Source organism: Cupressus sempervirens, chromosome 9, assembly GCF_028749045.1.
Source record: "Cupressus sempervirens isolate cs-2001-9-10 chromosome 9, ASM2874904v1, whole genome shotgun sequence".
Classification (NCBI taxonomy): Eukaryota; Viridiplantae; Streptophyta; class Pinopsida; order Cupressales; family Cupressaceae; genus Cupressus; species Cupressus sempervirens.
The window spans coordinates 1672464-1816642 of NC_143126.1; the positions used below are offsets into that span (position 1 = coordinate 1672464).

At 33.6% G+C, this 144179-nt stretch overlaps 1 protein-coding gene and 2 pseudogenes across 2 annotated transcripts; all 3 read left to right on the forward strand.

Annotated features, from left to right (window-relative positions):
- The first annotated feature begins 50561 nt into the window (after positions 1-50561).
- LOC149537318 (beta-phenylalanine coenzyme A ligase pseudogene) lies at positions 50562-51896 on the forward strand (annotated as a pseudogene).
- A 3021-nt stretch (positions 51897-54917) lies between these two features.
- Positions 54918-56401, forward strand: LOC149537319 (beta-phenylalanine coenzyme A ligase pseudogene; annotated as a pseudogene).
- Positions 56402-59288: 2887 nt separating this feature from the next.
- LOC149537320 (putative CoA ligase CCL5) lies at positions 59289-108217 on the forward strand. Of its 2 annotated transcripts, none has more exons than XM_089802831.1 (6): positions 59289-60351; positions 83914-84103; positions 107002-107147; positions 107232-107299; positions 107458-107560; positions 107689-108217. In XM_089802831.1, the coding sequence occupies exons 1-6, from the start codon at positions 59353-59355 to the stop codon at positions 107806-107808; spliced, it is 1626 nt and encodes a 541-aa protein (XP_089658957.1). In that variant the 5' UTR covers positions 59289-59352; the 3' UTR covers positions 107809-108217. The 2 variants fall into 2 exon arrangements, with proteins under 2 accessions (XP_089658957.1, XP_089658956.1); XM_089802830.1 differs by lacking the exon at positions 59289-60351 and adding an exon at positions 79053-80060.
- Positions 108218-144179: the final 35962 nt, after the last annotated feature.

Here is a 144179-nt window from a genome sequence, read left to right on the forward strand (position 1 = left end):
TTGATCATTCTTGGATGATTGTTTTAAAGAAGCAAAATTTTGGTCCCTGTTGCCCTGAAGTCATTAATGATTTGCCTCATCATAAATTGTTTTGAAGTTCTTTAAAATGTGGAGAAACAATGAGCTTTCTCCAATGTCCATGTTTGACTAGTTTAATATCTATTATTTTTAGATCAAAGCTTTCATCCAACTAACTATTGGAATTTTACACCTTGCTTTATGATCTATGAGTTGGTTGTGTGATGTAGGGTTCATCTCCTTTTTAGCAATTGATTCTATTTTCATTCTTATGTTCAAATCTTCTGGCTTCTTATCTTGTGAAAGATAGCTCAATTGATTTATTACTACTTCAAGAGTCACTTACTTCCATACAAACACTTGGACCACATGTAGCCAGAGTAGATTTGTCTCAGCCAATTTGAATAATCGACTGCCTGGTCTAACTTTCAATTACTTTAGTTATGCTCATTATGCCTTGGGTTGTTGACTTCACCTTTACACTGTGGTTGGTATTTAATTACAAGCATTTGAAACATATGTTTGGCCTAAAAAATGAAACATTGTGATGTTAGTTACTACTAAAAAATGGTTTGAGACTATCCACATTTTGGAGAAACTGCCAAAGAACCATCTTGAAGTTGATTGCACTGATTAAGGAAACTATAAACAAGACTATGCATTCAATGATGACAGGATTTTCATAACTCTCACTTGAGGACAAATATATCAGTAAAAAGAGTGTTCATCGAGGTTAAAAATTTGTAGGAAGCAACAAAAACATATACTTGACATTGAAGTTTAGTCAATATAGGAAAATCAAAGTTGCAGCAGTTGAACCTTTATTTCTTTGATTGTAATCTTGTATTACATAAACATGTTGCTCTTAGCTTAATTCAGATGCAACCTCTTACATTATTACTTTTGTGATTCTTTTATATTTCCATCTTGTGTCTCTTCAGTTCCACCATCTACTTGTTTTTCATCCTTGTCAAAATTGGAGTTGTGTAAAGTTGTGCAAGACCCAACACTACCATTTCCCACCTCCAATATAAATATAGGTGTTAAAGCTAAGGATTGTGGCACTGGTAATAGGCCAAGCTCTTTACATGTCCACCTTGAAGCCAAAACTTATAATGAATTTTAATAATAAAAATTATGTTCAACATATTGGAGGAGATCCAAGGTTGAAAATTTATGACAAGTTAATGTCAATGCCATAGCAAGGAAGCAATCAAGATATGGAGAAAATAAAGATGTTTCTATCTTTATGGTGAGTGGAATGATAGGGCAGAAACAATGGCAAGAATTTGATATGGAAAGCAAACACAAAGGAAAATGGAGCTGAGCCATGTATTCCTATGACCAATTCCAACTATCAAAGAGCAAGACTTGAAAATAATAATCATCCTACTCCAAATAATGAACTTATGGAAATGATAGACACCATAATTACTAAGTCATGAAAAAGGATCAAGGTAATCCTTTCTCATCCTTCAATGATAAATTTCACAAAAGGATAGCTCATGCATTTGATTAATCTAGTTGTTCAGTGTAGTTCTTCCATCTATTGAACTATAGCAATGCTCTAATTTTATAAATTGTAGTTGCTTCAATTATATTGGATCCCAAAATTCAATGTGTTGTCTATCCATCCATGCCCACCCTTTGTCCCCTCTATCTACCACACCCTCCATTCATTTTCTATGAGGATGAAAAAGGAACTAGAAAGACTTATCTTCATATGGCTTGCAATTATCTTCATAATAGCAAAGGAAGAGAGGATAAAAGGAGATTAAATTCATTTCTTATTTTCACTAATGATTTCTCTCCTTATCTAATTCCTGAGTAAACATGTTGTTGGTTATGATACGCAATCTACAGGTGAATTCATGTCAAATAAATATATCTATTGAAGTAGACTTAAAACATTTCATTAATGCTATATCAAGAAGAAAATACTATGACTACTTGAATTTAATCAATGGTGCTTACTACATAAAAATAGACTATTTTCATTACTTGAAAGAAGGTTTTGGTTTCCCACCAAGTTGTGAAATCAATTCAAAAACTTGTTGTATTTATAGTAGTTCCTTATAAGTATCATAACTGATGTAATATATGGCCTAGCTATATCTCTATTCCAAAACTGTAATGGTATGAACTTGGTTGATAATGTTTTAACATTGTATTATAACACAGATACCCATTGACAAAATCTACAGTAAAGGACTCAAAAGTTAAATCTTTCCAATGGCCTATAATTTTGATTTGTAAGGTCCACTAAATATTCTCAGTAATGTGAACTAGCATTCAGTGTGATGAAGTTTTAAATTTTGGTTCATTTTTCTTTCTATTTTCCCAAATAACAAGAAACGTTGGACTAAAAATGGTGCAAGATGATGATGAAAACCTTTTGGGTGATTAGACCTTAAGGACATTTACTTATTTTCTTCCTCCTCTGGAAGAAAAGGGGTGTGACTACGTTTGCATGTGTATTTCAGATATACTATTAGTGGTAATCCTCTAGAGTTTTCACAGCAAGAAGATCCTCAGATCTTGCCTGTGTTGTGTTTTAGTGGTTTATTGTTCATGTATAAGCATTGGAAAAATGGTGAGTTCTTAACAAAAAAATGATAGCTAGGACAAGTTGAGGGTAATAGAAATGATGAAAATGTACCATCCTATTAGTTCTTAAATCAGTAGGATTAAATATCTCCTTATGGACTACTAGAAGGAGGACACATATATGTGGGATTGGAGTTATTCAAAAAGTGAAACGATAAAATCTTAATAATGTTGAGTATAAATAAATCCAAGTTGAGCCAATCTTTCCCCATGTACCAAAAAGTGAAGATTAATAATGAGTTAGTAATAAGATCTACTACATACTCTTTTAAATCCATACTATTTTGAATCAACAAGGAGGAATTCGCTAATAAATTTCAACCTGAAAAAGTGTTTTAATTTGATTGTTATATCTCTAATGAAGAATATACTAATGGAAAATTTATATCTAAATATCAATAGCTGGAATGGTACCATTAAATGAGAAATTTTGTTGCATATCAAATACACCATATCTTTGATTAGTACAAGGAAGTAGGTTTTTAAATATTGCTTCTTGATAGAATTAATTCTTTTCCCACATATTATGTGTCTATTGTAGCTTGTTATTGTTGTGGGGGAAAAGCTGCAACATGTTATTGCAACACTTGCACTAAGAGAATGTGACTGGAAGTGGATGTTTATCTGGTTCAAAGATCAAGCCACGGGATGAATTGTTTTGATTTAACAAGCCAGAGTTGCTTCTTTCTCTAATCCATTTCATACTTTTCCAGGTATAAAATACTATAGATTGTTTTTGTGTTTACTCTTAGTTACTATGGCATTGAATTGGGTTGGGATAATAATGTGTTCTCTTTGGTGTGTGATTTTGTAGAATGCATTTGAGTTGGCTTCATTCTTTTGGTTTTGGGTATGGATTAGAATACACATATCTATAGGAGCTCCTAGTTTTTTATTATATATTACTAGAAAGTTTTCTAGATTATCTCTTGTATAATTATTTTAAGATATCTTTGTAATCACTTTTTATTTTTAATGTCTTTAATCAATGCAGTGGCAATTTGGATATAATTCTTGTTATCTTAAGAATCACATGCTTGTCTATGTATGTCTGATTTTGGGGTATGAAATTGATTAACGTCTATTTTTTTTATGAACAACTTTGCAGGGTAGTTTCTTTGTTGCTTCAATACTCTACCACTTCATGCACTTGCTACTCAGGTAATACACACACTACTTACCCTTTCAGGTATTTCAGAAGGCCTTCAGATTGCTTTTGCAAACATATAAATGAGAAGACACACATACATCACACTTTGCATAAGGACTACATGGATTCATCTTTGGTCTGTCGAATTCTTAATCTCCCACCTCATTTTTTGCATGTACCTCTCTCTCTCTCTCTCTCTCTCTCTCTCTCTCTCTCTCTCTCTAGTTTCCTACAAACATTAAAATAGAATGTTCCAACTTTAGTGGTTCTAGACTCTAGTGTTTTTGTTATTGGTTCCTCTATTCTGCTATAGGTAAAATATATCATATCTATACTAATGTTTTTGAGGGTGACTGACTAACAGTATTGACTATTCTTTGCTTCAAGCATATTATATGTGGGTAAGCCTTATTTTGGTTTCTTCAAAATTTTAATATGCTTCATGAAAAGTAGGGTTTTTAGTTTATTTTTAATTTTTGCCACCTTGATAAGATTTACTGTTTATGGAAGGTTGGTCATTATTGGATGGTTTTTTGTGATGGGAACATTTGTTCTCAGCGGTGTGTTTATTGCACTTAACGAGTAAGTTCTCATTTGTTGAATGTGAGTTTATTATAAATGTTGCGATTATTAATCTATATCTACTTTGCCTCTGAGTTTGTTTGATTGAAACTAGGATTCTAAAAATTTTGGTGAAAAGAGATTTAGATTTAAAAGGGGTTAGTGTTATTTCTATAAAGATTAGGATCTTAAAACCTTTTTACTAGAGATAAAATCTGAGGCTTGACTACAGGGTTATTCAATTATCTACGGAAGTAACAAATAGCCTAATTAGCTAGAGTTACTTTTGTATCCATGAGCCTTTAAAATGACTAGAGCATGGATATTTGGACCTTTCCCGAGGGGATCTATAGCCATTGGATTATACTTGTTTATATTGATTTTCTTCCTTCGCAACTATCTTCGTATGAAGATTATTACAGATAGAATAGTATAGTATTCTTTCTCTTGGTCTTCACTTCAAGTGTTATACTTTATTGGATAGTCTTATACCTCAACCTTGGTCTTATACCTCAATCCTAGTCTTTGTTGTAAATCTAAAAGGATGAAACTTGAAAACTTGATTTTAGGTCCTAGGGTATAACAGACATTTCCAAATTTGCAGTAGATTTTTTCTGTGATATCTCAATATTTGAAAGTTGAAACATCTCCTTCTGTATTCCCCAAATAATTTTTCTTGTTTAATTCTCCTAATCTAACATTCTCTTCATTTTAGGATTCATATTGATCTTGATTTGATTCAGCCATACAAGAAACAATAAAATAATGATGGAACTAAGCCTTTTTAGAGATTGGATTTTTGCATTCATTCGTACCTTTTTCTTTTGTAATAAACCTTGCTCCACTCACTTTTATCAGGTAATGAAATGGTTATCAGATGTTTGCAGATACTTTTTCTCTTATGCTTTAGTAGCTAAATTGTTTTTGGATACAGAGGAAGTGTTATGCTTCACTAGGTGATCACCAGTAAGGGGGTCAGAATTGACTGAGAGGTGAGACTCAAATAGGAATTGTATAAACAAATAACTAAAAATTTTCTATAAAGGGACCCCTTCTTTGGGTTTAGCTTTAACCAAAGATAGAGATAAAGAAGGAAAAATCCAATAGAAAGAAGGAAAAATCCAATAGGGAGAAAGAACATAACATAGTATTGATGATGATGATGATGAGATTTTTGAAGACATGTGATGTTGAGGCTTTTGGGTGCTTATTGACATTATTATTTTTAATTTTAATAATGAAGTTAGAACATTTCCCTCTAACTATTAGAGAGTCTTTAAATTGACCTTGTAGAGCTCATTGGGACATTTTTCATGACATTTAACTCATTTACATTACAGTATTTTAATATTTATGGTAGTTTAGTTAATTTTAAGATGTTGTGTGGTATTTTGAATTTAATTAGTACTTATGTGATATTCTGAACGTAATATCTGCTACAAATTTGAATAAATTTGTGATTTTAAATGTTTGTGTGTGGTTGCCTTTCGTGGTCAAATGTGCTCGTGGGTCTAGGCCTCGAATTTGTTAAATTGGGATGAGGTTCCCCATTTGTAAAAAATGTCAAATGTTCTAACAAGATAATAGAAATAAATAATTATAAATAATTATTTATTTAAATATTAGAGGGTAAAAGCACAAACCTGTGTCACCTTTTATAAAGGAGAAGTGATATCAGAATTTAAAGTCTTCAACTTTAACGAAATAAAAGTGGCATTTGTGCTTAGAATTTGAAGATGATGTAAACTAATGAAATGTGTAAAATTGGATGAAGTTTATGTCTATAAATTTTTTAAAAAAAATTGAGTGAAAATTTTATTTATTTTTGAATTTTTAAAGTGTATTTTTTAATTTTTTAAAAATACTAAAAATATAGAGTTTTTTTTCCTGTCAAACAAATATATGCAAATGTTCATATTTTGGTTTGATTTTGGAATATGTTAGAGTTAACATGTATACCTAGTGCACCGAAAAATAAAAATTGAAATTCGGCTAATATTTTTGAAGTTATAACTGGTCAAAGTCAAAGTTATCAAAAATAGACAGTTTTTTTTTCCCGTCAAACTTTTTCCATCAAATCTACATATTTTTTTTTTTAAATTACATATTCTTGAAGAAGACTCTCTCCTCTAGTGCACCATTAAAATTTTAAAAAAAAAATTAACATGATTTACTATTTTTTTCTTATTTTTGAATAGACATCTTCCTAAATCTTAAGATACCTACTTGTAATATTTTTAAATTATAACATATTATTCATAATTAAAACTTTAAAAAAATTATACAATCATATTCGTGACTTCGAGAACTACAAAAGTTTATTTTTAGTTTTAAAAAATACTTCAATTTAGTAGGTCAAATTGGCCTTCAAAATGAGATGTTTACAGAAGTTCTGATTTTTGCTTGTTTGGCTGCCACATAGACTGTTACGGCCGAAATAGTTTCGGCCGAAACACCTGTCGGTAGAATCAACCACTAGCATTTAATGTGACTATTTGATATTAAAAAATATTTTTTTTCCTTTTTTAAAAAATTAAATATACAGGGATAGCGAAAATTGGAAGAAGATTTTGAAAAAATAATTAATTTTGAAGCAATTTTCAACAACTATTTTGCGGATTTAATCAATATTGCAAAGGATCGAATATTTTGAAGGTGTTTTTTTTCTCTTCTAATTATTTTTATTTTTATGTATTATATATTGAACCATTAGCTAATATTTAGTGAAATCTAAATTTATTTATTTATTTTTCTATAGATTGAAATATTCAATGGGTAGTAAAAGGAAAAGATCAAGGAAATATGATAGAAAAAGAGATGACAAAATGAAAGTTCATACAAAACATGCTCAAAACCAACCTACTAAAATTCCTGAACATGATGAGATTCATGAAGAAAATGAAAGTAATGAAGAGGAAGAAATTGGTAGTTCCATTGATAGAGACAAATTAGAAAGCATAAAAAATTTGATGGATTTGGATGAAGAACTACTTTTTAGCCAAATTCCATCTAAAGATATGATAAATGATAACACTATCAGAAAGCATTGTCAGAACATGTGGGATGAATATTTCAAGGATAAAAGTATATTTGGACAGGCACAATTATTTGTCAAGTTATTTAGGCGAAAAGATATGAGACCTGTCTTAGAGTTGTTGGGTGTTGATAACAGGAAAAGCCATGCCCATAATATTAATAAAATAATAGTTGAAAATTTGCAAAATGCTTAAACAAAATTGACAACACAATTCGAGGAGGTGATTTGAGTAATGTACACAGAGCATTGATGACTACTATATCTAGTAGAAAATTGACACATAGAAAATAGGTACGTGCAATTTCTGATGTACTACATATATCTAGAAGAACTGTCCAGAGATACATCAAGAGGAGAAATATGCTAGATGATAACATTGAGAATAACTGGGTGAATATTTGTAGAGTTCCTCGAAAAGATAGGATTTCTGAAGAAGTAAAAAGACAAGTTATTGAATTTTGGACCACACATTATCGTGTTTCTTCCAACAGGCATGATACTATACAAATTAAAGATCAAGAAACAGGGGCCAAAATTGAACATTCAAAAAATTTCATAGATATAACTCAAAGTGAACTTTTTGAAGCATTCAAACAAGAATTTTTAAATGTCAAAATATGTCAGAGAATGTTTGAGAGTTTGCGTCCTTCCTTTGTACGCATAAATAAGATGCGAGAAACTTGTTGTTGTAGAAATCATGTTGAATTTGGTCTACACTTGCAATCATTTAAAAAAGTTATGGCAATACTTGATCCTAATTTGGTCGTCCCTAGCAGTACAACACAATTTGTGAGGTCCATATTATGTGATAAATTAGAAGATTCAGATGAATTCAAAGTGCAATGCATTAAAAATTAGTGTGAAGATTGTGCAGATTTACACAAATTTTTTGAAATTATGCAAATTGAGAATATTAATGAATCCACACCAGTTTCATGGATGAGATATGAATATGAGACATACCAAAATAATAGAGGGGATGAATCCAGAAAAAATGTATTGAAGGAGAGTGAATTGCATTATGATGAGTTCATGGCCAAGTTCTGACCATTGATATATCCACATATCCAACATTGTCATGGTGCAGATGGCAAGCTAAACAGTTTTGTGATTCCAAAAATTGTTTTCCACCTGGTTGTATACTTTCAGTTGTATATTTTTCTGAGAATTATACATTTGCACCTCATACAGAGCTCCAAAGCCAATATTACCATTTTGAACAAGTTGCAATACTTGTGCAAGTGACCTATAGACATGCACAATTTGAGGTGGATTAGATAGAAAGATTGGATGAAAATGAATGCATCATCATCAAAGAGGTTCATTTCTATATTAGTGATGATAGAGTTCATGACAGGAGTTATGTGGCTCATTGTTTTGCAATGTTCTCTGAAGATCTTAGAAATCGTGGAATAAATATTTCAGAGCACTGGATTTGGTCTGATGGATGTGCAGGTTAGTATACATGAAATAATTACACATTTATTTAACTTTATTTTAACTTATATTTATTTGGACATGTCTATTTCTATTTGATATATGTACATGGATAATTTTAGATACTTATCATGTTTCACGTTCACAGGACAATTCAAATCTGCAAAAACATTTAATTGGTTAGCAATGCAACATGCTAGAACCAATGTTAGGTTTTTATGGAATTTATTTGAAAGTGGACACGGAAAAGGGGAGCATGATGGAGCAGGAGCATGTATAAAACGTGTGCTTCGACAACATGAACTTGTAGGTAAATATATGCATTTTTTAAATGTACATGTTTAATACTCTAATAGCATATATTTTAAATTTTATATATACATGCATATTGTATGTACATATAGGGAATAGGATAGAGAGGGAAAATAAAATTGTTGAATGGTGCAAAGTTTATTTTGCTACTCGAGATACTGAATACAATAAGCGTTACTTTTGGGAGATGAAAGGTGAACCAAGTTATATTTATTTTTAATGTATTTTTCAAATCAAGTTGAGTTTTTAATTAAATATTTATTTTGAAATATGACAATTATTTTTTGTATTTGTAACAAATATAGATCGATCTAATCCTTACAATTGTCAAACGACTCTTGGAATTAGAAGTTTACATCAAGTGATGACTACAGGAAATGATAAACCTCCAGTAATTAAAGTAAGAGAGAAACCATGTTTTTGTGATGACTGCATTAAGGACAATGTAGTGAGTGCATGTGAAAATATTGGGAATGGATATGTTTCACATTGGGATTTGAGGGAGATAGTTAGAAAGCCTCCTTTTGAAGATGTTGACATTGACATTAACATTCATGATCGTGTATATTCAGCTGATTATGAGCGCATTTCTGATTTAGTTATGGTAGGTTTGTGTGCATATATACATATATATAAATTAATATACATGTATATTTGTTTTAAAATTAATTTATATTTATCTTTTTATATACATGCAGGAGATATTTTTGCAGTTCAAGCCTTACCAAATAATGTGGAAAATGTGGACTATTATCTTTTAAGATGCACAAAAGCAAAACACAAGTTGCTAGAAAGAACTATAGATGCTGATGAACAGTCATATCCAATTGGATCAGTTGTTATTGAAGGAACATATTATCAAAAAACAAGGGTAATTGGTAGTGGTATTGAATTTATTGAATACAAGCCTAGAGAAAAGGTTTTACACTACAGTAACCATGTTATAGCAACCAAATTACAATTTGAAGCAGTACAAAGAAAAGGACGTTGTGGAAATCAAAAGTGGAAATTGCCTATTGAAGAACATGAAAAACTTCTAGAGATAATAAAAAGTAGAGAGGATCCTAACAATACATTGTTTGTGGAGCTCTAGTTTACCTATGTACTTATTGTGGAGCTCTAGTTGAGTTATGCATGTATAGCTCTTATACTTTCATATTTAATATTGACAGGATATTTATTTTATAAATTTTTGTACATTGGATCATTTATCTTGCATATGCAAAATTAGACATGTATTGTTATTTTTATTTAAATTTGACATGGATATCTCATTTAAGACCAGGTCTCTTAGGACCTCCCCTTAAGACAACCCTTTTAGTATTTGTATGTATTTATATGTACATTGTTTATGTTTTCTTACATATGATTGTTAATGTTGTTATGTATTTATGTACATATAATCTTTATATGTTCTTATATGATACATTCTTTATGTTTTTATATAATCGTTATGTTCTTACATGTATATGTTATATGAACTATGTTACATATTACATACATTATATTTTATTAATTAAATGTTCTTAATTATAGTTAATTAAGAATGTATGTCATTAAATAGAGTTAATTAAGTCATTAAATAGAGTTAATTATTAAGACATTAAATATAATTAGATTACATATAGTTAATTAGATTAAATATAGTTAGTTATAGTTAATTAGGTTAAATATAGTTAATTATAGTTAATTAAGGCATGTCATTAAATATAGTTAATACATAATCTACATTAAATATAATTAGACTAAATATAGTTAATTATACAATTAATTAAGACATGTCATTAAATATATGTTATATTATTATGTACATCGACCATTAAAATTATATAGTTAATTACACTTAGATTAAGGCATTAAGATGAATAACTATACATATACATGTAAACTTGAATATTGAAAATATGAATAACATATAGAAACATGTGCATAACACATACATAAGTTACATAAAAGATGAAGACATCAAAAGATCAATAAAATAGACGTCTACATTAAAAGATCAATAACATACATGTGCATATATCTGGAGAATATAATGTACCCATATCAAATGTATAAAAATAGATCATGTATCAAATGTTTGGAAATAACATATATAAAACATCAAAATCTCCATATAAAAATGTATCTGGAAATAACATATAAAATATCATTTAGTGTCCATGATATAAACATGTATCTAGAAATAACATATAAAACATCAAAGTGTCCATATAAACCATGTATCTGAAAATAACATACAAGACATCAAAGTGTCTAGATATAAAATGTATGCATATGGAAATAACATATAAAACATCAAACTGTCCATATAAATATGTATCTAGACATAACATGTGTGTAATAAAATAAAAGGCCACATATGATCTAATCAACTACATCCCCCCTCCTGATCCTGGGCCTTGTCCCCAAAAGGGTCTATCAGCTACATCTGAACCCTGTGTCAAATGATAACTTGAACCATTTAATTTTGTGTACAGACAAATTATATCAAGATCTACATGTATATAAATCATATATATATATATATATATATATATATATATATATATATATATTGTAACATACCTGGGACTCACGACATGTAGGATCTGTCGGTGTCTGCAGATCAGCAAAACATAACATACTATCACTCAAACCCTATAACACATACACAAACACACACATATACATTAATTTAAACATATAGACATATTATTTACTATAATAAAAATAAATCTAAACATATAGAGATATTTATCGTAGCATTATGTAATGCTCTGCCGATCTGACTGATATCTGAATCATGTAATGAAAAAATAGTATCAGCATCCAAGTCAATAGTGTGGCCCTGATCTGAAAGCATGGAACTAAATAGACCAGGCTGTATGGTGCCACTGAGATCTTGAGTGGGGGGGGGGTGTTGTAGGGTCCTGAGTAGCTGGGGCTGGTGTTGTAGCCTGGCCCTGTGTAGCAGTAGGAGTAGTAGAAGGTGTAGGAATGTCCTCCTGCCTCTGTGAATCCTCTGGGACTGTTGTACATGACAAAATATGTCTAATCTGAGAGCTCATGTCACAAAGTGTAATCCCTAAGAGTGTAGATAATGCTCGATATGCATCTAAAAGATCAGATGCTAAATATGATGCCAAACGATGCAATGCATCCACCTCTAAGACTGCAGAAATGTCTATAGGAGAAGGTATGTCTGCAACTCCATAATCATCATCAACAGGTGTGCTAGATGATGCAGCTATGGGAGCGGTACCTCGAGACCGTAGCATATATCGACTACATCGATTAGAAAAAATCTCGAGTAACTATGTGGCGATGGTGGCGATGCTCAAAAAAATGTGTGTCCTAATTGTGTCATCAGGAACACTCTCACCTGTAGTAGCCATCTGTGGACCTCTCGGCATAACCAAAAGGTTTGGACCCACCATTTCCCATTTGTTAATGGGGGTAGGAGTGTCCACGGGTCTAAATATATCAGAAAGTCTCTCCTGACCCTACCCAACATGCCCTAGATAATCTATATAGTCAACATCATAGTGTAAATGAAATTCTGCAAACAATTGTTTGCAGAAATATAGGGGGAACTCATCCTTCTGTGGCCATCTATGATGAGTATCCAACCAATGAGGATACATCAATGGTGCGATGAGTGGATCAGTACACTTCGTCGCAAAGTAGCCTCTGACTCTGCGATGATTTGCATAAGATGGAAACATGGATTTCACCATGTCAGTGGAAACCTCAGTGTCAATCTGTGTGTACTTCACAGTGCCTGTGACACTGTGAGATAAAGAAGAATAAAATGTCTCAATGCTCATATCATCAAAAGGGTTGTATGATTCAACTATCTGAATCATACGAAATAACTCCTCTCGCATCGCTGTGACCTTCTCCCTATTAGGGAGGGTGGTAGAAGAGGAAAGTGAGGTATCCAAAACTTGCATAGCATGAGATAATCTTGCAACTGTATCTCTAAATAACTGTTGTCTATCATGAGTGGAGGAGGTTGATCTATGTGATGTACCAGACTCAACACTCTGACCCCCACCATGAACACTGGCATCCCCTAAGGATGCAGGAGCACGATCCCCAGAACCAGATGCCATAATGTATATATGAAAATAAATATGAGGATATGAATGTGAAGCTACAAGAGTGATAAATATCTAGAGATCTGCACATGCATATATATACGAATATAAACATACAAGTGTATTTAAATTAAAATAATTAAAAGTTAAATTTAATTTGAAACACATGTACATATAAATACACAACATTAAATGTATGGTGCTAAATTCAATCATGTAACATACATATGTATTTTAAAACAAATTATCTTAGAGACCATATCTAATGTACATTGTAATGTGCTCATGCAAATGTGAAAAATAAATATTTGTACATGTACATGTATATGCAATAAAAATAAAATAACATTTCTTGATTAAATGATAACTAAGTGTACACATGTACATACATGCAATAAAAATATATAATTCTTGACTAAAATCTAGATTTTGATGTAAATGCTTTGATGATTATGGGGAGTGTAGATGAGAGTTAGGACATAGGGATAGAAAAATTTGTTACTAGATAAGTAAATGAGTTTAGTTAGCAAATGTTAGTTTACAATTTAGAACTCATGACTTAATTTAGTAGTTTGAATTAGAGTTAAGAATGTTAATAAAGTAAATGGGATATAGTTTTATTAAGGTTTATAGTAAGGTCAGTCTATTATGTGCTAGTAAACATATGAATACCTATTACAACCTATAACAAACGTAATGACCTAGTAGGAGTCCTTAGGTCCCCTTAACATATATATGGATAAAAATACCTAGAAATGTATCATAAAAGGTTGTTATGTGTCATTTGGTAATGTAAGAATCATCATTACCTAATAAGACCTATTATATCCTAATAATACATATTAAGACTTATTAGAACCTATAAAAAATAGTATGACCTATTATGACTCCTATGTCCCCTTAAGACACACATGTATGGATAATGTATTGAAAAACGCAGTTGGCATAAGTGATCTTAATGTGTTGTTTGGTAATGTAAGACTCATTATTACCTGACAATACCTATTATGTGCTAGTAAACATATGAATACCTATTACAACCTATAACAGACGTAATGACCTAGTAGGAGTCCCTAGGTCCCCTTAACATATATATGGATAAAAATACCTAGAAATGTATCATGAGGTCGTTATGTGTCATTTGGTAATGTAAGAATCATCATTACCTAATAAGACCTATTATATCCTAATAATACATATTAAGACTTATTAGAACCTATAAAAAATAGTATGACCTATTACGACTCCTCTATCCCCTTAAGACATAGATGCATGGATAACGTACCTAAAAACATATCATTTAACTAATCTTAATGTGTTGTTTGGTAATGTAAGACTCATTATTACCTAACAATAACTAGTTGTTAAAATGAACATCATCAATATCTAAGTGTGGTTCATTTGGTTAGTAGAGGGCCTATGTTATGGTTAGAATGTGGTATGGGTTATGATTGTAGTTAATATAGGGTTATGTTAGAAGGTGTATTTAATGTCAAAATTAATTTCACCATAAGATATTATTGTTTCACCTCTAGATCCATCAGGTTATGTTAGAAACTGAATAATGTCCCCTAAAGGTTTGCTACATTTTTTACTAATATTTTTCTACATGTTTACCTCATATTTTTCTATATTTTTTAACTAATTTTTTTGACATTTTAACCTAATGTTTTTCTATATTTTAACCTAATGTTTTTCTATATTTTAACCTAATTTTTTTCCTAATTTTTTTCTATATTTTAACCTAATATTTTTCCTAATATTTTTCTATATTTTAACCTAATTTTTTTCTACGCTTTTAACTAATATTTTTCTATATTTTAACCTAATGTTTTTCCTAATATTTTTCTATATTTTAACTTAATGTTTTTCTACACTTTTAATTAATATTTTTTTACGTTTTTATCTCATGTTTAACTACATTTTTGCTAACAAATTAATTTAAATACCATTCTAAAACAATCTAAAATAATTTAAATAATTTAAACATATTAAAAAATAAACAATTTTAAGCATTTCACTCACAAAATAGGTCAAAAACAACTATTTTAAGTACAATTAACATCTATTAATCAAAAAAAACATTTAAAAACTATTTAAAAATGGGGAGGAAAAAACCACTAACCAGTTACGGCTGAAACCCTTGACCCACTCTCCAAAAATCCAGGAACCGCAACAGTAACAATGATAGCCGCTAGAGGTTTGCGGCAGTTTTTATACCGGCTCGGGGTTTCAATTGTAACTTTTTCGGCCGAACGAGTTTTGGTCAGAATAGTACGAGCCACGTAGGCGCATGAAATTGCCACGTATGTTCGGTCGGAGCTGTTACGGCTGAAACCATTATGGCCGAAAGGCTTCCGGCCGAAACAGTGAAGGATATCACAAAGGGTGACACAGGTTTCTGCTTTTACCCTAGATAATTAAATTGCTAAAAAATAGTAGAATCACATTGGAAGAAAACCCCAAAAATGGGCCGCCTTAATAGAAAAAGTACAATTGAATTGCATTAATGAATTTTAAAAAACAATTAAATTTAGCAGAATTCACATCAGGCTATTTAAAAATCAAGTCATACAATATCTAATAGAGCTGCAGAATGTGTTTGTTGGGCATGTGTGGGTTCCAATTTGTATTCAAGCCATATCTAATAAAGTGATATGACTATATATGCACCTAGGTAAGGTCTAGTCATATTCTATTTGGTTGGGGAAACTTGATGAAAGATGTATTTCTTTGAGCACAAAATTGTCTTACATGTGGACATATTTATAGTAATCTTAGAATATAGCTCAATGTGAAGCTGGGTGATTCCATTCTTAATATAGCTAATTGGCTACCTGTTTCTATTAGTTAGTTTCCATGCAAAATAATTGGCTACCTGTTTCTATTTATAGTTTCCATTCTTAATGTTTCTATTTATAGTTTCCATTCTTAATATAGCTAATTGGCTACCTGTTTCTGACTATTGGAGAGTCTTTAAATTGACATTGTAGAGCTCATTGGGACATTTTTCATGACTTTTAACTGATTTGCATTATAGTATTTTAAATGTTTATGGTAGTTTACTTAATTTTAAGATGTTGTGTGGTATTTTGAGTTTAATTAGTACTTATGTGATATGTTGAACTTAATATCTATAGAAAATTTGAATAAATTTATGATTTTAAATGTTTGTGTGTGGATGAACCCAACCTCAAAAGCTTTTGGCAGAGTTATTGAACCTAAATCAGAACCATTACTTTTGATGTCATTCATGAGCATAGAGGAGAGGCCTATTTATTAATTTTGCTATAGGATTGCTACTTGGATTGAAATTTTGATGCTAGCCTTTGTTCCTCTCTAGAGTATGCTAAGAAAATTTGTTTGATTTGGCTTGTGTATTTTCAATGAGGATCCTTGTATGGGACTGGTTTTAGAATTTGTATTTGAATACATGCCCTTTATTGGTTGTACAACTTTTTGAATCCTCCACTATAAGCTTCCCTTCAACAGCCATGGTAAATTCATCATATTGCCACTTCTAAGGTCTTGAAGTGTTTCCTTGTTTGATTTTTAGAATAATCTTTCCTCGAGGAAAACATTGCTATACATTAATATGTTTCAATCTTTTAGTCATCTTCATTAGTTGATGCATTAATCACATTAGTTTTTGCTATCAGGATTAGTCAAGGCATGCTATTGATAGCACCTAAGTAACTTTCACCTCGTGACATCTCTTTGAGGCATTTTGCAAATAATTAAGATACATTCTCTAGAACTCCACATTTTTCAAACATCTAGGCCTTCTAGAAATTATAGGATCATTTTAGTTACATTTGAAAACATTAATCAACAATTTCCATATGTGTAGATATAAACATTAACTACAACATGTCCAATTTATTTGCAGATATATTTTCCTATGAAGAAAGACCACACCTAACATTATGAATCCAGAACAAAATAGTGAGACAATGGCTGCATTGTGGGCTCAGTTCTGAAGAAAATTTGATAAATGTTATTGTCCTTGCAAAAGTGTAAGGGCTTAAATAATTGAATAATTCTAATCACAATAGCCCAGAGTCATTGTAGGCAACATGGTCACATTGAAGGGGGCCATGATTTTCATCCATTGCTAAGGATTTCCTACTGGAGGAACATGGAGGTGTGAATATCCAAGCTGAGGATAACACTCCCATGGAAGAAGATGATAATGTGCCAGAGGACATGATTGAAGAAGATGGTATTGGGACAGGTGATGAAGAGGCTCACAATGATGGTACTAGTGAATCTAATAATGATGATGAAGATGGTCTTGATATACCTTTACTTGAGAAGGCACACGAGCTCTTATATGAAGGCTCCCAAAGAACTCTACTCTTGACTATAGTGTTGTTGGTGAACTTAAAGGTTATGAATGGTATATCTAATGTAGCAATGTCACGTATGCTAAGGTATGTCATTTTTGTCATCTGCAATGTTAGCATACAATTACTATTCATTATATTAACAATGCATATTTGTTGTTGTAGGTTGATTAGTGAGTTTTTCTTACCACCATCAAACATTTTTCCTCGTTTGTATTAGGAATTATCTAACATTATGAATCATATTGGAATGAAATATTAGACAATATATGCATGTCCCAATGATCACATTTTATATCATAAACAACATGAATTTGCAACAAAATACCCTGATTGTCATATTAGTAGATATTGATCAAATCAAATAACAAAAAAAGTGTCTCATAAGATTCTTTGGTACATTCTCATTATTCCATGTCTTCAACGGTTATTCAAGTACGCTAGCTTGGCACAATTTATGCATTACCATGCACGCAATAGAAGTCAGGATGACATTATGTGAATGCCTACCAATGGTTTTGCATTTAAAGAGATAGAAGAAACATGGTCACACTTTAAAGAAGAACCTCATAATCTAAAGCTTTCATTGGTAGCAAACGGTGTCAATCCATATGGAGATATGAGATCTGTTTACTCAGTGTGGCATATTTTTGTTATTAACAATAACATTCCTCCTTGGATGTCCATAAAGAGGGAGCACATAATGTTGTAAATGATTGTGCCAAGTATTTTTTTATTTAATAGTTATCTAAATTAATTTATAAATAGTGCATAAAAATGGTCATAATAATTATGTAATGTTTATAGTCATTCAATTACTAGGTAAATACCAAGTTAAAGATATGAACGTGTATATTGAGCCCATAATTGACGAGTTGTTGAAGTTATGGAATGGCATCACTATGTATGACATCTCTAGACTGATAGGACATCGACAATTTCAATTCCATGCAATGCTTGTATGGACAATACATGATGCCCCTAGGCTAACTCATTTTTGCGGTATGTTATATTGTTAAGGTCACATATTTTGGTCTATTATAGTGCTTACACATTACTATTGAATGCTTAAGTTGTGCATGATAATTGTACATGATCCAATTATACATGATCTTTTAGGTCTTCAAACAAAGAGAAAATTTGCATGTCCAGTTTGTGGTCTAAAGATGAAATTTCGTCATTTGAGAATTTAGGAAAGTAGGTGTTTGATGAGTTTAGACACTTTCTCCACAATAATCATAGGTATCAAATTGTCAAAAAACATCTTTTCAATAGGAAAGAAGATACATCATCAAGGCCACAAAGAATGACACCTCATCTATGGAAGTTGGAATACGATTGACTAAATCGTCGAGGTAATGTTCAATTTGTCGTCCAAAATTTAAAATTTGTATTTTGATATTGTCTTAGATTTATTAATACTGTAATTGATATTTATAAAGGTTGTCAAGGCATCAATGACCAACTTCCTAGAGGAATGAAAAGTTATCCTACTCAATTTAGTAAGTTACCGTACTACAAGGATCTCCCAATCGTGCATTAGTTTGATGCTATGCATATTGGAAAGAATGCAATAGAGACACTATGAAAACTGTTAGATGAAAGGCGTGATAGAGAACAAATTATCAAAAATTGTACTGACATTCATGAATCCAATCATGCACTGAAAGCTTTCATTGAATCAAATAGCAATGGAGACTGCATAAATACAAGTGTCCTTCCTTGGTTATTAATGGAGCAACAAAGTGATGCATTAAAAGAATTCATAAAAAAAAAAAAAAAAAAAAATTCAATAGGATTTGCTGCAAATATAAGCACTCTTCTATCAAAGAAAGGTGATTTTGGGCCAGGGTTGAAAACACATGATTGGCATACCTTTGTCAAGGTAAGTCATCAAGGTAAGTCATGTTCTCTATTTACAGTATATTTGTAAGATTGAATGTACTACCTATTGCAGTATTTAATAATATATTGAAATGATCATTTTTTAATGATTGTAGTTCGTCCTACCTCTGTCCCTTCCACAATAGTTTGACAACAATATTAAACAAGTTATATATGATTTTGAAAAATACACGAGGATAGAAGTGTTTTTTCTTAGATTTGTAATTTTTTATCTCAAATTTATTGTATAATTTTATTTGAAATCTTGTTTATGTGCTTTTGCGTGTTGAATGTCTTTTAGGTGGTTATCATCTAAAGAAATTGATAAAAAAGATATAAAATATTGGAAGAGAAAAATTTCACAACTTATGCGTGAAATGCAAAAGTGTTTACCTCCAACCTTTTTCAATGCTCAAGAACACTACCTCATACATCAAGTTGAGGATATTGAATTGTGTGGACCTGTACAAGCTAGATCAATGTGGATGGTTGAGAGACACTTGAAATTTATGAAGGGCTTGGTTTGACAAAGAGCACGTCCTGAAGGTTCTATGATATAGGGATATATGATATACCAGACAATGGTGTACATTAGTGAATATCTTCCAAAGTCTATAGCAGATATCCATATAGATCGCATTTTGCATCCCAACTCTAATGACAAATTCGAAGGGGAGTAATTGACAAGGAAAGGTAGATTGAGGAGGGTGAGAGGTAATTATAAGTTTTTTTTTTGTAGTTTAATAATTCTTATCCATCATCAATATATATATATATATATATATATATATATATATATATAAGTTGTTTCTAACTGGTGTAATTGTCTTCTTTATAGTTGGTCATGAGTGGGATGCACTACATGTGTATATTGCAAACAATCTTGATTGGATGATGGTATGGATTGATTAACATGGGATGGTGTTGCATCATTGGTTAAAGAAGCTCATCGTAATATAGATCCCAATGTTATGCCAATAGTACTTGATCTAATATATGGCTTAAGAGATACAAAGGTACGCATAAGATTACTAATCATGAGACATAAGTTTAATATCAACTCATAGATCGATGCAAATAATCTTGACATGTTTGAATAATTATAGGTCAAACATCACAAAGCTATGTACTGCCATGGCTATAAATTATGCACAAAAAAGGTAGACAAAACGAAGAAAACATGTGATTTTGGGATAAGTGTTGTCTTTGTGGTCACCAATATTTCGTCTAAAACTGACATACATTCTCAACAATCTGAAAATTGATACTATGGAATTTTGGATGATATACTTGAGTGCAATTTTAATTTATTTAAAATAGTTCTATTTGTCATCAAATGGTTTAGGCTACGACTGAATCAAAATGATCCTGATAAGACTGTTATTGAACATGATAGTGAAATTACTATGATTAATACAAGGTCATTTGAGCCAGTCGGAGATGAGCCCTATGTTCTTCCAAGCTAATGTGAGCAAGTGTTTTACTTTGGTGTTCCACACAAACTAGATTGGTCATTTGTTGTTAGACATGACCCAAGAGGAAGGCCGATAAAGTATAATGTGATTGAAGAAGAAGATATTGAAGAAGCACAAGAGGAAGTAAATGATTATTAGGAATGATAGTTACCCAGTGATGAAGAAGAAGAAGATGGTGATGATTTTGGTCATGCTAACGATAATGGTGATAATGATGGTGGTGATGTTGATGATGATCATGATCATGGCGATGAAGATGGTGATGATCATGGCGATGATAGTCATGATGATGATGGTGATGAAGATGATGATGATAGCGATGAAGATGGTGGTGGTGATGACGATGATCAAAGTGACAAGTACGATGATGGTGATGGTGATGATGATGATGATGATGACATGGATGAAGATCATGATGATCAATGAAATGTCCAAGTAGGATCAATGTCAACTATGATGGGGTCTTGTATGACCAAATTTTTCTTTCCAAACCATATGTGCACATATAAACATTAAGTAGAACATGTCAAATATTTTTTTAGATATACACATTAGTTACACTAAATTTTTAACTTAAGACAAATGATTTACATATACAATCTACTTTAACATTAAATTTTTTTTTTGTAAGTCTATTACTTTAATTTCGCTGCTGATTTCTAAGACTTACTAATTTTTTTCACAGGGCGATATGGATGCACCTTCAGCAGAGGTAAATATTAATTATTGTAAATTTTAATGTTAATATAGAAATAAATGTCATATTATTATGTTCTTTTCTTTATGGCTTTGGAGTTATTTTGATAAAATTTTACTGATATTTGATGTCACAAATGATAGGAAAAAGATAGAATGACCGTTGATCAAATGCAATTTGAAATATGGGCATCATATCTATATGACATCACCCTTAGTGCTGACCCTATGTTCATCACCCAGAAAATTAAGCAAAGATACACTAATGAACTTGTTAACATTATCATCGAGGGTGACAGAAGCAAGGAGAAAGACGCACTGAGAACAGAATTGGACCATAGAATCTAATCTTTGAAGGTAAGCAGTAATTCGACTAAAGCAATAATAGAAGTTCAATAGATATTAATATTTTATAGTATCTTATGGATCATGATCTCTAATTTTATGTGTTCTTGTATAGACATATGTGCCAGTTGTGACATCACATGGTGAACATGGTGAGGGTTTTCACACACAACCTTCGTGTAAGTAACACTTTGTTTGTTTCCATCAACATTATAACACTTATCTTTTTTTTTTGTGGATGTTTGTAGCTAGTATCCCATTTTATCAGTATCCATTGCAAATGTCTTTGTTAACAATATTGTATTCTTCAGCTCATGATGAAGTGTGGACTCCTCCTTCGGTTGGCAGTCCAATATTGCCTGGTGCATTGTCGGCAATAAGGACCATGCAAACATCCTCATCTATGCCCACTAGAACTGGTAGAACCTTGTTTTTCTATATTTTGTAATGTGTTGTATTTTGTAATGTATTTCTACAAGTTGATGAACAAAAAAGTAGCATATCAATGCTTAAATGATGTCTACAGAAGCCTGCATACACACAAACACATGCATACACACACCATGCATACATACATATATATATATATATACCCACACATAGAGAGACATGGAGATAGGCAAGGAGGTAGCCTTTCAGTTTTGTCCTGTATACCTTTTCCTCATGACTTCTCATTTGTACTTTCAACATTTTTGGGCTCATGACCCTTGACTATTTCTCCCTGTAATATGTTGGTACAAGAGCACACTTATAGATAGGCTAGAATGCATATTATTATTCAAGTGATGTAACCTTCTGTTTCTATCTCTAGCTATTGGTTTCACATGCAACATTTAATCTCTACATGACTTCTCATTTTATAATTTTTTTGCTAACTTTATGTTGAAATTACTAGTAAGAATAAAGCCTTGTGGTGTGTCATCCACACCACATTTAGTGTAGTTACAGACATTTATGAAAATTGTTTTTTATCACCTTTTTCTAGCTGCTTGAAGAGTGTTGAATAAGTAAAATTAACAGCTTGAGGTCTATAAAAGTACCAAATTATTGGTTGCAAGTTGCATTTGGTCTCCGCTTATTTAAACTTGAAGTCATTGCACAACATTTGTTAACATCGGTAATGGCATATACAATTGATAAAATAATGGTAGTTGTTGATGAAATTCTGTATAAGTTAATGTCGGTCATATGCCTTGAATTCTTTGGCCTGTCAAATACTCTTGCTTCAAATATACTCCAAACTTATGGGTCATCTGGATGCTTTTGTGATGCATTTACTTGTTATGTGATGCATTTGCTTGTTAGAATTGCCTTGAATAGCACAATCACTCATCTATATTTTATTGAAAGCAAGAAGCTCAAGCACCTAAGGCATTCTGCTTCATACAACATCCTTACACACATGAGCTTTAAGCTTCGAAGTATGTTTTCTATTGTGATGTAGATGATTATGTGGTTAAAGCTTACAAGTAAAATACACACTCAATTCTATAAGATTACAGTTGCCAATTTGAACTACTTTACTAATGTTCTAGATTTTTTAGCCCATTGGTTATGCTTCTCTTTCATGCTAGGCTAGAAGTTATCTCCATTCATGATAATGAATATTCATTTTAGCAACTTTTAGTTCCTTTGTATTGTGAAGCTCTTAAAACTCTGGAGACATTTTTTCTCATTTTAGCTATTATTACTGTGAATTCAATTTGAGTTATAATGAGGTTACTAAAGCTCTTGAACTTTGAATGCCATCAATGGTGAGTAAGCTTCCTCATTAATCTCTTTCTGTAGTTTCTACATGCTATACAATGTGGTAGTCTTGACATTGATTTTTTTGCCAGCTATTGTATCTTTTAGCGATTTTGGTTTGGTATGCCTGTTTGTAAGTGTTGATCAAAGAGATGTTAATAGCAATTGATGAGTATGAAATATGGGTATTTTATCTTTCTGATAGCATCAATACAATTTGTTTAAGTTAGAACCATAATTCCTATAGTGATAGGGAAATTATTGTTTGTTGGGATTTTAGATGTGATTCAGTATAATAGTATAGTATGGCATTTATCTGATGGTGTAGAAATTAAATAAAGGGGCAATAGATGCAGACTTTAAATTCCATGGAAGTGGCATATAGAACAGTGAGGTGTGAAATTGGTGGCAAGTTGTTGAATATAAGTAGCTTCGGATGTTGCATTATCTTGATTGTGTTGCTTGTAGATTGGTATTTATGGTTACTAAAGGGCCTCTTCTATACAAGGTGGCTCTGAATAGAGGCCTATGGTCAATGGAGCACAACAAAATAGAAAAGACTTATGATCATCAGAGCACAAGAAAGCAAAGATTCCTCTTGTTTTGCAGATAACATTTGGATTATATAGATGTCTAAATTTAGTACTACTAGTGATTTGCAACTAATAGAATAGGAGTACACAAGTGCCAACATTGTCAATTTTGGAGGATTGAATTTATGGAGCTTTAATTGGCTCATCATTTGCTATAGATTCTAGTACTATAAGTTATTTATAGCTAGTGTGATAGTTCAAGTTGTAAAGCATAGTGATATAGGTTATTTGTACCTTAAGGTTACATTTTACTACATTTTTCTTGAGGTTAATGGTATGCACTAACCCTTTGATTTGATTATTTTGGAAGCCATAGTTCTCTAAGATGCAAGTTTGGTATTGCATACTTGAACTAGTTGGTCTTGTTTATCTATATTTGTGTACCTTGATCGTCATTGAAGGTCAGGTTGATTTGTTTGAGTTGCAACTAAATTTTCCTATTTCTGATAGTAGACACAGTTTTTATGTTAAGTGCATTTGTGGAGTGAATTGTAGTGTTATCTAATTGTCAGTATCAATTTTTTATGAATGGTCTGTGAATGTTAGAGGTGGGTTCACTTTCCCTAGGTGTCCAATCAAGTGCATTTATATGCACATGTGATTGGTTAGATTCAAACTATTTCCTCAACTTAAACCCAAGGCATCATTATTGTAGCAATCTATTATTACCATAGTGCCATGTATGTTGGATGCCAGTAAATCATTATTGATCTTAACTTTGAAGCTTTATAATCTTTTTTGGTGAAGCGTAGCTCTTTGTTTTTGCATGTACTATTTTATTTCTCTTTTTGGTCAAGTGTAACTTTATATTCTTATGTGTGTAAAATTACTATATTACAATATGGTATATTGTACTACGGTTTGAAATGCATGTATTATTATGCTACATAGTTTATTGTGTATTTGTGTACACGTGCATACAAGTTACCATATGTTACATGGTCCTAGAGTTTGATATACATGTACATACTGTATATTTACCACATTTTTGTTTTATATGGTAATGCTATATGTTATCTATATATAGAAATGATATAAATACTATTTTATCATATCTACATGACTTCTCATTTTATAAGTTTGCTGCTAACTTTGTGTTGAAATTACCAGTAAGAATAAAGCCTTGTGGTGTGTCATCCATAGAGATGGCCAAGATATATTTGCTTCAACACATATGATTGTACGCATAATTCACAAAATTTTCACTTGTCCTTTTTCTTAACTTTTGTTTATTGCATGCAGGACACTAATCTTACATCAAGTTGTTGAACAATCATATCCAACTTAGAAGCTACTGCTAATAATGTTCTAAATGATGCAAGGAAAAAACATTTTTGCTAGTCAATTTCTTCAATTTGATTGTATCTGTAAGTATGCATATGTATTTGCATCCGAAATCTGTTCTAAGCAAATATACAAGAGTTTCTAAACTTGATTATTCAAAAATGAGTTGTATCTTTAATCCAATAGTTGTTTGGCTATTATTAATTGCACCTTTCATAGTCTTTTGTATTGTCTTCTTCTTTGGTATTATAATTTACATTTGTTTCTAGGTAGAAAATTAATTGGTCATATTAAAAAAGTTTGATTGGTGGCATCTCTCTGTCATTCAATTCATTTGGTGTTTGCTTTAATTGTCATGATGTTTCAATTGATAGATCAACAGAGAAGAGTACTACTGAAGCTGATCCATTTCCTAGAGCAGTCTGTGTGATTAGTACTGGTGCATATGAATGGACATTGTTGCTAAATAAGAAAACTATGTTTCCGTTAAAAAAATGAAAGCTTCCAAGTGCTTTAAAATTGTTATTATTTAAAGTGTAAATTTAGTTTACTGTTACATTACTCGTTTTGGACTAATAAATCCTTCACCATACATAAAAGGTATGTAGTTTCATATCATTGCTACATAATTTTTCTTTTCTTCCATTCATTGTAATATATTAAAGTTGTTGATCTAACAATCTATTTATTTTTAAAAAGGTGGAATTTATAAGCTGTGGAATTAAAAAATCAATTGATTGCATCTTTTGAGGAGAAATTTGGAAAAAAACATTTTTGACACTATCCTACTTCTCAAAAGAGCAGCAAAGCATATAAAGACTGTGAGGGATCAATATAGAAGGGCTCTTAAGGATAACCCAAAGTACGACCGTCCTCCTATGATTCCACGGATGGAGTGGAATGAAATAACAGAAGATGCAAAGGAGAAAAGGCTATGTGAAGATAGAGATAATGAAGCAGCATAGGGAAAAAAGAGGTATGTCATGATAGTATTAAGTACATTGTAATCATGCATTAATTATTGATATTTGTAAATATATAATCTAAGATGTTTGAAATTGTTCATAGATTTTAGGACACATTCGTGGCTACAAAAGCGAGACTAGAAAAGTTTGGCCAACACAAACTTGGCTCTAGTGGCTATATGAATCTCCAGTCTCGACTTATAAGTAGAAGCAATGAAATTTCATATTTTTTTTAATATAATGTTGCAAATAGTTTTCTTTAATGAAACCATACATGGAAAACTGATGATATTAAGCAAAAAATACAAGACACGGAATTCAATGTGGAGGTCATAGATGAAGATAGAAAAATTGCCTTGAAGGAAGGCTATAAAGTCACGACTGCACACCTAGCGAAGAATCTGTAAGCCTTGCCCAAGAATCCAGTGCACAAAATGATATCTCATAGGTAAATTGGTCAAATGAAAAGTAAATGAAATTGAATAGTTGAGAAGATTCTTTGTTTGTATTAGTTTTGAATGTAAATTGACTGCATAACAATGTGCATAATATTTTACTCTAGCCTTCATATCCTACCACAGAACCTGCTCGTGAAGAAGGCCATGATGTGCATTATAGTGGTGGAGGTATTAATTTCCTATTGGAAATTAATTATGCAATTATGAATACAATTTAACATGTTCAATTACAATTTGATGTGTATCCTTTTTTTGAATGTTTTAGAGCATGTTGAGAATCATGCTAAAGGAATGGAGCATGTTCCAAGTGTTCAACATGTTGACGTGGTGGTGGATCAAAATGTTAATGTACATGATGTGGCATTGTCAGGTAAGAAAAATGCATGTTATGTTGTACTAGTACTTAATTACAAACTTGTAACAATTAAAAAAAGAAAAAGAGTATGCCAATTTATCCCATTTACTTGTTCTTGCAAGAGAGCCCCCTTTAGTGCAGCAGCCTCATGCTTCTCCAAAGAGAAGGAGCCATTGTAATTTGACATTACACATGCCAAAAGAGGAGGAGAATGATGCAGACATGGATGCTCCTATGAGCGCTTTTCTTAAGAAAGCTTAGAAAAACAAAAAGAAGAAATGATGTTTTAAAAATCTTCTTTGTTAAACCTTTTTGGATAATGAAAGAACTTTGTTTTAAGTAATTATGTATGAATGATGCGTATTAATACTGATTTTTATTTTATGTTAATGAATATTGTTAAGTGTTAATGAAGTCTTGATTAGTATTGTGTATTAATGAATTTTATATCATATTAATGAATGTTATGTGATTGTATTGATTGAATGTTATAGTTCATAAACGGATGAATGAATGAATGAAGTATGTAATTAGATGATAATGGGTACTTTAGATTAATGTTAGGGGGAGGGGGGTGAGGCCAGATGAGCTTCCACCTTCACGTGGTCGGCCTTGTTAAGTAGAGAATATTATAGTATTCTTGAAACCAAGTGAAGCTCAAACTAACATAAAATGGACACTTTGCATGTGGTAGGTCTAAAATGATCCACGACTACTGCTGCCCATAACATGAATTTGTGAAATTCATTCTGATATCACCAATTTCAACACTCTATTTGAAGCATAGGAGTGGCCTATAGTCTTAGCATGAATTTTGAGTAATGCCTCAATCCCAATCCTTATTGAAAATCTTGTCTTCTAGCATATCTTTGACAAAACCTAGTGCAACTTTTGACTCACAAGAAAAGTTGACCTTTAGTCTCATGTTGGAGACATGACCACATGATTTTAGCTCCTTTCCCTTTCTTGAACTATACACTTGCTCACCATCCCTCAAAAATGGGTTTAGCATCAATGTTCCTACCAATCCTCCTTAATTGATGTTTCAGAAATGCCTCATGCGAAGTGTAAAATTTTTAGACATGCCTCATGAAAAAAATTTCAAGTTCTTAAAAAATAGAATGAATTAACACACGCCTATCAACATGATCATATCTAAAAAACAAATGGTGCCTGAAAACGTAAGTGTCTTTAAAGATCCATACAAGAGCTTTAAACTAACTGGTGCCCTTAAAGATAAATACAAGAACTTTTAACTGACTATAGATGGTGTGCCTTTAAAGATCCATGCAAGTAGAAAGACCTTTGAACTGACTATAGAGGGCCATTATAGGTTCTTAAACGATTCCTTCATTAGCAAGATAATGTGCTACATGATCGTAGGTCACTTGCAATGTGAAAAGCTGATAGAATCAAATTTCTCCCTAACCCAGATGCTTATTCTACATATTTACTGAGCATTCAATTCATACTATTCCTTTTTATTAATTGCATTATCAACACCTTAGTCACCTTCAACTATTGGAATTCTCTAGTTTTGAGATTATGCCAAATCCTACTAGCAATGCTTCCTATTTTACTTCATTGTTTGTACTTATACCAAAGAATAGCAACTTTCCATAAATCTCCTTTAGTTAGAGTTGTTTTTTGAAGTCAACAAAACGTTCAATTTTTGGTGTTTTCATTGTGGGGAGGGGTGAAGTGAGTTTAACATAGAATGCAAATGTGATATGGGATTTATGTGTGGCTACCTACAATGTTTGATATTTGATCATTTTGTTCCCTTTATATATTTGCATTCTCAAGGTAGATTTGGCAAAGTCATTGTGGTCTAGTAATTTTGACTTTTGAGTCCTACTAAACTTGTTATTGTTGAATATGACTAATAGGTAATAGCCACCCTAAGAGAATTTGGGCTCGAGTCATCAAACTTGATTCTTGGAATTGACTTCACTAAGAGTAATGAGTGGACTAGTATCAAAATCTTTATACTAATATCTCACTTTTATGTTGTGCAGTTTTTATAAAGCAATGGTACTCTCTAGACCTTGCCTAAAATCATCACTCTTTGAGATTTCAACTTCCTCCAAAAGAAATTTATGTTTTTTTTTTATGTATTTAATTTAGAATGCTCTAACAATGTTAAGTTATCTGTGTTATTTTTTATTTTACCTAAAACAATGCAAAATATGGAGAAGTTCATAGTCATAGTGATAATGAAGATTTTGTTTGTTCGGCAAACAATAGATTCATTGATCAAAACGTACTCTATATAAATTTTTCATGCTGAAGTTTCTATGTAGTCACTAAATTGTGTTTTAATAGTTCGGTGTTTGTGATATTAATAAATTTTAGATCAGATTTATTTTATATGATTTCAAAAATGGTATGGTCTCTCTGATGGTGTTCTTTATTTCTTCTTAATGTGAAATAAAGAAGATAGAGAAGTTTGTGATGATAATAAAGATATATTAATATTGTATAAAAATTTTTAGTTAATCATGGAAGAAATTTAGTGTTCAAGTTGGAGTAATATTGATAAGGGTGAGCTTTGGAAAAATCTATTCATGAAACATAGGTCAGTAAGTTTGACTTGATGTTGAAAATATCTCCTATCTAATTTGTCTGTTAATATAAATCAGAGCTTTGCCAAATATAGATTAGTGTTTACTTTAGCATTCCTAAATTATTTGGAAAATTGAATATTCAAATAAAAATAGACATAAGAATGATTTAGTTTTGCCGCCTTGTTACCTTATTATTTGTCCTTATAATCGTATATAAATATTTTGCTTTTCCTATTAAATTTAAAATATTAAACATATTGTCAAAGGGCTGGTGAAGTTGATTGGTTCACAAAGAGCTTGCTCGAAATCAAATCTTGTTGAGTACAAAGCCCATGACATCAAAAAGAATGAGACCCAAATATTTGGCTTGGGAAAGAGGCCAGCCATAAGAATAAACCTTTTATATATATATATATATATATATATATATAACTTCAATACTAACTTAAAATACTCTTGAAACATTTTTAGTAAAAAAGCTTAATCTTCGTAATAAAAAGAGAATTGCTATATAATTTTAACTTTTTCTATTATTCATACTAAAGAATTGATAGATTAAACTAGTATAAACTTTTTCCATATCTCGCTTTGGTATTTTTTGCTTGTATCCAAAGAAAATCTGCTTCTAGCTGCATCATTCCTTATACCTATTCCCAATCATTTGTCACCTTGAAGAAAGTTCCCTACACAAGGAAAGCAAGCATGCCCACTTTTGGAAGAGTAAACTACTGCCTTGTTACCTGCAATGTATTCCAAATCTAAGACATTGACCCAATCACCACCACTATGCCTGAAAACATAGGTGTCTTTAAAGGTCAATACGAGAGCTTTGAACTAACTGATGCCCTTAAAGATCAATACAAGAACTTTTGACTAACTATAGATGGTGTGCCTTTAAATATCCATGCAAGCAACAAGACCTTTGAACTTACTATAGAGGGCCATTATAGGTTCTTGAATGATTCCTTCATTAGCAAGATAATGTGCTACATGATCACAGGTCACTTGCAATGTGAAACGCTAATAGAATCAAATTTCTCCCTAACCCAAATGCTTATTCTACATATTTATTGAGCATTCAATTCAAACTGTTCCTTTTATTAATTGCATTATCAACACCTTAGTCACCTTCAACTATTGGAATTCTTTGGTTTTGAGATTATGCCAAATCCCACTTGCAATGCTTCCTATTTTACTTCATTATTTGTACTTATACCAAAGAATAGCAACCTTCCATAAATCTCCTTTAGTTAGAGTTATTTTCTGAAGTCAGCAAAACATTTTATTTTTGGTGTTTTCATTATGGGGAGCGGTGAAGTGAGTTTAACATAGAATGCAAATGTGATATGGGATTTATGTGTGGCTACCTACAATGTTTGATATTTGATCATTTTGTTCCCTTTATATATTTACATTCTCAAGGTAGATTTGGCAAAGTCATTGTGGTCTAGCAATTTTGACTTTTGAGTCCTACTAAACTTGTTATTGTTGAATATGACTAAAAGGTGATAGCTGCCCTGAGAGAATTTGGTCTCAATTCATCAAACTTTATTCTTGGAATTGACTTGACCAAGAGTAATGAGTGGACTGGTATCAAAATCCTCTCACATAGAAAGTTTCAGATTTGTTTAGTTTAACTAAACTGGACATTGAAAATCAATAGGTTTATTTTTTTGATAAATGTAGGGAAGCACTCTTTTAATAGATGAAGTTTGCATGAGATTGGGAACATACCAAACCCATATGAGCAAGTGATTTTAATAATTGGTTAAACTCTGTCTCCATTTGACAAAGATAATATGATCCCCTGTTTTGGCTTTGGCTATGGTTTGTACTTATAAAAAAAATTTACATTAAATAAAACAACTTTGTGAAAATGCATTGCACATAGATATAGGCTATCATGTGTTGCACATGGTTGCCATAATCTTCTTTGGAATTATAGATGCTATCATATTTTGGTCTTTCTGTAACAATTCGAGGAGTTGTGGATAGAAACTTTTTTTAAGTTTTGGGAACCTTGGGATATGTAGCTCCAAAATACCTTGTAGATGGTATGCCTCAAATACTAGGTTGAGCTTTCAAAATATGTTTATGGCATATCCACTTCCCAAAATAATCACATCCTAGGAAAATTGATATAATTAATATTAATTTTCTATGCTACGAATGCCCCCATGACATTGATTCGCCTCTACTTAGATAATTTTCTTTGTACAACCAATGACAGAATTATCTTTGTGTAACCAATGATAGGGAAATTGATGGAAAAAAGTGATGTCTATGCATTTGGAGTAGTTCTATTTGAACTGATTACTGGATGAAAGCCTATAGACAAATCTATGCCAGAAGGAGGCCAATCACTCGTTACCTGGGTATGCTTTATCTTATTGCTTACTAATTATATATATTTTATCAATAAAAGGTTGAATTCAAGATCATTATTATTATGTGTTGTGATCAATTCTCATATGAGATACTCACAATTTATCGTTGTGAATTGTAGGCTCTCGCCTTATATATAATGTATTGTTATTTATTAGGCATATATAACAATATAAATATCCATAACTTTTTTAATTAAATTTGAGATTAAATACAACATTCTTTCCCATGGTTTCTCATTATTTCTTTAATTTTTCATTCTTGTAGTTATATACTAGCAACAATTCATTCACTTGTGGATGAACCTATTTAAGATTCATACACATTTTACGTTGTTTGAAACCTGATTTCAAGCTTCATGAAGAAATCATCTATAATAGACAATTTAGTTTTTTCTTGATATTACTTGATACCCAAGTAGACTAAAATGTGATATTACTTGATACTGCAATTCTTGTTGGACAAGCTTTAAAATCTGAAATTTAAATAGAAACTTAGTTCAAGAGCATAGAATGCTTTGTTCACATCTATTGTGAAAACTCCTGCTTGCAATCCATAGTGCGTGTTATTTGCCTCTTGCATTGCATCCATAAAATCTCTGCAAAGGAAAAAATTTGAGCCAAATCAAAATGGTTTCTAAAAAAGTTTCAAATAGAAGCCTAGCTCAGATTTGACTGTATAGCATGATATTAATCAACCCTTATTCTTGACTCTAGAATAGAGTTCATCTACTGCACATGACTCTAATTTTTATTTAGTATTTCCATTATGAGAATGTGAAGCCTCAAGCTTATTGAAGAGTAGAATTATCCCAAGTACAAACATTAGTTTTTATTACTCCCGCTGAAAGAATACCAAATTGCAAATTCATTTTAGGGCAGTGTTTCATGTAATTCTAGTGGGAAGTGGCTATCCAGCCATCAAGATGTACCACGACATCTATGACTGGTGCTACAAACTAAAGTTTTTGTGTCCCATTGATGATGAATTTTGTTGTTCATGTGAGGCAATAGTATAGTGAACAAGCAGCATAAAATCTTCATTGATGAGAAGTCAAAACTTCAGTTATGAAACATCTAGCCATTGATGCAAATTTGCATCGTGATGGCTTACTAGTAGCACTTGCTATCATGGCGGTGATATTATCTAGAGGAGAGGGGGTGAGAGTAATTTTGAAGAGTACATTATCACCAAACATAATCAAACATCATTAGGGAGAAGGGATAACTTTGAAGCGAACTTGTAGGAGTACATTAAGACCACTGGCCCAAAAATCTCTTCTTGTCTCACTTCAGCTTCCAAGGAAACATTCCATTTCAAAAGAAGGATTTCTCTCTTCTTGATACTAAAAAATAAATGTTGGAAATTTTAGAATTTAGGCTTAGTATCCTACAAAATCATCGATTTTAGTTGGTGAGTCCCAACTTTAATTCTTAGGCATCTGAGGGTACCTTCTACCATTGATCCCTGACTTCAAGATATGTGGAAGTGGATTAGAAGAATCAACATAATTATTTATAGGATTTGTAAATGAAACAAGCATCATCTCTCTATCACAAGTAGATTTTGTTTCTCAAAAAAAATTTGCCTATGACATATATGACTCTTCTGTCTAGCTTGCTAGTGCATACGAAATTAATGAGATATAGATAAGTCTTATGAAGACCTTTTGAACCATATTTTGATTGGTCCCCTTTTCTTTTTTCCTTACTATTATGAACATATTGAGTATTGTGTATGAGAAAAATTTAATGTTTTTATAGAGAATTATACCTTATCTAATATATTTCAAACAAATGTTATAAAATCATCCATCTGAATTGCAAACATAGTTTATTATTTAATGAAACATACAGTGCCAAAGCATCAAACACTATGAAGAATAGCAACATCAAAATGCCAGTTTGAAGAGACTATATTGCACATTCTATTGGATACAATTGTTCAATTGTGCGATGTCTTTGATGTCACACAAATGTCATATCAGTCATCAAATGTCATATCAGTCATCAGACAAAGTCTGCTGAGCTCAGTTGGTCAGCAAGGTAAAGGACAGAGTCTACCTAGCTCAGTTGGTTAGTAAGGCAAAGGATAGAGTCTACCGAGCTCAGTTGGTCAACAAGGCAAAGGATAGAGTCTACCGAGCTCAGTTGGTCAACAAGGAAAAGGACAAAGTCTACCAAGCTTAGTTGGTTAGCAAAGCAAAGGACAGAGTCTACCGAGCTTAGTTGGTCAGCAAGGTAAGAGTCTATCGAGCTTAGAAGGTTAGTAAAGAAAATTTGCAGTGTCTACCAAGTAGATAGTTGTTACTGAGCATTCAAGAAATTTAGTTTTTATCGAGCTCACTCGGTCATCAAATGGAAATATGGAAGAAACGGTTCTTACTGAGCTCTCACGAACAGTGAAGGAATTTAGTTCTTACTGAGTAAACTTGGTAGCCAAAGGATTTTGCAGATGTTGCAATGTTAACTGAGTCAAGACAGTTAACTCGGGAAATTTCTGGAAGCAATATTTACCGAGCAGGGTTGGCCAATGAAGGATTTCATTGATTTAAGAAATAACATTTATTTGTCTAAAGTAACATTTGTAGCCAATTGATGTATGGTTTATTGGTAAATGTAACATGTGAATGAGCCAACTTGATAATCTAAATGGTATAAATAAGAGGTCAAGTTACAAATTCTAAGTGTGGTAGAGTAATTGATGTGATATGAGGACTAATTATTGTGGATGCAAATTTGAAGGATGATCAAAGATCATTGAGGAGAAGCAAAGCCATATTTGATCAAGAAGGATCTAATGATGTCGAACAGAGACCTGTAATCAGCAAATCCAGTTGCATCTTGTTCAGGTCAATTCATTGTTTCTTTCTAACAATTGTAGCAGTGATTTCAAATCTCTTAACAGAGTTGGTTTAACAGTCATTTTGTAAATCCTTTAACAAGGTGATAGTTTAGTTGAATTGTTCTAAAGACCTCTAGCAAGGCCACTCCTAACAGGGTGATTAAATCCTCTAACAGGGTCACACCTAACAGTGTGTATTGTAACCCTTAACAGGGTTGGCTCCTAACAAGGCTCACTTCAGAAGAGTGAAAAATTGGTAGCTAGTTACTTGGTGGTTTTTCCCATATTGGGCTTCCACGTTAAATTGGGTGTCTCTTGTGTTCATTTTATTTAACCTTTGCATGCATATTAATAATTATGAATTCTAGATGATCAGCAACTAGTTAATCTATCGAGTTACAGCAATCTTATATTGTTTACCGAGTATCAACAGTAAATAGGTATTCAAGACATCTAAGGGATCTATGGATTTGTTTTTGTGGTAACTGATTCACCCCCCCCCCCCCCCCCCCACCCTCAATTACTCCATCTATAATTCCAACACATTCTTGTAGAAGTGTACCACTACCCTGTTGTTTTGAGAATTGTAGGGCTTCTATAATTGATTTGTTTTTCTTTTCCATTGCCATTAGGTATCATAAGATACATAGCTCATTAAGGTTGGCTTGGTTAGATGTTTGTGTACATACTACATACTAATATTTGGGTACATTTGGATATAAATTTGGGCAACATACCAACCTATTTGGTGTATTTGATCTCAAATGGCTCCATAAATGAAAATGACACAAACTAATGAAAAAGAAAGATCAAGAAAACCTTAATAGTTCTCAAGGTTATATGTACTCAAGGTCAAGTAGAGGAATTTGGCTAGGAGTCACAAAAATCTGGAAAAAAAGGAACCTTAAGAAAATGCTATTTTTCTTTAAAGATAATCTGTAATTGACCTTATTTGATACCATTTGCTTCACGATGATATGAAGTTCTACAATTTGAAAAAAAAAATTACAGAAAAGTGGGAGATTTTATAAGTAATGAATTAGAGAGAGAAATATGAGTGACTATCTTTAACAAAGTTGAGAGAATTGAGTGATGAAATTTTCAATTTCAATAATATTATTGTAGTCAACAAGGGGAAACTATTGGTGCAAAGATACAATCACCTTTTATTCATTTTCAAAATATATCTTCAAAAATGAGAGAATTATCTCTCTTCTATTTTTAGAAAGCAGATGATTTTGTAGGCTACTAAACCTAAATTCTAAAATTTCTAATCACAGAAGCTTATCTTTCTGAAATGTCTCTCTTGGTTTTTAAGATGCGAGAAGAGAAATATGTTTTTCCAATTGTAGAATGAGGTAGTACTAAGAAAATTGAACCCAATCAGTCAAAAAAGTTATCCACTATTTCAGGGTGGTGTGAAGACCTAATTTACTCTATGAGACAATGAAAATGTAAATATTTTTCAACTAAAGATGTATTAACCTCCATTTAGAATCTTACTCAACTGTAAAGTTCTTCCCTTATGTACAGTCGTTGCATGTGGATACATGATTGACCACTCTAATTAAACCCTCCTTGCACAAGCCTATCAATCATTCCCTTTAGATCAGAAACAAGGTTCTCCACTATGCAAGGAGAATTGCCTCCAAGTTCCATCACTACCTAACATCCCACATCAAGTTAAGGACAACTGGATCATACAAAGCAACAGACTAAAATTTCTTCTATTTCATCAACCTCACCTTCTTTTTCCCAGCTCTAGCTTTCATGTTCCATCCATAATTTCTTGTTGCTATGAAATTGAGCAGCTTGAGTCTATCATCTGTTATTAAGGAATCAGAGGCCTCTCTGGAGATTGTGAAGATAATGGGGTTGGTGGTCATGATTTGTGAGTCCTTTCAATGAGAATACTTTCATTGTAGTGTTGATTTGTTTTCAGGGTTTGGGTTATAGTAGAAATGCTTTCATGTCATTGATGGTTTAGGTATTCTATTTTATTGGTTTTCTAAAGGATGATGATGCAATGTGGGCACAGTGTTCTACTTTTTATTTAAATGTGTTTGACAATCAAAACAATCTTTGCAATGTGGGCACAGTATTCTACTTGTTATTTAAATGTGTTTGACAGTCAACACAATCTTTTTTTCCCCAACTTTGTATTTTAAAGCATGTTTGGCATTGTTTCTTGACAAGAAATCATGGTGGGAATTTATGGAAGTGACTAACTAACAACTTCAATCATGAAAATGGGTAAAATGTGCTTTCCTCAAGTTGTATTAATTTCTTTTAAAGCACATCAAAAGCAGTATGTATTAAATGACAAGAAATTGTGGTTTCTGTGAAAATTTGTAGAGGTGACAAGCTAACACCTTAAATCATGGAAATGGGTATCAAGATTTTTATGTGCTCTCGGTCAGCACATTTCTAATTGGTTATTTTGTCTTAAAATATATGTGGGTTCTGTATTTTGATTATGTTTGGGGTTTCATATAATAGTAGATATAGCTCTAATGCCACACTTGAATCAAATTCACTAAAATTTTCCTTTGGTGTGTTTTTGGATTTCACTCTAATGTGTTTTACTTTATATTCATCATTGTAGTCTACTCATCCAAATTTAGGCACAATATACCAACCATTGTGTTACATGCAGTTATACTGATAAAGAAATGTTATGTTGCAATGTGAAATACAAATCTTAATTGATCACCCAAATAAAAACATGAACTTTATTAAATCCTAAATAGCTTTTGTGTCACACTTGAATCAGATTCATTGTTATATTTCGAGTGTGTTTTTGGATTTCACCGGATAGTGTATTAGATATCCATCAATCAGAACCATTGGCTTTTAGCCACTCTACCAAATCTAGATACAATATATAAACTATCAATGTTGGAGCTCTATTTCTCATGATAGATTTTGATTTTTTTATCACTTCATGTATAAATCTTTCAAGCTCTGAAGAAATTTTTGGATGGAGATGCCATATTAACGTTAGATTCAAAAATAAACAGAAACCCTGCTGCAAACTTGGTGATAAAGAAAGTGCTATGAAGGAGTGGTTAAAAGGCTTGGCAATGATTTAGTTTTGATCAATCAGGTATGCTTCATGTGTCTAGACTTTGTCTACTTAGAATTTAGCTCTTGTTTATGGGCTATTATTATTATGAGCTTTATAAGTTTATATAGTTCATTTCTCTGTTAAAAATTTCTATTACATTTTGGTTTTCTTTGTGTTGTACATAATCCAAATTAAACCCATTTATTTCTTATTACAAGGCCGCATCAGCCTTATGCTCGAAAAAAGAAGAGGAATCCTCATGTTATAAGATTAGAACCACAAGAGCCATAGGAGAATGTCGAAGATAGTCACGATGTGCCTATTAGCATCGTGACTATCTTTGTCATTCTCATGTGGCTCTTGTGGAATATTCAAGGATTGCAGGTTATTCTTCAATCAGGAATTCTCTTTCAATTGAGCTCACAAGGGAGATCAGCTAGCAAAGATGCTCTGTTAACTTTTAATACGCTTCATAGATGAGATTGCATTATATGAGATTCATTACTACACTTGGGAATGGGCTCATCTTCAATCTTTAGTAGATTGAAGATGAGCCCATTCCCGATTGTAGCAATGAATCTCAAAACTCCTTCAGCCCGAGCATATCATGTCCTTCGGATGATCTTTTTGAAGTTGCATCAACATTGTATCCTTCAGGTGTTTGATTCTTCATCTTTCTTCTTTATTATTCTACAAAACAATTCTTATGGTTTAAGTTTTTCAGCATCAATTTTTAATTTTAGTCAGAAATCTCTATATATATTTTCTTGCCAGACAGGGTTGCTTAGTTTTTATGTAAATGTCTTTTCTTTTGCAGCTTGGACTTGAATTCACCACCAATGCTCTTTATACTATAGTGGGGGTGGCCATATTGGCCTTTTTTGTTCATCTTTTGGGCTCTTCTATTCAAAAGGGGATCTTTGCTAGAGGTTTTGGAACAATATTGTTGACTCTAGTTGGTCATGAGGTAATTAATATTACTTTATTCTGCCATTAGAAGGGGCTCCAACTAAGCTATGGTGTATTGTTAATAGTTTCTTCAAGTGTTTGATGTTGTAATGTGTGCTTTGAGTTTTAGACTTTAGCTTATACCAGCTGCCAACAACAAGACTACTTTGCATCATTAAAATCGTGAATAAGGAATGCAAAGGTAACATTTTCTAGGTTTTTGCTAAGAAAATGTTGATATTAAAGCAGTGGGTCTGCTTGGCATTCTATGCAAATTTGTTTGGTGTAATTTAAGATTTGAAGAAAAGTATTGAAATTTTTCCTGTCCTTCCTATTTTATGCAAATTAAATATGAGATTCATTTTTACTTGATTCCTCTACAGTTTTCAATAACCGATGGGATACTAAGAGCATATCTTCTTGGAATGTTGGTATCATGACGCGAACTTTCTATTATAGGTAATGTGCTTTACATGTTTTCATCAAATAAAATATCACAATAAACAGTAAATGGTCTCCATCCAGGTTGACGTCTAGTAAAAATCAGAGCATTGAGATTGTTATTTTTCATTTGAGGAAACTCAACATTGGTCCACTTATATGTGTCATGAACGATATTTTTAGGAAGGTCTTTTCTTTATTCTAGAGTCCCCCATGTGGTTAATGAATAGCCTTTTTTCCTAATAATTTCCTCATGGTCAGTAATTTAAGTGAATTGTTAGTACTTTTAGAATCAGATTTTTTTTATAGCTTATGCCTGGTGCAAGAAACTAGATTTTGGATATGTTACATGCTTATTAGCTAGCAACACCATACTAGATTTATGTAGGTACTTAATAGAGTGAGTGAAGCTATGAGAAACTCAATCCATGATTCCAAAGCACAATTCTACTTAGTGGTTTTAGTTTAGAGAATCCATTTTACAATCCCAATTGATTATATAATTCACTTGCAAGCAAAGGTTGGACAAGAGAAAGAGTTTAGAGTAGCTTTGCAAACCCTTTGAGGAAAAGATTTCAATGTTTCTATTGAGGCGGCTGAAATCAAGGTCTTTGCTAATTTTTTTCTAATATATATGTAATTCTGAGTTAGTTATGCTACACAAATAGTTTAAATTTTAAGTTTTGTGTTAATTATCTCATCTATTAGAAAATAGATATAGGCTTTGTCAATAAAAAGCCTATCCACTATTTTAAATTGAATGGTTTGTAAAAAGAAGTTGTTTGAATTGGCTACCTGCTGAAGGTCCTTGATCTGAGACCACTTCATCTATAGATTTTGAATTAGAGCATATTGTCGAAGATGCTCTTGATAAAGTTTCTCAAGATCTCATATCTATTTTTGTTGCATATCATCTTTGTATTATGAAAGTTGTAGACGATTGGCTAAGCTCCACCTCCTAGTAGCTGCACAAGTATTAAGATTCATATTTCATTATAGTTGCGGGGATTTTTATTCTTAGAAATAAATAAAAAAATTTATGTCAATATAGATTTTTTAGGGAGTATTTTAGATCACTGTGAATGTATCTGTTATAGAAAAGAAGAAAAAATAAGGCAATTAATTTTATATGACAGAAGACAGACATATGCATTATGATCATAAAGTGAAATAACAATCTATATCTTTTTATAGAGGGCCAAAATAAGAGTTCTAACCAAACACAAGTTTTCTTTTATGGAGTGTATAATATGTGCCATAGCTTATGTTCATTGCCCAGTTTGCACATATCTAGCAACCATGGCTTTTGATGACCACATTACGTTCAAGCATCATGTCAAATAGTTCACGTGACTTATCCATGCTTCCATTTTGCAAGCATGTCTAATTTAAGCAATCGATAAACTACAAATAATAAATTATGCAATAGAATGGGAAAGAACAATATGTTCTATTAACATACCTAGGAACTGACATTATGTCATGGGACTCGGCCAACAATATATTTGTACCAAGTATAGTGCATTGTAATGGTATTGTTCATTCAATGTTGATATTTACTCGAGAAGACTATTTTTATTTAGTTTTATTTGCCAAGTTTCCTTTTCAATTTGATTTTGAGCTGGTGATGCTTGAGACTCAAATGCCTACAAATGCTTTATGTAGTGTCCAATCTCAAGCCCTGATCACTAGGCAAGCTCCTAGCTCTTATTACAGTTTGCTTACTGCAATGTCACATCCAGTTTGCATGTGATTCTAGTGGCCTAAAGGATCCTTAACCACAAACAACAGTAGTCTCCTCTGCCCAAGATAATACAACTTTGTTTGGATTTAAACAAGAAAATTGCAACAACATTATTAGTGTGGATTTGTGTCTGCTCAGAAACTTCTTATCTAAGAAAGCCTTCCTGAGGTTTGTAAGCTTGTCTATTTCTCCTTTATGTCAAAGGTTCAATATGAGCATGTTGCTAAGAGCCTGCCCAAGGTTATACAAATGCAAAGTGAACTAGTTTTGGATTGCCTCTTTTATTAGAGTAGATTTACCTATGGGGTGTAGAGCACATGGAGAGCTTGCCCACTTATTTAGAGTTTTGTTTCTCATCCTTTTCCTGAATATCATATCACAGAAAATACAAAGAGCTCACACAAATTTGTATGATTAGTTACTGTCAATGTTTTTCAGGCATTCTATAAAACAGTTCATATGTCTTGCGTATGATATGACATTTTGCATGCATCCTGCACTCTCTCTAATGATGGATTACGGAGAGTGATCTGAAATGATGATGCTAAAAAACACACACAATCAAATCCAAAACGAACTTGCATTACAAATGGATTGTGGAAATCTTATATTGTTAATTTTGCATGGATGTCCACCAGGACAATCACAACTTATTATGGAGAGTGATTTGAAATGATGATGCTAAAAAACACACACAATCAAATCCAAAATGAACTTGCATTACAAATGGATTGTGAAAATCTGATATTGTTAATTTTGCATGGATGTCCACTAGGACAATCACAACTTATTGTTAATTTTGCATGGATGTCCACCAAGACAATCAAAAATTGGTGGACATCCATGCAAAATTAACAATATCGGATTTCCACAATCCATTTGTAATGCAAGTTCATTTTGGATTTGATTGTGTGTGTTTTTTAGCATCATCGTTTCAGATCACTCTTTGTAATCCATCATCAGCCAGATGAGAGAGTGCAGGATGCATGCAAAATGTCATATCATACGCAAGGCATGTGAACTGTTTTATAGAATGCCTGAGAAAAAAATTACACCCAAGCGTTGGTAGAAATTTCTACCTTCATTGGTCAAAATTTTCTAGTATCACTAGTCGAAATTTCTACCTTCATTGGTCGAATTTTCCACCTTTATTGGTCAAAATTTTCTTGCAACATTGGTTGAAATTTCTACCTTCGTTGGTCAAAATTTTCCACCTCAATTGGTTGAAATTTCCACCTTCATTGGTCAAAATTTTCTACCTTCATTGGTTGAAATTTTGACCACTTCCTAGTAGAACTTGCCCCATGGCTCTGGAAGGTTTTCAACTAGAAAATTTTTGACCAATGGGTTGGTCAAATTTGGTCAAAATTTTGACCAATAAAGGTCAAAAAGTGGGCCCAAATGTACTAGTGGAATGAGATCAAACAAGAAGAAGAGGGATAGGGATGACTCTCCTGATGACATGCAGTTGATTAGTGAAGCAGCTAAGACAATGGAAATGGTGGAGCTCAAGGTTGCTGAGCTGATCAAAAATATGGTATCCTGATTGGTTCCCCTAGCTTTTATGTTTTTCCTTTGGTTTTTCATTTGCTAGGCTTGTCTTCTCTTTCAAAGGTTGTGTTTTATTTGGTCAAGTTCCCTTGGCCTTCTTTGGCTTGTTGTTTCTTTATTGATTAGCTTCATGCTTCAGACTTAATGTTAGTTTATTCTATTTACTGTTGGGTTTTAGGCACCCGTTAAAACCTATTTTACTTAATCAAAAAAAACATTGAGGTTGAAAAAATAGTTAAATTTTTTTTTTAAATATCTTATTATTGCACCATAAATTTTTATGTAGACTCAACATAAATCACCAAGCATAAAAGAAATCTATATCTAAACAATTCCAACAAGCCATATTATTTTGTTGAAAGATTCCATATTAACCTAAGATGCATTCAATGTTGTTGATTTTTGGATTGAACTATTATCTTCTTTCATTTGATAACTTAATCAACCACAAAGAAAACCATACCAAATTGGTAATTATGAATTTCTCGCTTGTACGAGGGCTATAATTAACTTTATCAATATAACATGTCATACCTTTTGTTCCATCGACACTAGAGAATTTGGATTACATATTATTTGACTTAAAGAGTAAGTTGGTTTTGAATCCTTATTTCTAGTAATGTTTGGGAATGAAATTCCTCACATGAACTTTATAATGATCAAATAGAAATCATTCAAAGTTATAATGTATATAGTATTTGCAATTTAGAAAATTATATAACAAAGATATAAAATATGAAAATGCAGAAAAATAATATTTAACTATATTTTCTTTTCTCTAAATTTTTTTTATTTTTTTATTTTACGAAAATACTTAAGACATAATTATATCATATTCAAATTCTTGTACCTTCATTTGTAATAGAAACATATTGTTTTATGTCAAAAATGTAATAATAAATGAAGTATCATTTCAAGCTATAAAATCGCCTAAAAAGAAGATCTCACATTAAAAAATTTAAATCACCTAAATTCTATATTTACTACTAATAAACTTACATTTTTTATTAATACATAAAATATATTATAATTATAGTGTGTATTTAATTTTACTTTTTCATCGATTTTATCAAATTAGGAAAATTTAAAGTGTAACTAAATTCTAAAACTACTTACCAACTCATTTAATAATTCTATTTAAAAAGTTGGGAAAATGGTCTTAACTATTGGTGATAGAAAAGAAAAATAGTTTGACATAAGTATATCTTTTTTTTCAAAAGAAAATTTGTATTTTTGCACTTACATTTTATCAACATGTTATAAATAATTTAGACATTTATTCTTAGTTTAATTCTAAATTAACACATGAAAAATCTTATCGTGTCTCACTTGATATGAACTTTGAAAATAACATACCAACTTTAACAAGTAGAATGTACCTTCTTTACAATTAATTGAAAAATAATTTCTATACCATAATTTTTCTATTAAAAAAAACATCAATAATTTTAAAACTAAATTACATTTTGATAATTTTCAATATTCACTATTGTACCAACTAGATTGGGCAATGCACATAAATGTGCATATTATAATTTGTTGAATACAAAAGATATATAAAAAAAAAAAACCTTTTAACTTGATTTATTACAAATAATTTTGACGTACCTAATATATAGTAAGGTGTCATTGCTATTATATACATTTTCTGCCATTGCTATTATATATATTTTCTGCCATTGCTAGTATATACATTTTCTTCATTAAGTATGATATTAAAAAAAAAATTAAAATCATACCACCATCAGCGTCCATAAATTTAAGTAGCAATCGCACCTTAGTGTGCAATGGATACGCCGCAAGTTATGTAAAGTCAATTAAGTTTTTGTCTTATTCTCTGTCTCTCACTCTCATCCTCTTTTATCTATCCATCTCTCTATTGGTCTATCTTGCCATTTGTATTGAGCTTTCTATATCTTCTTCTTCTCTATCTCCCTATATTTGTTTCTGTCTTTACCTCTCGATCTATCTCTATCTATATATCTAATTTTCTCTCATCCTCTCACTCTAAATTCATCTCTCCTTCACCCCCTTCACACACCTTTAAATATTTACATACCCATACACACCCCCCCCCCCACTTTCTCTCTATCTCTATCTATATGTATATCTTGTTATCTCTCCATGCCTATATATATCCCCATCTCTACTTCTTTATATATTTATATCGTCCATCCCCCATCTCTCCCTCTATATCTCCTTCTCGTCTCTATATCTCTTTGCTTCTCAATCCTCCTTACTCATTTTACCTTCTTTATAAATGTATATCTTCCATTCTCACTCTCTCCCTCTGTACACTCTCCATCTACATATACCCATGTCTCTTCTTCTTCCCTATAAACATCTCCCTCTTTCTATCTCTCTCTTCACATCTATCCCTTTCTCTCCCCTTCTCTCTCTTCTTTGCAATATCTCTTTGTTTGCCCATCTCTCTCTCTCCCTATCCGTCCCTCCCTCCCTCTCTCCCATTTCACTTTATCTCTCTCTCTCCCTTGTTTTCTTTACTGTTTCCCTACATATATCTATCACTTTCCATCTCTCACCAGGAAGGAATTTAGAAACCAAGATTGTAAAAAACAAAACAATTATTTTCTAGTATATATAGATGTAAGATCCCTATCACTTTTCTAGTGTGCCCTTACCATCTCTCTTTTTAAAAGTATTGAATAAGACTATGGTAATAAAGATATGGAGAGAGAGAGAGAGAGAGAGAGAGAGAAGGATATAGAGATAAAGGTAGACAAAGATAAGGATAATGAGAGTAGGGGAATGAAGGGGGACAAAAAGGAAGGTTGAAGTATAGAATAATTAACAAGAGAGAGGCACAACTTATTCATGTTTTTAATAAATTATTTAGATTTTTTAAACTTATGAAAAAGAATTAATTATATTTATGTTCAATTTAAATATTTTTTATTTTGTTGATATTAAATAAAATTTTCAATTAACATAATTTTTTTAAATATATTATAATTAAATATATCCAATATTTTAAATTTATTTAATAACTATTCTAACATATTATTAATACATTAGATGTGTGAGAATTTGTCTTCAACTAAACATTTTATTATGATAAAATAACTAATTTTAATATATAATTTATGAAAATTTAAAATAATAGTATTATTTAACTTATATATATATATATATATATATATATATATATATATATATATATATATATATATATATATATATATATATATATATATATATATATAATACATTGGATAAAATATAATAGATAATAAATAGAAGTGTAAAATGCATTTAATATAAATTAAAGTTTATATATATATATATATATATATATATAATTAACTTTAATTTATATATATAATTAACTTTAATTTATATATATAATTAACTTTAATTTATATTAAATGTATATTACACTTCTATTTATTATCTATTGTATTTTATCCAATATAAATTATATATAGAACTGTTTAAATCTTAATATTTATATTACAAAGATTTTAACCATTATTATTAAAATAAATTGTGTGATAAATATTATATAAATAATTGGAAGGAAGGAAGCACATATTTGAAGCCCAGGAATTATGAGCTCATCAATTCTCCAAATTGAACGACTCTCGCTCACATTTGCACATAGGACACAATCTTTTCCTATCAGCAATATCATGTGCATACAACCAACTTGGAGAAGGAAAAAATGATAAAAAGTGACGGTCTGTTTGACAATGCAAACCAATCATCGATACCAGTTTGTGAATGACAACATATCACTTCAATCATCACACGCATTGAATCCCTCCAACTTTTAGCAGACAGCTGTCTTACAATTACTTTCGAATGCCCAAGTGACAACTAAAGACGTCTCATACATATGCTACAACCTGTTGTAGAGGAATGATGATGTACGGTTAGGATGTTTCCGTTGTTCCAATGGCCTCTTTTCTATATTCTTGTTGGTAAACAAATTTGTCACAATAGAATTATGCCCAACGGAGTGTGTGGCAAACTGTTCACAATAGTTGGAGAGGCCCTTGGTATGCGGCCTTCCTCTGCGTTTAGAGGGGCAACTCCCTCATATGATGTAATTATTAAAGGATTTTCAAATAAAGAATTTAAAACTTCAAAGTTCAAGAGAAAGTCATCCAAGACGAATGCACCGCACGCCCTCACGACCTTCTTCGGTAAACGAGATTGATAACAACAGTGATCAAGAACTACGCTTGAAGGTGACCAGTATTACCAAGTAAATTTATTATCATTCATAAACATTCGCATAGCACCATGAGACTGTTTACTACTGCATATAACAATTTGGATTTTAAAATAAGAAACCCAAAGCACATCTCATTTCATTTCCTTGCACCAAGAAAGCAATAGAGATTTTTCAATTCAAAGATAAAAAGTGTACATACTTTTCAAAATTTATCCCTAGATCAAAATTTCAGCATAGTGTTACCTTATTTTTCCAACCAAAAAGTCCCTTTATAAAGCCAAAAGGTGTCCTTATATAGACATAAAGGTTAATAACTACCTCTTCGTGGTTAATAACCACCTCCAAAATACGCAATTTTGAGAGGTTAATTAACCTCAAGAAAATTAACCTATACAAGGAAACTTGAAAAAACAAAACTTTAGCTAGAGTTTCTAAAGATGTTTACATATACAATCACTGATTCTTCTAGCTACTAACTCTATCTATCTAGACACAATTGATCTATCCCGGAAAGCCTTGTAAGCATCTAGGATGATCGTCATTGATTCATAGTTCGGAACAAACACATTTTCCATCTTGTGTTTGGCTGTGAAGTATCTATCCTGAATTTCTCTTCACGTGCATGTTCACTTCCACATAAATGTTCTACACTTGGATCTTCCACACCATGAAAATGATCTTTTAGTCCACATGTCCTGCTACATCCATTTATAATGCATGGCTAGGGGCAATATCTTTCATGGCACTGATGCTGCTCGTAATCAAGCTCAACTGCCACCGCACATGGATTGTTGCAGCTTTCAAAAGAACATGACATCTTGCATTTATGTTGTGGAGAGTTGTATTTGTGCTGACTATTAAGGTGCTCAGGTTCAAGAGAACAAAACTTGTTACAATTTGACGATTTTTCAAACAAGTGACATGTCTGTCCACATGTATGATTTTTCTCTCTACAGTTGTGACCACCTTTATGTTCAGCTAGATCCATGCACAGGCTTAAGGTCTTAGCTTCTTCTTGCTCTCTCTCTCTCGTTTCATTTTTCCAAGAGTTACATTTGCCCCATTTTGTGTATACCTGACAATCAAAGCATTCTGGAAGATGACAGCTTTCTCAAACATTCTCTCAAACACTTGACGTGCAAGCTGTAGATTCCCACATTTTGCATACGTGTCAACAACAATGGTTCCCAAAGTCATATCCATCTCAAATCCTTTTCTAATTATATAATCATGCATACTCTTACTCATTTGCAGAGCAACAAGATGAGCACAAGCTGGTAGCACACTCACCATAGTGCTTGAATTGGGCTCTACATCATAGATTCGCATTTCGTTGAACAATAACAAAGACTGATTTGTGTGCCCATTCTAGGCATACCCAGAAATTATTGCATTTCACGCAACCGCATCCTTTTTAGACATTCTATTAAACAATACTTGTGAAATCTCTATACTCCATATTTTCCATATCTATGAGAGCAATCCCCACATAAGCATTAGATTGCGGTCTGAACCTATCAATGTCACGGTGAATGTCTCTGCCCATTTCCAAATCTGACAAAGCAGCACATGCCTTGAGAATGAACAAAAAGGTAAAGTGGTATGGGTGTACGCTGGTATCTTACATTTGGTAATGAAGTCATAATGTTTTCTTAGACTATCCATTGCATGCATACCCACTGATCATTATAGTTCAGACAAAGACATTGCGTTCAATTATTTCGTCAAACACTTTCGATGCATCTACCATAGTCTTACATTTGGCATACATATCAACAAGGGCAATAACTCCAGTGATGTCCGACTCGAGCCCAATTACAATAATACGTCCATGAATCTGCTTCATGTTCCAATGCAGCTAGACTTGCACAAGCCCTTAATACACTCGAGAAGGTAAATTTGTCTGGTTTCATACCTACCTCTTACATCTAAACATAAAACTTCAATGCTCATCTTTGAACCCATTATGTGCCAAGCCCGCAATCATTGAATTCAAAGAGTATAGATTTGGTTTTGGCATCCATGAAGAACAGTTCTACTGCCTCCGTAAATCTAAATAACTGATACGTCATCTTTGTCACCCTCATATTTGTTATCTCCCTTTTCATTTTTGCCAGCATCATTTCCCTTCCATGCACTGCTTAATCACCCACTTCTTTTCTATTTCTCTCTCTTTGTCAATCAGTCCCTTGGCCATGACCTGAATTATTATTTGAATCCATACCACTTCAAAGTCGAGAATACTTTGAACAGCTTTGTCCTCATTCTTCTTCCGCTTGTCATGCACCTCACTAAAAGTTATGGGTTCTTCTTTAAGGAGGATTCTGTTTTCAATAACTTTGTCCTCCACCTTTTTCTTGAGCTTCTCATACGCCTCATTGAATGTCTTGGATTCTGCTTCAATATTATCAAGCCATGAGAATAAGAGGAAGATGAATTTACCCTCTAGGTCTTTGATTTTCACCTAAGCCGTGTTATTGATGAGAAAGTTTATTTCCTTTGTGAGCAACAAAACTCGAAGCAATTCAGTATGGGATTTTTGATCAGCCTCAGAAAGCTCCTTCAAACAGAGGTACTGTGTTTCAGGGACATCCCTGATCATTTCCATTATTACTGCCCATTGCTCTCGTGTACATATCTAACTTCTTATGGGAGAGTTTTAAACAAGTTAATAACTGTCGTATACAGGTCAAGAAAAATGTGTTTTCGGAGAGGTTAATTAACCTACTCCAAAATGCGTGTTTTGAAAATTACCATTAACCTATTTGAGAGGTTAAGAAGTACGCATTTTTGGAGATGTTAATTAACCTACTCCAAAATGCACGATTTGAAAGTTATCATTAACCTTTTTGAGAGGGTAATGGTTAATGATAAACTTGAAAACGCATATTTTGGGTTTCTTCATTAACCTACAATAACTTGAGACTCAGAAGTCAGTTTTCAAAAATTTTAAGTGCTGCACGGAGTTGGGAACAAGTCGGAGACATGAAGATTCAGAAACTCACAAAGATTCAAAGATAAAATGATCAATTTAAAGCTTAAAATCGAGCGAGTTTTTAAAAAAATTAACCAAGGCTTATAAAATTGAAAGAATTTTATAACCGGACAACAATTCTTCATTCTTTACGCTCTGTGTCAAGAACTATCGGCATTGACAACTGATATGATCTGAATAGTGAATGACAAAGGGAAATAGAGGCTCTAGATGATTCCAATCATCTTGTAGGGTCTGCAGATCTTTTTCAACCATCGATATCAAATAGTTAGTTGTCTTTTTCAGATAACAAACCCCTTTGATGTAAATACGTATAAAGTGTCTCAAAAGAAACGAAGGGATGGGATCATTTCTATGGTCGTCCTGCTTCTCTAATACAATATTTGTCGTTAGACGAAAGATTCAGCTCCTCTTCTTCATATAGGAAACGCCTACGGCATAATTATGTCGATTTGTATGGATCTAAAACGACGAGGCCGGCCTCAACTTTTTTTGTCAAAACGCTGGCGCAGACGTAAACTTCACCACTCCTCTCCGGCCGTCAAAAATACATCCGACTGTTGGATGGTTTTCTATACGCCTCTGGTGCGATGGCATCCGATCTGAACTCCTCCAGCGGCTTCTCCAGAGCCACCGGAATCTATTCCAGTAAAAGAGATCCCGCCCCTCTTCCTCCCCCACATCAACACTTGGATCTCACCACTTACGTCTTCGCCCACCAACACACCACACAAACAGCCTTCATCGACGCCCGATCCCGTGAGCAGCTCTCCTACACAACACTACGCCACAACGTAAGAGCTCTGTCCACGGCTCTGCAACGTCTTGGGATTCGAAAGCGCAACGTGGTGCTCGTCATATTGCCCAACACAATAGACATCCCCAGCATATACTTAGCCGTAGTCTCCATAGGAGCCATTTTAACAACCGCCAATCCTCTCAACACCGAAGCAGAGATACGAAGGCAGGTCGCGGATTCGAATCCCGTCCTCGCCATCACAGCCCCAGAATTCGCTCATAAGGCTCGCGCGGTCCAACTGCCTGTCATTCTAACAGAGAAAACAAGCCGAATTGGAAATGACTCTGGCTGCCATGTCGCTACGCTAGACGACCTGTTCCAGTCCGATGTGGATGAATTCCAGGCAGTCGACATACAACAGGAGGACATTGCCACGATTCTCTACTCGTCGGGAACAACGGGGAAGAACAAAGGGGTGGTTTCGACTCACAGAAATCACATTGCTATGGTGGCGGGGTTTATGGAGAGGATTGATCCAGAAAACGATATTACTTTGTGCATTGTGCCGCTGTTTCATGTCTATGGATTTTTCTACACGGCTAGTGCGATTGCAAAGGGCACGACTCTGGTTTTGATGAATAAATTTGAGTTTGCCGAGATGCTTGCCGATGTGGACAAGTACGGAATAACTACTCTCGCAATTGCTCCGCCCATTTTTGTGGCCTTGACCAAATCGCCTCTTGTTGCCGAGTATGATTTGTCGTCGCTTAAACGCATTAACTGTGGCGGAGCCTCGCTTGGAAAGGACCCCATTGACGAGCTCATCAAATTGTTCCCCGATATTGAGATTTCACAGGTACCCCTTTTTCCGTCCCTTTATATTTATTTATTTTAAGAGCGTAAGAAAAAGAGCCACTGGACATTGCAAATACGTCTTTCTATTTAGATGCATGTTTAGGACTAATGAACTTTTGCACATGATGTTTTTTTTTTTATAACTGCATAAAATACTTAGGGTATTAACATTGGTAAAAAGATAAATATAGATGTAGCTGGAGAATGACAAAGCTTTTCCCTTTGCCCCCACTTGGTGCTTGGAGACTGGCCTTTCTTGATGCGATTCCTTGGATTTTTTTGTGTTTTGGAGAACGGCAAATCATCCTATTTTGTCTTGGTGCACTTTGTTTTTTTCCCTCACTTCCCGGGCGGCGAGACTTGTTTGTCGTGAGGGGTTGTTCTACTTACTTTTTAGTTTGTTTGCAGCCTAGCCTTGTGCCTACACTTATTATGGAGGTTGTGGAGATGAAGGTGTAGAGCTCTGATCCTTTGTGTGCTTTGTGGAGGGCTTGTGGGTTCCTTATTTTGGTGGATCTTCCTTCTTGCAGTCTGTTTGTTGTTGGCATCATTGGTTGTGTGCTTATTTTTGCGAGCATCACCCACATTTATTCTTCATAGCTTATTAGCTTGGGGGCTTTACAGAACCCTTTTGGTTTTGAGAATAGTGTGAGAATAGTGTTGCTACTCAGGAGGTTGGTTTCAATCTTAGTATCTGCTTCTCCTTTTACAACTTGTATCGAGGTAGAGTGGTCTCTTATTGAGGTGGAGATGTTTGTGATTTTGGAAGTCGAAAAGACTCCTATTATGGTGGAGAATATTTGGACTAACTCCCGTGGTTGTGTTGATAGAAGGAAGTATAACAGCTTCAACTTTGTTATTTTGACCTTTCTCCTCCCTCCTCCTATTTAGGTGGACCCTTTTTCTATTGAGGTGGAAAGGGAGTTTGCAATTGGTTGGAAGATCTTTGATAGTGTTGGTCAGGGTTGGTGACTTAGTCATTTATGGACCTTTGCTTTTGACACATAAAGATGGACAGACTACATGTTGCTTGAGTATGTTTCTTCAATGTTATTGTGATGAAAGTGTCTCTCTCTTTTGGTTTCTTTTCTTCCTATACTCAAGTGATTCTTGGTAGTTTTAAAGAGCTCACTCTAGTCCCTTGTTATTGTTTTTGCTTAAAGCTTGTAGCTTTTGTGGAGACTTGTCCCAAAATTATCCTTGAGAGTGTTGACCATGGTTGATGGTTTAGTCACATCCAAACCTTTATTTTCTACAAAGGTAGATCCACGGTGTTGTATTATCTCATCTTTTGTCACTAGTTGTTGTTAATGTGATATTAATGGTGTCTAGTGTCAGTCATTTGGACTTGTTTTCTAATCGTTCCACATGCCAACACCCTCTTGATACTTCTTTTCAAAAATAAATTAGAGATACCAAACATATATCATTTTTACAATATATAATCATACAAGCATATGAGTGGCTTGTATCATTATGAGGCATTATCTAAATAGAAAAAAATATACATTTGGTTTGACCTTTTTTAATATTTATTAATCAATCTAGAAGTCACAGAACACTTGTTACGTGATTTTAATTTTAATTTATTTTCTTTAAATGGTCAAATCATAATAAACTTAGAACTAAGAAGCAATGCATACAAAATTTAAGATGGGGCAATCAATATTAAATATATTTCAATTTATAAATTAAATGAACATTGAGAAAGCGTCATATTTGAAAAAGAAAGAAAGAAAATTCAAGTAATTTAGGTGGTGTAAGATAGATTGGAGTTAATCGAAATGTAAGTAAACTAAATAAATTATTACAAAAAGCTTATTATTGATTGGGATCTAGTTGACAATCAAAGAGAACATTAAAATATATTAAAAATTAACAGAGTTGATAATTAACAACTTAATCAAAAGAAGATAAAGTTGTTTTGTTCTTTGTTTACCTTGGTTTTTTTTTATAGGTAATTGGTCAAAGTCTAGATTATTTATTATTCATTTTTATTATTATTAAGATTATTTATTATTATGTATTAATCTCAAATACATTTGAATCCAAGACCTCTCCAATAAGAAGCTAACAATTTATCGTTGCATTGTAGGCTCTTGCTTTTCTTTGTCTACCTTGTTATATAAATAAAAATGATTCCATTATTTCATTGTCACTAACAATTGAAATTAGACATCTAATTATAAATTTTATATTAGAAATTTAATCAAGTTGCATCGATAAATAAAAATTAAATTGTATCACCCAATCTAATCGTTATGTACATATTTATCTATTGCTCAACATTAGATCTTTATTTCTTTTACTAACTTCTAAATTAAAAAGATATAATAAAATTTTATTATATTAAAAAAAATCTTCATATACGTCAAGGGCCTTTTCTAATATCAAGAATTGAATGCAAAGGCTATGATGTAATGGTTTATGTTCGATATGTAATGGTTTAGGTTGGTGGTGAAGCGACTTCCTAATTAACTTTGACTAATAAATAACATAATTATCTATTGATGTATTTGGAGTGGGATAATTTTTAAATTGGAAGGAAGTGGACTATTATCTATTAAGGTCAGGCTCTAGAAAAGAGGACTTCTTAAAAAAATTCAATGGTATTGTCAAGACTATTTTCTAACATATGTTGTCATTTTTTAGTACGATCTACATTTAAAAACTTTCCAAGTCCAAATAAAGTTGGTAGTCTCATGTATTTTATTATTTGACATATTCTATTCATATTACTAAATAAAAATTTAATATAAAAACAATGATAGAAATTTAGAAAAATTGTGATGAATTACACGGTGAAAGAAAAAAAAACCTAAAACTAGAAGGATCTTTTCCACTCACTCAATTGTGTAGCCTCAAATACTAGGTGTTGCTATTTGTTTTTAATAAAGGTTCAAACCACGCATGGTAGTCCAACAAAGGCACTAAGTCCACGAGCACACTAGTTCAATAAAGTTATTAATTCACAAAGTAATTTAGCTACCTGATATAGAGTCTACAAGCTAAAACGTCTTCGAATTACAAACAAGGATCAAAAGATATGCGTTCTATTATTCACCCGAAGCACAGTCATGATCTTTAACAGATCCATTTAGATCTTTAATATAACTAATATTCTAAAAAATGATTCCAATTAATAATACCACTACTTTTGTGGCTTTTTGTTGACTTCGTAAGACCTCCTTCCTTAAATATAGAAAAGCTCCCCTCATCGACGCACCGAACTTCCAAATAAGGGCCCATTCGATATCCAAACAAATCAAGTTGAGCTGTCAACAATAACATCAGCAGTGTAAAACGAAAGAAGCCGTCCTCACCGGTTTTCGCGCTTACGTACATAGACGTAAATTTCATCACCCATCTCTGCCCTTGAACAATATTATTATTATTCCACACGCTCTGCTACAAAAATGGCTTCCCCTTCCCTCTCTTCAAGCGGATACTCCACAGCTACCCAAATCTATTACAGCAAAAGAGACCCCGTCCCCCTTCCTCCACCAAATCAACACTTGGATCTCGCCACCTACGTCTTCTCCCACCAACACAACACAGACACGGCCTTCATCGACGCCCAATCCGGCGAGCAGCTCTCCTACACAACACTGCGCCACAACGTCCGAGCCCTGGCAACTGGTCTGCAACGTCTCGGGATTCGAAAGCGCGACGTGGTGCTCGTCATATTGCCCAACATCATACACGTCCCCTGCATATATTTGGCCATTGTCTCCATCGGAGCCATTGTAACAACCGCCAATCCGCTCAACACAGAGACCGAGATACGAAAGCAGGTCGCGGATTCGAATCCCGTTCTAGTCTTCGCAGCCCCAGAATTCGCTCACAAGGCCCGCGCGGCCCAACTGCCCTTCGTTCTAACAGGGAAAACAAACACAAGGGCAAATCAGTCGGGATATGTCGTTACCCTTCACGAGCTCTTTCAGACGGATGTCGGTGAATTCCAGTCAGTTGACATACAACAGGAGGACACCGCCACGCTTCTATACTCATCGGGAACGACAGGGAAGAGTAAAGGGGTAGTTGCGAGTCACAGAAATCACATCGCCATGGTGGCGTCGTTTGCAGTAAGGACGGATACACAAAACATAGTTACTTTGTGTACTATGCCACTGTTTCACGTATATGGGTTTTTCTACTCGGTTAGCGCCGTCGCAACGGGTATGCAGCTGATATTGATGGCCAAATTTGACTTCGCCCAGATGCTGGCCAATGTGGAGCGCTATAAAGTAACCAATTTGCCTGTCGCTCCGCCGATATTTGTGGCCTTCACAAAATCACCGATTGTTGCCAAGTATGATTTGTCGTCGCTTAAAGTCATTGCCTCCGGCGGAGCCGCGCTGGGAAAGGAGACTATTGACGAGTTCACTGCATTGTTCCCTAATGTTCAAGTTTCACAGGTAACACAATTGTCAGCCTCTTTTTATTTAATTTAAGAGATAACAAGGAAAAGAGCAGATGGGCAGGCAAACACCATGTTTGATTTTGATGAGCTCATGCTCTTGAAATTTTTTTTATAATTTCAGGGAATTAACTGCATTTACTATTTAGATCCTTACATACTTATTCATTCCTTTAATAATTGACTCTTTACAGTCTTCCAACAATGGATATAGAAAACCTGTCAAGTTTGATATTCAGTTCACTAACGAGAAAATTAAGCTTGGAAAAAATAAATCAACTTTGACTATTTAAGCCAATGGGTAAAGAAGAAAACAATTTTAAAACATCATAACAACTGATGAAAACTTTGCATAGGATAACAGTTCTTGGATCAAAATTACATGGAGTTAAATCTATTCTATGTTTAAGACTTGGTAGCGTCACCATAGGAACGTGTATTATATTCTCTAAGGGCCCGTTTGGCTGCGGGAATAGGAATACGTATTCTAGAATATGTATTTTGGAATAGAAAATGGGGCTACGTATTCCTGTTCTCCATTTGGTTCAGCCAATTTTGATGGGAATTCGCGGACCCCAAAATTTATGTTTTCTAAAATTTAAAAAAATGGAATAGGAATATGTATTCCAATAACACCTATTTTGGTGGAATTGCAAAACCTCATTTTTGGGCCAAAAATGGAATACGTATTCCATTTTTACTTCATATTCCAATTCCATTTGGTGCATCCAAACAAGGAATTCAAAATTTTTGGAATTTACATATGCCTATTCCACTTGTATTCCGCTCACCAAACGGGCCCTAACGGTCTGCTCAACTTTTTTGAATGGGAAATACATTTGGGGAAGTGAGTCAAAGACATTGGTCGAAATGTACATATTAGTTTGAGAGGTAGTCGACTATATTTGTTCAATGGACTTTAAAATAATTGAATTTCTTTTTTCATATTTTGTCTGAAGCAGTGTAAGTCTTAATTCAGATTAAAGTAAAGCTCTAGATAGAGTTTTAAAAACTTTGCAAAAGTAAGGAAGAAGGGGTTATATCGAAATCTTTCACAATTATGACAATCATATGACATAATATTTGATGATTTTTTGTTCAAATGGGTTTACAAGTTAAGTGGGTTTAATTATAGAGAAACTTCGTAGTTAAACATATTTGTGTTCGAGTAGTATTAGGATGGGTGACCTCTTGAGAAGTCTTGATGCTTCACCTTTGTGAGCATCACCTAGATCCAATAAGTGCTAAGTGCTCTACTCATTCTCATGAGAGATGGGTTCACATGAACCACTACTCATAAAACATGGGTCAATGAGTTTGCTTCAAAAAACTACACATTTGAATCATTATAGCAATATCATACTCTATTCTTATTAGAATGAAAATTTGAAAGTTGATATCTACAAAAATACAAAAAAGGCTTGTGATAAGAAAGTCTTTAGAATATAATTATTAAATTTTAAACATAAGAAATTATTTTGCCACATATCCTTTTGATACCTAGATAGACAATTCCACTTTGAAAGGATAGTAGAGATAAAATCATATGCCTAACTTAGTTGATCATGTATTGATCATTAAAACTATTAAAGATTGAAAGAATCTTCCAAAAAAAAGAGTAATATATTGTAACAAACTTGTCTGTTTGTTTTAATGTACCTCTTTACAATACTATAAATGATTGATCTTTTCTTTTTCATTTTGAAGTATTTTATCCTTAAATTATTGTTCCATTGTCTTCTCCTTGATGCATGGACCACATATTTTGTAGGTTATAATTTGTATTTATTATACTTGTACATATTTTGACAAAAGTGGTCCATACCCATACCAAGCCAAATGATTCTTACCATTTATTTACATCTTACTCATTTCTAATAGATGTTACACATACTATATCAAGCCAAATGATTCTTACCATTTCTTTACATCTTACCCATTTCTAATAGATGTTAATAACATAGTAGTTTAGCAACAATTACTACATCTTCAAAGTTGACACATTGACATCATCAAAAGATTGGTCAAATCATTTGACTACACCTAATCCAATGATTGGCTTAAAATTATTATTTGAAGATCAGAAAACCAATATTAAATATTTGATAATCTCATCTAACTTATTCTTTTGAGTTCCAAAGTATAATGCATCATGATCAAATATCTCCTCATCCTAATCACACACAAAAGAAATCATGTTTTGATTGGAAGCATGAATGATCCATCACTATAGAAGGATGAAGTCTAAGGTCATGCCTAATAGAAATAGACATTGTTATGACTTCTTTGGCATTCAACTTTAGAGCAATGATGAATATTTAAAAAATTTGTATTTTTTTAAATAAAGGGTTCAAATCTTGAGGCAATCTAGCGAAGGCATGAGGCTTGTGAGCTATCAATTAGCGAAGGCATGAGGCTTGTGATCAATTAGCAAAGGCCACTACTTAAATGATTTAGAAACCTGATATGGGCCAACTCCTCCCTAAAACCTCTCCACCTTCGAGCCAAGGACTAAGGGGTGTCTGTGTTGTCAAAATTGCCTGGGCACAATCTCGACCTCATCCTTTATGATGTCGGACCCTTGCACTAACAATACTTAATCCCTAATGATCTCCTGATGAGTCATTCAACTTCACCAATAGACCAAAGACCTATTGACAAAATATTGTATTTTAGTCAAAAGGTCCTTGGTCTATTGGTGAAGTTGAATAGTTCACAAAGAGCCCACCAGGAATCAAGTATTGTTGAGTGCAAGCCCTGACACCATAAGAGATGAGGTTGCAATCATGCCCCGGGTGATTTTGTCAATGTGGATATCCATCGGTCCTTAACCCTAAGTTGAAGAGGTGGGGCCCATATCGAATCTCTAACCCCTCAACCCAAAAACAATCTTATTTAAAAACAAGGATGCTGAAGAGGTGTAACCCTCAACCAGAACAAACATCTAATTTTTTAAAAACAAATTACCATCTAATCCGAAACATGAAAAATTAAACAAGAAACAATGGCGATAATTCCTCTTTACCGAAAGATATTGTTGAGCTAAAATCAAGGGAAGTTGACTAGGTTTCCAATGGCCGATTTCATAGCCGAGCAAATCAGGTCGAGCTGTCTACATTGATAGTTTAAGACGAACGAGGCCATCCTCATGTTAACACATTGACAAAGACGCAAACTTTATCACTCGTCTCCATCATCTCACAATATCATTCACCGTGGTTATTCTATCCGCTCTGGTATATCCATGGCTTCCCATTTCCTCCCTTCAAGCGGCTACTCCACAGCTACCCAAATCTATTACAGCAAAAGAGACCCCGTCCCCATTCCTCCACCAAATCAACACTTGGATCTCACCACTTATGTCTTCTCCCACCAACACAACACAGACACAGCCTTCATCGACGCCCAATCCGGTGAACAGCTCTCCTACACAACACTACGCCACAACGTTCGAGCCCTGGCAACGGGTCTGCAACGTCTCGGGATTCGAAAGCGCGACGTGGTGCTCGTCATTTTGCCCAACACAATAGACATCCCCTGCATATACTTAGCCATAGTCTCCATAGGAGCCATTTTAACAACCGCCAATCCGCTCAACACGGAAGCAGAGATGCGAAGGCAGGTCGCGGATTCGAATCCCGTCCTCGCCATCACAGCCCCAGAATTCGCTCACAAGGCCCGCGCGGCCCAACTGCCCGTCGTTCTCACACAGAAAAGAAGCCCAAGGTCTAATTCTGGATATGTTGCTATGCTTGAGGACCTGTTTCAGACCGACGTGGATGAATTCCAGTCAGTCGACATACAACAGGAGGACACCGCCACGCTTCTCTACTCGTCGGGGACAACGGGGAAGAGTAAAGGGGTGGTTTCGACTCACAGAAACCACATTGCTATGGTGGCTGGGTTTATACAGAGGAGTGATCCAGAAAAGATTATCACTTTATGCATAGTGCCATTGTTTCATGTCTATGGATTCTTCTTCGCGGTCAGTGCCGTTGCCAAGGGAACGACTCTGGTTTTGATGAACAAATTTGAGTTTGCCCAAATGCTTGCAAACGTCGAGCGCTACAGAATAACTACTCTGGCTGTCGCTCCACCGATTTTTGTGGCCTTAACGAAATCACCAATTGTTTCCAAATACGACTTGTCGTCGCTGAGACGCATTGGCTCGGGCGGAGCCGCGCTGGGAAAGGAGACAATTGACGAGTTCACTGCATTGTTCCCTAATGTTGAAGTTTCACAGGTAACCCGTTTTCCCTCTCTATGAATTTCAGCTAAGAACATAAGAAACAGAGCAGAGGGGCTGCTAAATATAGTCAATACAACATATGCCCACATAAAAATTTCAGTTTCAGAGATCAATTGCTTAAATTATTTGAGTTTATTTGGTTAAATTCATTCCTTTAATAAATGTTGCAGGCAACCTCTGTAACTGTATAAAATATGTGAGTTTTGATGGTTAAGTTCATTCCTTCAATAAATGTTGCATAAAATAGTATTATAGATTTGTTCCCGGATCAAAATTAGGGAAAGCGCATTTTTTCAAAAGGTTCTGCAAATTAAAATTTAGGGCAGTCTGTTGTGAAATGATGTCGTTCAGTATGAAATTTTTATCTCCGTGCCTTTCGTGCACCAGAGCGAGGCGAATTCCATGCCTCCAAATGTCCCCATTGGGTGTCTTATTGGCCGTCGCTATAAGTAGTAGCATCTAGGAAAAGGAAGGTGGGGTCAGGGAAATTTGGAGTTATACCAATATTAAATGCCGGCAAGCCAAAGGGCACAGGAATGTACACATTATTTTAATATTTTTTGTTTTTTAATTATTAATATTTTTTGTTTTTTAATTATTAAAACTGTAAATGAGCTTTTGGCCTATTGTTAAAGTTGAGAGGTTCTTAATGATATTACGAAGGACCAAGTCTTGTTGAGTGTAAGTCTTCATATGAAAATAAAAGATCACATGAAGTTGAGTACAATTTTATAATCGAGGCTATGCACCCACCAATTTAGGACATGATATGGAGGGAGCACTTAGTTTAATTTTGTGGTTGGATAGCCACTATCCAATGGATGCCTCTTAGTCCTCGTTTATTAGAGATGATGGATGACATTTCAAGTACCATTAGTTTGACAAAATCTTAACCTTTCATGCACAAATAGTCACATGACATTTCAAGAACCATGAGAGTTGAGCTAAAGAGTCACATGACATTTGGAGTACCATTAGCTTGACGAGAAAAACTTAACCTTTTTATACACAAATAAAGGACATCAATGTCTAGTGCCCTTTTGTTTAAGACATGGTCGAGGATAGAAGAATGACGTTGAAGAAAGTTGATACTTTGTAGAAGGTTCTATATGCTTTGGCAATGCTAGTGAGCACAAAATATTCCATATGATGTTAATAGTTTATGTGCCTCTCAACCCCTAACAATTAAATAAATAGTTTTGATATTCCATGTGATATCATATGGTGTTCAAATAGTAAAATAACAATATGGAAATGTGTCAGGATCCTGCTCTTATTAATATTTCTAAGGGCTTAGTTTTCAAGTATAAAATGGCAAAAATCATTTTCTAAACTATTAGTAATAGGCTTGGTTTTTAACCAAAAAATATTCTTAGCTACTCAAAATCGCATATCTGAAAGTAGCTTGTTGTCAAATCAATCATTGATCATTTAGAATGTTAATAACTCACTCATAGTCGAGTTCCATCTCTGACATGTTGGGATCTTCTTAGTGCAAGTAATCTAAATAAAAGTGACCAAGGCATGACATAGTAATCAAATTTTATTCCATTTGGATTTTACCATGATACCCTCAACTGTGCCTTTTTAAAAATAACACTAATCACATTGTGTGGGGGATACAAAGTGGCTACAAGAATCATGACACTTGAAACTTATGCCAAAAAAATACAATATATATTAGAAATGATGCTTCTATGTAGCTTCAATGGCTAAGACATTCTACACACCACATTAAGGAGTTATATTCGATAAACGTATATATTTGCAATTGCTCGTGGAAGGTAACTATAATTAAAACAAGTTAATTAAAGTGAACAATATAAACATCATACCATGGTTATAAAACTACATTCCTTTCCTTGGACCGTAAAATGTCATTATGGGAACCAATCTTGCACCACATCCTAACACCTCAAAAATGATAAGGGCTAGAAACTCCTGCACCATGTGACTAAGAACATTTCTTTAGATTTGATAAAGGGTGTGATTGTCACCTTATGGTCCTTCATCCACATAACTATTGTCTCCAAGATTTTCATGTCCAATGCCTTGAACTTCTAGACCTCATATAGTTCGTTTGTTTATTGGAATTGAACTGGAATTGGTAGTGACAAATTCTATAAAAATTTAATCCTCAATTTGGATGTGTCAAATCAAAATTAGAATATGAGTTTTGAATTCCCATTTTGGTCTGAAATGAGGATTTGTTAATTCTGTCGAGATCAAGAGGTGGAATTGGAATTAGACTTAAATCAAATTTTCATTTTTATTTTTCTCTCCCAACAAAAACAATTTTCGAATTAAGAAATCTAGCATCTAACAAATTTTGGATATAAGACGACAAATGCGGCATTTGCTAATGCCAATAGTCAAACATGCCCTTATTTCTTGATTTACATGACACTAGGAATTTGCAGTGTCTCATTCTTCAAGGATTGTCCAACTTTCTTATAGCTTGTTATCCAACACATTATAACTTGAGTTAGAAAATATTAAACACCAAAATTAATTTACCATATTTTCCTTACGTTAGCTAGCATCAAACACCATGAGGTGACATCTTTGTTTGGCCATTAGCTCTACAATCTTATCTTTAAATGTCGTAATTAAATCTCATGAGCAATCTATACATGTAAATATTGATCCTTCACAAAGTATTTAGAATGCACAACAAGCCTTATGTGGATACTCGTAAAATTCATTTCATTCCAAAAGTAAGAGATGAAGAACATAGTAACAACAATGTATTTATCTTCTTGACTCTCAAAATATTACCTGGGTCCAATGTGCGAATTTTTTGTTTTCGAAACTTGAAACAAAGACTCCAAATGCACTATGCTACAAGTTGTATTGACATAGGAATCAACATGTATGAAATATTTTTACACCTTGGGTTATGAACAAAATGCTCAACCTCTTTTGGATAAAGAGAATTAGTTGAGATGTCTTCAACATCACTATTTTCCCAACTCAAAATTCCCAACTTGGGGCTAAAGAAAACATTCTCCTCAAATGCATACTAATCAATCAATAATTGACTATTTGGAGGCTCAAAAATAATCCATAATTTGATACATTTGAGCCTTCAACATGGATTCCTCACATTAAAGAAGTGAAACCTTTCTCATCCTCGCTTCATTGATAATTTTTTATATTATACAATCATTATAAAATAAAATAGAGCATCTTCTTTTATCAAAGAATCTTTATCTTTAATCTAATTTTGGATCCATGTTGTATAACTCTACATTTCACTATTCCCAAATTGCTTCCTAGTTACTTTCTTAGTCGTGCTTCCTTTAATTCATTTTTTTTTTTCTTTAGTTCGTATTCTTCTTCTTCATTGTCATGAATTTGTGACTCATGTATCCATCACTCTTTCTAGTATTTTTATCTCTATTTTTTTCCCTATCTTCCCTATATCTTTTAAGATTTCTTACTAGGAACAAATTTTGTATGTTATCTCATAAGCACTTCATGTTAAGAATGTTAGCTTGTGTGAAATTGTATCTATATTTTTTTGTACCTATAGATCTTTACTCAAGTTCCATATTACATAATTGATTCATTAATTTTATATATATAGATATCTTATTGTAATTATCCTACCTATATATATATATATATATATATATATATATATATATATATATATATATATATATATGACATTATTTTGAGAATCAATAGAATGTAATATTAATATTAATCGCACTTCTAAACACACTTGGTATTTATCGTGAAGTGGTTGTCTTGAGAAAATGATTATAATCACGTAAACACTAACTAATCATCGTACTTGTCAAATATGAACGGGTTCTTCCATTGAGACTATCCCAGATCATCGTGACTATTTGGCAACAGTCCTCCACCCGTGCCCTTATATATGTCATAATCTGTGATGAAGTTTGAACAATCAATATGGCACTCAAACTCTCATATCACAGATTAATATTTGAACATCAGTTTTATTATCATCTTAGTTTTCTATTTTTTGAACTCATTAATTATTCAACAAACAACATCAAAAGATTATAGTGTAAGCAGTTCTTCACTGTGATTCAAATCCTGCATATTCTAAATCTATTGAAATTGAGATTTACACCAATAAGAAGACCTCAACATTTAAAACTTTACATCGTATCAAAGCCAAATTGGTAGAGAAATCTCAATTTTGAATTGAAGGAAGAAAATAATGGCAAATAACATCAAAGTGGAAGATAGACTTAAAGGTGCATCAAATTTCTTCTCTTGGAAAACCCGTATCATTACAATTCTGGAAGAACTGGAACTTGAAGACTACATTGAAAAAGATATCCCAATACCTCAAGATGAAACCGAAAAACTCACTTGGAAAAGACGTAATAATAAAGCAAGGAAAATCATTGTTGATTCAATTAAAGATCACATCTTTCCTTCTATATTAGAGATCAAAAGTGCATATGAAGTATTCAAGACCATAAAAAATACATTTGAGATAAATAACTCAAGTAGACTAATAACCTTAAAATCTCAATTATTGAATACTAAAATGGAAAAATGAGATTCTATTCACTCTTACTTTGAGAAATTTTTTGAAATGAAGAAACAATTATCTTCCATTGGAAACAAAATAGAAGATCAAGAACTTTCATTAATAGCTCTAAGAGGGCTTCCAATGTCTTGGGATACCTTCATACAAGTAGTAAGTAGACATTCAATTCCTACATTTGATCAGTTGAAAAATGAATGCATAGCAAAAGAATCAAGGTTAATCTCCAGAGGGATCACTTAAAATCAAGAGGGAGAGAATCAAGCTCTTCACACTATCTCAAATAAATGAAAGAGAAAATTCAATAAAAGAAAATTCAATAATAATAAAAAGAATTTTAATAAAGATCATTCTCATGTTAAGTGTTATAACTGTGAGAAGATACGACACACCTTCAGAAACTATCTAGAAAGAGAGAAAATTCTAGCCTCCCTTGCTGAAACAAAGGAAGATGAAAATCAACTATACTATTCCACACTTTCAAGTGAAGTAAATTCAAATAAAGAAGCTTGGATCATAGACAGTGGTGCATCCCGTCACATCTCTGGATTCAAAGATATGTTTGATACATTTGGAACTTATATCACTGAAGGAGTTACAATTGGAGACAATTCTACCTATCCTGTAAAAGGTATTGGGACATGTTCTATAAAATTAAAAGATGGAACTACACTTAAACTTAAAGATGTTTTATTTGTACCAAGCATAAAAAGAAACCTAATTTCTATCTCAAGTCTAACCGATGATGGATATCATGTCACCTTCAACAAAGACAAAGTACTATATTGGCCTAATAACTCAAATGCGAAAAGTGTTATTATCATAGGGTCCAGATTTGGAAAATTATATAGACTAAGCAATATTCAAACTCAAGCCCTTAGTCTTGAACATCCAATGTTAATGAATCATGGCATAGACGACTTGGGCACATTGGGTTTAGTTCACTTCCTAATTTAGATAAGATAACTTCTAGTACTCCTAAACTAGACTCATCTCATATAGGAACTTGCAAAGGGTGTTCTCTAGGGAAAATCATAAAAAACCCTTTTCCCTCTAGTGAACATAAGTCAAAATCAGTCTTGGAACTAGTCCACTTAGACCTTTGTGGACCCATGCCCACACCTTCTCTAGGAGGTTTCCTTTATTACATACCCTTCATTGATGATTTTTCTGGGAAGACCTGGATCTATTTCTTGAAAGGCAAAGAATCAAATGAAGCTCTATCAAAATTCAAAACCTTTAGAGCATTAGTAGAAAATCAGACAAGTAAAAGGATTAAAACATTAAGATCAGACAATGGAGGAGAATATACATCTAATATATTTTAAAAAAATTGTAATTTTGTTGTGATTAAGAGCCTGGAGTATACAGTACCTTATAATTCTCAATAAAATGGAGTCACAAAAAGGAAAAATAGAACCATCATTGAAGCTGCAAAAGCTATGTTACATGATCAAAATATGCATGCCTCATTTTGGGCAGAAGCTTCTAAGACTGCAGTATACATTCAAAACAGATGTCCACATTCATTCCTAAAGAATACCACATCTGAAGAAGTCTTCTCAGGGACCAAACCAGATCTAAGTCATCTTAGAATATTTGGATGTCCAATATATATTCACATACCCAAAGAAAAGAGGACTAAACTTGAACCTTCTAGGAAGAGAGGTATATTTAAAGGATATAGTGAAAATCCCAAGGGTTATAGAATTTATATTCCTGGACAAAGATCAGTTGAAATAAGTAGAGATGTGATTTTTGAAGAGGATTCTGCCTTAAAACTTTCAACCGACATAAAAGATGAACCAATCTCAGATGATGAGGAAATCAGACAAACTGAAAATCAGAGGGAGCACACACTTGAAGAGAGAGAATCAAATATAACTAATGGGAAGAAAAGACCATTATGGGTAAGGAAGATGCTTGAAGAAAACAATGTGGAACCAAATGAGATCTCAAAAGAAAACAAGAGAACTCGAAATCAATCATGTTACACTGCTCTTATAACTAAGCTAAACAAAATTGAACCATCAACAATTGAAGAAGCCCTAAAGTCACAAGAGTGGAAAGATGTCATGGTAGAAGAATACAATTCGATAATTCAGAACGATGTTTGGGATATTGTAACTAGGCCTAAAGACAAAACAGTTGTATCTTCAAAATGGTTATACAAAATCAAATACGTCGCTGATGGCAGTATTGAAAAACACAAAGCTAGATTTGTTGCTCGAGGATTTTCTCAGAAAGCTAGCATTGACTATGAAGAAACTTTTGCTCTAGTAGCTCATTACACTTCTATAAGAACAATTATTGCAATTGCAGCATCAAAAGGATGGAAGATTCATCAAATGGATGTAAAAACTGCATTCCTAAATGGGGTCATTAATGAAGAAGTGTACATAGAACAACCTGAAGGGTTCACCATAAAAGATAAAAAATTATATGTATGTAAACTCAAGAAAGCACTCTATGGTCTCAAACAAGCTCCTCAAGCTTGGTATGAAAGGATAGATAACTACCTATCCAAACTTGGATACTCAAAAAATGAAGCCGACTCTAACATATACTTCAAAACCACAAATGATGGAATGGTAATACTTGTTATATATGTTGACAACTTGCTAATAATAGGTGATGATAAATTAATTGAAAAAAGTAAACAAGATCTGATAGCTGAATTTGAAATGAAAGATTTAGGGTTACTACACTACTTCTTGGGATTAGCAATTAATCAAAAGAAAGACTACATTTTCTTACATCAAGGAAAGTACACTCAAGATATTTTGACTACATTTGGAATGATGGATAGTAAGCCCTTATCTACTCTGATGGAAACAAACTTACACAAGCTAAAAGAAGAAGCATCAAAATCTGAGGACATTGATCCTACTCTCTTCAAACAAATAATTGGATCTCTTATGTATCTTGTGAATTCCATACCCAACATATGCTATGCTACAAATGTGCTTAGTCATTTTACGTGTAAACCTAATAAGATTCATCTTATGGCTTCAAAACATGTATTAAGATATTTACGAGGATCTATTGGTTTTGGATTAAAGTATGAAAATGTTGAGATAAATTTGGAAGGATATATTGACTCAAATTGGGCAGGTTGTTCCTCTAACCGCAAAAGCACTACAGGTTGTTGCTTCAATCTTGGATCAGCAATGATATCTTGGTTTAGTAGAAAACAACCAGTTGTTGCCTTGAGTTCTACCGAAGCTGAGTATGTAGCCACTTCCATGGGAGCATGTGAAGTAGTTTGGTTAAGGAAACTACTATTTGGGCTATTTGAAAAACCTCTAAAACCAACAGTAATTCATTGTGATAATCAAAGTTGTATCAAGCTGTCAGAAAATCCAGTTTTTCACAATCGATCAAAGCATATTGAGACTCTCTATCACTACATAAGAGACATGGTTGACAGAGATATCATTAAATTAAGTTATATCAATACAAATGAATAGAATGCTGATATTTTCACCAAACCTCTTGCGAAGTTGAAAATTGTGTACTTCTGAGGAAAACTTGGTATGACATTATTGTAAATGCATTTATTATCTAATATTCATGAATTCAAATTATTTTTTGCTTGTAAGCTTGTATTGTGAAAAGTGATGACTTTTCTTGTGAAAGGTGACGACCTTTCGTGTGCTCTAATCCTATTATATAATGACGACTTTATTTCAATTGATATGTCTTCAAACAATGGTTGAATTTGGTGTTATCTTTGTTCTTTGGATCGAATTTTGCCAGACACATTGATAACCTTGATGGATCTTTTGGGCAATAGCCAGACACCATGAAAACCCATTATTTTGAAAGTTTGGGTTATCTTTGTTCTTTGGGCTGGATTCTACCAGACACATTGATAACCTTTATGGGTCTTTTGGGCGATGGCCGGACACCATGAAAATCCATTATGTTTTCTTTGTTCTTTCTCTCTTTTAGTTTAAAACATAATGATGATTACACCTTATTGTGTAAGTTAAAATTAATTCAATTTCCCTTGCTAAAGAGGGAGTGTTAAGAATGTTAGCTTGTGTGAAATTGTATCCATATTTTTTTGTACCTATAGATCTTTACTCAAGTTCCATATTACATAATTGATTCATTAATTATATATAGATAGATAGATAGATAGATATCTTATTGTTATAATATTATACATATATATATCTACATGAGATTATGTCGAGAATCAATAGAATGTAATATTATTATTAATCGCACTTCTAAACACACTTGGTATTTACCATGAAGTGGTTGTCTTGAGCAAATGATTATAATCACATAAACACTAACTAATCATCGGGTGATCCCACAATAATGGGTTCCACTTTTTGACCAATTTTGACACTAAAATCAATATTTTTGCAACAAACGTCACGTTCAAGTGACTATATCTCCAAAACTATAAATAATTTCAAGATGACATAAACTAGTGATTTTGAGTACTTTGTTCCTACTTTGTAACCATATTTTTTAATCTAAAAAAAAAAAATTATTTATGTCAATTTTTTTTATCTCTTCCAAAAAGTGGTACATAATAAAATTCAATATTTTAAAAAGTGACAGTCTGTTTGACACACATAACTTTTTTCTAGAAATGATAATGAAGTAATTCTTTCGGTGTTGAATTTGTAACATCAATATCCAGTGTCTGCATTCGGTTTGATTTATTTTTGTTGAATATTGTATAGCTTATGAAGTTTTGAAGTGACATGAACTGTAATTCAGACATACGTTCCGTTTGACACAGATAATTTGAAGTCAATTTATCATAAACCATTTTTTTTTTTTCAATAGAAAGGTATCTCAATAAGCCAGTGCCTCCATATTTTTCAAAAAAAATTTGACCTAATTTACTAATTTTCTCGAGGTGTCAAAGTCAGTTGATGTTCAATCGATAATGAACCTATAATGAGTTAAACTCATATTTGAAAGTCTTAATGATTAAATTATGTAATAAAATTAGTCATTGGAAAGCTTGCTCCGAGCAGCACATTTTGATATTTTTATTTTACAGTAGGAGATCATTCTTCTGCAATTATGGCAGTCAAAAAAGCAAAAGAAAAAAGAAAAAGAAAAAAAGGTTAAATTTTTTGTGATTTTGCATGTTCGTGCGAACATGGCGTTCGTGCAAACACGTTTACCATGTTCGCGTGAACGTATGTTCACGCGAACATGCAAATCATGTTTGCGTGAACATATATATCACATATGTTCACGCGAACATACGAAATATGTTCGCGCGAACATAATTAAAAAAAAAGTTCGCGCGAACATATGGTAAACTCAATTTCTCATTTTGCATTTTTTTTCATTTTTGTTCGTCCCACTAAAGTGGAACCCATTATTGTGGGTTCACCCCATCGTGCTTGTCAAATTTGAACGTGTTCTTCCATCGAGACTATCCTAGATCATCGTGATTAGTTGGCAATAGTCCTCCACCTGTGCCCTTATATATATGTCATAATCTACGATGAAGTTTGAACAATCAATACGACAATCAAACTCTCATATCACAGATTAATATTTGAACAGCAGTTTTATTATCATCTCAGTTTTCTATTTTCCAAACTCATTAACTATTCAACAATTAGCATCAAAAGATTATAGTGTAAGTAGTTCTTCACCGTGATTTAAATCCTGCATATTCTAAATCTATTGAAATTGAGATTTACACCAATAAGAAGAACTCAACATATTAAAACTTTACACTTCATCTATGATCCTATTTATTTGTCTCAAATTACTTCATATATAATCTCTAAATGAAATACTCTTTAAATGATTTATAAGAAATAAACTACACAAAGTTTGAAGCAAAATATGATGCTCAAAACATCATGAAATAATATTTCAATGTAAGTTGAATGTTCACTCATAAAAATGTTTTAAAAACATAAATATATATACCTTAACTCACATCTTGTGCATATAAACCTCTAAAACAAATTCTATTAATGAAATGCAACTTTAATAAATTTAATATGATTTTATATTAGACAAGAAACTAAACATGAATTTTCAAAATCCTTCTTAACAACTCTAGAGAACGCACACATTACAAATGTGATTCTATAAAAACAATAATAACAAGAAACTAGAGATATATGTTCAAAAACCTAAGATATATCTCCAAAATCATTTTTAACAATTGTACAAAACATATACATTGCAAACATTGGAAGAATGTAAACTCAAATTTAATAACTAGAACTTCAATATCTAATTTAACAAATATTAATAGCTAAGATGATATGTTAAAATAACATACACTCAAACAAATTGACAATCCAAACTACATACCTTTTCACTTGTAACCTACAATAATATAAGAAAAATTTTTTAAAAAAATTTGTCTTGCTCTGGTGCTATATTTGAATAAATTTCTCTTGAACTAATGGATTTTGATCCTTCAATTCCAATATCTAATGGCTTTTTGTTTGTATAAGATTTTTGTATGAACACAAATGTTTAAACAAAAATTTATGTATAATTTTGATAAGATGAAACGAGATGTGTAAAGTGTGAAATTGCCTACAAATAAATAGACCTATAACAAAGTACCTCTCTTAAAAAATAAATAGTATATCATAACTTTCATTCATTTACCTCCAAAATAAGCCACGATAAAGAATTATCATTACCTCCACTTGATTTTGATTATTCTTAGGCAAAAAAGATTATTCTCTTTCAACCACTTACAATTGTTATGAGTAACTATGAGATATTATTCACTAGTTTGCAAACCTTTAATTGAAAAAAAAAATTAATAATAATAATAATAAATAAAAGATCCCACCAAAATTTTTCAATTAAATTTATGTTATCATTAAAAAAAATTAGTGACTCCCTTCTATAATTGTCACAAAATCTATCATGAAATTGATTATAATAAGATGTCATATGATTCTAGAAGTTGTTAATTGTATCATGAAGAATCCACATAATATTAGTACACTTGATGTTGAATTGGCAAGATTTATCATGGTCCAACATTAAACAAATACATCACTTTCTAATCTCTTCGTTGACCCATGAAAAATGTTAGATCAAACATTATTTTTTAAAAATCAAAATAATAATAATAAATGAGATATAATGTACATATGTTTTTTTCCCTTATCTCTAAAGCTTAAATTGTTTGCATGACATAATGTTTTCCTAATACACCAATTCACTTTTACTTTTTCTAATTCTGAGAAAGCCTTCTTTACATTTGAAAAGATCTAAATTTTGGTATTTTGTTAATTCCTATGTTATCATCTAATAATTGTAGTTAACCTTTCAAAGTGGTTGTTATAATTCTATTTTATTTCTAAAAACTATCATAACATGTTCTCAATCTTAGTCGGATCATTAAGGAAAATGCATCTTATATACTAGCACTTGCACCTTTTAAGGGTGCAAGGATTAAGTTGATAGTCTTATATACTTTTAATAATGTTTTTCAATAGTTATTCATAAACTCTTCTTATCTACTTTCCTAACCCCATCTTTATGTCTCTCTTATTTACAAACATAGACAATCATTTCTCCCTCCCTATTACTATTTCATCTTACCCCTCTTTATTGTTCTCTCTTGTATATCTATATCTGATTTCCTCTATTTCCCTTTGATTTATTCTATGTATGTTCTTTATCTATCTATCCATCTATCTATTTATCTATTTATCTATCTATCCACTATGTCCTTATCATTCCCTCTCTTTATCTCCCTCCTCCGCAATTCATATTTCTCTCCCTCCACTATGCTCCTCTTTGTCTCTCCCTTCATAACTATCGTCTACTTCAATATTTGATTATGATACATCTATCTATACACTATCTCTCCTTATTCTTCTCTATCCAATTTTATCACCATTAATATTTTTACCTCTCTACCCCTCTTTTTTCTTTATATTATTTGAATCTTACTCACCATCTCTCCACTCCATCATACTCCTTTGACAACACAGGCATACTTCCTTCAATTTCTTCCAGATTCCGTCCAACCACTCTATGTCTATATAGTCCTGTATTAAAGTATATATATAGTATTTGCTGAAGAAATTCTTTATTTTTAAAAAAAATTAATAAGTTAAATTAAAGTTTATCAAATTAATATTTAGATATAGTATTTGCTAAAGAAGTTTTTATATTTTTTTAAATTAATAAGTTAAAATAACAAAATGTTCTTTAGTTTATCAAATTATTCTAAATTCATATGTAGAATAATTTCTAACAATAAAGTAAATTTCTAACAATAAAGTAAATTAAAGAAATTAAAGAAAATCAAGAAAATAAATAAATTTTATTTATATTTATGATACTCATTAAGTTATAATGTTTCTAATTCTTTTTTTCTTATGAAAAAAATGAAATGAGTTGAATTTTTAGATATATCTTGTTAATTTTAGGAAAAATGTATTGATATATTATAAATAGTAAAAATAATTTTAATAATAAGTAAAAATATTATATATATTATAACTTATAAAATAAAATATTCAAGAAAGAATGTTAGTGAGTAGAAACCAAGAAAATCAAACAGTTTGTAACTCCTTCAAATTAAATATATTTAAACAAGTTTCATTTGTATTTATGTTACTACTAAGTAATAAAATTTTGGAACTTTATATTAAAAAATATAAGTTAGATAAAATTAAGTTAAAATAGTTTATATTTTTAACTTTTAAGATAAAAACAATTTTTTTAATTTTATTTATATTTATGATATTAACTACTTATTAATTATAAATTTCAAAATTTACTAAATTCTTAATTTTTATTCCTAATATAAATATATTTTATAAAATATATGAAGATGAATGTTACCTTCTAAGTATTAGGATCACTAATTTTTTTGGTCAGTTAGCAAATGAAATATTGTGTAATAATTTGTGAGAGAAAAATATAAATATAACAATAAGAAGAAAAAAAACTATTCACTTCTTTAGAAAAGTTAATAAGGTAAAAAAAATATTAAATTAATTGAGTAAAAGTATTTTTATTTTTATTTACCTATTTTAAAAAGTTAATAGAATATAAAAATAAGTAAAGTTAACAAGTGAATAAAAATATTTTTCTATTTATTATACTTATATAATCTTCTCTTTATAAAGCTAATAAGATATATTTACTTCAATGTTAATAATATATTTATTTTATTACTATTATTTAATATAAATCAATAAAAAATATGAAATCCTTTTTATAAAATATATTTAAAATTTACAATAGATTTATGATAATTAAAAGTTAAACTGACTTTAATTTATTATTTTCAAATTGTTTGTAAAATTATTGAAACGACTTTATTTTAAAAATATCTCATTACAATATTTAAATAAATAAGATATTTAAAATATTCATTTTATAAACAAAACCTACAATATTTTTAACTTAAATAACCTTCAATATAAATATACAATAATTTACAACAAACTTTTTCTTATTTAACTTATTAATTTATATATAACTTCTATATATATATATATATATATATATATATATATATATATATATATATATATATATATATATATATATTACTACATTACGGCAACGGCTACCCAGGCAGGAGGACCGACTGCCTCGGGTATGCCCCCGCCATGACCCCATCCTTATAGCCATATGCCTCCTCCGCATGCCATCTTGCGTCCCTGTCGTCCTCATGTCTGACGGTGACGCAGCGAAGTACCTGCCCCTGCCTGGAACAGACGCGTTCAGGAATACTAACAAGGATAACGATAAACAATGGTTGGACATAGTTTTTGCTTTTTTTAAATAATATTTTCTAAATTGCTTTTCCTTTGCCCGTATGAACTACCACTTTTTTTATTTTTTTATATGGTTTCTACCTTAAGCTTTTTAAATGAGAAGGAGACTTACACTTTGGTTGATTTTTTAAAGATTTGTAATGTTTCGATTTTTATATTTTATTCAAAGGTTGGACCGTTGGAGAATAGTTGTTCTATAGATTTAAGGTTCGATTGCCTTCCAGATTTTTTAAGTTCACTTTAGAATTATGATTATTATTCTGAGATTTTTAAATTTTCAAATTCAATTTCTAATGTAAATGATTTATAATGGACCAACCAAAAAAATATTATCATTATAATTAATTTTATTTTCCACATGAAATCAATAATCAAACTATGTGTTTTTTTTTTTTGAAAATATATATTAAATATTTAAATATATTTTAATAATTTTATTAATATTCTATAATATTTATATTTATATTTGTTAGTAATTTTTATTTCTTGGTAAGTTTTGATTATTAAATTAGATCATGTTTATGCATATAATTTACTTTTAACAATTTATAATGAAATCATCTGATTTACCTTTTTAAAATATTTTTTAAAATGTAGAATCACTTTTTACACAAGTTTTTTTTTTATATATTCAATTTTAATATTTTTAAAATATGATTATTTTTATTATCAATAAATGATATATTAATAAAATCTAAAATTTGATGAATTGAATATACAAATTCAAACTTAAATTTATTTAAAAATAATAATCTAAATTTATTTATTTATTTAAACAATATATTATAATAGTTTTTTATATTAATTTTAAATAATTTATTAGTAATTTTTTTCATAATTTTTCTATGTAATCTTTTCCTTAATTTAGACTTTCTAATACTCTCTAGCAAGTGTATTAGATATGGAAATCCTATGGACTTAGGTTGGCCTAATAGCCATTTGTACATCCTTTAATAGGGTGGCATCCCAAGTGAATGTACAAAAGTCCTTTAACTAGGCCTACTTTTAGCAGGGTAATGAAATCCTTTAACCAGGTCACTTTTAATAGGGTGTAAAATCTTTAACAGGATAGACCTTTCACACGGTAGACCATTGTAACCTTGAACAGTTACACATTGCTACAATGATATTTTGTGGGTGTCATCCCCACCCCAGTTTTACCTTCTCATTTTAGAAGGTTTCTGGGTTACCAAATTTGTGTGTTATCTATTTTTATGCATGTCTTTACTTTCATGTTTATTAGATAAATTAGATGCATGTAAATGGTTTCAATTAAAAGGATTTGTAAAGGTTAATGTTAGTTACTTCTAATTCAGCCCCCCCTCCCCCCAAAGAAGTAAATCTTCCCACTTGTTAATTCCAATAGAAAATTTCAAACTTAAGTAATAAATAAAAAAGGATCATCTTCAATAAATTAACATAATTGAAAACATCAAATTGAACTAGTTTTTATTGAATAGAGTCTTGCATATAGTGTAAGGAACACCCCTTACAGTGTTGGTAAAGTACTACTGAATTACCCCTGTCCTTTTTGAAAAAAGGACATGTGGGGATAAGGAGTTTGTGAGCTTTGGGTAGAAATTGGTTGGCCTAGCAAATCTTGTTCTAATGGCTACCATATCTACTAGCCTCTAAGTCCCTAGAACACAACTTGTCTTAGTGCATGGAAGTGGATGGCCTCTATCTTTTCTTGTGAGGAGAGAGGTTCTCTTGGTTGGCTTGACTTAGGCAAGCCTTTTTTTTCAAGAGTATTCTTTTATTTATTTATTGACTTAGTAAAAACTATTATAATATATTGTTTAAATAAATAAATAAATTTAGATTATTATTTTTAAATAAATTTAAGTTTGAATTTGTATATTTAATTCATCAAATTTTAGATTTTATTAATAAATCATTTATTGCTAATAAAAATAATTATATTTAAAAAAATATTAAAATTGAATATATAAAAAAAAAAACTTGTGTAAAAAGTGATTCTACATTTTTAAAAATATTTTAAAAAGGTAAATATATGATTTCATTATCAATTGTTAAAAGTAAATTATATGCATAAACATGATCTAATTTAATAATCAAAACTTATCAAGAAATAAAAATTACTACCAAATATAAATATAAATATTATAGAATATAAATAAAATTATTAAAATATATTTAAATATTTAATATATATTTTCAAAAAAAAATACACATAGTTTGATTATTGATTTTATGTGGAAAATAAAATTAATTATAATGATAATATTTTTTTGGTTGGTCCATTATAATGACAATATTTTGATATATTTTAAAATTTGAATTAATAAAAATATTATCTATAATTCAATCTACAACTAAAACTCTCACTTATAACCATAATATACTTCTTAAAAATAATTTATAGTTAATAAATTTAAATTTATAACTTTATATTTATTTTAAAAAATTATTTATTTATATATTTATTATATTCTTTAATTTCTTAAAATATTAAAATCTTAGCTTTTAATTTCTTAAAAAATATTATTTTTAAACAAAAACATTTAAAATAAATCATTTACACTAGAAATTAAATTTGAAAATTAAAAAATCTCACAATAATAATCATAATTCTAAAGTGAACTTAAAAAATCTGGAAGACAATCCAACCTTAAATCTATAGAACAACTATTCTCCAACGGTCCAACCTTTGAACAAGGACGCATAGCGTCAAGTTCCTGCCGAAAGCTTATAAGATCAAAGTATTAAAATATTAAAAATGTATGCAATATAGCTAGGTCCCGTAGTTGTTCCAGTTCTTGCTAAAGTAGCTTATCCAGATCTTGCTTCCGTTGTTGCCTTTACAGAAAAAGATCCAAATTCTTATGTTCGTGCACTTTCAATAGTAGGGGATAGACAAATTCTGACCCAGGCTTATGGAGAGGAAGGTGTCCATCTTATATATTATATACGTCCATCTTATATATTATATACGTTATACAACTAGTCATCTTAGTAGAATGTCAATTGATTTCTTAATATTTATGTATGTTTAGCTTAAGTCTTATATAATTCAAGTGTTTAGATTCTTCTTTAAGCAAAATTAAATTGTAATTTACAATGTTCAATTTGCAAGTTTTACAAAATAATTTTATTCTAAAACTTATATGTTTATATTACTATTTTATGACTTTTATTAAACACTATTATTAATTTTTGTAATTAACAAATATAAAGATAGAAAAAAATGATATAAAGCTTTATTCCTTTATTTGTTAAACTAATTTACATTATAAAACTAGATTTTCCAAATATTTACATTGTAGAAAAGTCTAAAGTTAAGGAGAAATATATTTTAATTTAATTTTTCAAGAAAATATATGTCAAAACATGAAGAAGATATTCTTACATATTGTCAAACTTATTTATTTCATTTCAGCAAGTTGTCTTATCATATTAATGGTAGCAAAGATATTCTTACATATTGTCAAACTTATTTATTTCATTTGAGTGAGTTGTCTATCATAGTAATGGTAGCTATAAAGTTTCAACCAAAAAAGATAAAGTGAAAAAATAAAAGCTAACTCATGACTGTAGCAAGGATGCAACCAATAAGATTAGAAATAAATACTTTTTTGCAAATTAGTAAAATATCAATATATTTTAGAATTATATAGAGTTAAAAATTTTTGAAAAATAAAAGAATATGATTGGATACTTTAATTAGAAAGTAGCATTTCACTGAATGCTATAGTATCCTGCCTTCGGCATGAACTAATAAAATATAAAAATCGAAACATTACAAATCTTTAAAAAAACAACCAAAGTGTAAGTCTCCTTCTCATTTAAAAAGCTTAAGGTAGAAACCATATAATAAAAAAAGTGGTAGTTCATACGGGCAAAAGGAAAAGCAATTTAGAAAATATTATTTTAAAAAGGCAAAAATTATGTCCAACCATTGTTTATTGTTATCCTCGTTAGTATTCCTGAACGCGTCTGTTCGAGGCAGGGGCAGGTACTTCGCTGCGTCAGCGTCAGACATGAGGACGACAGGGCGGCAGGATGGCATGCGGAGGAGGCATATGGCTATGAGGATGGGATCATGGCGGGGGCATACCCGAGGCAGTCGATCCTCCTGCCTGGGTAGCGAAGGAAAGCGAAGGCAGTACGTCTGTGTTGTCAGAGAGGACGGACGGTCAGCACAGGTCAAATGTGGGGCACTGGCCGAGGTACAAATCCTCGGCTGTTTAGGCAGTGCCTTCCGTACACAGTTCAAATTCAAAGTCGATTTGCACTGTGGACAACTCAAATGAAAACTGCCGTCCTTGAATTTGCAAGTAATACGATGGGCCGCATGTAAAGCTCCTCCCTCGTCTACGCCCGGGTAGAATTCTACCGGTATCGTCTGGTATATTCCTCACGGTCTGCGTACAATGGCTTCCGATTTGAATCATTCAAGCGGCTTTTCAATGGCCACCGGAATCTATTACAGCAAAAGAGATCCAGTCCCCCTTCCTCCGCCACATCTGCACTTGGATCTCACTACCTATGTCTTCTCCCACCCACACAACACTGAAATTGCAATCATTGATGCCCAATCCGGTGCTGAACACTCCTACAGAACGCTACGCCACAACGTCAGAGCCCTGGCAACGGGTCTGCAACGTCTCGGGATTCGAAAGGGCGACGTGGTGCTCGTCATATTGCCCAACATCATACACGTCCCCTGCATATACTTAGCCATAGTCTCCATCGGAGCCATTTTAACCACCACTAATCCCCTCAACACAGAGGCCGAGATACGAAAGCAGGTAGCGGATTCGAATCCTGTCCTCGCCTTCGCAGCCCCAGAATTCGCTCACAAGGCTCGCGCGGCCCAACTGCCTGTCGTTCTAACGGAGAAAACAAACCCAACGGCAAATCAATCCGGATATGTTGCTACGCTTGAGGACCTGTTTCAGTCGGATGTGGATGAATTCCAGTCAGTCGACATACAACAGGAGGACACCGCCACGCTTCTCTACTCGTCGGGGACAACGGGGAAGAGTAAAGGGGTGGTTGCGACTCACAGAAATCACATTGCTATGGTGGCTGGATTCGCAAACAGGATCGATACACAAAACAGAGTTACTTTATGCACTTTGCCACTGTTTCATGTCTATGGATTTTTCTATTCGGTGAGCTCCGTTGCAACGGGTACGAAGATAATTTTGATGGCAAAATTCGACTCTGCCCAGATGCTTGCCAATGTGGAGCGTTATAAAGTAACGCATTTGCCCGTCGCTCCACCGATTTTTGTAGCCTTAACTAAGTCGCCGATTGTTGCCAAGTATGATTTGTCGTCACTTCAAAGCATTGGTTCGGGCGGAGCCGCGCTGGGAAAGGAGACTATTGACGAGTTCATCAAGTTGTTCCCTAATGTTGAAGTTTCACAGGTAATCCAATTTCTGTCTTCAAATTTATTTTGAGGGCGTAAATTTATGTTTGGTTTAAAAACGAGCGAGATGGGCTGACACATGGCAAGTACATCTTTGTACTTAAATGCATGTCTGAGGCAGAGGAGCTAGTCCTCAACGATTATCTCCATTAATGAAATTACATCTCAGGCCTCATAAAGGGCATGCATCCAGGCTACATCACCATAGGTTCATTCCCCAAGATCTATGCTGGCTCTCAATGACACTCTCTACTGCTTACTAGAAGTTTTACAAAAATGAAAACATATTAGAAAGATTACAGCAAAGCATCTCATAAAAATAACCTCTAAGACAGGTTTCTAATGGATCTCCTAGAATTATTATGGGACTTCTCGGACCTTTCCAGATCGTTCCTTGGGCTCACATGGGATTTTCCTCGACCTGTATGATTGTTGGGATTTATCCTCTTTTATGCTGTCGCTTGTGTATGAGCTGTTGTTTTATACAAAAAAACGGAAACAGAATTTTTCAAGATTTCCCTACTGCCAAAGCTCGTTGAGAGACGCTCCATACCATCTTGACCTCCAACAACCTACGTCTCAAATTCTGTCAAACAACTTGCTTCACCTAGAATGTCTTCAAAACCATGTCCTCCTCAGCCTCAACAGTTGGGCAACTAGAACTGTTGTTGTAGACTCTGTTTTTGGCCCTTTACTCTGCCTTTGCACATTAAAGGTAAACAGGCAGCTGGGCACCTCAACACTCACCTCATTTATAGTTGTCTAAATAATTTTGCTGATGCTAGACTGATTTGCTTTCATGTTTACAATGGCTCCCTTCCATTATTTTATTCCAATCCACTCCTTCTCATGCTAGAAGTATCTGGGACTCAACCATCCAATCAACAATGGGTAGATTTACATTCACATTCAGGTCCCCAAGAGAAATTGCTGCAACTTGCTGAACATCTTTAGCATTACAATCAATCTTGCAAGGACTTATTAACCACCAATGTAGCGGCTAGTAAACCTTCAATATGGTACATAATGCCCTCTACTTCTTAATGTTCTCCCAAAATATTTTTTAGATCCTTTAGGAATACTCTCCTTGATTAAGAGATTCTTTCATCTTTTGCAAGGTCTTCTTGCTCCAATGAAATTCTCTCTTCATCCTAGATAGGCATGGTATGCTCCATGTTGTTTTTCTCCGTCCTCATCTCTATGATGTTGAGAACTTTTTTTCGTTAAAAATTCTCATTCAAGTCTCTATTGCGCTCTGCAATTTTTCCCCCCTGTTTCTTCAATTTTTTGTTTTTCTATTTCTCCTCCTTCCTTTCAAGTGTAGAAAGCTCCATTTCGAATCTTCCTTTCTTTGAAGGTACCATTGGCTTTCACCCTTTGATCATTTTCTTGAACCATCTTAATGCACCTCTGTAAAGATTTCCAAATATACAAATGGTCCTTTGCTTGAACAAATTCTTTATTTTCCCTCTGATGTATAAATAGTCAGTTTAAAAATTATAGTCATGCAAAGAGCAACCATAGTTTTACCTGGAAAATTTTAGAAAGTAAGTTTGTCGTCACCACGTCTTTGAATGCTCTGATACTAGATATGATGCAGCAGCTCTGTTGTAATATCAAGTTTTTGTATAATCTTTGTTTTTCCTGGCATTAGGGCATTTAAAACATTACAACAAAAAATTCCTTATTTGTTAACTTCTTTCTGCCCCTTGCCTATGCCCTTATCTCTTTCTCCTGCATATATCCTGCTCTATGCCCTTATCTCGTTCCCCTGCATATATCCTGCTCTCACTCTCCCACTTATGCCCAAAAATTACTTATTTGTTGGCTACTTTCTGCCCCTTGCCTATGCCCTGCTCTCTTTCTCCCACTTACGCCCCTGTTATCTTTCTCTTGGTTATGTTGTTCTGACCAAAATTTGTTCCAGTATCAATATGTGTTCTCTAGGCTCTGAGGTGTGCACTGGTTGTGATTAGGGATTAGTATTGGGTTTGTTTCATTTCTCTTTATTAGCTGGGTGAGTGGGGCAGTTTCCTCTCCTTGAAAGTACAACCACCCTTATGCCAAAAATTGGCTTCTAGCCGTATTAATAAAATAGAATTATCTTTCCTTAAATCCAATAAAGCTAGATTCAAAACAAAAAACGTAACTGTATGTATCACACTCACTCTATTCGTTATCCCAAAAAAAAACTTCACCATCATTGTACTTCCTAAATTTAATCCTTTAATTGTTAAGCACTAAGGTTTTAAAATATTCATCTTATGCTTTGTTGAAGTGCTCCTGCATCAATATTTAAAACATAAGTTTGCAATCTTCAATCTGTCATTTACAAAAAAAGAATCTATGGCGTGAGGCAATTCACAGTGGATCTGAAGAGACTCGTAGATCTGTGTAACAATTTAAGATTATATTTCTAGGGAGTACAAAAAATGACAAGTTACTTTCTTAAGAATGTATAGTGCCTCATTCGGGCCAAATCTATGAGCAATATGGGTGCTGCACTTGGCCATGGAGCTTTAGGTGCCTGCTCTGCCATAATCCAGCAAAGAAATACCTTTTAATTTGAGCCTTAAAGGATTATTATAGCTTCTATAAAATTAAAGCCTTATTATAACTGACTGAAATACCCTTTTGTAACATTAAGGGTTAGTTTGTCATAACTAATGTATTCTTAATTATCACCATATTATTGATGGAAGCTGACTGCATAACTTATGACTGGCCTAATTACTGACGTTTAAACAAATGATTGCATCAAGATGAGACCAAAACATCCAGGGATCTGCCCAAGTTATTGATTCTGCTGCATCTTTTCCAATTTTCTATATAACTAAATTAGTAAATTAGTTATGCATAGCTGATTTGCCCACCAGGATTATATAGGAATACTTATGTTTAACTCTAGTATATATCTTTCAGAGTTCATATCCGAAATTAGGTATCCAGATATTACATTGTGATAAGCTAAGATACCGGTTCTCTCCCAAAAACCCAGGGTACTGATGCTGGTGCATTAAGCTGCGCCAGTGCTTTTGGATGCTCCACCGGTGCTCTCAGGAAGCATGCCAAGCATCTGTGGATGCGCTCAGGATGCTTCCAAGAGCACCCAGACAACATCCAGGTGCATCTGGAGAGCACCTGTGACTTTTTCAACACCTAATCACTTAAGTGACTTTAAAAAGCACGTGTTAATTGATTTTTTTAATTCTATTTTTGCTCCTTTTTGCTCCTAAACCCTAAAACGGCCCTAAAAGAGGCCATTCATTGCTCGTTCTTCTCATTTTGTTTGCAGCTGGGCTCTCTTCTTATTTCAATTTGAACTTTCAATTGTGAAGTATCTCTTCTTATTTCAATTTGAACTATCAGTGGTGAAGTATCATGCTATGGAATGGTTTATTTTTGTATATTTCTTACATTTCTTTACACACTCTCACACACATATTTATATATATGGATGCATTCAAAATCCAAAAAAAAATTCATGCATCAGCACCCGGCACCCGCATCAGCATCAGTAACTTAGGTACTGATAAGAATACTCTATGAATGATATTATGATATACTACAGATTCTCTCTACAGTTTCCACTAAACTCTTAAGGCCATCTATAATGCCAAAGCCTTTCTGAATTTGCATACCGTCTCATCGCTCTTGTATATGTAACAACTTCTAAACTACAAGATTCTCCACTGAACATGCCAACAGAATGACACGGTTTTATTGTCTCGTTTCCATTATTGCCCTTTCTCTCTTGACTTACCGGAAGATTTAATAATAAAACAATTAGCCTATTTTTGGACTTATTACTCGAAAAAAAAGGCTGATTGAGTATTCTGGATACTGTATAGGGTTATGGATTGACAGAGTCTAGTGGAGCAGTGACATTCACATCAACGGGTGAAGAAAAGAAAAAGTATGGGACAGCAGGGTTGCTGGCAGCAAATGTGGAAGCCAAGATAGTGGACACTGTTAGTGGAAAAGCTCTGCCTCCAAATCAGCGAGGTGAACTCTGGTTGAGAGGGCCTACAATTATGAAAGGTATTTCTATCACCTATCAGGCATTAGACTGTTAAATTAATTTCTTTTCTTCAAAAATCAATTTTAATCATGATTCAAATACTGTTCTGAAGTGGCTGAAGTGGCTGAATACTTCATTTATTTTTTATTCGTAAGTTCCCCTTGTTGATAGATCCTATGACTAAGAGGTATGTTGACATGATTATATAATCAAATGTGTTTTTCATTTTTTTCATTGTATAAGAGAAGCGTATGAATGCATGTGCAAAAACTGTTAGAATGTCATTCAGTCTCCTAGCTGTTTTCTTTTATTTATTTTTATCTATGATTCACACAATTAATATATGCTTTTAGCTTTCCATATACCTTTTAGTTGATTGCTATCTACTCTATAGTAGCATTTCACGAGATCGAGATTGACTCAGAAAGCCAAAAGTACAAATGAAATGCAATTTTTTGAGATTTAATTGAGAAAAATTGGTACCCTAGGAAATGCTGAAGCACTCATAAAAGTGGGAAAGTGCTATTTTTAAAAATTTCTAGCCAAATAAAAGGGGGAAAAATGCTGCTAGGAACACTAAATACATTGTTAAGACTTTATATATATATATATATATATATATATAGAGAGAGAGAGAGAGAGAGAGAGAGATGCTTATCATATGCAATGAAAACAATAACATGTAGAAACACATTCAACAATATTTTCATGTTGTATCTTTTTTATCAAATTCACCTAGGCTTGCACTTGGCTTCATATGTTTGGGATTTCCACACCCATAATTACATGCGGTAGATAATCTGGTTCAAAATTCAACATTGGTGTGCATGACCATGGAATATGACTGGTGTTTTTAACATAACACTTCACAATGGAAGCAACAATGATTTATTGCTTGAGCTCGTCTTATTTAACAGAATGCCTACAAGTTATTTTATCACTTGTATTTTTGGTGGAAAGCGACAGGCTCAACTCTTAGAAAGGTTATAGACAAATCTCAAATAATCAACAAAATTAGCTCTTGCAGAACAATGTAGTACTTTCTTATCTGTATGCAAGTTTCAAAATGTGCATCAGTTATGTGGGTTGAATCAGCATCTACACAACTTAAGTTATTGTGGAGGTTTGGGACTAACTATAAGTTGAAAATTAAAGGTGATAATGAGTTTTAAATATTTCATAAGTAGTTTGAACTGGATAATTCAACTCAGCCTTTAGTCAACTCATGTTATGTTGCCCAAATGCCTAGTCAACATATATTATTTGTCATTCCTGAATAAGGGATACATTCCAGTATACAACTAGCTTACATGTAACAATCAGGATCTAATTGCATCTAAGTTTTCTTGGAAACCAAAGTTGCATGAACATGGATACGGCCATTTTTTTAGACCCCCAATATGGATACGGCAGGAAAGGACATTGAAAAAAACTCATAAATGTAAATTTAATGCAATTCTCTAAGTTATTAGAGGAGATTTATGTTACTTCAAAAACAATATAGACACGTAAATGCTACATAAATATTAGTTGATTTAACACTGCAATATGCAAAAATAGCACAGTTGCATTGGAAGATAACCCAATACAATGGATTGCTGAAATAAAAAACATTTTATTTGTCTTTCTCATTTGGTGTAGGTTTTTTTTTTTTTTAAACATTGCACGAATGAAGCTTTTTTAAATTGAATTTAGGATTTAGATCAAATTTTCAAAAAAAATCATATAATATTCAGCACGGTTGAAAATGAAGATTTGTTGGGCACACACGAGTACAATATTTGACATGTATCACGACCATATCCAATACAGGGATATGCATACCCAAGGACGGACAGAGGAGTCTCCAGATACTCTGTTCAAAACATAATCAGACAAGGCAACCCTATTCTTCTAGTAACCCATACAAATCAAACAAGACCAGAAATGCCGGTATAAAATTAAATTATACACATATAGACATAAATACACATAATTTTCATTCTTTATGTAAGATAAAGAAAACCTAGAAATTACTGGAGATACTGTATATAGTTAGAAATGGTCCAGAAATGTGAAAATATCTAGAAACTTCCTTAACATGTTTCCAGAATTTCTGATATGCTGTGGGGGTATTTCCATTTCAAAAGTGATCAAGTGACAAAGTGGGGTGACCTATGGTATTCCATTCAATTTTGCTTAAACTCTTTGTTCAAACTCATGTTTTTTAGTGAATGCTAATGCCAGATAACATTATATTTTAAATTACTTGGTATTTCATTTTACTTGTTTACAATTATATGGATTTTTAACTTAATCCTTTACATTGACATCTGATAAACACTAATTGATATGGCTTTCCTATTTATTTATATTCTTTTGGGAAGTTGAATGAAATGGTTCCTTTCCATACTGATTCATACTGCTAAGTTGCTAACATAATGTTTTGGGTGTATTTAAGGGAAGAGCTTAAAGTGTCAGTTTGTTATAATCAACAAACCATCAATTGAAATGGGAACCTGGGTCTCTTTAGGAATGATAAACTTTATTTATCATAATCCTTTAAGAGATGGGTCTGTATTTGTTTTTAAAGGGTCTTTAGGTTTGTAAATCAATGTAAAAGCATCTAGAAACTTTCTTGACATTTTCAGATATGCCTAATGTTGCCAAGCATTTCTGATGTGCTTAGAACTATTTGATCAAACTTCTGATTTCAGGAGAATCTAATGCCACGGAACATGGTATTTTAAACAACTTGTTCACTTGGCATCTGTTTTCCTCAATTACATAAAATCAGCACTGATGGATTAGGCTTTCCACTTCATTGATACTCTGCTTGGAATTTGAATGAGCTAACTCCTTTCCATACTAATTCCTTCCAAACGTTCCTAGATCAGTAATGCAAATATATTGTTTTTGGAATTTACTGTGGGAACATTAAGTTATCACAACCCCTATGTGTTTACTGATAGAGAATGTCTATGTATTTATTTTTCTTGTTTTAATGATCATTTGATCTTCAAATAAAATAGAGAATATAGAGAGCAATCTTCAAGTTTAACAATTGATTTTAGAGCAAGATTGTAGTATTGATTGCAGTGATCATTGTTAAAATCTAAAAGGACGGGAGAATTTATTTTCTACAGTAAATTTTATATTTTATTAGCATAGTGAAATTTGTAATTCTGAATAAAGAGAGGCCTACAGTTATAGCATAATTCTCTGATATCAATAAATATTAAAGCAAGGAGCCACAAAAAAGGAAAGAAGACTTGCACATTAAACACATTGATGGATACATGTTAAAATAGTACCTGCTTGCTAAAACTAAAGGCATCGCCATATTAAGACAAATGGAAGCTCATCTAAATATATAACTGGGGATAATTTTTGACGGGCTAGTGATTGTTTTAGAAGTATACTCCATAAAATTGATCGGTGTTCACAACTTTGGAGAATGCCATCACTATATGAAAATATTTTTTTCTGTTGCTAAACTTTACCTCCATTGTTGATAAGATAAGAACAAGACATCCCATAGATGAATGCTTATAAGAATTTGATCAGATATCACACCAAGCTCTAGCTTTGATGAACTTACCTATCAATGACATTTCAATATAAAATGTGTAGAAGGAAACCACACCAAATGAAGTTTCAGACACATTCATGACAATCTTGAGCAGAAGAATGATGTGACAGCACAAATGCTTCAACCGAGTAATACAATCGAAAAATGAAACAAATTGGTAAGTGACCATCTTGTTGATGATTGCAGCTAAGATAGAGATCTTTATCTCTGATTTTTCTATTGAGATAATACCTTTGCATTGTATCAACAACTGGAAAAGATATTTATGATAATATCAGTGTAACCCGGGCCCTAAACCCCCCTGCGCCGCAACGGGTGCACGTACGTCTCGGATGCGGGTACATTGCACACCCGAGTACCGCAACCGCGGCCAAAACGAAGTCGCACCAGTCAGCGCACCCAGGCACGATGCGAGTGTGACCCGGGTGCGTGGAGTGCGGCCAACAACTAGCTGGAAAAGTGAAAAAATAAAGTTTTTGATTTTGTTTTTTTATTGTTTCATATTTGAACAATGAATTTTGAATCTTTCATCTTTGTCATTTGATAAATTGATAGTCAATGGTTGACTTACATGGCACTATGTATGGTTTATATTTTTCATTTACCATTATCATCATTATGTTTAAAAGTTTTAGTATTTTACTAAGTTCAATGGTCACTGGTAATAGTTATGAAGTTGCAAGTTTGAACTTATGGTTCGTAAATCACATTTCAATTTTCTATATTCAACTATATTTGGTATGTTATATTGAAGTATCATTTCATAATTAGCATTTTCAGTCGTATATGTATACTATGCAACCCCCCCTCCACCTCCACACCTGAAACTCGTCCCCTCGCACTGTTGCACCCCTACACCGGTGAAACCCTGGATAATAATATATGAAGAGACATGTGTCATGCATTTAGAAATATGAAGGGATTTGTATTTGGAAATCAAAGATACCTTCAATTGTGATATGAAGTGTCTCTCGATTCAATATAAATATATGATTGCTTTGTGTGATTAGTGACTATGTCAAGTTAAAAGCATTGTACTTGGACATTTTATTATCAATTAAGGAGATTTTTTTATGATGTGGCTAGATTTTTCCCTCAAGTTGGAGGGTTTTCCAAGGATAAATTTGATGTGCCTTTTTGTTATTCATTATAGTTATTGTTGTTTGTTTTTATTTATGGACAAAAAATTAACACATCTCTCAAAGCTCGAGGCTATTTTAACACATCTCAATAATGTTGTTGAGTCTATAGCTGATAAAAAATGCATCATCATAACCCTTAATAGATTGCCAAATTCATTTAAGAATTTCAAGACTGCACCCACATTGAGTGGAAAATTCAGCAACGTTGCACGGGGATGGGGGTACTTGGGGTACTTAGCGTACCGATACAAGTATGGGTACGAGTACAACTATTTTTCATAATAGGGGACGGGGGTACTTGGGTATGTCAAACTTTATTTTTAATTATACTTTTACATTTATAAAAAATCTGAAATTATGAGTCATGGCAATGGTTTTTCAAAATAAGAACTGTGATAAAGTTTGCAAATGTAATGTATTGTTTTCAGTTCTAGATTTGCTATATGTTTGTAATAATAATATATGAGACTTTAAACGTGAACAAGAAGATCATAAATCATATGACAATGACATATTGCAAATGATAAACTTCTGATTTGAACACTGATAAAGTTTATTGTTAATCAATATTATATCAAATTTTCGAACTGATTAGGTATTAAATTAAGCTTGATAAACAACGAACTGATTCACAAAAAAAAATCGACAAAAATTCAGAAATCTTAATCAAGGTCCTTAGCAATGAAGCTCTCCATCGAGTGCTTGGTACTTAAGATACGTGTATTTGGTACTTGGGTATGTGGGTATGAGTACCCAAGCAACATTAGAAAATTAATAAGATTAAAATTCAAAAGTATGTAGGCTCTAATAATGTGACTTGAAGGAATGCTTATACAAATGATAAGGCTGAATCAACAAATGATTTTGCCTTTAAGTTGAAGGGCAAGAAACCTCAATGGAAAACGTGCCTTGCTGTGGATAGTGATGAGTAGAATGGAAAAGTTTGCAATCGTTGCAAGTTGCAACCATCTTGGGGATTTCAAGCACCAATTTTGAAGAAGTAAAAAGGTATGAACATGTAATGACCCTTTCCAATAGGGCACTAAACAAAACCCTAAATTTAATACACTGCTAAAGTATATTGCTGAAATAAGGAAATAATAGTGTCAATGTATTCATTCAATGAAAACCAAATGTTTTTACAAATGATATGGGAATTTTCAGCACCGAAACATTATTACATGACACATTACAGACAAACCCTAACTGGCTGTATACAATTGAGAACTTGTTACAACTACAAACTGAAATGAAGAACCTTGATTGATCAGATACTGGAGACTGACTACTGAAAATGATATGGTGAAAGTGCAACTCCACTTGAAACTCCAAACCAGCAATTAAGCACAAGTGAAAGGGCTGAAATATCCTTCCCACAGCTGCAATAATTCAGGTGATCTTTCACACCCTCAAAATTGTGTACCAATTGAGAGTTTTCATTCTCAATGGCCAATTGTGACTACTTGTAGAAACCCTAGGCTCCACAACGCACATCAGCAAAAATTAATAATAAATCTCGATGATAGGCAATGAGCCCTCAATGCCTATTTATTCTTTTTTCCTTGATAGGTCGGCCTCTGTTTTTTTAATTATTTCTCTGCTCCTTCCAGCAACCTCTAGAACATTATTTTATTTAATGACTTTATAAGATATATCACTTAATTAAATATAAAGTTACCTTGTAATATATTTTTTTATCGATAACTTTATAAATAATTAACTCCTCCAAAACAAGGACATTACAAGTCCGCCCCCCCTAAAATTGCTTGGCCTCAAACAATCTTAATGCTGGATGTTGCAAAATCACTTCTCCCTCCCAAGTAGCATCTTCAATAGGTAAATCTTTCCACTTAATCAGATACTCTCTGATTACTCTCCTGCGAAGCTGCTTCTCTCTACTATCCATAATGGATTCTGGCACTAAGATCAATTTTTCCTCATCATCCAAGGGAGGTAATACTACAGAAGGCATCACATTTTGACCCAACGCTTTTTTGAGGCATGATACATGAAACACATTGTGCACTCTACTATCTGCAGGAAGCTCCAACTCATAAGCCACCTCACCAACTCGCCTGACGATCCTGAATGGTCCATAATAGCGTGGCTTGAGTTTCTCTACACCACTCTTCTTGAGAGTGGACTGCTTATATGGTTGCAACATGAGGTAAACCATATCATTTACCTCAAAGCTACGCTCAGTCCTCTTCTTGTCTGCATACTGCTTTTGCTGGTTCTGAGCTCTAGCAATGTTATCTTTGAGAGTAGCAACTATATCCTTACTTTCCTGTAATAGTTCACCTACATGGGGTACCCGACTGTCTCCCAACAACAAATCTTAGAAACTAGGTGCCTCATAGCTGTAAAGTGCCATGAAGGGTGTCATTTGTATAGTCATATGGTATGTAGTATTATAACAATACTCACAGAGATATATCCATCGGACCCAAGCTCGCTGTTGATCTGCCACATAATTCCTCAAATACCCTTCTACCCATTTGTTTACAATCTCTGTTTGACCATCAGTCTGTGGGTGATAACTAGTGCTAGGTGTAAGCTCAGTACCACACAACCGAAATACCTCCTGCCAAAAGTGATTCATGAAGCGGTTGTCCCTGTCACTCACAATGCTTTGAGGCAAACCATGTAATCTGAAAACCTCCCTGAAGAAGACCTCTGCCACCTGAGCTGCTGAGTATGTAGTAGCGATAGGGAAGAAGTGAGCATATTTTGTCAGCCTATCCACCACCACATAGATACAATCACGCCCCTGGGCCCTAGGCAAGCCCGTAATAAAATCCATAGAGATGCACTCCCACTTCCTGTCAGGAATAGGAAGTGGTTGTAGGAGCCCTACTAGAGGAGTGTGCTCTTGTTTGTTCTGCTGGCAAACATAACACTCACGCACATACTGCAAAACATTAGCCTTAAGTCCCTTCCAAGTGAACCGTTCCCGTACTAACCTGTAAGTCTTGAAATACCCAAGATGGCTTGCTGTAGGTGAATTATGGAATGCTCTCAAAATCAACTGCTTCACTTTCGATCCTGGGACTAAGTAAATCCTGTTCTTGTAAATGATCAAATCATCTATGAGAGTGTATCTAGTGTCGATTGTTGTTCCCTCCACTATAGCAGAGGCCCACGTGTCTTTGGCATATTCTGCTACAATCAAGTGTCGCCAATCCTCTGATATTTGAATCATAGAAGTGAGGTGTGGCCTACGGGATAAAGCATCTACAACAATATTTTGTGTCCCCTTAACATATGTGATATCAAAATCATATGCCTGTAACTTACTCACCCACTTCTACTGACGATCATTCAAGGCCCGCTGTCCCAAAAAGTGCCTCAAACTATTATGATCAATTTTAATACAAAATTTGTTGCCCACAAGATACTCTCTGAATTTGGCCAAGGCATGTATGATGGCCAACATCTCCTTATCATATATGCTGAATGATCTCTCAGGCCCTCTGAGTTTCTTACTCTCATAAGCTATAGGATGCTTGTCCTGCATGAGTACAACACCAACTCCCTCTCCAGAAGCATCACATTGAAGCTCAAATGGCTTCGTGAAATCAAGCAATGCTAATACTGGGCATGTAGTCATTATTTCCTTGAACCGCATAAAACACTCCTGTGCCTCCCAAGTCCACACAAATGCCCCTTTCTTCAGCAAATCTATCATGGGCACTACATGTCGTAAGTAGCCACTGACAAACCTACGATACAATCCACATAGACCAAGGAACCCTCTTAACTATGTAAGGTTCTCTGGTGGTGGCCAATCAACAATAGCACGGATCTTTTAAGGATCCATTCGCACTCCTTCCGCACTAATGATGTGTCCAAGATACAACAATTCTGTCATCCCCAAATCACATTTGGACTCCTTGGCATACAAGGACTCCCTCTGTAAAATGCTCAATATTGTCTCCAACTGCTCTAAATGTTCCTGCCATGTCCTACTATAGATCAAAATATCATCAAAGAACACCAGCACAAATTTCCTCAACTGATGGTGGAAGACCTTGTTCATAGTGGACTGAAAAGTGGCAAGTGCATTAGTCAAACCAAAAGGCATGACTGCAAACTCAAAGTGCCCACAATGACACCTGAAAGTAGTTTTCTCAATATCCTGCTCTCGAACTCTAATCTAGTGATAGCCTGATCTCAAATCATTTTTTGTGAAATAACAAACCCCATGCAATTCGTCTATCAACTCATCGATGCGTGGGATGGGATACCTATTCTTTATAGTTCTCTTATTCAACACCCTGTAATCAATACACATTCGTAGAGTACCGTCCTTTTTTACCAAAACAACAGAAGATGCGAAAGGTGACTTACCTGGTTTGATGTGTCCCATTGCTAGCAACTCCTTGATGGTCCTCTGGATCTCATCTTTGAGTCGTTTTGGGTGCCGATATGGTGTGATCATGATAGGCTTAGCGCCTTCCTCTAGCCCGATAATGTGCTCAATGCCTCTATCTAGTGCCCTGCCTGGTGGAATCTCGCTAAAAACCTTCTCATACTTATTCTCAATTTCTGAATATCTGGATGATAGTTATGTCTTATATTCAGTGTTATGCTGCTCTTCCTGGGTAGGCATCAAGGCACATATTGTCGCCCACTCTATATTATTATGCCTGGCTAATCTCTCCATCCGTCTAAGTGAGATAGTCCTGACATCACCATTACGAATAGCCTTCAGCACATGAGTCCTGCCATCCACCTCGAACCGTATCTCCATATCCTCTAGTCTTAGAGTAACCTCCTTCAAAGAATGTAGCCACTACATCCCAAGTATTAAAATAACCTTCATGTTTCTTTTTAATGCTCACTATTATATCTTATTATATCTCTGTAAATATTAGAATGTTTCTAATATTTAGGTGTAGTCTAAAATAGAATGTTTCTATTGACTCCCCTCTTTGTATATATAGATCAGTTTGATCTCTGATTAATTCATTCAAGTATTCCGCCATTTACATTTGTAACATGGTATCAGAGCTAGGGTTTAAACCCTCTGTACAAATCGATTGAAAAATTGTGTCTTCAGCTACTGGCGTTCTTGGAAACCCGTAGCTTAGTCTGTAAGTCACAAATCTGGAGGTCGTTTTTTCAAATCTGTTCACATCCAGATCTCAAAAAGTGGGATTTTTTGGTTGTTTTTTCCAAAAACGGGTTTGTCTATCCCTGTTGGATATTCTGCTCGCGTTTCAGCTGCTGGGTTTTGTTGTTTTTTTCACCTGCAAACATCTTTTTTCTGCCTTTTTGACCTTTTTGGCCGCCGACTGTTATTCTGCTCGAAACCCTAGTTTTTGACTTCGGAAAAATTTTCTAAGCACATATTCTTGGTGGGTTTTTTGAAATCTCAAATGGGTCTTCATCAAATTTTTGTGGGTGCCTCGTTTTTTGAGCCAGCGGATCCGAATTTTGACAACATTTTATTTTTGGGTTTTTCGAGCTCTTTTCTAGTTACTTCTCCAATTTTTTCGGGTCTTTCATTTTCTCGCCTCGAAGTTTGTGCCATTTGAAATATTCACATATTATAAGCATTTGTATCAGCAGCATCAAAAGTTGGACTCAATTAAACAGCACGCCAATGCTGTCCAACACTCAGAGCAGAAATAATCTATCTACCATGCCTTTATGGCTAGCATACCTGCAAATCATGTGAAATCTTCTGTTTGGTACATCGATTCTGGTGCTTCCCGACATTTCACTCATAGGCGTGATTGGTTTGTTGAATTCACTCCCTATTCTGACTCGGTAATCTTTGGAGGCGGTGAAGAATACAATATTTTCGGCAAGGGCAATGTTCAGATTCAGTCTGGAGGAAGAAAACTCATGTTTCTCAATGTATGTTATGTTCCTGGCATGAAACATAATCTTCTGTCTGTTAGTCAGATTATGAAGCACTCTCCTCAGTTGGATGTCGTTTTCAGTGGAAATAAGTGTTCAATTATTGATCAGATTCCCGCACTACCCTTGCTTTCGGTCTTGAGGATCATGGTATTTATAGGCTTGTAGATTCAGGCGATTCCCTTGAGCATGCCTTCATCGCCGAATCATCCGCTCTCAGCAGTCTCTGGCATCAGCGATACGGTCATCTGAACATTCAATATCTAGCACAACTTGCTCGAGATAATTTAGTCCATGGCCTACCTAATATTCAGACCCAGAACCATCGCGTTTGCGGAGCTTGCCAAGCAGGGAAGCAACATAGGACACCATTTAAGAATGGTGAATCATGGCGGGCATACAGAGTACTCCAACTAGTCCATGCTGATGTATGTGGTCCTATGAATACTCCTCCTATTACTAGGAACAAGTATTTTTTACTCTTTGTGGATGATTTCAGTCGCAAAATGTGGGTATATTTTCTTAAGCAAAAATCAGATGCCTTTCTTGTATTTCAGCAGTTTAAAGCTCTAGTAGAAAAAGAGTCTGGTTCCTCCATCCGTACTCTTAGGACCGATAATGGGGGGGAATTCTGTTCTTCTGCTTTCTCTGCCTTCTGTACTACTCATGGCATTAGACGTCAGTTCACCACACCTCACACCCCTCAGCAAAATGGTGTTGTAGAGCGTCGAAACCGTACCATCACAGAAATGGCTAGGACTATGCTAGAACATAGAAATGTTCCCAGAAAATATTGGGCAGAAGCAGTATCCACAGCTGTCTACCTTCTTAACCGGTCACCCACCCCTGCAGTTAATCATAAGACTCCTGAGGAAGCCTGGTCTGGTCGCAAACCTAGGATCAACCATTTGAAAGTTTTTGGCTCTCTGGCATATGTATGGATTCCTGATGCCAAACGCACTACGTTGGATTCCAAAAGCCAGAAACTTATGTTTACAGGATACAGTCACACACATAAGGCCTACAGACTGATTGATGTAAATACTGATCGTTTAATCTTCAGTCGTGATGTTGTGTTTGATGAGGAATTTGGACCATTTTCGCTCTCTGACTCCCCACCACATTCCGAGATTCAGTCTTCAGCAATCTCTGACTTGGGTTCTTCTATTTTATATGAGTCATCTGATGCTACTGATACACCACCTCAGTCACTTCCAGATAATACAACTCTTGCTCCTGCTTCTCATCCAGCTATTCCGTCAGCATCTGATATTGGCTCCTCGACTCTTCGGCCAAAATGGTGGGCTCAAACGATTAGTGATCTTTGTCCTGATGAACTCATTGAGGGTAGAACCTCCAGAAATAAGAGCCTTCAGCACAACACAGTTAATATAGCTCTTATGGCCAACATCCACAGTATCCCTGAGCCCCAGATATGCAGAGGCCAAAGGAATTCCAGAATGGGAACAAGCAATGGATTCTGAGCTTCATAGTCTTCAAAAGAACCACACTTGGGTTCTTTCAGATCTCCCTCCTGGGAAGAAACCCATTAGCTGTAAATGGGTCTATAAGGTCAAGTACCATGCAGATGGTACCTTGGACAAATACAAAGCTAGACTTGTTGCTCGAGGATTCACCCAGCGCGAAGGCATTGATTATGAGGAGACATTTGCACCGACAGCCAAGATGAGCACTATTCGCATTCTTCTTGCAATTGCAGCTCAGTATGGTTGGAAAGTTCATCAGATGGATGTGAAGAGCGCCTTTCTCAATGGTGAATTACAGGAAGAAGTCTACATGACGCAGCCCCCAAGTTTTAAGGTTGTCGGTTCAGAACACAAAGTATGTAGACTCCAGAAGGCCCTCTATGGTCTTAAACAGGCCCCTAGGGCTTGGTACATAAAGATTGATCATTACTTGGTTGCTCAAGGATTTCAGCGTAGTCCGTCAGACAGTAATCTATATATTAAACACTCTGGTAATGATATTCTTTTTCTTGTTGTCTATGTGGATGATTTGATCATTACTGGAAATTCAGAACATTTGATTTCAGAAATCAAACAGGATCTATGCAGAACTTTTGATATGACAGATCTCGGATTGCTTCATTATTGTTTAGGTATTGAGGTTTGGCAGACTGACAATAGTATTTTTTTTGTCTCAGTCCAAGTATGCCAGAAGTTTGCTTGATAGGTTTCGAATGCAGGATTGCAAATCTGCCTCCACTCCAATGGAGACTGGTCTGAAATTGTCCGCACAATCTGTTTCTCCTCCTGTAGATGAAACACTCTTCAGGCAGCTAGTAGGTAGTCTCATCTACCTTACTACTACTAGACCTGATCTCAGTTTTGCAGTCAGCTACATCTCACGGTTCATGACAAACCCCAAGACTGATCATTGGATTGCAACGAAACGTGTGTTACGCTATGTACATGGTACTTTAGATTATGGTCTTCTTTACACAAGGAGTACTACTCCTCAACTCAGTGGATTCACTGATTCCAATTGGGCCGGCTCAGTTGATGATAGGAAATCTACTTCTGGCTATGTGTTTAGTATCGGATCTGCAGCAGTTACTTGGACCAGTAAGAAGCAACAAGCACATGCACTCTCCTCTACAGAAGCAGAATATAGAGGAGCTGTCAAGGCAGCTTGTGAAGCAATTTGGCTCCGGCAGATGCTTGCAAATATGCATATTCCTCAAGCAGGTTCGACTTCTTTGTTTTCAGACAATCAGGGCATACTCAAACTTGCCAAGAACCCAGTGTTTCATGAACGAACCAAGCACATAGAGCTTCATTGCCATTACATCCGACAATTAGTAGAAGATGGATCTATTCAGTTACGCTATGTTCCTACCTCAGAGCAATCAGCAGATATTTTCACTAAACCCCTTGGTCCTGACAAGTTTGTTAAATTCAGGGGATCTATTGGTGTAGTAAATAGATTGAGCATTAAGGGGGGGTATTAAAATAACCTTCATGTTTCTTTTTAATGCTCACTATTATATCTTATTATATCTCTGTAAATATTAGAATGTTTCTAATATTTAGGTGTAGTCTAGAATAGAATGTTTCTATTCTATTCGACTCCCCTCTTTGTATATATAGATCAGTTTGATCTTTGATTAATTCATTCAAGTATTCCGCCATTTACATTTGTAACACCAAGTACTATGTCCATGTCACCCATGTTGACCACATGATAGTCCGCCTTGAACTCATAGTTGTTCAAGCGCAAAGGTAGATCTCGCACCATCCTGTCACAGCGAAGAGTATATCCATCAGTTACCTTGACTCTCAATCCTTCGAACTCCTCAGTAATGAATACATGCCTCTCCACAAATCGTGCATCAATGAAATTATGTGTGGCACCTGTATCCAATAGAGTAATAATCTTCTACCCTGCCAAGACTCCCCGGAGTCTGAAAGATCCCTCTCTTTGAATACTAGACAGACGTGCCTCCTGTAAATGTAGCTTTGGAGCCTTTTTTTTCTCAGCACTATCTATCTCCTGTTCGCCCTCTACCCCATTAGGATCCTCATCATGGTGCTCTGAGCTGTCTAAATATGAACCCTCATAATAAGCCCACATCGCCCGGTTAGCCTTCTCCTTAGGCCTCATAGGACAATCATGACCAAACTCATAGGGACCTTTGCAAAAGAAGCATAGCTTCTTCCTACGTAGATCATTAAGTATTTCCTTATCCAAGGGTACAACTGACTTGCTTTTTGAGTCACTAACCTTCTCTTTACCCTTGTTGAATTCCCCTTTGTTATCTCTAAATGATGAAGAACCCTTCGAACTAAACCAGTTTGCTGGAGCAGCAAGTTCCATACTGCGGGCTTTCTTCATGGCTTCCTGTAATGTAGGAGGATCAAAAGCCTTTACCCACCCCTTGAGTGGTTCAATTAATCCCTCTGTGAATAAAATGACTAGCCTCCATTCTGAAATGTCAAGCACCATCACTGCAAGATTCTGGAAGTCATTGATAAATTGTTCTAAGCTTCTTAACTGTCTCAATTGGGCTAACTCCCGGAAATAAACTTCAGGATTTTTTTTATCAAACCTTTCTATCAATCTATCCACGAATTCCTGATAAGTGGTTATCTGATTGTGTTGCAATGTGATCATGTCATGTGTCCACCAATCATGTGCTGCCCCATCTAAGTGTAAAGTGGCATACGTGAGCGCTTCAAATTTTGTCACAGTCTTCAGAGAAAGGAAAGTATCCACCTTATGAATCCAAGCACGAGCAATCATTTTTCCACTGCCATCAAATGTGGGTAATACCAACTTGTTGGTGACCTGTTGCAACTCACTGTGTTTAGCTGTCTGCTTCTGCCTGGCAGCTCTGTAGTTCAGGGACCTGTCAAATGTCCACCCATCCTGTACGTATGTTGGTAATGAATCCCACTCATTCCTTGCTTTTCGAAGTTCATCTACAATATCTGTTAACATAGCATCAGGTGTGTGTGCTGGAGTTTCTTCCCTGAATGTAGGACGTGTGGGTCTGTCAGCTGTTCCAGACCGTGTCCTATGTTGTGATCCTGCTATGCTCCTGTCATCCTAGTCAGTATCATGATTATTTCTCCTGTTTTCCCCAATCAAATGTTGCATCATAACCATCATTGCCTGTGTACTTGCCTCTATTGACTTTAGAAGCCTCTCTTGATGCTGTAAAGTCTCATCATCTCGCACACTTCTGGATGAGCTTTGAGAATGTCTCTTAGCCATATTCTTAGTTATGCTGGTTCCCTGTGTAAATTGGCTGGATAAACCCTATCAAGCAAGAAACCTGCTCTGATACCATTGTAATGACCCTTTCCAATAGGCCACTAAACAAAACCCTAAATTTAATACACTGCTAAAGTATATTGCTGAAATAAGGAAATAATAGTGTCAATGTATTCATTCAATGAAAACCAAATGTTTTTACAAACGATATGGCAATTTTCAGCACCGAAACATTATTACATGGCACATTACAGACAAACCCTAACTGGCTGTATACAATTGAGAACTTGTTACAACTACAAACTGAAATGAAGAACCTGGATTGATCAGATACTGGAGACTGACTGCTGAAGATGATATGGTGAAAGTGCAACTCCACTTGAAACTCCAAACCAGCAATTAAGCACAAGTGAAAGGACTGAAATATCCTTCCCACAGCTGCAATAATTCAGGTGATCTGTCACACCCTCAAAATTGTGTACCAATTGAGAGTTTTCGTTCTCAATGGCCAATTGTGACTACTTGCAGAAACCCTAGGCTCCACAACGCACATCAGCAAAAATCAATAATAAATCTGGATGATAGGCAATGAGCCCTCAATGCCTAGTTATTCTTTTTTCCTCAATAGGTCAGCCTCTCTTTTTTTAATTATTTCTCTGCTCCTTCCAGCAACCTCTAGAACATTATTTTATTTAATGACTTTATAAGATATATCACTTAATTAAATATAAAGTTACCTTGTAATATTTTTTTTTATCGATAACTTTATAAATAATTAACTCCTCCAAAACGAGGACATTATAGAACAAAGGTAAACAATGGGAAGGTTGATACTAACATTGAAGATGATGGTGGAAGTCACAAATAGTTTTTAGCATATGCTTCAAAATATGTCAAAATGATGATATCTGGATCATTGGCTTAGGTGCCACTTGCCACATGACTAGCGATAGTAACATCTTAAGAACTGCTAGAAACAAATCAAGGTACACTATAGATTAGGAGATCGTTCACAACTACATGTTGAAAGAGTTGCCAAAGATCCTCTTAATATACCAAGTCGAGGCAAAACAAGTATTAATAATGCTGCATTTGTTCTAGGACTAAAGAAAAGTCTTATAATAGCCAGCAAAATCATTGCCAAAAACATGAAGTTCATTTTTGAACAAGGAACTTGTAAGGCGTTTGGCAGTAAGGGAAAATTGGTATGTGATTAATGCATAAAAGGGGAGCTATTTACTTAAGAAAAACCTCCTCTAAAGCCTTAGTTTCAAGGGGTGTTTTGAGGAATCAGGGTTGTCAGAGAAGTTTGCATCCTTATTGAGCAACCTCCAATAATATGGGATGACCTCTCTCAATGTGGCTTTTGGTATGTTGAGATCAACCTCCTGAGCCGATTGATTCCCCTAGAGCTCACCTTTTCTAACTTGCTTTCTACTGTTGCTGAGAAAAGGAAATGGATAAAACATGGAATGAAACCTATATTGTGATGCACCAAATTAATTTCAGAACCGATATTATCGTTCATTAGCACATAATATGTTCCATGTTCAATGAGCAAACGAAACTCAAGTTTTCTTTACATATTCACGTATAAGTGTTCCATAAGAAGGTTGAAACTCAACAACATTCTGAAGGAAAGCAGACATTGTCACAAAAAAGGGGCTCTTCGAACCAATGTCACAACTTATAACCTGCGGAGAATAAGTATATCTATATATGGAGGCACTAGAGAATGAGATATGAAGTTTGAAGACATAAAAAATCACAAAAACCATATCTTTCTGCACACAAAATACTGTTTAGAGAAGGTAAAAGTACTTACTTTATTGATAAAAGGTGATTGCGAACTGCAGACAAGTGTACAACACTTGTTTCTCAATCTTAAACTGACCTGCAAACTCACAGTGCATAATCAGACCAAAAAGAACCTTTTTCCAGTTTACCTTCCAACTGTTGACAAAGACAACATTGTACAGAATTTTTTAACAGATCGTGCAAAAAATGAAGAATTATATTTAACCAAAATAATTAATTATTTTCACATTCCCAAAACTGTCAGCAAATTTGTATCATATACCTACCACAAACATTCCTATATTTGATTGTATGACGCTCAACAACCTTCTTTTTGTACAGCTCCTCGAACAACTTCTAATCGTACATATGTCCCTTCGTTTAATACCATACAAGATGTTCAGGATGCCAGTGTTCTCTCTGTGTGGTCATTGTGGTCAGTCAATGGTGTCTAGCCTATTCTTTTCCATCTTCCTAGTGATGGTGTACGATTTGCTCAAGGAAATTGTATCGTACAATTCCGTGTACAACCTCAAGATTTCTATGTTGCAACACTCATCCTACTTGTCCATTTTTTGTTAAAATGATCAAGAATCAATAAAATGATCTAATCAATCTATAGTAGTATAATTTTTATGCTCGTCACTTACTCTACTGCATGGTTTAGTTATTTCTCTCCATTTTATCATGTTGATTTTGTACAACCATTGATTGCTTCTTCTTTTGTTGTGCAACCTTTTTTGAATGTTGAAATAATAGAATTTGCACCTTCTTTTTGCTGTGTTGTCTGGTGCCACTGCTTCTATCTAGTCCTTGTCTATATATCCCATTGAAGTAGCTGGTGACTCTTTTGCTGCATTTGTTCATTTTTATGCATTTGGTTCTTTCTCAACTTCTAAAATTGGTAGAAAAAGGAATCAGCCCTACAGATCAGTGAATCTGGAGAAAATAAATTCATGGGATATGCGAATATTGAATAAAGTTTTTTTGATGAGAATATTTCTATAGTAACCTATGGTACGAGCCGGATTCAAAGATCAATTGGGTATAGCATTTTCAAACTTAAGTGTATAGATATAAATTGTGTTCCTTGCCTGTTTGATCCTTTGCTACAATAAATTAAATTATATGACAGTTGGCAAATGCATTCTACCTCCATTGGAATGCATTTTGGATACGTTGGTTTTATCAATGCACCTAGCGTGCTTAGATTTCCTAAATCAATTCACCTTTCTGCTGCCAGATACTATAATCGCTCCATATCTTCATCTTTTGTCATAAAATGCTTACTAGTTGTGGAACAATTGGACTGTTTTGTTTGCCAGGGGGAACCATCAACCCAAAAGTCCTCTTCCCGCTATACTGTCATTGCAAGATTGGAAAACCTTACTAGATGTTTCTTGATCACTTATTTTCTTTGTTGTCCAGATGGCGACTTTTATTTATTGGGGGCTTCTGTAGTCAACACATGATGTCAGTTTTTTGTCAATATGGTTGTATTTGACCATCTATTAATTTGTTTGTCAGCTTCTATGTAATTAGTGGAGTCAGTTATAGATTAACGTGTTTTGCTTGGCAACTGTCAGACTCTATAAATAAGCTTCTTTTTCTTTTAAGTCAAGAAAAGGAGTCTGATCCTTGGTTGATCATCTTTGGTCTACTTCTGTATGAACTTTGTGTATATACAAAATATATTTTATTACTCTATCTATTCATTATTTCAAGTGCTACTTTTATTGGAAAGAAGAGAAAGAACGACAAGCAACAAACACTAGGAAAGATATTCTTCTTTCGAATTACATCAAAGAAATTTTCACATAATTCATGATGCAATATTTAAAGCTTCACCAACACCAATGAAGAAAGGAACTGTGTTGACTGAAGACCAACATAGTAAAGAATTAAATGAAAAACAGCACAAGGGGTTTGGTATAAAATTTGATCTGCTTGACTACTACTCTTCCAGACATCTTGTGCAGTTAGAAACTTGTCCCAATTCATGACTTATCCAAATTAGTCATTAGTTAGCTGCAAGCTGCATGCTCGAAAGGTGAACACACTTCTGTAGACCATTATTCTTGAGAAAACCCATGGTGAAAAGCATTCCAAGAGGCGGCCTATAGCTTCCTATCTATGATGTGCAAGGATTCAATAGAGTATGGTGGCTCTCAAATGAGCCTAGTTAAGCAACCCTTGCAAGGTGTACCATAGAATGGAAGACTCAAAGGAGTAGACGCAAGAGTGCCAATATCCAAGAATCAAGTATGCAATGCAAGCTAAATGAGATGCAAAATCTAAGCTAAGCTAATAGCAAGAATAAGAATACTCTCAAATGAACCTAGTTAGGAAACCCTTGCAAGGTGCACCATAGAACGGAAGATTAAAAGGAGTAGAGGCAAGAGTGCCAATATCCAAGAATCAAGTATGCAATGTAGGCTAAGCTAAGTTGGATGAAATGCAAAATCTAAGCTAACAAAGAGTTACAAACCATAATGGGCACCCTGGAAATGCCCAAAAACTGAACCAACTGCGGATAGAGATTCTAATGTTTTTTGCATAGATTTTGAAACCATGTAACATGAACAAGAAGGAATTTATACAAACTGAAGATTGAACTACTGCTGAAATAATATTAGTTTTCAAACTAATAAAATTAAATACAAAGCAAACTCACTAATTACTCCAGCATCACAAAATCAAAATACATAACAAACTCTTCAACTCACTAATTATACCCAATCTGCCTTAGCTGGAAATGCGCCCAAGCTGCCTAGTTAAGCAACCCTTGCAAGGTGTACCATAGAATGGAAGACTCAAAGAAGTAGACGCAAGAGTGCCAATATCCAAGAATCAAGTATGCAATGCAAGCTAAATGAGATGCAAAATCTAAGCTAAGCTAATAGCAAGCATAAGAATACTCTCAAATGAACCTAGTTAGGAAACCCTTGCAAGGTGCACCATAGAACGGAAGATTAAAAGGAGTAGAGGCAAGAGTGCCAATATCCAAGAATCAAGTATGCAATGTAGGCTAAGCTAAGTTGGATGAAATGCAAAATCTAAGCTAACAAAGAGTTACAAACTATAATGGGCACCCTGGAAATGCCCAAAAATTGAACCAACTGCGGATAGAGATTTTAATGTTTTTTGCATAGATTTTGAAACCATGTAACATGAACAAGAAGGAATTTATGCAAACTGAAGATTGAACTACTGCTGAAATAATATTAGTTTTCAAACTAATAAAATTAAATACAAAGCAAACTCACTAAGTACTCTAGCATGACAAAATCAAAATACATAACAAACTCTTCAACTCACTAATTATACCCAATCTGCCTTAGCTGGAAATGCGCCCAAGCTGCCTAGTTAAGCAACCCTTGCAAGGTGTACCATAGAATGGAAGACTCAAAGGAGTAGACGCAAGAGTGCCAATATCCAAGAATCAAGTATGCAATGCAAGCTAAATGAGATGCAAAATCTAAGCTAAGCTAATAGCAAGCATAAGAATACTGTCAAATGAACCTAGTTAGGAAACCCTTGCAAGGTGCACCATAGAGCGGAAGATTAAAAGGAGTAGAGGCAAGAGTGCCAATATCCAAGAATCAAGTATGCAATGTAGGCTAAGCTAAGTTGGATGAAATACAAAATCTAAGCTAACAAAGAGTTACAAACTATAATGGGCACCCTGGAAATGCCCAAAAACTGAACCAACTGCGGATAGAGATTTTAATGTTTTTTGCATAGATTTTGAAACCATGTAACATGAACAAGAAGGAATTTATGCAAACTGAAGATTGAACTACTGCTGAAATAATATTAGTTTTCAAACTAATAAAATTAAATACAAAGCAAACTCACTAATTACTCCAGCATCACAAAATCAAAATACATAACAAACTCTTCAACTCACTAATTATACCCAATCTGCCTTAGCTGGAAATGCGCCCAAGCTGCCTGTTAATGAAGTTGATAGCAATGAATTCCAAAGGCCAAACCCCAAGGGAATGACATCTAGAATGTCACAAGAGAGGATAGACGCCCTCTAATGCCAAGAACAGATTTGTAACTCACAAATCCATGTTCCTCTCATATTCCACCGTGCCTAACAATAGCTACAAGCTCTCCTTTTATTCCTACTTCATAGGGTTGACGACTTTACGCAAGCAATGTGGAATAAACAAAATTAAATAAAATTAAATAAAAGGCTAACGGTCACACAACTGGACAACCACTAAAGTGGGAACATTACACAAACCCCTAATTACACTATGTGAGCTAAGCTAGTGCATAAAGGAAATCTAAGCTAAGAATGCAAGTAAAGCAAATAGAGTGCAAATGTGCTCAAGAGTGAGTAACCAAAACGATAGCACAACAATAGAGTGCAAGCATAAGGTATGAGAGAGTGAGGAGAGAGCCTCCTTTTAAAGAGAAATGGGCAGTAGGGAATAAGAGGCAAAATCTATGGTGGAGAATCAATCTCAAGTTGACTTTGTGTACAAGAATCTCCAAGAGGCAAAATCAACGGTAGTGTTTAAGAGGCAAAAGATGTGTGGAGGAGAAAGGAAATTCCCCCCACCTTAAAAAGTGTGCCCTCACATGTGTAGACAAAAATGCTTTTCTTAGGAACAATCCATTTCATGTGCGCACTTAGGTTAAGAGGGATTTTGGAGACTTTATTTAATTAAAAGGGAACATGATTCTTTTGATTAAATAGGAACTTAGGATAAGGTGGCCAAATATAAAGTATTTTGAATTAAATCAAGATTTGATCAAAGATGATAGATAAAAGAGATTTAGTCTAGCATTTAGGAATTCAAAAATGCAGAAAGGGACTTCATAGTTTACTAGAACATTTTTGGGCAATTACACAAGCAAGTTTTAAGATATCTTCTAGAAACACAAAGTTTGGATTGGAATATTCAATGAACAAAGATTTCAAACTTGCTGGGATTTCCAATTCAGACTGGGCAAGCTGCAAAGACTCTAGGAATTTAACTTTAATTTCAAGTATTGGATTCACCATTGCTTCATGGAGTTGTAAGAAGCAGCCTCAAGTTGCATTATCAACCACTAGAGTAGAGTACAAGGGAGTTGTTGCAAAATGTTAAGTAGTATGCTTAGGCATCTTGAGGATCTTTGGCATGTACAACTTGATCCCATAGTTATGCATTATGATAATCAAAGCGTGTTGAAGATATCCAAGAACCTAGTGCTCCATGCTTGCATAAAGCGTATCAAAGTTCATTATCACTTCATCCCCGAGTGTGTCTTCAAAAAGGAAATTGAACTTATTTACACAACCAATGAAAACCTTGCAGATGTCTTTACCAAGCCTCTGAGAAAAGATTAATTTTGTATACTTTCAAGAAGGTATTGGTGTTAAATTCCTCAATTGTACAGGAGTAGATAACGAGCCTATTTGTTATAGGTGTCCCTCATCATAGTTGCTTTATTAAAGTTAAATGAGTGTTGAACTATAAATTTTATTCATCACAATCCTGCATCGTAAATTGTCTCTATTTTTTCAATTTAAAATATCTTTGGATTTCCAAATAAAATAGAGCAAAAACTGTTCTCCAATTTCAACAGTCCTCACCTAATATAGTGGTGTACAGACTACAACACACGAGCTGTTTATAGAGACTATTTGTTTATGTAAAACTTTGTAATCTTATGCTTGAACTTGCACTTGTTGAGCAGAAAGGGATTGGGCTTTCACTATTAAATGGAAAGATGTTATGCCTAAAATCTTAAGTGTTTCATATATTTGATGAAGGTTTTGCATCTCACTGCTGTCATGCAGGCTATTTTAGTAATGACGAGGCGACTGCGGCAACCTTAGATTCAGAAGGGTGGCTGAAAACAGGAGATCTGTGTTACTTTGATGAAGAAGGGTTCCTTTTTATTGTCGACAGAATAAAGGAATTGATCAAATATAAAGGATATCAGGTATTTTGCTATTAATTTTCCGAGTTTACATTATACTTAGAATATCTATCTTCTCACTAAAATATCAACTATTTTCTATGGAAGGTGGCTCCAGCAGAGTTAGAGGAACTTCTCCTCTCAAATCCAGAGATATCGGATGCTGCAGTTATCCCGTGAGTAGATTTTATCACTTATCTTTTAGAGCTATTCCATCTTTAGAGAGAAATAGCTGATAGATTAAACCCTACCCATTATTCTAAAGTAGCCCTTTCCTTGTTCTTGCATATATTAATTGGCCCCGTTTTTGTGAACCTCGTCCATATATTAACAGGTATCCTGATGAGGAAGCGGGTCAAATACCAATGGCATTTGTTGTTCGAAAGGTCGATAGCAATCTAAACGAAGAGGATGTAAAGAGTTTTGTGTCAAAACAGGTATTCTAAGCAACGCGAAATTTTGAGTACTCTTTCATATGCCTCCCTAAGCCTAAATATGTAGACCCATCTAACGAAGAAATTATTTCCATTCTTACTTGAGAGATAAATACCTCGACTGATTGCAGGTTGCACCATATAAAAAGATACGCCGAGTAGCATTTGTGCCATCAATTCCCAAGTCTCCATCCGGCAAAATTTTGAGAAAGGATTTGATCCAACAGACGGTCACCTCCTCCAACTTGTGATTGTCATCTTCTCGGTAGAAAAATCGAATTTCTATTTATTTCTCAATGTATTATATACATATACATTTGAAAAGATAAGAATAGCTTTGTTTTGAGGGGGCCTGCACATAGCTGCAGGTCGTTACCCCTGTCGTATGTACATGCTGCTCCATTTTGTTACGGGACTTGCGGAAAAGAATATCAATATCATAAAGTGCCAAGTCTCTAAAAGTGCAAAGAGGGCAGTTTATATGTCTTTTTCATGAATAATTGTTCGATTTCGGATTGTCGTGTGAACTCTTGTTTTTTTTTTTTTTTTTTTATATGTAACTTTAAATATAATATTTAACAAGTACTTGTACCAGAAGGTACAATGTGTACCCTGAAATGATCATATGCTAATATAATATTGTCTCAATTTTTTTTTGAAGTCATTTGCAATTATGATTGTACGGATGTTGTTCAATAGAAATATCCATTTTTCATATAGTCTAACGTTAACAATTAGTAAATGAGTGAAAATCAAATCAGCAACATAAATTAGAAGCTAATCACTTCTCCGTGTGTAGTAAGTGCAACTCTGAAAATTGGTAGTACCCATATTAAAAAATGGACTATAAACAAATTAGAATTTAAATCCATATCTTCAATGAAGCAACTAATTCAATTCTATTCACAATTAACGAAAAATATTTGACAACAATAATTAAGATGAACACTCGAGATTTTCTAGAAGACATTGAAAGAGCCTAGATTGATATATGCTTTTCGATCTGTGGGTGATGAAACTTGTTTCCACCCAAATGTCCTCAAGAAACACACTTGTAAAACTTGCTTTTCAAATAGCTACTTGGCTTGAAATGTGTCTTAAAAAAGTTGTCAAAATTAGATGACAAAACATCTCATATTTTGGCAACAAATACCTTTGGTTTCATTTTCACCACCATATGAGCTCATCTAGTATATTGTTTTAATGTTTTCTCTATTTGAGTGATGTGATCGAGAATACTAGTTTATAGATGAACTATCTCAAATTTGTCCACTGCACAACATTTCATTTAAATTATTAAGCACCTAGATCGACAATTTTTCATGGCCCCAAGAGACCTACCTAGCTGACGGTGAAATTTCTCCAACATAGTTACAAGAAAAAATTTCATAATAAGAAATTTGCTAGATCAACATTATTAAAATGGGAATGAATCAATGGAGGCAAAGGTGAGTGCCAGCGATAACAACAGATATCGAATTTTAAATTTCTTGGATAACATTCACTAGGCAAGGTGACTATTTCAAACCCAGAACACACAATAGCTTCACAATAGTTTATTTGTTTAGAGAAAGAAGATCAATGCATTAGATAAGCGTGAATTGTGAGCCAACAAGCGGGGTTGTTGATTCCCCTATTGTCTCTATGTTAATCTATGTTCCAACAACTCCTACCTTACTTGTGGTTATTCTACTGGTGATGCTAAAAATTAGCATGCCCACTACACAAACAACAATAAACATGACTTGCTTGCTTAATGGCTTCCTACAACATCTACTATGTATGCAAGCATAAAAACACTTCTCCTTGGAAGTTCAACATTACCAAATCTTAGAGTTCAGTTTAATTTCAAATATGCAACATTGTACCTAGTTGGCTTAGACACTTATCATATTTCTAAGCTTAATCTTATGGGAAAAAAGTAAGTTTAGATTTTGTTATGAATTCCCCTTCTGCGATATGCGAAGCATGAAAATTGATTGGTTGCTTCACTGTTAAGATACAAAAATCCACATAAAGCTCAAATACTTTTAGTTAATAGCCCAAACGTTAATTCTCAACATGAGTGTTGAGCAAAATCTAATCAAGGAAAAACATAGCATAGACAATACTAATAGGACTTGGTTGGGATTCTACATTCGGATTCTACATGTGAAATGATTTTTCTAGAGTTTTGGTTGAGGAAAAAGTAGTAATTTCCTATCAATATTTACTCTTCATTATAACATGAAAATTTTGACTAAGTAGTCAGCTCCTTTTAGAGGTAATGTAGTTTAATAGAAAAGCCTGTCTTGATATAGCCAAATAATAAATAAAAGACCCATCCATTGTCTTCCAAAATTCGACCAGACACAGACAACTGAAAAAGGTATTGAAGGTTCCTTCAGATACATGCACACATGATTTTCAAAGGATTGTAGATCCATGAATAAATACATTCATATACTCTAAATGAATACACATTTGTAGCGCACATACACACAGAGTTTTCTTAACAACCAAAATACCAAAATAGACAAGCTGAGGACGCATAAGGCAGAAATGTAAAATACTTCTCATCCCCATGCACTATGAGTAATTAGAATCTCATTTCAAAACAGAAAGCCAATCAAATCTACTGAAAGGTCAAGGTAGTAGACATTGGTGGAAAATGACTACCATAGAGAATGTGAGAGCACACACAAATAACCCAAAGGAAAAGGTCCAAGACATTTTTTTTTTCTATCGAGATACAAACTCACATGCTCTGGAAAACAAAACATTCATGGACAGTTATGTTCTACATTTATGTCTTAAGGAAAATAGGGAAATATCTAATTCTTTCTAGCCCCCAAAAACTACCAAACTTTAATTAAACTAACATCCATAATATTTAATATCGTTCTAAAAGAAAAGATTTGGAACGTGGATATTCAAAAGATTAAAAATATATATCTCTTTATGCCTAAATAATTGGAACATGTATGTATTCTCTCCTGCCTTACTCGTACATCCAAAGATCCCAACTAACTTGCCTACCAGAATGCTCAAGAAGCTTCTCCCAAAAAAATTCAACATATGAGACAGAGACCGCTGATTTCTTCCATGATACCAATTCTCAACAACCCCATTATGATTAGATAAATAGTTTGAAAAACAACATGTTGTCAATTAATTTGTAGCAAACAATCACAAATTGATGAAAGGTTGTTTAGCACAATTCAATGTAGAGAATAAAATGAACAAAGCCAAAGCCATACACAAAAACTTGAGGGGCTTTATCCCTTTGTTGCATGTTGCCAAAATAACTGCTCAACCCTAAAAACTGCCTCAATCCTAATGTCTAAACTAAAAGTGATCTCAATTCAAATCAAGCATTGTAGTTCCATTTAGTATATGTTGGTGAAAAAGATAAATACGACGGGGGGAAATAAATGTTTGTTGTCCATATGTATAATGTATTACGTAACAACTCATACTTTTTTTATGCCTCACTGCATATCAGTTTTGGAAACTACCTCAGTGCATATCAGTTACTCCTCAACGTGGAGTAACATGGCAATAAATATAATGTAGAATATTATGCTAAATATGCCCATGGATGTATCATAGACTAACTTTACTAAACAGGCTACAGGGGGAATGATAATATTCAGGCATCCAACAATATATTGGAACTTGCAATTTTCTAGCATCTAACATTTGATAGTTTTCAGATATATAACAAATTTCATATTGTAACTTGTGGTTTTTCAACATCTAACATCTGACAGTTTTCAAATATATGACAATTTTCTGATCATTGTGTGCCACAATAAAAAGCCTATTGGCTTAATTATTTAATTAATAAGAAAGGGACTATTTATAATAATTTTTAAAAATATATTTTTATGAATTGTTATAAATTTTTAAATTTGTAAATTTGAATTATATATTAATATAGCTATCTTGAACTCCCAAGCCTCTAAAATATACAAAAGCTCTCAAGTTTAAGATTATAATTTATGTCTATGATGAGTTATATCTCTTTAATATTGTATATATAAATTATATATTAATAAAGTAATAAAAGTTAAGTGTTCAATTCATTTTATGAGAGATGAGTTCTTCTCAACTCTACTCAAGAAATATGGGTGAATGAGTTCAACTAAAAAATTATGCAATAGAAAGATCACAATTTGACTTAATGAAAAAGTATCTTCCACTTATCAATTAATAAGCTTAAGGGGCTTTATAATAACTCGTTCATGAGTCACAACACTTGGTGAAGGTTTTGCAAATGGGGTTGCAAGAAAAGTGGTTTGACCTTGGAAGAAGTTCATGGTTATATGTCCTTGAGTTGGAAAAGTACTAGAATAGGTGACCATGTTGGTGTAATTAAATATTACTAATTACACTTACTTGAGTTGACTTAGGATAATGCATTTTCATATTAGTTGTCATTAAAACACCCAGGAGTTTGCATTTTATGTTACTACATGGTGTAGGAGACATTCACTTGCACATAGTTGTTGTCTTACACCTCATTGTTTGTGAGCTCCACCTTTGTGTCCTTATTACATTATCATCCTCTCATTATTGCACATACTTTCTAACATAGTAGAGGATGATCCACCTTTAGTAAACATGTGATTACACCTTGTCTAGTTGATAGGTTATCACTTGTATCACTCCTATTATCATGCATTGTCTATATATTGAGGCATGCCTACTTTGTAAAACAATTAGGCAATAGGCTATTGAGCATTGTACTCTTGGTCATTATTCAATTAATAATCATGTTGCCTATCTCTCTTGTGCTATCTCTTGAGCTTCTAGATCTTGGCGTTACATTCATTACCTTAGGCAAATTCTTACATGGTATTAGAGTCAAATGAGTGTTTCATTCCATACCTATTTGAGAGCATTTTGCTTCATCTTTAGGAGGGCTACAATATATAATTGGGATCAACATCTTTGTGGGGGCATTTTGAGCAAGATCAGACCTCACCATTGCATCTAGGTGGTTGTTTCCATAAATTTTCCTATATTGGCTAAAGTCAAATTTGAGGCAAACAAATTTGCACATTGAGCTTGGGTAGCCCGATCTACAAATTAGTGGTACAAATTTGAAATTTTTTTAGTTGCATTTTTTTTTTTTCAAAACTACATATACTTTTTTAATCTGTCATTATTTCATTTTGGGGCAAAATATTGGTTTTGGTTTTGGGGCCAGATTGGTCTTCCTATCAATCTATCACAATGTGTAGAGAATATTAGAGTATTGGCTAAGTCAATTTGTATAGACTAGGATCAAGTGGTTAAATCCTGCATCAATATATCACAATGTGGAGAGGATATTAGAGTATTGGCTAAGTCAATTTGTATAGACTAGGATCGGGTGTGTTGGTGCCCAAATTAACATATTAGGTTTCTTGTGGAATGATGATCCAATAATAGGAATTCCTAAAAGAAATTTTCCAAATAACAGGTTCCACCCTAACTGAATGTGAACCTCTGCAATTTTGGCTCTGCAAAACCAAGGCTGGTAGGCCTATACCTCACACCCTAGAGGCTTTTTAGAGCAGATAACTTGGGGGACTTTGGTGTTTTAGAGGATTTTAAAAGTTGATAAATGTTTGTGGGTGTAATATATCAATATATAATAAATTTGTTGACCTTTTTCACTTGGATGTATGTCCTTTCTACAATCAACATGAAGATTCAAGACAATAATCAATAGAACAGTGCCTTAACCGATGGATTCTTCTATCAATCATTAAAAATATTTAAAGTAACCCTCAAAGACAAACAATAAATCCCTTTGAGATAAATTTTTAGCAACTTAATGATGTATGAACTATTAAATGCTTAAGTAAATTCCAATACTTAGTCGTATTGAATTTAACTCCACTGAAGAGCCCAACAAGAGAACATGCAAATTGACCAATCAATACAATATTATTGTTTTCCAAACACTGAAATCGCTTATTGCATTCAATCAATTGGACAACCAATTAAAGCAAATTTAAAATTTGATCTGAGGAAACAAAATGAATGAGACAGAAATGATATCAATAAAAGATCAATCAAGCACATGAAATCCTTGTATTGAACTTGAAATGCTTTCACCACAAATACATTTGTTGCTGGTGCATACAAATAACACAATCTGAAGCAAAAAATAGGACCGAGTTTCTATAAAATGTATATATGAAGTATATGGTAATAATATATTAATTATGATGACCTTGGTATCCTTTATAAAAATTCAAAGGATGCATACAAGCTTCGGATCATCATGACGTTTCCTAACAAAAACCTAAGATGCAACTGAACACTTTATTTACAATGCAAAGTTTGAAAAAATAATTAATCTTCAGTGCCTCTTTGATCTCCTTAATACTTCTTGCTCCATAACAATTATCTTTTGATTAATAAATCTTGCACAAGAAATAATATATGAGAGACTTTAATAAAGTAAATAAATTAGAGTCTTATATTTGATTTAGGTTTTCCCAAAGCTCTTTCATGTACACAAGCACTAGGTCAATGTATTTTATATTCAAAGAATACTATAAAAGGCACATAAAATGGTTTCATAAATTTGACAAAGTAAATAACCATTTTATTAAAAACCCTAATATATTTACATGAGGATAAAAATAATATATCTATGCCAAGAAGATATTTCTATAAGTATTTCATTTCAAGGGACATATAATTTTACTTTAAAAAACCCTTTCCTTAACATTAAGCATGAAATGAAAGCATTTTATATTAAAGATATATGGATATATAAATGATTTTGAATTTTCAATAATGATACTTTATCAATATATCTCCCTAGAAATAATACTTGGATAAAGTAAGCAAAATATATTATAATAATCATTTACATTAAACTTTTATTTATTTTCCCTTTAAAACAAGTATTAATGTAAATAATTTTCACTATTTTAACTAACCCATAAGAAAGATTAATTATGCCTTTTATTTACTTGTAAAACAAAAACATTGCAGTTATATCTTTGACATTGTATTTAAATAATATTTGACAATTTTCAAAAGAATGGATATTTTCCACTTTTAATATATTTTACGCTAATAAGAGATTTTATATGCATGACAAGGGTAAACATTATTTTAAATTTTTAAATTTTTAAATATTTATAAGAATATAATTTCTACAAAATAATTGAGCTTTCTAGTACAAAAAGTACTTCCCTTTCAAATTTGACACCTGCAAATTTAGGTGTCAACAGGGTGGTCAAATCCTAACCCCTCTATTTAAAACAAATTGGGGGTCAAATCAATCTGATCCCAAAAGTTGTTTGTAATTATATCAAGAAGCATATCGCCAACATTGAACCAGGCATCAAGATCATTGTGCAATATCCATGACTCTATAGGTAACATAACTACTCAAATGCAAGGTATTTAAATTTTTGTAAATATCTTGGCGGAGGTAATGTGGGAATTACTCCTATCTCCCTGGAGGCATTCTTCCTCATTGCCCTTGCAAAAATATCCAACATGAGCTCATTCAATATGTGAGCAATATAGACCCAAGCTTCAAGACCAAGCCTGCACTATGCATCTTCCCTATGTGGGATCATTAGTTGAGATCCAAACACCCACTCAATTCGGCAATGCAGTCATCCAACAATCAAAGTCGATTGGCATACCTAATTGGCAACTTGGCAACATTGGTAATCCAACATCAACAATGATTTGAACTATTTGCTTGTGGATCTGTCGCGGATGTTGTTGTTTGCACCAACAACCAAAGTGTTCAACATATTTGTTGATACTAGATCTTATCTCTATGACATCGAGTTCAAACAAGTTGATGAGCTCTCCCTACATTGCATCTAAGCTAGACTTCTTGCATTGTGGATCCTTTAGTGATCTTGTGTCCTAATTATATTGAGTCTATTATTGCCTCATATTTGTTGTAATTGTCAAAATTAGAAGTCAATTTTGGTCAATTTGAGCCAGTGGTCATTATACTTGCACTACATATAAAGAGTTAAAAACATCTATTTTGAGGGTATATTTTTTATTCATTGCATTTTGGGGGGGTGCATTGATTAGCACATCATGGATGAGGATTATTAAATTGACTTGACATCACAAAACTATAAGAAATGGAGTGAATTAGTTCTCACTTATTGTAGTGAGAAGGGTTGCGTACAATGGTGACACTATGGGCATTATTTTTCATACTTATACAGTCTTAAAATGGATATACTTGCCTTTTAAGACCTTTTAGCACCTATTTCATAATGACCTCTTGGACCATTGATGGATATGTTCTCAATGTACTTCTTACCCTATTCTGACCCATATCTTTCACTTTCACCAATGTAGTATTTGAGACCTCCAAGAGCCCTTCTTTCCCTCTTCTCCAAGAATAGGTCAACCCAGATTAGCCTATTCTAGACTAGGTCAATCCAAGTCAACCCAGGTCTACCTATTCCCCTTTGGTTTCAAAGCACAAGGCCCAAAGTGTCTCGAACTTTCCAATTATTTTATTTTACTCCCCAATTGGCTTGTATTATTTCCCTACCAGTATAAAAGAAGGCTTGGGGGGATTCATTTTCACATAAAGCATTCACAAATCATCAAGCACTCAAGGCATTCTAGAGCTCAAGGTGTTCAAGCATTCAAGCAAGCAAGTTTTCTTCAAGTCTTCAAGAATCCTTTGTGAGCATCTCTTTCAAGATCTAGCATTATTGTTGGCCATCAAGGGAGGAGATCTACATTGTGGAATTTATCATCTTCTTCATTGATGCATATTTACATCCATGGATCCATGATGTGGTTATGGTAGATCCATTAAAATTGTGGAGATATCCTACATTCTTCATACTAAATTCAACATCTACAACATACAAAAAGGTAAAATCCCTATTGACAAGGATTTTTACAAGCAAGGTGAATATTTACATTTATCTTGTTTCAATAATTTACATTTACATTTCTCAATTCAAGGATGATTGCTTGATCTAGGGCTTGACCAAGGCAAGCTCTCATCCACCGAACAACAAAACCTTCTTCTTTCTATGTGCAAGAGAAAAATAGAAAAATTATGATTGTAGATTTGAAATAACTTCTTAAGAGCTTTTTGAAGAACCTGGGTCAACTTTGTTATAGTGCCCTGGGAACACAATGACCTTATAGAAATTGTCCTGGAATAGTTACAACTAAGTCAACCTATTCTCTGCCCCTCGATCAAAAAATCCATTTCTAGGTTTTTCTAAGTTTTTCATTTTGTTCAAGGATTCATGGACAAAATTTCAAACTTCAACCTAGATCCATACTTTTTGGAGCAAAAATTCATCTTCCTCTACACATTTCAAGGTGAGTCCTCTATCTTTCATTTCATTTCATACTTTTAGCATATTTTTGTATCTTAATTAGGCTACACACTTTATATCTAGATCTACCTTATTTAGTCAATTAGTTCAATTTTTCATCCATATTATCACAGACAAGACAAATTTTATTTCCTTGTATTGCATTCCTTTCTACGATTCGAGTTGAGTATTGACATCCCTTCATTTGGATCTTGCAAATCTAATTTGGATCCAAAAGAAATCACACTTGGAAATTCCCTTTATACCCACACACATATCTTTGAATGCTTTAGTGTGAAAAGTGGAGGCCTGCATCCTATTAAGTGATTCCATTTTCCCATTAAACAATATTGCTTTTGTACATATAGATATGGAGGGTATGGATTCACTTGATACATGATGGTAACTCATTCTCATGATGTTTGGTTCTATATTCAAGAGATGTATGGAGATCCACATGTTCCTCCATTCCCAAAAGACCTAGTACATCCAATTGTGGCTCCTACTTCTCCTCTTGAGATAACATCTATTGTTTTTCATGGTGTCACTTGTATTCATAAAGCCATGGATTCAAGTAATTTAGTGTCATATAAAATACATTGTCTTCTAGATATAGCTCCTTGGGATGACTTCTTGAAAGACATTTTAGGTTTGTTTGTGGAGTCCTATATTTAGGATTTGGCATACATCATTGATGACATTCATCTTCTATTTTTTGATGATGATCCTTCTTTAGTTATTATAAGGGAACTCTCTGACCATCATGAGTCTCTACGTGATCTATCTTTTGAGACATTTGACATGATTGTGGATAGTTTCCTACCATATTTGGAGGGGGTCTCTTTCACTTTAGAGAAGACACTCGATTCTTTGGAGTTTGGCATTCATGATTCTTACACTTTACTAGAGATAACACATAGCATGGATCAAATTGATCATACTCATGTGTTGGATATTCACATTCAATTTATAGAGATGTCCTACATTTTGAGGGCTCATCCTACTGATTAGGGAGGATTCTTTGATACACCATTTCTTCCTAATAGAGAGAACATCATTTAGTTTTCTTGGTGCATCTTGTACATTGATATAGTAGCATCTATCATGGGTTTAGTACATTCCACATCAAGTGAGGGCTTCTTTGCTTCTCTTCTCAATTCTTCTTTTGAGGAGGCTACTTGTCTTTGGCATTTGGTCCACATTCCTACATGGATCAATTACCATTGGTTCCTTTTTGTCATCTTTATAGGGCTTGATTCTAATTGGTTTGTGGAATCTTCATTATTCAGGGACATGGTGACACATCATCAAACTTTAGAGACATCATACTTCATTTGGATTCCCCTTCCTTCTTCTTATCCACAATGGAAAGTATTCTTGCTTTTGTATTGGTTCTATCTTCTTCCTAAGGGGAGAAATGTTATTTACGGGCATTGGATTGTCTTTTGTCTTCAAGAACTTACCATCCTTGGAGAATATTATTCATTATGGGTGGATATTCATATTTCATTCTTATGGAGGGGTTCTTGATTGTATATACATGATGTATATCACAATTGTGGGGTCTTGATTACTCCATCCCTACATGCATCTTGCATTTTTTTGTCTCTCTTTTTTGGGGAGGGTTTTTCCCATGACATTTTCCCTCTTTCCCCACTTGATGAGAGATGGCATTGCATTCTTTTACACATAAATATGGTACATGGGTACCTAACATGGCCTAGTAGTCTATACCCATCTTGCATTTCCATCTAGCTATTGTAATCTTAAGTGCATTCCCCTGAGTTGCACTTAAGAAGTGGGGTGGGGAGGGTGTTGGTGTAATTAAAAATTACTAATTACACAAAATTTTCTTAGGATAATACATTTTTCATATTAGTTTTCATTGAGAAACCTAGGAGTTTGCATTCTACGTTCACACATGGTGGAGGAGAAATCCACTTGCACATAACTATTGTATCACACCTCATTATTTGTGAGCTCCATCTTTGTGTTCTTGTCACATTATCATCCTCTCATTATTGAACATGCCGTACATACTTTGTTACACAATGAAGAATGGTCCACTTTTAGTAGACATGTGATTACACCTTGTTTAGTTGATAGGTTATCACTTGCATCACTAGTAGTTATCATACATTGCTTGTATATTGAGGCGTGTCTACTTTTTAAATCAATTAGGAAATAGGTTATTGAGCATTGTACTCTTGATCATCATTAACTTAATCAATCAATCAAGCATTATTTTTTAATCTCTCTTGAGATATCTCGAGCTTTTGGATCTTCACATTGCAGTCATCATCTTAGGTGAATTCTTACATTGTTACAAGCTTGAGGCAAATTCTTACAGACTTCTTGAGAAGTCTAGGTGCTTCGCCTATATGAGTATCACTTATATGAAATAAGTGTACCATTCATTCTAATGAGAGATGGGTTCTTGTGAACCACATCTCATGAAACATAGGTCAATGAGTTTGACTCAAAAACTACACAATTGAATCATGAAATTGATATCACTGTAAACCATACCTATCATTTCATTTATTAAACTATTTAAGAATTTATTATTTATTTTTATTGATTAAGGAGCAATATGCTTTTTTTTAACTGATGAAAATATATAATTTAATTGATTTGGTATAAAAGTTTTACATTTACATTACTTACTAATACCACCATCATTGTGTACTATCATTTTGTCACCCCTAAACAAGTTATTACAAATTTGTCTCTATAATGCAATATTTGATGCTACAATTGTATATCTCACTGCTTGTATCTCCCTTCCCAAACCATACCAAAATCACATTATTAATAGTCCATATCATAACATTTGTAGAAATAGAAAATGCCATTGTATGTGGTTAACTTTAAGCCTGTGTTCATACAGACATTAAACTAGAAATATGCTTATATATTAGTAAAATAAACAAAAAGGAAAAGTGCCTTTATCCTCGAAGAATTGGGTTCTTCCCCTTTGTGTCTGCAGCATCCACCATCATTGGGTCATTAATCCAAAAACATGAGGACTCAAACGAAGGATTCAAAGTTCCTTACCTTTTCTTCACCTCCATTTTAACCTACGTCATAACCTCATGTTCCTCCAAATGTTCCTACAAACATTCCCACCCAACCTCGGCTCCTACGATCCTCCCTTGATCCTTTTGAGCTCCAAAGGTCATCCTCTCTTACCTCCATTATATACAAAAAACCTTCATCCTTTTGAATTCTCTTCCTTGGAACGATAAACTCCATTAATGCATTCAATCCTTCCACCCACGGATCTACAACACATTCTTGAGCTATCCATTTCACCTTCGCCTTGGTACTAAACTCAAATCCCCAAAACAAAAACATCAACCGCCACAATATCAACATCAACCGAGCATTACTACTCCATTTTTTAAAAAATTCCTTTCCAAGTAAAAGATCCAAAAAATCTAGAAAAATTTAAAGAATCATGAGTTCTAAATACTTAATCTCCTCTTTGATATCACATGTGTTAAAGCTAGTAGTTGCTTGGTTAAGACAATAGTGAAATTCACTTTCATGATACCCAACATCTATTGGCTTGTGCACTTCAATTTTTTGGAAAACTTTGGAAAGAATGATCCCACCCTCACTCCTTCAAAGATGAGGAGCTTGTAAATACAAATTGTATCATCCTAAAAATTAGGCACCCTCAACTAGGTGCTCATTTTAGCCCCATTTTAGCATGTATAGGTTCCTACATTTATTTCACATTTTACTATCACTTATTGGACCTTCCCCAATTAACAATATTGGTTCTATAATCGTTTAATTTCCTCAAAGTCTAAGGTAAGCCCTTACTTCAAAGAGTGCTCATCTATTTCTCCTTGGATCAAATAATTCATCTTAGTGGACCTTTATTAATTTAAATTAATATTATGAGTTTGATCTTTTAAACAATTTTCACCAATTTATTTCTTCACCTCACTCCAAGATAGGTCTTACCTCGTTTTAAAGCTCGAATCATGATTTCCACATCTAATGATGTCATCCTCACATGATTTATCTTTTGGGGTATGAAAATTGTCATCTTTCTCCTTGTAAATTTTCACAAAGTTTTTCCATGGACATGACAAAAGTCGACATGTTCCCACGAGCATGTTGAGTTTCAATATGTCCCTAACATTTTTGCCCAAAAATTTAACAGTGGGATTTTAGGGTCTCACACCCTCACCCACCCCACCGACCCACACCCCCGCAAAAGCTAGATTTGTGGTGCATTATCACTTTTCTAAGTTAGTGTAAAAGTGATTTTAATTTGACATCTCTATATAAATCTATCCCTTTCCATTCAATCAACACAATTACAATCAATGATCTTCACACAAGGAGTTCATATTAATTCAAGGATCCAAGTCTTCAATACTTTGAGGCATTTTGTCTTCTCCATCATCAAGCATTGTATCAAACTACAACATCCATCATTTCAAAGCTTTGGTTTCATGATTTCCTATTAGGTTTGTGGATATAAAGCTATTGCATCAACACTTGTGACCACATCTAAATAAGCATTGTAATATAAAGGTGTAAGGTGATGTTTGTTTTGGATCTAGCTTTGATTTCATCTTTCCCTATGAAATTTCAATTCAATTGAGAGATTGATTCCTAAACAGGGGTTTGATCAAGGCAAACCTCTTTCTCTAGCTTTTTCCTCATTTTTTTGTGTGCAACAAGTTGTAGAGTTGTATTTTCAAACTTGGGTCATATAGGAATAGTTGGAGGGAGCCCAAATATTTTAGCCAAAGTTCCCAAGTAGAAGTCGCAATTGGTGACTTGTCTCTAGCTACAAGTTGGGTTTCAAATTATCCCTATCAATTTCAACTCAAATTTGACAGAGAGATAGATCAAGGCATCCAGGTCCCAAATTTGTAGTTATAGCTAATCTTGCCACTCTGACAATCATAAATTTGAGTCTAAAAGTCCACTTTTCCTATTCCATTTCCAGGTGCATTCAAAATATTTTCCATCCTCTTTTCCATCAATTTTCTCAATTAGATTAAATCATATCTATTTTTATTCAATATTTTGCATACTCATATCAACCCTTTCTATCTCAATCATAAGCAACAAAAGGAATCAAAACCCTTCAAGCATAGCTATTGCATCAACATCTTACCAATTGGTGTTTATGATACTTGTCCTAAAGTGATTTTGCATTCCAATGTGTAATGTGAATTAGGTAAATAAGTATTTTACATGAAGCCCATTTTATATTCTACATTTTGGTGAACCCGAATTGAATGACATTTCCTCCTTTTGATTTTGGTGGTTAGATACTCCTTGTATAGATCTACTTTGTGTGCATCTCATTAATTAATATTTGCATTGTATGTATTTAGATCTTCTTTTCATGCATTATATTGTTGCATTTTTATCCATTTAGATCTAATATGGATGCATTCATACGTTCATTGCATTCTTCCATTTTATTTTCATAATTACATGTTTCTAAACAATAATAAAAGACAAAAATATTTAATTATGCGCATTTACATTTTCATCCTATGAATGGAATTATTATCATCATTTACTAGTTCAATTTTAAGCTTCTTTCAAGAATCTCAAGATGTTTCTTTTCATGCATATGATGATAGCTTAGCTCTTAATTTTATTCATAATTGCAACATTTCCTCTCCTAATACCAATCCCACTTGTGAGAACATTTTGGCACAAGGAGATTCTATTAACATTTCTTCAAAGAATCGCCCTCCTTATAGTGAGATCTTGAAAGATGATGTTGATCCTTCTCCTAAAATTTATCTCTATCATGAAGATTTTAGTGGAAGAGAAGGATATTTTACAAGTTGTTTTCCTTCCCATACCTTTCCTTAAGGGGTCACGCTTTAGTGATTCATCATTATTCCTCTCCTAAAGTGTCTTTTATTCATTGAGATGTTTGACGATTCTTCTATTTGGGATGAATCCTTGGATGTTGATATTGATTATTGTCTTCCTCATGTAGCAACCTTGATAAAAGAAGATGATATATTGGTTGGCATTCTTTCTCCTCCCTCTAGATCGGCATATTCATATGTGATGGTGATCCTTCTCCTAAGAAATATCCCTTTTATGATGATATTTTAGAGAAAGAGGGAACTATAAATACCTTACTTTTATCTCACATCCCTTTTAGAGATGAAGCATTAATGGATGTCCCTACTCTCTATTCTAAATATTGTCTCACTAATGAGGCCACCTTGTAAGAAGAGGATAATACCATGACTACTTTCATTGATGATCTTTGTTCTAGTGATGAACCTATGAACGATCAAGAGCTTGATCAAGAAAATTATGTGGTCAATATTTTGAGTATTTAAAAACCTAAAGTTGTTATCCATCGTTGTCAACATAACCCTCTAACTCCCCTTTAAGTTTTCAATATCATTTTCTTATGTTGATTCTTTAGCCTTTTCATTATGTCCAATAATAGTTGTTGTTCTTGAGAAAAGAACACTTGAGGCTTTTGCATCACTTCCTCAATAACTACCTCATAAAAACTTATTTTCTTTTCTCCCTTCTTAAATCTATAATGTTGTTGAGAGACATCTTTCCACTAGGAAACCTTCTTATTCATTTTATGTTTTCTACATTATACAACCACATGACCAATTTGGAAACATGTTCTACATTCAAAGGGAATCTTTTCATAATTTATAGGTTGAGCCCACATCTCTTGAAGTTTTTATTGAGATTTTAATAGGAACCCCCTTAGAAATATTCATTCCTACCAAGATGTAAGCATAGGTAAAGTAAAAGAGATCTATAGATCCTTCATCCACCATTAAAAAAATGCCCTGACGAGTTTCCAACATCCTCTAAAAGGGAATCAAACCAAAGATGTAAAGGTAGAATAGGAAGAATTACTTAAAGTAGAATCTTGTCAAAAGCTTTAGCAGGACATATTTTGGGATTTCATAATTTCATCCTCAAAAGCGTCCTATCACACCCAAATTTGACAAAACCACAACATTGTGCTCTATTTCTTCAGCAACCTCCATATTGAGAAGCACAATTATAATCTGTGATGATAAGATTAAAGAAAACCCAGTATTGTTCTCATGTTGTTGATGCTTCCTTGTAGGTTGCACATTGGATAGGCCAAAACCATGACTGTGATCCATTATGTCCTTCACACCTGATAAACATTCACTTCCCTAAGTAAAAATTGTATTGCCCTTAAAACTATGCACCACCTTATAATTTACACTTGACATCTACCAAAACACCAGTGCATTACTCCCTGAATCACTCATCTTGGGAAAACATGGGACATTATGTTCTTTCCCACACTAGGATTCACTTGCACTACAAGAGGAAATGCTAGTTAAATGTCCTTTAATGCTCGTTTGCCAACCTCAATCACATTACCAAATCATGGAATTCAAACCAAGATGATAGTGGTGGATAGAAGAACCAAATTTTAGCCTAGCACCAGAAGCAATCATCGAAAACCTAAATTGAGAGCTTAGAGATTTCAAATTGCTCAATAATGTCATCTTTGTAATAAGGAAGTAATAATTACATCATATACTTTTCTTAAAACCAAATATTATAGGAATGAAAATATAGAAATTAAGAACTAGAAAGGCACATAATGCGCACAAGATAATATTTTTTCTAATTTTTGTTCCAAGAATATATATTTTTACTTCTTACCTTTTTTGATGTGAACCAATAATTTTTATTAAAAGTTACTTTTTCCACTTTTAAATATAAACAAGAGCTCTTGAGGAGCTAGAGTCCCTGCCTTTGTGTGAAATAGAATATAGCTCTCTTGTTGATAGTTGTAGTTGTGATTGTGTACATAGTTGTAGTTGCGATTGTATATATCAAGAGTTGGCAAATATTATATTTTTAAAATGTTATTATTATTAATTCAATATCTATATTTTAGTATTTATAAGTAAAAATCATTGTCAATAGTCTTTAAAGTTAAATTTCATAGTTTTAGTTCCTTAACTTTTTGATATTTTTATTTTCTTTTAATTGTAGGAATGTTGTTAACACGTGTTTAATAAGATATACATTTTATAATTTTAACTTTCAAACGTTTAAAAATAATAATTTTTGTAGACATAACAAAAAAATCTATTATTTAATTAATAAAGTAAATGATAAACCCTTATGAAATATCTAAAATTTACATTTTGATGATCATAACAACAAAAGTTAAACCTAACATACATAAATTGATAAAATCTTTTCAGTTATATATTCCTAAAGTATTTAAATAATTATTATTTAGTAGTTAGTAAATTGATTTTATATAATAAAATTATTAAATTTTTACATGTCATATTATTCATATAGTTTTTTAAAGTATTTTTGAGATTTATTTATTTATTTATTGACAAATGTGGTCGAGGCCACAAACTATTTTTGAGATATTAAAATACTATAAACCTTTACTAAAAAATAAATTGATTAAAGTATATGGTGCTATTTGTAAAGCTTGGGAGACTTCTTCTCAAGCAAAAATAATATATAATTATTGCATTATTATGTTCTCAATCTTAATTACAAATATCTACTTAAAACCGTTCAGCCATCAATTTCTATGAAATCTGCCTGGAGGAACCAACCAAGAATGTGTGAAATTATAAAAATACAAATAAAATCTGTGAGATGCCAACGTACAGCCTAACAAGCAATCAACTTTTAAATTTTCTGATTTTTTAGTAACCAAAATTCAAATAAAGCCTAGGAAATTATGAACGGGCCAATCATAAAATCAGAATTTTTATATCATAATTGATTTTAAAAATTAAACCTTTGAAAGTTGAATATAACATTGATTTTCTTGCTGCAAAAATTAATTCAGAAGGCTACTGGGAACATTAGTTCCCTGTCTTTTATATAAGGCAGGTATAAGACAGGGATTAATAAAAATTTTAAAATTATATAAAATTCATATGTAAAATATTCTTAATTCTGATCAGTTAGACTATATTAGACAGGGACTAATAAAAATTTAAAAATTATATAACAAACTTCATATGTAAAAGAATTAATACTGATCGGTAAAAAATTCTCAATTCTGATCGGTTAGACTAATTGTATTTTTACATGTGAACAGATGCAATGGTATTCCTTCCAATGGAAAGAACTAAACATGAATAGCAAACTGATTAAGGCGCACAATGTAGAAAACGACTCACTAACGAATGGAATTTCATCTACTATAGGAACATTGGATATAACGCCTACAATTACAAAACATCTTTTTCCATTTTTTTAAGAGAAGAATTTACATGCACTAAAAACTCTCCTGCCGAGTTGGCAATGATTTAAATACTGAAATTTCCTCACAAATATGAAAAAATAATCCACCGCCTCGGACAACTCGCTGTCAATGAACAGGACCAAATTTCATAGACATCATCAGTCCGTAACGTGTATTCCTATTTAACCAGAAGCAACGACAACGTTTATAAAACAATACAATAATAACAACAATCATGTTGGAATGCAATTCTGCAAGGGGTAGGAAGCAGCCAGGCAATTATAGTGATCTTCAAGTAACAACAGAATGAGTAATCTTCTAGTCATAGGCATTGCTATAGCTCTGGTTATATTCCTCAAAGTCCTCTTTTGCACCAAATTCATACTGGGCCGGAAGCGGCGACGCGAATTAATGAAGCAGAAGGTTTTCCGATCCCTGCAAACGGAGAAAGCGGCAGAAGTGGCCATTCCAGTTGTGGGAATTCCGGTGCCTCCACAACCGGCTCAAATCATCTTCAACGACGAAACAGACGAACGATTTAAGGACGTTCAGAGTCTCGTAGAGAACGCCACGTGGATCGAACTGGGCAGGGGAACTCTCGGGCCCCTGTTCAAGTGGGTTCTCAAGGGAGGCGCCATTGTTGTTGCCAGAAAGCTCGACAGAATTACAGTCACCCGTCAGGAATTCACCAAACGTTTGCTCGTCTTAAGAGCACTTCATCACCCAAATCTGCTGCCGCTCAGGAGTGGCCTTTTCTATGGAGAGATACCCTTCCTCATTTCTGATTACCTATGTCTCGGTAGTCTTGAAGATCTCTTGCACGGTAACATCTATTTACTTTTCTTCTTTCGCAATTTTAGTTAAAAAGAATTTAGAAGAATTCATAATTTTGCTTTCAGTGATATTATCTTTAATGCTTCTGGTTTCGATTGTGTGCAATATTTGAATCAATGTTTCTCTGTGATCTATCATCAGGAATATGCAATTTTTTGAATCAAGTTTCAGATCATGTGATCCTTTAAAGTTGATTCAAAAAATTGTACGCAATTGAAATCAGATGCATTAAAGATAAATCAAATGAATTGTGGAAAACTGATATTCTTAATTGAGTGATATTTTTATCAACATTCAATTGTGTAATTTTAAAAACAAATTTATTGATCTATATTTCACACACAGTAATTCACAGAAATCCAATCCGTGTCTTATGAGAATTGAGAATGAATGGAGAAGTTAACATCCATTGCAGATTAGAATGAATAGGAGGCCCTATCTATCTACCTGTATCTTGAAACTAGTCATTTGGCATTATCATGTACAATGATAAGGAATACATAGGTGAAACATTGAGTCTTTTTATGAGGTCATTCATTCCAACTCAAGCATGCTTAACCATGTAATTTCTTGCAAGAATAAGCCTACTTAGTTTGCCATCTCATTTGCAGAATCTTCGGCATGTGATATGAATCATTCATTATAGAGCCCTTTAAGCTCATCAATTGAAAAGTAAGAGATATTTCCCACAAGTTGTCAAATTGTGATAGAATTCAACTATGTAGTTTTGAGTCAAACTTATTGATCCATATGATTTATAAGTAGTGACTCACAAGAACCCATCTCTCATGAGTTGGATTTGCAAATGAGGTAACAGGCAAAGGGGGTTTGACCTTGTAGGAATCTTCATTGTTAAAGCACATTTGAGCGGATGCAGCCCTGTTCCATCCAATATGAACCTTTGACCAAATTTGGAAAATATGTAACATACAAGATTTGTGTGCAAATTTCAGCATTTATTCTTCATGATCCATATCCTCTATGTTGTGAATCAAAGCAAAAAATAGAAGAAAATTTGAATTATAGTATTTGCTTCTTCAAAGGTCCAATACTTCACCAACTAACCATGTGGTGGCCAGTTCATCACACTCCCACCATATCATACATGTTGATTCAAGTGGAGAAGGCAACTATATTCTCTCGGGGCACTCTATTCAATTTTCCTCCTTCTCACCCAACCCAACCATAATAAGTAGGGTGTAGGGAGTCCATAGTCTTTCTCACAAGCTGTTCCAATGAGTGATAATTGTTCCGTTCATTCTCATTAGAAATAGATTTTTATGAACCACTACTTATAAAACATGAATCAATAAATTTAACTCAAAAACTACAATTGATTTCTAATACTAATATCCAATATTAAAAAATATCTCCTATTTATAAAATTATATTGTTATTTTTGCTTTCCTGAATTCTGATTTCGTAGATTCAATAGGCAAAGAAAGGGAAAGTAGCTCATTCCCGGCTCTGAATTGGCCGATCCGGGCCTGTGTGTCACTATGCACTGCCCGAGGAATCGCCGCCATTCACCGGAGCCCGGAGAAGCTGGTGTGCGGCGTAGTGAAATCCTCCAACGTACTGCTAAAGAACGATTTCAGCGGCTGCCTTTCCGGCTACGAGCTGCCCGCTCTGCTGCCCGCCGCCACCATCATCAAGCAAAACCCGGGGGCCGTAGCCCCAGAGCTCCTCCACACAAACACTCCTTCCTTCACTCAAACCTCGGATGTCTACAGCTTTGGCGTCTTCCTTCTCGAGTTGGTCACGGGCAGGCGGCCCAGGACACGTGTCCCCGACGGACGGGACATTGATCTGCGTGAGTTTGTGCAGAGTGCGGCCGGGAAAAATGAGATTTATGATCCGGCAGTGGATAGTCGGGAGGGGTCGAGCAGAGAGGACATGAGTAGGATGGTGAGCATTGCTAAGGAGTGCTTGTGTGATGTGGCGGCGGAGAGACCCACCATGAGCCAGGTTGTCGCCATGCTCGAGCAGCTCAGGACTCACCTCCACCACAGGAATGATTCCACCCTAGATGTCGACCTCTCCTATCATGATGCATGCTTCCCTTGAATACAATACACCCCTCCATAGGTATAGCTATTCTCTACACAAATGGTACTATTGAAATTAGTCATACCTAATGTAACGTGTCTTTATCAAATGTTTACATTAATCTAAAGCAAATTTTGTGCAATATATTAGTTTTCTTAATTTACTTTTTCAAATTGATTGTGTGAGAAACTTTTACTATTATCCTTTTCGATAACATTACATGATCTATCATCAAGATGCATGTAAAAGAAGAAAATGAAATGTGGGTGTGTTTATAGATGCATAAAATGGTTTTTTTTTGTTCGCGAATAGTGGTGTCGCTCCTACTTTATAAATGTAGATTTATAAATATAGTATGAATGGATGTGTTGTATTCTACTGACTCTATTAATCATTTCTTTCTAAAGTATGTTATGGAAGCGGAAGCATTAATAGAAACAATATACTTTACAGTACAAGTTAGATGCAAATAAATAATAAGAGAAATAAATAACAATAACAAGAGAAACGACAATACACAGATATACGTGGTAAAACCTTGACAATATGTCAAGGAAATGTCAACGGAGCAAGTATTGGTATTCTTATTGCTCAAAAGAAACTCATTACATCTCCACTCCAACTTCACAGTTGTTGCTGCGATATTTCTATTCAAACAATGATGTTTATGCCTTCACAGAGAAGAAAGATATAACGTCTTGAAGATAAGAGAAAAATATCTCAACATAGAATAAAACTTGATTTATTTTTCAAAAAACTTAAAGTTTCCTTTTGAAGATAAAAAAACTATTCTTTTTCTAAAATAGAAAAAAGATTGTTTTCACGATTTTTTTTTCTGCTTTTCTTCAATTGTTGTCATTAGCTAAATTTTCATTTTTATAGTATTCTGGAGGCAAATTTTGTAAAAAACCTTCAAGCTTGTAAGTTTGGGTGTTTGTATAGACGTATAAAAAGGTGTTATTCTTTTTGGAGAATAACAATGTTGTTCGTACTCGATAAATGTAGATTTATTTAAGTATTCTATAAATGGATGTGTTGTATTCCAAAGTGACTCCATAATCATAATCTCTCTAAAAATATGTGGATCACTTTTTTTCAAAATGAATAAGTGTGTAACATTTTACTAAATATTGATTAATCGACAAATTCACAATCTTTTTGTAAACGAACAAAGCTAATTTGATAATTGGAGATTTTTATGCTCTTCACCTTACCTTATTATTATGACTATTAAACATCACACACTAAGGAAGAAATTAAGCTTGGAAAAATAAACTTCAACTTTGACTATTTAACACTTTTAGCTTAGGACGCAAGCCTTAGTGTGTGATGTTTAAGCAATGCGTATTATTATTACGTCAATTAAGGTTCCATTCTTGATTTCATTTCATTCAATTTTTGTTATTTGCATTTTCAAGTGTAGAATGACTAATTGTATGTTTATTAAATAAAAATCACACCAATTAAAATTTATCATGATATATAAATCTGAATTTTTATAGAGAAATGTATGATGGTATAGACACGTTAATTATGTTAAGCCATAGTTATTTTCCTCTCAAATCAAGTGGGAAACCTTTAACAAAATGAATAAGTGTGTCAAATTTTATTAATTATTATTAATGTGTACATATTAGTTCAATCTTTTTAAAATGAGCAATTCAAATGGACCAATCAAAAATGTTTATGCTCCTCACTCTACCTTATCATTATTATGTCATTTGAGTTTTAATTCTTGATTTTAGTTATTGATGTGTGCAAACGTAGAATGACTAATTATATGTTTGATAATTTAAGAAAATAATTAACAATAAATGTAACAAATGATGAAAATGTTTAACAGAAACTGGTTTGAATGGTTAATTTCGTTACATTTTATTGCTTCTTTATTTTTTTAATTTTATGACCATATATTAGTCAAATTACTTCTTCTTTTTTATGTCTAACAAATTTTAGAAATAATCTTTAAACATTTAGCTTTAGAGGAAGTGTATTTTTCAAGGAGTGATTAAGTTTATAAATAAAAAAATATTGTGTAACATATTTAAAAATATATGTATTATTATTTTTTAAAGATCAACTTGAATAGATAGATTGTATTTATGTGTACGGTGATAAATATATATCATATTTCAATTTAGTTTTAATTTGAGTACAAGTGGCATAATTAATGTTAAAAGCTAGCATATCATTTGAGACTTGTCGTTTTACTTTATATGCACCCAATTCCATAGACTAGTCATAATCCTCAAATTATCTAGCTCTTACAAGACAATTTATGGGAATGACCAAAATCAATTAGGCAATTCATAGAAATAAACATAAAACTCTTTTTTTAAATGTCCAAACCTTCTAACGAGTCAAATTCATTTATTCACAATTCATAGAAACAAACGTAAAACTCTTTTTTTAAATGTACAAACCTTCCAACAAGTCATATTCATTTATTCACAACATGGTATACATTATATTTTGAGCCTTCAAAGTTTTGTTAAGAAAATGCATTCACTTGTTTTAAAATATATAAGATGTGTTGATGTTAAAAGGGATATTATAACTAGTTCCTCTATTAAGTCTTTTTTAGATATTATCACTTAAGCTTGCTTAAGATATAGGAGAATATTTCTACAAATCTATAGGTGTAATGTGATCTTATTTCATCACTTTATATCATATTGTATACACCTAAAGTTAATGTGAGAAAATTAATTAAATATTAATTATTTAATTAATGATATTTCTACTATTACTAAATAATTATTAAATTTTATTAGCTAAGGCACCTTATCCTATTCTTCTAAACCTAGGTCCTCTAAATTCCACTATTAAATTTTTTTAATAAATATATAATTATCTTGTCATCACATGGAGTTAAGCCTTCTCGTCCCACTCTTTCTTCACCCCACCCTTAGGCTATAGAAATTATTTTATTTTATTATAAATTATCTTGTTTACCCTCAATAAGGTGTCTCTATTCATTAAGGAATAAAGGGGGTATGTAACCTTGGGAAACTTAATCTCATGGCTACATGTCCTCATAAGGTTGAGTCTATGCCACCATTTCTAGTAAATATTGGCTTGTCTTTCTATCTCACTTGGTCAATTATGATTACTCACAAAGACAATTGTTTGAAGAGTTATGTTGTAGGCATTCTCTTTCCTTCATCCTCTCATAGTCATGGAGAAACACTTGCTTAGTGTTTCTCCTTCCAACATAACCTTCCACCTTTCCATTGTAGGAGGCACTAAAGGATTTGAGCAATATAAATCCACAAAGCCCAGAGAATACCTACGTGCAAGAACCTATCCCAAAGAAGAAAAAGAAAAGAAGAGGCAATGGTTTTTCTCTAAGAATATGCAAGTTGTATTATCAAACTAAAAAGAATATGAGATATTTACAAAAGATCAATCCCCATAGAAGGAGATCAAAAACCTAAAAGGGAAACCCTAAGAGGTAAATGACATTTAATAATTACTAATTAATTATTAAATGGGAATGCAAAGTGCATAAAGTGAAATCTTAAGAAGGGAGTAAAGGTAATTTAATAAATTAAATTAACCCTTTACTCCCTTAAGATGAGCAGCAATGTAGCTAAAAATAATGCAAAAAGAGCAAGGAAACTACAATGCAATGTTGAAAGCGAAATTGGGTCCCGGCAACAAGGCCTGATGAGGTACCCAATCACAACCAAATCTCTATGAAACAAAGAAATAGAGAAAACCCAGTGGGAAAAAAGCCTACTCTGAAAAGAGATATCAAGAAAAGAAAGAAGGAAGGACATATCATTGAGACCCCCCAAGCATAACTTCCTTCACCCTAAGCATAGAACACAACTAAAGATACCATAGGGATGCAAAAGGTTTAGTGGAGATGTCTGCAACTTGCTCAGTAATGGGAATGTACTCCTAGCTCAGAGCATTATCCTAAATCAAATGTCTAATGAAGTGCATGTGAAGCTCAATGTGCTTGGTCTGTTGATGCTCATCTGGGTTGCAAGAAATGTGTACAACACTTTGATTGTGACACCATAGAAAGGTAGGACTATTAGGAGGAAATCCAAACTCGTTCATCAACTATCAAAGACACAAAACCTCTTGACTAGCTAGCATAGTTGTCCTATACTATACCTGTATAGATGATAATACATGAGCATGCTACTTCTTGCAAGACCATGTGATAGGACTAGAACAAAGGCAAAAGATGAATCCAAAAGTAGACTTGTGATCATCAATATCACTAGCCTAGTCTGAGTCAGTGTAACCAACTATATGAGGATCACCTAATGTATAGTGAATGCCATAACATGTAGTACCCCTAATGTACCTCAAGATACATTTGGAAGCTTACTAGTGACTCTCATGTGGATCATGGGAGAATCGAGAGACATGTCCAACCGCAAAGGAAATATCAGGACGTGTGTGTGTCAAGTACAACAAACTACCCACAAGATATTTGTATAAAGTGGAATCCACTGTAGGAGTAGTGCAAGTGGTAGATAAAACAATACCCGACTAAAATGTCATGGGAGTAGGCTTACAATTAGGCATGTTGAATCTTTGAAGCATATCAAGAGCATACTTCTGCTGGAGTATGGCTATCCCATCTAAATACTAAACAACCTATATGCCCAAAAAATAGTGTAGAATTCCAAGGTCTATCATCTCAAATTGCTCTCTCAAGGCTTGTTAAACACTCTTGTATAATGTAGACTAAGCTACGTGTAATGATGAGATCATCTACATAAAGCACAAGTATCAATAAGTTATCCCAATGATACTGAATGTAAACTGTAGGATCAGAATGACACCGAGTGAACTATAAAGCAAGCAAGAAGGAATCCATCTTCTCATATCAAGCTCAAGGGGCTTGTTTGAGACCATATAAAGACCTACAAAGCCTACATACCAATGAACATTCTACATAAAACCATGAGGCTTCTCTATATAGATCTCCTCATGGTTCTTCATGCAAAAAGGAACTCTTCACGTCCATCTAAAAAACTATCCATCCCTATGAAGCTCCAAGAGAGAGTACAAGGCAAATAAAATTCATCTTAGCAACAAGAGCAAAGGTCTCAAAGTAATCAACAACCTCAACCTATGAAAATCCCTTTACAACAAGACATGCCTTATACCTATCAATATAACCATCTACAACATACTTGGTATGATACACCCACTGACATTGAACAAACTTTCTTCCTTTTGAAAGAGGACAAAGATCCCATGTGTGGTTCTTCATAAAAGAAGAGTACTCATTATCCATATCCCTATCCCACTCTAAGTTTCTTGTCACCTATGAAAAACTCTATGGATCATCTAAAATGGCATGACTCAAGAGGCCAATACCAAACATTTGAGTAAAAGTGTGACAAGAATCTGTAGGATTACCTGCCATAGGTCCTGCTACATCAACAGTATCACGAGCCCACTTGGGCACTTGTTGAACAACTAGTGGAGGTGGTGAAGGGGGATTAGTATCAAGATCTTCCTCAGAGGATGAATAATCTTGTGGAGGAGTAGAGGAGGTATTGGGTAGTGAGGAAGAAGTTGGTGATGGTGGCTCCATCTAAGGATAACACTCATCAAACTGAACATCTCGTCAAAAAAAGACAACTCTGGAACTAGGATCAAACAACCTGTATGCCTTCATATCCTCATAGTAGCCAACAAAGATGAGTGGTCAGCTCTTCTTCTCCATGGCTTTTCATTGAGCATCAAGAATAAATGCCCAAGCCTCACTACCAAAAATGCAAAAAGTAAAAACATTTGTCTTGACATGAGTCCAAGCCTCCTTAGGAGTCATGTGTCACAATACCTTGTGAGGCATTAGATTTTAAATATAATTGGTACAATTGATAGCCTCATCCCAAAATGAAGAACTCATAGTTTGAGACTATATCATACAATTGGCCATCTCCTGTTATGTCTTGTTCTTTCTCTTTGCAACCCCATTCTACTAAGGGGTATGGGGAATTGTGAATTGATGTTGTAAACCATGCTCAATGCAAAAATCTATGAAAGATTGATTCAAATATTCCCCCCCATTGTCAGTGTGTTTATGCCTGACAAAAAGACCACACTACTTCTCCACAAATGTCTTAAAAATTCAAAATAAATCAAAGACATTAGACTTGTGCTTCAAGAAGTACACCCATGTGCGTCTGGAGAAGTCATCTCTGAAGGTGAGCACATAGTGAGCACCTGAAAGAGATGGAGTGGGAAATGGCATAAGATCACTATGTATCAACTCCAATTATGCCTTAGCACATGTGGATCTACTTGCCAAAAAAGGATCTCTATGATGTTTTCCAAGTGCTCAACCTTGACACACACCATCAGTACAAGAGATCTAAGGTAGCCCAATCACTAGCTCTTATGTACTCATATTTTGTAGATATCTATAGTTGACATGGCCAAAATGTTCATGCCAAAGTTTGCTCATTATGTCTACAAGAGCAATAAGAGAAACCCATGTAGAATCAGAGCTCTCAAAGCCATCAAACTGATATAAGTGAGAGTGAAGATCAAAACTCCCAGTAGCAACAACCAAGTCAGGATCATGGAGGTCTTGAATAACCACATCATGCAGTGAGAAGTCAACTATCTTTCTAGAGCCAGAATGACAAATCTAAAAGATAGATAGGAGGTTCGTAAAAATGGCAGGAACTAAGATATCCTGTAGTGAACCACCTTCTAAAGAGATAGTTCCTGAACCTATGACTAAAAGATGTGTAGAATCACCAACTACAATATGTATAGTAACACTTTGAGGAAGTGAGATAACCAAACCAAGTGAGTGTGTCATATGGTGTGAAGCCCCTGAATCAAGAATCCAAGTAGTTACAGAAAGCAATGCTCATTCAGAAAGAGCATGTGCTTTCCCTGAAGGAGGAGGTGGTGGCTTCAAAGAAGCAATACTATACTATTGCATGGCCTCCTCTAAAGCCTCAAGATACTTCCAAAACCTGGAAACCAGATGTCCTTCCTTGCTACAAAAACTACGAGGATCACCTGTATACTTCTTAGTCTTGGAGGAAGACTCACCAGACTTAGAAGATTTACCCTTTTGAGAGGGTTTCTAAACATTTGATTTAGGAGTAGGCTTGGAGGAACTCTCACTACCTATTGAATTTGTCTTGTGCTTCATGTTTTGCTTCGGTTTCCCTATAGATGTCTAAGCAACCAATACATGCATCTTTGAGCCAGTGATAGTATCCTACTACTTAAGATTGGACTAATCTCTAGACAAGCGATCACAAAATACCTCAAAAGTGGGCATGACAAAGTAGGGACCTAAAGCATCCATAGTGGAATGGAAGGTAGAAGAGAAAATCTAAAAGTTTCCTCAAAGCTTTGAGAGAATCAGATAGATGCACTCCTCATATGTCTTCTCTTTCTTGCACTGTAACAAAGTCCTCTATTGTTTGAACCTCATAAGAAAGTCCTTAATAAAGGGGAAATCATCGAATACAAGAGAAGTAAGCTTTGCCTCAATCTAAAGTTCTCTAAACTCGTTGATGGTATGAAACAAGTCATTCAACTTTTTCCACATTTCTTGAGTCTAGTGGAACACTCATCAAGATGAAACTATAAGTTGTCTGAAACACTCAAAGAAATTAGACCCATGGCTTCATCCATCTTATTCATGTGTTGCAAAGTCTAGTATTGATGGAAGACTTCATCAAACTTCAAGTGCAAAAATAGGTACCAAACTAGAAAAAATTCTAAAAAATACTTGCACCATTGTCTTCATCTCTGAATCATCTTTTTGGTGCTTCTTTTGAATGAAAAAAAGATCCTCGTATGCTCAAGTTATTGCCAAAAAACTGACACGGTCTTCATAATGATAAAAAAAATTAAAACCCCAAAAAAATGTCTTAGGGGCTAAAAAATTGGCCCTTGACACCCCACGTGACTATGGGCTTGGAGGAGAGGAGTTGAGTGGCTTGACAGTGAAGCAAAGGAGGTGGTGGTTGCAGAGCTAAGATGAGCAGCGGTGCCCAAGAGTGGCAATGGCCTAGGAGTGGAGCGGCAACAATGTGTGGGTTGAGCTAGAGTGATTGGCAAAGAAAAGGTTGCAGTAGTCTACCAAACTGATAGCGATCACTATGAAAATTGTCGGGACTGTTGGTGATTACCACGGCGGTTGTCGAGACCATTGGTGATCACCGCGATAGTTTTTGAGACTGCTAGCAGTTTTGGTAATCGTTGGCAATTTTTCAAATTGTTTGCAGGCCAAAAAGGCTAAAAATGTAATTCTTTTGAAAAAAATTCTGCGATTTTTGTATCATTTTGCATGCCAATGGTCGTATGACCCTAGTATGCAAAAGAATTGTCTCCTTAGTCAACGTTGTCCAAAATCAACAAACTTTATATGAAAACGGGGGTTTGGGTGCCTTCTGAATCCAACTATGAGGTCTATTTGGCCTCAAAGTGCTCCAAAAATTAGAGACCCACCAATTTTCATAGAAAATACCTGAAAAAAGTCAGATTTATTCTGTCAAACCCTCATTCTTATTTTTCTCCAAACACTGAACAAGCTACAACATATATGACTCTCATACCATGAAAGATTTGAGCAATAAAAATCCACAAAGCCTAAAGAATACCTACATGCAAGAACCTGTCACAGAGAAGAAAACACAAAGAAGACGTAATATTTTTGCTCTAAGAATATGCAAATTGTATTGTTAGATTAAAAAGAATATGAGATATTTACAAAAGATCAATCCTTATAGAAGGAGATGAAAAACCTAAAAGGGATTTACCCTAAGAGGTGAATGATAATTAATATTACTAATTAATTATTAAATGGGAATGTAGAGTGCATAAAGTGAAATCGTAAGAAGGGAGTAAAGGTAATTTAAAGGGAGTAAAGAGAGTAAAGGCAAGTCTGCCTTATTTCCTCTCTTACATTCCAACTAATTCTTACTTCCTCTCAACTCCTTTAACCAATTCAAACTCGACCTTTTATTTCTCCAAGATTAGCCCTTTAATCTTGCCACATGGTATTTTGGTATATGTTATAAGTATATAAAAAAAGAACTTAAGCTTTCATTTGAATCTAATTAGAAATCTTGTCTTTTGAGCATTTTATGAGCATTCTAGTTTTCTCACATGTCTTCATTTAGTGATTTATCATTTGGTTGATCATCTTAGAGGCATAATTATCATTATTTAGCAATTGAAACCATCTTAACATAATCATCATAGCTACCAATCCTTCTTATTTTTTCAAAAGATATTTGTCACCATTATTTAGCATTTTAGGACTTCAGATTTATTGCAGTTTGTATTATTTAGCACCCTTCAAATCCATTAAAGTCATTTTGGAAGGCAGTTAGTTCTGAGAGCACATCATCTTGTTAGAATATCAAAGAGGAGAAAATCAATGAAATAAAGGTACAAGGAGTAAGGTGAAAAGGCGAGTTTATACATTTTTCATTATTCCTTTATGTTTCATTGGGTTGTTCCTAGTAAGGTAAGACTTTTATGTTAGCTAGTGTACATACGGTTCATAGATAAGTAATGAATAATTGTGGTCGGATTACTTCACTTTTTGTTAATTGTACATCTAATGATGATGCCTTCAATAGGCTCAAGAGGTGACTCGAGCTCTAAATGCAGACAATGATTTCCTTCACAAGAATATACATTCGAATAAAGTGAGGATGATAAAGTAATATAAATGGTTAACTAGGAAATTTTACTAATAAAATAGTCAAAACATGTATTGATATAGACTGTAAGGGTTCATTTGGTTTGTGGAATTGTAGAAATAGATATTTCTACAAATATCAATTTAGATAAATCAAGATCTTGCAAATATTCATTCATATTTTATAGATTTTACTTGAACTATTTGTTTCACTCAAAAGATAAGTGTTTAGAGACATTTTTATGTGTAAGCTTAGAGTTGCAGGCAGACTCCAAAAAAGTAGTCCAATCTATTATTTTTACACTCCTCAAAAAACATAACTAGGTTTTGATTTTCAATTCCTACTTGCTAGTAGGAAGTTGGAAAACTTAGTTTTGAGAAAAAATTAGAAGTCTGGTATTCTAATTCCATTTTGTTGATTTTGAAACAAATGCAAAAAAATTCAAATTCGGGTTCTTGAAAAGCCAATTGTTGTCATCTTCCACAAACCAAACAGACCCTAAGTGATCAAAATTTTATGAAAGCAAAAACCAGAAGATGGATCTAAGATGTGTGATTGAAATTGAAGCTCAAAATAGTAGGAAAGTGTTGGTAGTCGTGATGTTTTTCTGGGACATGATGACAACAATAATGTATTCCTAGTGTCTTTGTATAAAAATTTTAGAGATTGTCTAATATGATCGATTTTCCCAGATCTAATCTGTCAGTTCTACCTATTTTTACATACAGAAAAATGAGGAATGTCTCATCTTTTTTACATGTTCATATTTTTTGGAGATATTATACACTTTATGGACTATTATAATTAATTGTGTTTGACTAATTAGTTACTTTGGTTGATGTTAGTTATTATATTATCATGTTCATGTATAATTAGATATTTTATTATCATCTTTTAAGGATAGTGTGTTAGATTATGTTCTTAGACATTGCATTTATATGATTTATGAATCATTAATGGTAGAATGAAATGGATTAATGATGTCCTTTGATTATTGATTGTGGATTGTGGATTTTAGTAATAATCTAGATTGATATAAAATTGAGTTGTGTACAAGTTAGAAGGTGAGAATGAGCCCCAGGTAGAAGAGGTTAACACTCTAGCAATGGTAGGAATGACAAAATCTAGCATTTACATTCTCAGATTCTAGTTGTTTGTAAAACATGCATTTTGTAATATGTGTATATTAGAAATAGATGCTTGTGCTTTGCTTTGTGGAGTTGTGATAGGTAGGATAGATTAAAAATTTTGAACAATTTCCATTTTTAACTTCTCTATGTGATAAAAAAGAGTGAGAATATAAATATTTAGTCTTAAAAAATAGATTCTTTTTAGAAATCGATATAATATTAATTACACTTTGTTAAAGTTGATAAAAAAATACATCAAAAAAAGTATATTGAAATGAATGACATACATATGAATTTAAGAATTAATATTCTTCTTAGTTTCATTTATTTACCCAAGAGATCAAATAAATATTTATGCATTTTATAAATTAAAAAAATTACCAACTATCAATTTTATGGTGGATATGTACACTCAATTTTCTCGCACAAGCATTAAAGGAAATCACCCCATATCCACTATCTAAGCCCATGCCTAATTCAAAACAATCACCATGTGCACTTATTAAAAAAACAAAATAGTTAGGAAACATTATTAGAGGGTGTTGGGAGTTAAATGAAGGGAAATGGAGAGGAGTGTTATTTATAATGGAAAATGGAATGTGAACAGGCACAACATATACAAAGATAGAGAATTTTGGAAAACAAAAGGGAAGAAGGTTGTGGCAAGTGCACTAGTAAAAGAATCAAATATTTTATGCCATATTATACTAAAATTATTTACTTTTCTCTTAAAATAATTCTTCCATATATCAATCCACTCTCAATCAAATAAGAAATTATGTTTTGTTACAATGTTGATTCTAAACATATGGTTGTTTGTTAGTTTAGGAACTTTTGAAAAAACTAATTTTTTATAATTTTATTTTCTTTGTCTAAATTGGAAACATAATCATAGTACATATTCATGTAAAAACTAGTGTAATAATGTTTCCGGAGCTCAATTATTAAAATCAAAATTGATTATCAGTGCTTTTTGATTTTTAATTAACATTTTGAATCACACTTTATCATCAATCATTAGAATAGCAATAGAAAGTTCAAGAAGATGTAAAATGAGCAACTATGAATCTTGTGTTAGCTAAATGGAGAAAGATAGAAAGAGAGGGGGGAGGGGTACATGAGGACCAAGGAGAGAAGAAGAAAGGAAGAGGAGGTCAAACACCTAGCAAATGAAGGCAAGGAAGTTAAAGGGGAGGAGCAGCAAAGTAAAATGAAATAAAAATTAAATCTAAGGAGTCAAAAGACTCTCTTAAACTACTAATAAAGGAAAATGAAAACTAAAAGAAAAAGAGAGCATCCAAGAAGAAATGAAGAAAAATAATGCTTGATAAAATCCACGAAATGAACGCACTCACACACACAAATATATAACTATTTATATGTATGATCATTGTAAAATAAAATAATGAACAACTTAACAATATAGGAAAGATGACAAAATAAAATACAATTAACAGGAGAAAAAGAAAGAAATAAGAGTCACCTAGGTCCAATGAGTGATAAGTGTTCCATTTATTCTCATAAGAGATGGATTCATGTTGAATCACTACTCATGAAACATGGGTCAATGAGTTTGACTCAAAATCACACAGTTAAATCCTGATAGCAATATCACAATTTGACTTGCTCTAGAAATTATCTCCTACTTATCAATTGACGAGCTTAAGGGGATTTATAATGAATGGTTCATAAGGAAAAACACTTGGTGAAGGATTTTCAAATGGGGTTGCAAGCTTTGATTTTAACCATGGAGGAAACTCCGTAGTTAGGCATGCTCGGGTTGGAGTAGTATTGGGATGGGTGACCTCCCAAGAAGTCCTGTTGCTTAACCCCTGTGAGCATCACCTAGATCCAATGAGTGATAAGTGTTCCATTTATTCTCATGAGAGATGGATTCATGTTGAATCACTACTCATGAAACATGGGTCAATGAGTTTGACTCAAAATTACACAGTCAAATGCTGATAACAATATCACAATTTGAGTTGTTGTGGAAATTATCTCATACTTATCAATTGATTAGCTTAAGGGGCTTTCTAATGAATGGTTCATAAGGCACAACACTTGGTGAAGGTTTTTCAAATGGGGTTGCAAGCTTTGGGTTAACCATGGAAGAAACTCCATAGTTAAGCGCGCTCAAGCTGGAGTAGTATTGGGATGGTTGACCTCCTAGGAAGTCCCAGTGCTTCACCCCTGTGAGCATCACCTAGATCCAATGAGTGATAAGTCTTCCATTTATTCTAATGAGATATGGATTCATGTTGAATCACTACTAATTAAACATAGATCAATGAGTTTGACTCAAAAGCACACAGTTAAATCCTGATAGCAATATCACAAAATGATAATACTAGAATTTTTTTGGATTATAGAGATAAAAATAAAAATTACATATAAATATTACCATGGTGAATGAAGTGAGGAAAAATTAACCTCTGAGTCGGATTAGGCTCCATATAAAAACAATCTCTATGTTGGAGGTTGATCAAAATCCACAACAATAACCTCACACTTGGAGACTAGTCCTATAACTAGTAAACATGTAGCTCCCACTAGAACGTAAAACCACCTTGGACTTTTGTAAGGCCCCTTCCCTCGTACCTTATTACAAACCCTAAATATTATGAATATGACCAGGATTTAGAAAGAGAAAGGACAGTAGATGATATGTTTTAATTCTTGTGAAGAGGACGTGAATTATATTTATAGTTATCCTTACATCTTATGATAAAATGAGGGTAAGGAGGTTTTAGAATTTATGTATGCCATGAGAGATAATTTACTTATCAATAATGAACTACAAGAAGTTGCTTGAGATGGATATAGATTTTAGTTATTGCTAGGTTAAATAACCTATTTAGTTGCATTAGGTTGATGAGTTAAGACCATATGGAATAAAGGTTCGAAATGTCATAACCTAGAAACTAGGTCAATGGATTCATGGTATTTTATGTTCTATTAGGATAAGGAATCAACACCATCCTAGTAAGAATTACCAATTGTGTAGCCTGTATAGTCTTTTCCCTCTGACCCTGTCTTTCAACAATGCTTTTTCAATAGAAAAACCCTTTGAATGGTCAGAGGGTTACCCAGAGTGTAGATTCGATATTCTAGGGTGAGGCAGTTGTTCAACCTACAAAACCATTCTTTGTTAATCCTCGATTCCACGATCGTCACAAACCAACCCCAAACCCTACAACTCAGTCTTTTTCAAACTAGCCCCCTCAGCATTTCCACACAAAGGGGAATACTAATTCCTCCACTTTTGAGATAGGGGAATCCTCCAAGAAGGATTTAGATCATCCTTCGCCTTTAGGGTGGGAAATAAAAATTTCAAAAAAGAAATGGGTTAAGGACTCACTTCCTCAACATAAGAAAAATAGGTTTGAAAATGGCAGCTTTTGGTCTTGATTTCAAAAGCAACCAGTTTTTGATATCTATGAAGGCACTCCACTTCCATCTAGAAAGGACTTGAGCCCTCTCCCTCCTCATGAGGTGCAGAAACATGATGGGAATAACTCAAGGCAGACAATTGAACCCCCCGCTAATCCTTCGAAGCCAGTTAATATTCGAGCACCCTTCAAACCAACCAGAGTTCAGCAAATTTGTCAAAAGAAGCTGCATCAACATGATGTTTCTCAGGAGCACTAGTTGTCAACCACACTTCCACCCCAAATGTTGTAGTATTCAATTGATTTTCTTCATCAAATTGCAATCATCGGTAAATTTTCTAGCACTTCACTTATTTTCTCTAATATCAAAGATTGGGCTTTTTCTGGTTGGTTTGGCTTAAAGGATATCTTTTACATAGATCGGGTTTCAAAATATTTCATTGCTATTTCTAAGTCCAAAGAGTCTATGGATTCTGTCCACAAGCAAAAAGGATGGTTTTGTCTTGGTTTTGGCCTTTTCACCATGATATGGGTCCCAAATTTCAAGCCTCAACCTGCAGACATTCAATTCTTCCCTTTTTGGATTTCCTTTCCCCTTTTACCCCTTGAATACAGAGAGCCACAAATTATTGAAATGTTTGCAAAAAAACTAGGCATCTTTCTCAAACATGATCTTATTCCTTCGAGTGCCTTCTTTTAGATTCTTGCAAACCTCAATCGAAGAATATGGTGATAAAGTCTCAATGGGGGAGTTGGCATTAGTCCATTAAGGTCCAGGATGACATTACAGTCAATAAATTTCAGCATAGACTAGGGCATTTTAACACTCAATGTCAAGATATCACTCAAGATAATATGAAAGTTTCTGATGATCATAACTCAGATCCAATATTATGCACTCATAAGACTTCCCATCGACACCCTTTAGACCAAAATGTCAATACTTCCTTAAGTATTATTCCAATATCTAGTGCAAGGAAGG

Coding starts and splice junctions, on each gene's coding strand:
- LOC149537320 (XM_089802830.1), top strand. CDS start 79,059: ATGGCTTCCGATTTGAATCATTCAAGCGGCTTTTCAATGGCCACCGGA. Junction 80,061..83,913: donor CTAATGTTGAAGTTTCACAG/GTAATCCAATTT, acceptor GATACTGTATAG/GGTTATGGATTGACAGAGTC. Junction 107,300..107,457: donor TCGGATGCTGCAGTTATCCC/GTGAGTAGATTT, acceptor ATATATTAACAG/GTATCCTGATGAGGAAGCGG.